Source organism: Thalia democratica, chromosome 1 (assembly GCF_965202585.1).
Source record: "Thalia democratica chromosome 1, ktThaDemo2.hap1.1, whole genome shotgun sequence".
Classification (NCBI taxonomy): Eukaryota; Metazoa; Chordata; class Thaliacea; order Salpida; family Salpidae; genus Thalia; species Thalia democratica.
The window spans coordinates 71,015,859-71,160,037 of record NC_139165.1 but is presented as its reverse complement, the minus strand read 5'-3'; the positions used below and the strand labels follow the sequence as shown (position 1 = coordinate 71,160,037).

Below are 144,179 nucleotides of genomic sequence, written 5' to 3'. Positions count from 1 at the left end.
TCTTTTAGAGTTTTTGAATATGTTATAGTTCCCATTAGTTAAAGTAATTTTCACTAAAACTTAAATTGTATTAAGTTTTATTTATTCCAAGTTATTTTTAAAAGTAACTTATACTTTTGAAATATTGTCGTTATAACAAAGTTTTATGGTCCTTTTATATAATAAATATGTCACCCAAACTCTCTTGTCTGATTTATATGAAGTAATATATTCTCAAATGTAATCTAGTGTTAATAAGATATTAATTGAAAGAGGTAGGATTTAGTTATGATGAGTAGTACTAATAAATTGAGTGTACTACAATCCACACCTTATACGGCTCTCGCCGCAAAGTATTTTCTAGTTTTATTAAATTTAAGAAAATAATCACAATAAAACGGTTTTTATGCAAGTTATTCACAACTGTGCTAGTAATTTGATTGATTTGTTTTTATTGCTATTTTGCTTATGTAGACTTTTGAGTATAACTTATAAAAGTTCATCATTGCCTACTATAGACTACCGAAAACTTTTTAATAACATTGAAAAAAGTATACGAGATTAATTAACTTACAAATTAAAACTTTAATAAATATACTCAAAACAGAAAAATAGTGTATGTGTGTCCTGAAAAAGGGGAAGACTAATGACTACTAATAAATTATTCTGTTTTTATGGTTTCATTATTTTTAAAGTGCTCATTTAAGGTGCAAGTTAAAGTGTTACAAACGCTTTTATTAAGCAGAAAAAGTTATGTTATAAGTTTATTACTAAATTGAAGTTAGTAAAAGTGTCTAACACCATTGATTTATTTGTACTTGAGGACTTTCTTGTAGTTTCTGCTTTTTACGGATAGTTTTTTATAACTTTAACGTTGTAATTTATAATTCAGTACTAAATATTGCGTTTAAATCTTATATATAAAATTTTGATCGTCAGACCACAAGCCCTTGGTAGACCGATAGCTCAGTAAAGTTTAACCAAAATATGTATTGTGTTAACTTAGGCTTGTCTCACGAAATATGAATGTCCAGACTTCGGCTCCTCTTTTACCAATGTTATTTAGCGTATATAGGTAGAATTAAGTCTTTCTTAAGAAACAATACATTGTTAGCTAGCATGCTTTATATAGTAATCTACCGGGTCTAAGCTTTTTTGCTTAGATTCGGTTCCAACTTTTTGATAAAAAGAGCAATAGTTACTTGTTTTATTAAAAAGTTTCTTTTAAAAAAAAAAAAATTATAATTAAATTTATAACAATATGTTCCCTGAAAAGACACAAGTAATACACAAATATGAACAAGTTTACAGTTTTAGTGTTTTTGCAAACTTTAATTGATATATTTCGTAGACTCACAAATGTCTGTACGTCTTTTCTGAAAAAAAATAAATAAAAAAAGTAAAGCTAAATCTCTACTAGCTTTTTTCTTGTAATATTTTTACTTTAGTTTTATAAAAGCATGCTAAGTAAAAAACAGTTATCTTTTTCCTTTTCAATTCAAAGAAATACAAAATATTGTTTTAAGTTTTAATAAAGTCTTTGTACACTAATGCTATATTCAATAACAAGGTTGTGCAACTTGTTTAATTGGTGGGTTAAACTTTGCTGCATTTTGTACATAAAATAAAATTTTGTGTATCATACTTTGTCATCTTTCTCTTTGCTTGAATATTATCTGTTTTTTAATTGAATAAAAGATATATATATTTTGTCACATAAATTATTGTATTCAGATTAAAAAACGTACATACTGATGTATAACAACTTTATTTAGATAGTTAGATTAGTTAGTGTTACTGATATTTTTTCCTTTTAATAAAACATCACGTTTAAAGAATATATATTTTGTGAAGATCAATTTATACCTTTAGTATAAAATAAAAGTTATATAAAGTTTGATGTACTAACTAGAATAACCTTTAAATGAATATTAAGAACTATTTTTTAAACCGATATAAAGTAATTGTTAAACTTCGACCAAGAAAACAATTTTACTATTATTCAGTGTCTTTACTTTATTACTAGTCAAAATAAAACAGTGCTAGAATAAATCGATACAAAACATTGCAATTAGGTATGCTGTGGCAAGCTGAATTTATTTTTGAAATTTTATTTGGTGTTTAGTACTATCATGCCACTAAGGTATCATACTTACCTTAAACAAAAGTTAAATTTTCTTTAACGGCTTAAATTTTTTTTTTCTGATTACAACCAAGTTTTATCTAAAGCAAAACATCAAAATTCTAAAAATATCAATTTTAGATATCTTCTATAGTTTGTAAAAATTAAATTATAGGTAATATGGTAAAAAAAATACAACGCTCTAAAACAACTTTTTTAAATAATAGTATTGTTTTAAATGTCTACAAAACTTCACCTTTCAAAAAAAAACAAGTTTTAATTTTAATGGAGAAACTTAATTGATAAGAACTTATAAGTTTGAAATTTTTATTTGTTATAGTTTTAGATATTTAATTAATTGATGCGCATATAAAATATCTTTAATAGCTCATGAAGAATGTTGAAACATAGTTTATAAAAAGGCAAAGTTTATTCAAATCATGTTTTTATTGTGTTCAGTTAAGTTCTTAAATTAGAAGTGTTAAATATCTGAAAAGACTTCCTTAATTACCAACAGAGCTGTTAGAAAAAAAATCTTAATCTATAATAAAATATATTGTTAAAAATTTTTATGATAATTTATTAATGTTTGATAGAAACTATATGATCTTTAAGCCTGTTTTCCTTCTCAATTTATGTTAGAGTACAGAAAAACCTTTTTTGTTTTAAGTTACATTAGAAATTTATTAAAGAGTAGTTGAAATCTATTTTTAAACCTCACTGCTATAAAAAAGGTTACAAAATATTTCACAAAAATAACACTAATAATTCAAAATGACAATTTTTAGCATATTGTTATCCCAATACTTGCACAATTCCTATTGAAATCATTAACTTTTAAATTAATTGATCAGGATTGCATTTCACTGCATGAAATGGTTTGATTCTTGGAAAAACTTCACACCATCTTTCAAATATATCGCCAACACCACGAAAGCAAAAACTTTATTTAGGCTTATTACTGCAACTCTCGACCACAACAAAAGTCCGTATGCCAATCTGCGACCTTGTATAGTCCTCATAAGGACTCTTTAGGCAGATTTAGTCTTGATGAACTGTTGTATCATTCAAAAAATATCATGATTAAGTTCGAGCTGTGCAGTCTCGTGATTAGTGAATAATGATGTAGTAATAGAGATATTGGAAGCATATAGTTTAGCTAGGCATTAATTAAATTTACATAAAAATGAAAGTAAAAAATAATTTTTTTTTATCATCTTTTCCTTTAAAAAAAATAGTACACATATTATTATTATACTAAGTCTTCAAAATAATAAATTTAAAACTTAAAAATCTGTATTTGCAAACGTATTATAAAACAGATAAAGTCAAGATGTTAAAAAAGAAATTAATTACTTATACTTAAATAGAATAATAATGTTTTAAGATAATCGATACCTAGTTTTAACAAATAAGAACAAATATCTTCTTTAATGTACCTTCTTTACAAAGAAAAACAATTTATCAACAAAAACAAATCAATATTTACACTTCCCTCCAAATTAATAAACATTTAAGACCATTCAAGCAGTTATCATCTTGTATAGCAGGGTTTCCCAACCAGGGGTGCTCGCACCCCTTGGTGGTGCGAGGCAGCATTTAAGGGGGTGCAAGATGGCTTTTAAACTTTGTTTGATAGATAAGGAGATTTTTCTTTAACTTGTGTGACTGTAAGCCAAAATTTCAAAATTTAAAAGCTAACAAGCAATTCAAATAATTAGAAAAAACAATAAATCAATCATTGAAAACCTAAGCTTTCAAATTCAATACTAATTTAGTAATAAAGAATAACATTTATTTATGATAAATAAGAAAAAATGGTCGTTAAATTCAATATGGATCTTTTGTTGAATTCTAGATCTTTCCAAGAAAATCTAGCATAAAAAAAAATTAATTTTCCGTTAAATACATTGTGAGCATTTGCCAAACGACGAGTCAATAGGAGTTTATTAAAGAAATAGGGTTAGTTTTTTGTTTTTATTTTCGTTAGTTAAAAATAAAACTTTTGTTTTTGTATTTAAAAATAAATTCATATTTATTTCGTTTGATTAAAAGCTAATTGTTTTTTAACTTATTTAAAGATAGGGCAGGTAGAATAACGAGTGATGAGCTTAAAACTCACTTGCTTGACCTTCAGAAAACGGTTGCAGAAGGAGTCTGAGTTGTGCTGTATTTTTACCTTAGAAAAAAAAACTTATGCAGTTTGGTGTATTTTTTAATTTCAATATATTTAATTCCTGTTAATATTGACACCTATAAAAAGATTGATAAACAAATCCTTATCGTTTTCTATAAACTTTTACTTATAAAAATCATTACATGAACTGCAAGGGATGCGAGAGCAAATAAAAATATTTTAGGGGTGCGGGGCATTAAAAAAGTTGGGAACCACTGTTGTATAGTTTAACCAGCACCATTTTTTTGACAAAGAAACCCATGGTAGCAAGTCATATATCTTATACCAGTACTACTTATTAAATAGCTTTTAAAACTGTAACGTTTCCTAAAAATCCTTTATTATACTTAAAATTTTAAGCAGATTTGTATAAGTAATATGGGGGACGGGTCAATTATGCACGAAAACACTTTTGCACGAAAGGTTATATATGCAAGAAGAAACACTTTTGCACAAAGACACTATTACACGAAGGGTCATTTTTGCACGTAGGGTCAATTTTTCACAAGAGTAAAAAAATAAATTAAATTAATTACCAACAAAGGGTTAGGGGCAGCAGTTAAAGAAAAAATACTCAACCCGTGCAAAAGTATCTTCGTGCAAAAGTGACCTTTAGTGCAAAAAAATTCCTTTGTGCATATTTAAAACTATGACATCTTGACAAATAAAGTGTTAAATATAAATTTTTAGGAGTTTAAATTAGAAAATATTAAAAGTTCAACACTGGATAATAACTTTGATCAATATAAAGTATTAAGCACGTTTTTCTTTAAAGAAAACTGCTGTAAAACTTTTGCCTAATTATTATAATAAACACAGATATGTTTTTGTAATAGTAGAAACAATAAATGTAACTTAATTACTAACTACAAAAAGTTATTGTTATATATACACTGTTCTGTATATGTGACAACTTTACAAAAAAAAATCAAACTAAAATATTTTTTTACAACTAACAAGTTACCGGAAGTACCGTACCTTATACCAAACAAATTGATAAATTTTTATAGCTCTGTGTGCAATGTTCGTAATACGTGATCTCTTTATAACAAGCATTAACCGTTATATCAAAAAGAGAAAACTTTATAATTAGTTTTCATGAGATCATTTTGAATTAGTTCAGTTTTGTTTTGTCGATAGATTTTTTAATGAAAAGCAGATGTTACTGAGTATGTCAAAAGCCATACAAATGTTTTTTTAGTTTTATTTACATTATTAACTTAATTTTTTTATAGGTAGAATGTAAAATTGTCAAAATAAAGTACTTGTCATTTTTCTTTTTAGTATAAGTTATTTATGAATCATCGAAAGTTTTTCTTAACATTGAAATATTGACTAAACAAGTATAAGATTTTTTTATAAGATTTTTTGTTACTTTTATGTTAAGTTAAAATACTATTTAATTATTAAAAGGTATTAAAAATGTTTTTAATGTTTTCTTTAAGTGGGCTAAATTTATTAATTACTTATTCTTGCGTAGTTTATACTTTAAAGAAGACAACCAAAGTTCTTAACTTATATACAAGGAGAATGATCAATTTTAAATTTTAAATTTTATTAACAATACAATGTTTCACTCGCTTGAAACTAGTCAAACGAGATCCTCAGTTGAATAAAATCTGTGAAAATTTTTATAACAAGTTTTCTTGCATGTTATTATAAAAATTTTTACAGACTTTATTCAACTGAGGATCTCGTTTGACTAGTTTCAAGCGAGTGAAACATTGTATTGTTAATAAAACTTAAAATTTTTAGTTGAAGTACTTATTCTAATTGTTTTATTACTGTTAAGTGCAAATATGTTGTTTTAAATTATCTAATAGATAAATTTAAAGTTTTTTTTAAAGTTAGATTTACTTTTTTAAAAACTTTTTTACTATATTTTAAATTAAAGCTTACATATTATTCAAGCTAAAAACTTTTGTTTATATTTAGGTTAGTTCTTATACTAGGCTTTTGTAGTGTTTTCAAAACTAAACATTTTTTTAAAGCTTTGTCTACAGTAATCTTTTTCTCATGACCATTTGCAAAAATTTTAACTATGGCACAAAATTAAACTATCTAGTTTTAGTATTATGTGTTTTATTTAATTGTTATTCAATAGCTTAGTTAAGGTTGTTGAATATTCAAGGTGTAACTGCACAGCAAAAATAAATTCACATTGTATAAATTTAAATTTTATTACTTTAGTTAGTTATGAAATTAGAGAAGTAAGACATTACACAAAATATAAAATATAATAAGTGTAAAATATGTAATGTAATACAACACAAATATAAAGTTTTTGACATTTTCAAAGTAATAATCGATTTTTTTACGAATGGGTTTAATTTAGTTTACTATTAACTCTTTTTCGTTCTAGTTACAATATAGTAGAGTAGTTATAAGAACCAATCAAATTGTATACTTTGATTCTTATGTAGTTTCAAACTTACAGTAAACAAGAAAAATGTAAATAGTTTAGTTTTTAAACCTTATAATGACTTTTTATTTTTGCTTTTTCAAACAATTATTTGAGATAATACCCCTTATAAATTTTATTAAAACGTGGATTGTCATAGTTTAAGTTTTAATGTCAATTTTACTACTGTAAATTGCTTAAAATTTTATAAATGATCTGTTGAACAAGTACAACAATTTCCTACTTTTTTTGCTTGTAGTTTGTACTTCTATTATTGATTAGATGACGTTCTAACAAGGTTTTTTCACTTTAATTGATAGCTTCTATTACTTAATTTCTTGTGAGACAATTATTAAAGGACTGTTGAAATTTTTTATCATGTTACTTTTTTATGTTTATTATTGCATAGAGAAATATGTCTGCTGCTTTTTTAAAATAACAAATGTCTTTATTTTCAGTTTACAATTTTTTTATATAAAGTTGTGTTTTAAATTAAAAAATAAATATATATGATTTATCTTTCAAACATTTTCTTCCTATCTAGATTCTAGATATATGCAGTTGATTGCATCAAATATCCCTATTCGCCAAAAAGACCACTTAAAACCTTAATGTGGCAAAATAATCTAAAAAAAAGCTAAAAATTACAGTATAATTTTATACTTTTAATAAAAATGTATAAAAGTTGAAAAAAAAATTTTTGTTCTATAAATTAAAATTAGTTTCTTATTTTTTAGCGTTTTGTGTCTAGTTATGTGTAAGCAGGCTTTTCTCGTCAGGTTTATAACTTTGTTTATGTTGATATAATGCTGTAGATTTTTTTGTTTTCGTTGAATAAGGTATGTATTTTTGTGTTGTAAATAAACAGTTATTTAAACTTTTTTTCGAATCGTTTTTATTACTAAAGTATTACGGTAGACTAGAATCAATAATTTAAATACTCATTAGTCGATTTTGTAGCAGAGTACTGGTTAAGTACTGTTATAAGTATAAAGCAGAACATCACTATAAAGTATACCCTAAGCCCGTTTATCAGTAAAGTAATTTAGTACTAATTCTATTCTTTATCAAACGAAAACAAAAGGGCTCATAATACTTGTTCCAAAGACCTGATGTAAAAAGAAACCTTTCGGTTATCGAGTCTTACACCACTTGGATACAGTTTAACGTCACTGTCCAATAATTAACCTTAGTTAACTATTTAACAGAGTTATAGTATGTCTGCAAATACAAAAATTGAAATAGTTTCTGACTATAACAATAGCTCCTCTTACCACTTTATGAAACAACAAAGGTAGCTTCGCCGATAGTTTGTGCATAAATTTATTTATAGAATTACAGTTTTTTAAAATTTATGTATCTAATTTTTTTAGAAAAAACATGAATATATTTTTTTTTATATACAATATTTACAACTAAGTTTAAAAATAGTTAACTAACTTTTGTTTTTTATTAAACTTAAAAATTAAGCTTTGCAAAAGACTTAAAATAAATTTCGTAATATCAAGCGCTTTTTGTCTAATTATGTGTAGGCGGGCTTTACTCACTAAGTTTATAATTACGTTTATGTTGGTATAATTTTGTAGTTTGTTTTGTTTTTCTTGTAAAAAGTATTTATTGTTGTCTAATAAATAAACAGTTAGTTTAACTTCCTTTTCGAACCATTTCTATTAAAGAAATGTTAAGGTAGACTAGAATCAATAATTTAAATACTCATTAGTCGATTTCGTAGCAGAGTACTGGTTGAGTATTGTTATAAGTATAAAGCAGAACATTACTATAAAATATACCCTAAGCCCGTTTATCAGTACAGTAATTTAGTATCATTTTACTTTCAGTATTTATTTTACAGATTAAAGTATGTCTGCATGTAAAAAAATTGAAATAGTTTCTGACTATGACATTAGCTCCTTTTTACCACTTTATGAAATGACAAAGGTAGTTTCGCTTATAGCTTTCTAGTTAGTGCATGAAATATCTTATAGAATACATTTTTTAGCAATTTATCTATATAAGATTTATTAAATAAACATGTATTTTAATTTTTTTTATTGATAAGCAAGTCTAAAAACAATAAACTAAATCTTTTATTATTGTTTTTTTTTATTTATACCATAACTATCTTTAAGAATGCTAAAGAAAGTTTCTACTTCTGTGATGTTGGCGATATATTTGACAAGTATGAAAGATGGTGTGAAGTTTTTCCAAGAATCAAACCATTTTATGCTGTGAAATGCAATCCTGATCCATTAGTTTTGAAGTTGATGATTTCAATGGGTATGGGATTTGATTGTGCCAGTAAGGTTTATTGTTATTTTTTAATGTGTAAACAACTAATTAGTTTGCCTAAAAAAGCTGACCTTGTTTTTCATATAAGCATTCAGGTTTTTTTTTTCAAGGTTATATCTATAAAACTTAACTGAATTTAAAAGTAAATGTTATATTTGTTTGGTTTTACTTTTTGTTTGAATTAAATCACCAAGCTTGAAGAAATATGTATTTAATGTAAAGTACAAATTTTTTCTTGAGTTCAAGGCGCGTACCTTATCGATGTCCTTATCTACTGTAATTTTATCTAAAAGTTTTCAATTTATTGCAATTTTTATAAATTTAATGACCTTACAATAACTTAGTTTAGCTTTAAAACTTAACATTTTTAATAAAAGTTTATGTGGTTTAAAAAGTAATATTAATTTGTTTGCTAGTTATAAAACAGTCTTTTTTTATAATTTTAGAAAAAATAAAACAAATAGGACTTAGTTCACGTTTTTTGAAATAAACTATTTATGATTTAATCTAATGCAATACTTTATTCTAATCATCTCTAGTTTTTAACATTTTAATAATTTTTAGTTTTCTAATTTTTCAATCAGATGACTTTGTTTTGTCTTATATAGTCTTTGTTTAGTTTTCACGAAAAAAAATTAAAAAGTCTTTCTTAGATTCTTAGTCCTAAAAGATTTTATTAAACAGTTATCTTTACAGAATAAGTAGTAAAACTTAGTTTAACTTTTTTTTTTTAAGAATGAGCTAGAGCTGTTGTTGGAGCTTGGTGCTAAACCTCATGGTATTGTATATGCAAACCCATGCAAGCAAGTTTCACATTTACTCTATGCAGCAAAGAAAAATGTATCAAGAACTGTTTTTGACTGTAAAGAGGAACTTGATAAAATTAAGAAACTTCACCCTAGCTCAGAGTAAGATTTTTATTGTTATCTTTAATTTTTGTACGTTTAATTTAGTAGCTTAATTATTATTTTTTTTAATTATCTAGGAGTTATTTTTGTTAGCTCTTATGTAAAAAATCATAATTGTTTTCCATCTATACTATTTCTTGTCCGATCAAATCCCAGTCAACCAATAACCGACACAGTAGAGGCGGTAGAGAGCAAATCCGCGTTATATTAATGTTTAAAATAGATTTACAATAAAAATAAAAGTATGAAATGACTTTTTTTTAATGTATTTTAGGATTTTTTACTTAGTTAGTAAGTGCATAAAACTTAATTAGTTTCGTTTTTTTGACCTTGCTAAATTTGAAGCTGTAATCACTGTTTAAAAGTTTTTAATGTATGAATTTAGTTTAATCTAAGTTAAGCTAACTTTTTGATTTCAACAGAATTTTTTTACGAATAAAAACGTCTGATGAAACCGCCCGATCCCCTCTCAGTAAGAAATATGGAGCAAAAATTGAAGATTGTCCAAACTTGCTGCAGTATGCGCTACAGTTGAAACTAAAAGTTATTGGAATAAGGTGGCAACTTTGTGTTTTTATCACAGTTTATATTTTAATACTTATAAAAAAAATGAAAATGTTATTATCACCTACGATATCTTTTTTAATTTACCTACATTCATGATAAGTTAGACATTTGTATGATTAAAATAAAGTTTGTGTCTATTGAAACTTATTAATTTTTTACACAAAACAAATTTATAGTTTTCATGCTGGAAGTGGATGCAAAGACACCTCAACTTACGTAAAAGCTTTGAAAGATTCCAAATTCTTGTTTGATTATGCCAAGCAGATCGGATTTGATTTCAAATTTTTAGACATCGGTGGAGGCTTTCCTGGTTGTGATAATGCGCTCGTGTCGTTTGAAGAGGTTTTAATTTAAAAAAAATTTTAGTTCTTTTTGAAAAACTAAAATATTATTAAAATAAAACAAGTGTTTCCTTTCGTTCATAATTAATTATTATTTGAGTAACTTATATTCTTAATTTTAGTTAATTTCGTACTAATTTTTTTTTTGTTCTGTAGTAACAGTAAACTACATTCCATAGGGTTTATTGTGGGATTTTTAAACAAAAATTTTAAAACAGAATTAGCTTAAAAAACTCTAATAAAGGATAAACTTTCCATAAGCTTATTACTTCACTTAGTTTCAAAAACAATGTGTATAACTTATAAGAAAATGGAAGTGCGAAACTAAGCCAAAAAAAAATGTTTACTGTTCAATATAATTGACTATATTTTATATGTATATCTTTAGCTTAGCCGTAAAACCAACTCTTAATACAGTTGAAAAAAATAATGTGCTGTTATATTTTAGATGTTGTTAAGTTTTTCGGTCAACACTAGCTTTCGAATCTGATACTTATTAAATTATTAACAAATTAGTAGTTTAAGAAGTAAAAACCAGTTTTTAAAGTTCAAATTATCTTGTTTATTAGACAATCTAAAATATATTTTTAACATTCAATATTGTACAAAATAAATATCTTAGCAATTCTTTACATTTTCTTCTGTGACATAGCTTACAGATGAGCCAAAAAAAAGCAACTAGAATTTTTAAGTTTTTTGTTAGAATATAATTATTTTCAAAGATTGGATGTGCAGTGAATGAGCAGCTAAAAGAACTGTTTCCGCTGGAAACCTACCCGGATTTGGAAATAATCGCTGAACCAGGCAGATATTTTGTCACTTCAGCCTACACACTTGTCACTAATGTCATTGAAAAAAGAACATCAAAGTCTAAATCAGGTAAAGGAATAAAAACATTGAAAATAAGTTTCAATATTTTTATATGTGTTAGTATAGTTTTCGTATAACTTTTTGTTTCTGACCAATGAATCAAAAAGTGGACTTTTTGCTAGTGAGTTGTTTTTAGAAATAAAATCAAAGTTTTGAAAAGTAAGTTTTTCCGCGAAATTTTTAAAGAATCAGGTTCATTTTGTTAATCACATTTTTTAAACCTAAAAAACGATAAGTTCCCTTTGCTTGTAAAGCCCTATTTATTTTGATTTCTAGTTACAAAAGCTGCTGTAATTTATAGTAATATAATTTGTTTTCTCTAGTAAACTAATCTTAAACATTGCTAGTTATAAGTTTACTTAATAAATAACTTTCGTTTTTTTTTTGATAGGGTATACTCTTAGGGTACTCAAATATTTTAAATGTTCAAAAAACTTAACTTAATTAACTTTGATTAAGTACTTTACTTTTGATAACCACAACTGTATAAAAATATCAAATGAAGTTTAATAACGTTTTATATTTTAAACTTATTAGTTGTATAACACAGTTTGTCCTGGACAAAACGTAAGGCTGTATCCATGGTGTATAACTCCATTACCAAAAGGTCCTTAGATTGGACTAAACATTTTAAGCACTTATTTTATTGTCGTTCAATATGCAATATTTCTGCATAGTACTTGATAAATATAAATACAAGTTTCAGTAAAAGTTGTATGTTATCGAAGTCGTAAACTTGTTTTACCTTGACAAAAATTCAAAATTTTTGCCTCATAAGGCGGCTACATTTACTTTTTATTTTCAGAATTTATTTTAGATTTAAAACAACTGTTTGCCATCGTTTGTTTGATCGAAAAATATAAAATTATTAACGTTTATTGTTATACCTTTAATAAAAAATAATAAACAACTAAGTTTATAATGATCAATTCTAACTTGCTGTTTATATTAAAGAGTTTCATAAGGCGAGTAAGTATTTTAATTAAAGGTTATTTACAACGTTGTTAGCTAATATTCGCAGTACAATAAGATTTTTAAGGCTGGGTTTGACTGATTAAAAATAGTTGATTTAAAACTTTACCAGGAAATTACAGACCCATTTCACTTCTATCTAATTTAAATAAAATAATCGAAAAAGTAATCTATGGTCGCCTGTACAGTTTTTTTTTCTAAAAATAATGTTGTAAACAATTCTCAGTTTGGCTTTCGACAGAATCATTCCACCACTTTAGCTTTGTCTGAATTTGTTGAAGGGGTTATGTCAAATTTTGATAAAGGAAACGCAGTTTGTGCAGTCTTTTTGGATTTAAGTAAAGCGTTTGACAGTGTAGATCGAAGTATTTTACTAAGAAAGTTGGAAAGTTATGGTGTGAGAGGAAATATGTATTTGCTAATCAGCTCATATCTAGATGGAAGGAAACAATTTGTTAGCTTTGGAGGATATGAGTCAACCTGTGAAGAATGTGAAATTGGGGTCCCACAGGGGTCAGTATTAGGGCCGTTATTATTCTTAATACATATAAATGACCTACAAAACAACACTGGTCTTAACATCCTCAACTTCGCAGATGACACAATGTTGTACAAAACATATACAAAAGACACATATCTAAATGACAATAAAAATTTTAACATAGAACTTAAAAAGGTATCAGATTGGCTAATGGAAAATAAACTTAAATTAAATCTTAATAAAACCAGAAGCATGATTTTATATCAATCAAAAAATATTTTTTGGAAAAATAAAGATCCTAATGTAAAAATAGGTAAAACAGTTATATCAAACACAAATAGCTATAAATATTTGGGAATAATTATAGACAGAAATTTAAAATGGTCAGAACACATAGAAACTATAAAAACAAAATTACAAAAAACATTGGGTATATTATATAAAACCAGACACTTCTTAAATGAAAAAGCATTATATTTGATCTTTAATTCTTTGCTTATGAGCAATGTTAGATATGGCTTGTTGTGCTGGGGAAGAGCAAATAAAAAATGTATAAATGATATTAATGTTCTCATAAACAGAGCACTTAGATGCATACATTATAAGAAATATGATGACAGTGTAAGAGAATTAAAATCTCAGAAAAAAATATTAAATGTTGAGAGTCTGTATTTATATGAATTAGGTCTTTTTATGTTTAAGTTTAACAACAATTTGTTACCAGATAACTTTAAAAATTACTATAAAAGTGTAAAAAATGTACATAATTATCATACCAGGTCTTCAGAAACAAATTTTTTCCTACCTAGATTCAACAGCAAAATAGGTCATAAATCACTATCCTTCCAAGGTAGTAAGTTGTGGACTAAGTTGCCATTAAGTTTAAAAAGTATAAGTCATTTTGGAAAGTTCCAGCATGAACTTAAAAGTTATCTTTTAAATAGTAATTCTCAAGGTCATTAGTGATCATTTCTACTCCCTATTTACTTTGTTTAAGGAGTTAATAGTACTTGTCATTTAATATCCAAATTTTTAATAATTTTTTTATATTTTAGTTTTTTTTTTTTTTGTCCGAAAGTTGATTTGTTTGGTCACAGTAACAGTGGTTTAGACTGGATTTTATCATTTTCTATCTAATTATTTCTAAGATTGTAGTTAAAGTTAACTATTTAGTAATTCATTTAATATCCAATTTTTTGTTTATTTTTTAATTTTTTGTTGGAAAGTAGATTTCTTTGGTTACATTAACATTGGTTCAGTTGAGATTTTAGCATTTTCTGTCCAGTTATTTTTAAGACTATTCCTTAAGATACTTTTTTGAATATATACTTTATTATTTTATATTTTTTATTGCATGAAAATGTAAAAAGAATAGTTATAGATGTTTATATTTTAGCAGAAAATAAAGTATTTAAAAAGCAAGCTGAGATAACTGTTTCAAGCAAATTTATATTAAAGAAAAATCTCTTTTTGAGCAATGCAAAATTATTCTTTTTTATGTTTACAAATGTTGTTTTCTTTCTATTATTTCAGTTAAGACTTAGACAAGTTTTTCAAAGAGAAAAGAGTTTTTTTTTTTTTTTTTTTTTTTGATTGATTTAGTGGAAAGAAATTTGTTGTTGTTAATATCATTGTTGTTAAAATTATTATTGTTTTTTTTTTTTTTAACGTATCTTCATGTTTTTATTTATAAAAGTTAAGTTCAGTTATTGTTAAAATCACTTCTTTAATATTCTATAAAAAAAAGAAAATTTACAATAGTTTATGTAGCTATTCAAATGTGAAATATTTTTATTTTCAACTTAAATTATCAGAAGAAAAAGAGAAAAAACTTTTTAGCACAAAATAGTTAATTAAAATGATATATTTATTCTATACTTTTTATCTAGTTTAAGCAATTTTTTTATGGATACAGCTTTATTTTACTTTGTTTGAATATTGCAGTTTTACGTTTTTTTTTTTTTTTCTTCAATGTTATAGTTATATTTTACTGTTACTTACTTTTTGATAGGTTAAAATAAGTTGGTAGTAGAGTCGAAATTCTTAAACACATATAAAAAAAGGAAATAACTTAATATATATATAATTTTTCTTTTTAAATTATATAACAGGGTAATTTATTTGCAAAGTTCTGGATTAATTTTAAAATTGAAATTTCAGATAAAAACTTGACCTTTTAACGTAAAGTTAGATATATATTTATGTGTATATAGTGTTAGATATATGAGTGTGTAATTTTTTTTTATTTTTTAAGAAAATTCTTTTTTTTTTCTATTTATTTTTCTTTAGAAAAATATTTAATGTTGTAAAGTTTAATAGAGTCTCTTTTTATAGAGCTTTTCGTTTTAGAGTTTAAATTTTTCATTTTTTATTTTATTTTTAGCTCATTATAATATTGATTAAGTTTGGGTATGCAACTCGATGACCGAGAGGTCTTTTTGCTATCCAGGTCATTGAACCAAAACATTATTGAGCAAAAATTTTTGTTTTTTTTTTTTCGCTTTTTGTTCAATAAACTAATAATAAACTAATAATAACCAGGTTTAAAATTTTTAATGAACTTATCAAAAAGCAAAGTAGTGGTTAAGTTGCATACTAAAGTATTTTTAATACTATATATATTGTTTATTGACCGGCAAAAAACGATCAAAAAGTCTTGTCAAAGGACCTGGTGCACAAAAAAACCTTTCGGTTATCGATTCATACACCAGAACAGTTTAACGTCATGTCCAGGAAAATAATAATACTAGCTTGTTCAACATGTAGGATTATTAAAAAACTAGCTATAGTCTTTTAGCTAAAATTTTTATACAAAGTAGTTATTAAAATAAAGTTATTTTTATTAGCTGCATAATTTATCAAAACATACTCGATTTATCGATTCATACACCAGAACAGTTTAACGTCATGTCCAGAAAAATAATAATACTAGCTTGTTCAACATGTAGGATTATTAAAAAACTAGCTATAGTCTTTTAGCTAAAATTTTTATACAAAGTAGTTATTAAAATAAAGTTATTTTTATTAGCTGCTTAATTTATCAAAACATACTAATTTTTTATTTAACATTTTTAAAGAGAAATTTTTTTTTGAAAACTTTTTAAACATTCTTTTGTATAATTAAAATAGTACTATTTTATAACAAACTATAACTACTTTGCTCAGATTTTAATCAATGATAAGGTTTATAAGGCAAAATAATGTTTTTAAAAATTAACGCACTCAATTAACATTTCATTTAGGATTTTATCTGTGACAAGTTAAAGTTTTTTTTTGGTTTCAGGCGTTACTGAAATTAATAATCGTTATTTATTTATTTGTAATATTAAAAGTTAGTTTAAAAACTAAATATTTTCTTAGATGCTTTTTCGTGTATACAGGTAATCTATTGTACAATTACATCATCGATGAAGGAATTTTCGGTAACTTAAACTGCTTACTTTACGACCCAGGGGCTAAGTTTAATCCATTAGTCTTCAATAGCTCGGTAAATTGAATAGTTTTGATTTTCTTTTTTTATTGATTTAAGTTTTAAAATGTTGCGCATCTTTTTATCAATACATTGACACTTAACGTTAGTAAAACTAGACTATAAAAACTATTTTTATAAAAGCATACAAACTATTTTAATGAAAACAACTTTTATTATCAAAGCTTTATTCTTTGCTTTGATTACTTAGTACTTTATTTATAAATATATACTTTTATTGATTTAGTTTTTTTAATTAACATACCTATTTTTAAGTAGAAGTACGTAGTGCTTTTTTAAACTCAACATTTGAGATAAAGTGAGCTTTAACAAGTTTTTTTTAAATGATACCTACAATTAGTGACCCTTTTGCATAAAGTTTAACTACAATTTTTGATAGAAAACTTAATTTACATTATAAAAAAGATGCATTTAATTTTTTCGTAACTATATAACTTACTAGTATGTCATTAAAACAAATTATTAGTTAGCAATATAAAAACGTGAAGATTGTGAAAAGTTCTTCTCTTAAACTGAGAAAGTTTAAATTTTTTTATTGACCAAACTGTTCAAAATAAACTATTTAAAATAAAAACAATGTTTCCTTAAAAACTTTGAAATCGTGAGTATTAAAATAAAGTAGTGCGAGATATAAAGTCAAAACCTCTTTTATTTCAACAATATTCCTTAAAACATAACAAAACTTCAAAACGGCAGCATTTTATAGTTACTTGACCAGTAGTCATGTTATAAAAGTACAGTTCTTTTTTGATAAAAAGAAAAACTGTATCAATAAGTTTTATTTAATTTTATTTTTCAAAGTAGGAGTGTTTATATAACTAGTTTAAAAATAACAGAAATAAGTTTTACTTGCATTTAACCAGTTGGTATTTTGGCTTACACCCAGAATTGAATACTTTAGTAGCATGTAGTAAATACCAAAATTGACAGAAGATTTTTTAGTGCTATTAAAACTTTTTAAAACTTCCAGGGTGATTTGAGGAACGAAGATAAAAAGCTTTCTTCTATTTGGGGCCCTTCATTAAACAAGGCTGATAAAATAAAATTCAATTTTCAACTTCCCGAACTAAACATCAACGACAAATTTTTTTGGAAAGGTTGTTTGCAGTTGTTTTATTTACTTTTTGTTAAAAATTTACAATTTTTTCAAAATAAATATCAAAGCTGAAACGTCATTGGTGACGAGATTAGTGTATATTTTAATGTTAACGTAAATTATAATTAATTTTTTTGTTTGAACTTTGTTGAAAGGCTTTTAAAAACCTAAGGAGATGATAAAGAATAAAAGGAAACACATGTGCTCTACAAAAGAAATTGTTTAGCTCTCGCTTCAAACTTTCATTTAGAAGCAACAGACTTTATTTTGTTTTGTTACTAATTGCTTATTTATAACTAATATAAATTTTTATACTTACTTGAGCTTCATTAATTTTTAAAAACATCTTTAGAATTTTTATTAACTTAGTATGTATGAATCCCCTATGGCTTTAAAAAATAAGAGTTTTGTTTGAGCAAAATACAATGCTTTGCAAAATAAGTACATTGTGTATGAACAGTATAATTTTTACAGATATGGGAGCTTATTCAATATCATCAACTAGTGATTACACAAACTCAACTCAACCTAAAATTCGATACATCGTTTCTCCGCCTGCATTGTTAGTTCTAAATTATGATTGGATAATATACATATTTATAATATTGATAGGTTTTATCAAAACTTTTTTATTTTAAGTACATTTGGTTTTTTTCTACTGATTGTGCTAATATTTATTATATGTTTAGATTATTCAATTCTAAAGAATTTAGACCAAAAGTTGTGTGACTTTAAGTGTTTTATATGGTTACCACTCACGTTAACTAATAAAAAATTGGCTAGCTCAAAATAGTTAGAACAGTATTTTAAATTAGTTTTTTTTTTATGAAATTAATTGAGTAAATAACTTATATAAACAATATTTTACTGTTTATACAACTATCCTTACAAATGCTTAATATTGTAATCAATTTGTTTAATAAAGTTTGTTTAAAGAGCTTGATTACGTTTATATTTTGGTTAGTTTTGTATATATATTTCTTCTACTTTTATGTTTAGAGCTTTTTAGCTTTAAAAACCTAATTTGGTATAAAACATCCGTATATTTTCATGTTTGTTAGTAAACTGATAATTTTTTTAATTCTGTTTAAGCCAACACTTATAATTAGTTTAAATTTTTGCATTAAAGAAGTTTTAATACCACTTGAATTTTCCGACTCGCAGCTACTAGTAAATATTAGCTTTTAAATATTATACAACACAGTGTTCAAATATAGTTGTATGGTCGATTTAAATAAAATGAACTGCTTTAAGCTATAACATATGGTCCTTAGCTCAGCATTTTTAAATTGAGTCATTAGACAAGTTGATCAAATTATAAACTGATCTAACATACAGATTAGAACAAGGTGAGTTTTATTTGAAGGTGACATGTTTTGAGCGACATATCAATCTAACTAATAACCCTCTGCAACTAATTATAATCTTTCTTTTTTTCAAACTTAAATTTTTTAAATGAAGTTTGTTTTTGTAATTGTTTAGTAATGGTAAATTTCTTAATTCGTACTTTATAATTGTAAAGTCATATCTTATCAACAGACACTTAACGTAAATTTAAGTAAAACTAAATATATCATTATAACTTTAACCGAAAGACACAGGCTAGTTATTGCCTAAAGTAAGAGATTGGTAGTTTTATTTTTATAAGTTATTCTACTAATTCAATTTTTTACAAACAGGAATCATCTTCTAGCAAGCGCTGCCAAACCCTGCCATTAGAAGTACTGAGCATGCAAATGAACATATGTATGAAAGTCAAGCAATAAATTTTTATCATCATTGTGTTTTTTTACTTTTGCATAGTTTACTCTATTGTTCATTGAACGACAAAAAAGAACACTCAAAAAGTTTAATCTGAGAATATGGTGTACGAAAAAATCTTTCGGTTAACAATTCATACATTACGGAAGTAAATTGATATTTTGTCTTAATACTACTTTAATCTTTTAAACTGCAATTGAAATACTTAAAATAAATTTTTTAAGTATCAATAAAAAACTATTAAATGCTTTGTGCAATAAAATCACTTAATTTGTTTAAAAAGCATATTGTTTGTTTTCTTTACAACTTTTTTTAACTAAAACAAAACCTTTTTATTAATTTATACGGCTGTAAAAACAAAAAAATATCTCAGAATAACCTTTAAACTTTATTTAAACTACAAGTTCTATACAAATACTTTATAAAGTGGAATCTCATCTTATAAACTTGTTTATATTTTATCGGATATTTTTTATAATGTTTCTAACGTTTTTAGTGCAATTTTAGAATGCTGTATAAACATATGTTTAAACTGAAACTTTATTAAAAATTATATTATTAACTAAAATATCTTTAAACTTATGATAACTAAACATTTTTAGTTTAAACCCTTAGACTTTTTTTTTGTAAACTAAAAAGAAAAAACTAATATTAAGAATATTCTAGTCATCATTTAAAAAAAGTTGCAAAAGTTTGTTTTTACTTAATATGTATATAATAAATAATGAGTTTCACACCGCCAACGACAACAGCATCCGAGACAACCTACGACCGGTTTCGTCCTTATTAGGAGTCATCAAGCAGGCATATTCGCGAGAGATCGCTGTTGTGATCATACCAAGCGGGGTTAAATAGAAAGGACTGAAGTGACCGTTTGTGAGTAAACTTGAAAAATTGACACAGCTAAATCATTCACAGCCCAATGTCTCAGATATTATCAGCTTATTGTGAGATTATAGTCTGTGCTCGTTTGATCAGTTTTAACCAATGTATATTTCGGCTTTAATCAAAAAAGTTGAGATGTTCGCGCCATCAACAATAAATAATAAACTTCACACGACCAACAACAACAGCATCCAAGAAAACCTACGACCGGTTTCGTCCTTATTAGAACTCATTATGCAGGCAAAGTCGCGAGAACCGCCGTTGTGATACTACCAAGCGCGATTAAATACAAAGCACTGAAGCGATCGTTTATGAGTAAAGTTACTTAGTAAAAGTACTTACTAAATATTTATGACAGTTTTAATAATTTAAGTTGGATATGGTTAACAAATATAAAAAAATTGAAAACTAAAATGTAATCTTTATGAAGTAACTAAAAATGTAGTGTGCAACTAAAACAAAAGTCTTATGCTTTTCTTAGTATAATATTAAATATCTTAATGTCTAAGTACATGACGTAACTAAAACTTTAGTACACTTGAATAGTTAGATTTTATATATTTATAGAATATATATATAGAATATATTTAAAGTTACATTGTCTAGAAAGCAGTTTTAAAGTTAGGCATAAAATAAAATTTAAAAAAAATAAATATTTCAAAATCAATCGTTTAAACATACTATGTATGAACAGCTGTGCATTTGCTTAGAAGTATTTTATGTTAGTTTTGTACCAAAATATTCTACTTCATAATTATACTTTTAATGTTTTTCCATAAAGATCTGTTAAATCAAGTAGTTCTTTTTGTACAATTCTGTTTGATACAAAAATAATCAGTATTTATAAGTTATAAAATTACTTTTTTCTAAATTAGTTTTTTTTTAAACACTTAAATGAACTTCTTTAACTAGTCTACTTAAGTATGTGTTTTTCTATTTACCTTTGAATTAACAGTATCTATAATAATTTAAAAATTCAATAAAACACCAATTTTACTTTAAAAAAATTGAATAAAATTTTAGAAAATAACAAAAAATACATTAGAATTAATTTATTGTTGTCTTTTTCTTGAGTAGTTTACATTAAAAACATTTACTTTAGAAAAAACTCTTAAGATACTTTTTGAAGATATTTTAGATAAAATAAACAAAAAAATGTTGAACAAAAACTCAAATAATGAATAACTGCTAAATATTTTTAATATTATTTTTTAGGTTTTAAAACCAATTAAATATAAAGTTAAAACGACGTAACTAAAATTTGTAACAAACTGTAACTACTTAAACTTTTTTATCTTCACCGATTTTTTTTTATACTTCAATAGTTAGCTCTGTTTTTAAGGTTGGTAAAACATTTGTCCCATAATAAGGACAGTAATTTCGCTAGATACGAAAATCACGTCTTTTTTGTGTTTTTTTGTTAAACAAACAATAATTAATTAATTTAAAAGTGTAGTTTTCGTCACATATACGGCTTATATTGTTTGCTAACACTTAAATCACAAATTTTGAAATGTGTCAACGTAAAACTAGATAAATTTATCCATTTTGTTTACATTTACTTGTAAAACAAGTGTTAAAACTTTTGTCTTATTTTTTTTTAAAGTTGTAGTTTTAACAGTTACATTATTATAGATTACTGAGCAGAAGCTGAAACAAGTTTTTAAATGTTTTATAAAATTGGATTAAATTCTAGTTATGTGTATGTAGATTTTAGATGGTTAATTCTAAGAACTAAGTCATTACTTTGTGATAAAAATTAAAAAGATTTTTTCTTGGTTTTTGAGAGTTTTAAACTTGTGCTGTTATAAAGTCTGATAATAGTATGAGTGAGTTGTTAATACAAGTTTTCAAAAATAGTCATCTCATAAAATAGTTGTCTAGAAAGTTAATAATAAATAACAATAAAACTTCTTTATAAGAAAAATTACTCAAACTCAAAATGTTTTGTCCGTTAAAGCTGATTCATCTTATACTATCAATTTCTAACATGGTAAGTGCTAAAAAATACTTTTTACTTTATTAGATATATTTAAACTGTTAATTTTTGATCAGCTCAGTTTTCTTTTATTGATTTTAGGTGTTTGCTGTTGTAGTAATTCTACTGTCTTTAGACTATCAGAAATGTAACGAAAAGTTACAATTACAACTTGAAGACGAAGAAACAAATGTGTTATTTAGTGACCAGCAGATTAATTGGAAATTGCCTATTTACATTTTTACGTTGTTTTTAACGTCTTTCACCAATTTTCTCAACTGCATTGGTATTGTAAAAGAAAACATCTACATTATCGGACTAGTTAGTTTGTAATTTATATTTTTGTATTTTCAATACAAATCATTAAGTACAATTTCTCAAAACACAGTACTCTTTAAAAAAAAAATATTTTTTCATCTATAGTACTTCTTTTCAACCATAATAATTACGGACATGATGATCAACCTCAAATTTGATAATTCAGCAACTGTAAGCAAGCTACGAAGTAGTTATATCAACAAAAGCTTATCTGATATACAGACAAATGTTAAAATTAAAGTTGATCTTAGTGTTCTATCACAGCTCTCTTTAGAAGAGGTTAAGTACAATTAAGTATGCAATAGTACTTTAAAAGAAGGTATTGTTAATAAACTATAAGAATTAGCTATCTTGTAGTAGTTTGAATTAAAATAATAGACTTTTAAAGCTAATCTTTAGGAAAAGAAGTACTTAAAAAAGTTAAATCAACCATTATTCAGTCGCAAATAATTTCAAATGTTTTGCTTAACTTTATCTTAAAGCAATGCAAAATTTGTATTTTCAAGTTGGTTGAAACATAATTATATATAAAAAGTTTGTTGTATGAAAATGGTCAAAACTTAATTTAACATTTTTTTTGTGAGATAAAATATATTATATTTTACAGGAGAAAAACTTTAGTTGTAGAAAGTTGATGAATCTTATAAGCAACAAACTATCGAAAAGCTATAATAAAAAGTCTAATAAATATGTACTTAAAAAAGTAAAATTCTATAAGATGTGCACAACATCTATACAACTAAACAAGTACTTACAAAAAGTGAAGTCGTATGGATTGTTTTGTACATTTTTGATACTTTTTCAAGTAATTTATTTAGAAAAATACTTGTAAAATATAAATAATAAGTTTTTTTTAGTTCTAAAACTAAGTAAATAAATTAAAAAAGTTAACAACATTTGTATTTTAAAGGTTATAAAGGGCTAAAGATGGAGATAATATCTGTTTTTATTTATTGTAAGGGAAATAATCAAAACATGATATAATTCTGACCTTGTTGTTAATCGAAAGAAAATTATATTAAATTTAAAACAAAAAATTTTTAGACTGTTGTTTTTATATCAACGCTTTAAAAATATATTATAGTAACAGTAAGATAGCCGATAAAACTGATTAATCTCTTTTTTCCATCTTTTAAAAGATTCATTTTTTAAACTATTGCGAAGAAAAATATATTTAAAAATAAAACATATTCTAAAGCAGAATCTGTTCTAGTTTAAAAACGTAAAGATAAAACTGAACATTTAAAAATAAGAGTATAATATTATACATCAACAATTTTATTGTTACAGATCATCAACTTATTCTTTTCTTTCATAACTTTTGTTACTGTCTATTCAAGTTTATACAAAAAACAAAAAAGCAAGGATAAAAATACTCAAGCAGAAAACTCGTAAGCTGCAGAAATTCTGAATATTTCTACAAATTCTTTTAAAACTCATGTGCAACAAGTTAAAAGCTAAAAATATTTTAAACATATTTAGCCATATAACAAACTTTTTTTTTTAGTATCGAGTTTAATATGACTTTTAAATCTTAGCAGTTTTAACTGGTAGCATTTAAACTTATTTAGTAAAAATTTAAACAAAATTAAATTTATTTTACTTTTGTATAAACTAAACTTAAAAAAAAGTTGTTTTCTACATACATGTGTTTTTTTTTTTGTGAGTTAAAAAACTAAATTTTGGATGCTTGTTGTTTACATTTTTTATTACTAATTAAAAGTTATGAGTGTTATTTGTACATTTTTATTACTTAATAAAACATTAACATAAACGGATACATGTTGTACAACAATTTTAGTTAATAGACACCATATATAACAAGTTTAATAAACAATAATAGTCTGCTATTGTACTGATTAAAACAAACAAAGTCTTTTACAATATATAATTCAACAATTTTTTATCAGTGTGATACAACTGTTACAAAAAAAAACTTAACTTATAACTTATATAGCCTTATAATTGCATCAGAATTTAGTTAATCAAGTAAAACGTAAAACAAAAAAGTAGTTAAAATTCTTAATAAACAAAATAATTAAATACAACATAAATTCACTAAATAACTAAACAAGGATAATGAAAAATCATTCTGCTTACATAACTTTAGTTTGTTTAAATGAATGTATATGGCTTCAATTTTGACCAGATCAAAATTATTCTTACAACTTCTAAATTCTAAATTTCGTTTCATTATAACTTTTTCCACAAATGACATTTTGAATTAAATTTTCTAATATTTAAGATCTATTCATTACATTTGAATTTGCTATACTAATTGTCTTTGGCTGATTACACTAATTTCTGATGCAATTATAAGGCTTTATAAGTTAAAAACTTTCTTTTTCTTTGTAACAATTGTATCACACTGATGAAAATTTGTTGAAATGTATTTGTGTTTAGTAAAAGACTTTGTTTGTTTTTGAAGCTTTAATCAAATCAGTAAATGTTTTAACTAGGGGTCGGCAAGCATTTGGAAGTCGCGGGTTAAATTTCAGAAAAAAATATTCACAAGCATTAGTTACAGTTTAATTGTCGTTTTTAGTCTTAATACGAGACCGAAAATATTTAGTGTGATTTTTGAATTTCTTCATGAAGTGTACCAAAGACTTTTATCTCTTAGTTTAAAACCAAAGCACATGTAGTATAAGTTTAAAAATTTTCTTTCGTGGACAAAAGTTGCATGCTCATGGGCCGCATCCCATTCAAAATAAAAAAATGATCGTAGGCCGCAGTTTGCTTACCCCTGATTTAAGCACATAAAGTAATTACAAATAATTTCCTTCTGTCCTACAATTATTCATTTAATAACACATTTAAAAGGTCACTATTAAATAAAGTTTAGAATTGATAAAAAGGCTCAAGCAAGTTCCTTTGTCAATCATTTTAAACAAAGAGTACTTAGCTAAAATAAATTGTGTCTAATTAAAAAATATATACATATTGTTTTAAAAATTAAGTCACAACTGATATAAAAATAAAAAGTAATAAGTAAACAAAAACTTAAAGTAAAACACTTTAAAAATACTTTCAGTTTAAATACTCTATTTCAAAGTTTAAAACGACTATAATTAAAAAAATATATAAGTAAATATAAAAACTTTAAAAATACTTAACTTGAGTTATTTTTTTGTCTAGAGGATTTTAAAAGATTAATGAAATCATTTAGAACGTCCTAGCTAGTATTTAAATATTAGTATGTCTTGAGATTATAGTCTTGATAATACAATAACTTGACAATAAAAGTTTAATAAGTTGTTAATTGTATTATTTTACACAACGTTTTAGGTTTTTATATCCTGTAAACATATAGGATGTTGTCTTGTCAGATTAGGAACTAACTATTAACACTTTTAAACTTCATGACAAATTAAACTTTTAAGTCCAAAATTTTAACTTGATTTGAAAAACTTTACTTTTTTATGCTTTATAACTTCATTACGTTAGAGCTCAATTAACATTTTTACTAAAAGGTTACTGTGAGAGATTTGTGATTTAGTTACAGTAGATTGCAGTAGATAACAATAAGTTATAATGGCAAAACCAATGTTTTAATAGTAAGTGTTAATAATAAACTGTAATTTATAAAACAAATTGTTTTTTTAGGTTTTAAATACAACACAATTCCGTAATTGTTCTATTCATACTTTTTAAGATTTTGATTTAGTAAGTCAATATTTAGTTTATCTATAGTTTTACTACAACTTAATAAAATTCAAAGCATATTTTACTGGTTTGATATTAAAATTACAGGGTTCACGACTATTCAAATTCAGGAAATTCAATTTAAATAAAAATTTAATGAGCCACAGCTAAAAAAGTGGGGAACGGGTCTAAATTGCACGAAGACAAAATTGCACGAGATTACCAAATTGCGCGAGGTTACTAAATTGCACAAAGACGATTTTGCACCAAGGGTCAATTTTGCCCGAGTTACATTTTTGCACGAGAGTAAAAAAATACAGAAAAAATAAAAGAAAACATAAATAAAAAAAATAAAAAAAAATTAATTACAAAAAAAATAATAAAAAGCTACTGACCGAAGGCAAGGGTTAGGGGTAAAAGTGATAGTAAAACATAAAAAATAAATAAATAAATAAAAAATAAAAGTAATAACTTACAGAGCGAGGGTTAGGGGTAACAGTTATAAAAAAAACTATATTAAAAGCAAAAAATAATTAAAATTATTACAGAAGTTTAAAAAAAAAATTAACCCGTGCAAAAATTTCTCATTGCAAAGTTGTCTGCTCGTGCAAAAGTTTCTTCGTGCAAAAGTGAACCTTCGTGCAAAAGTTTCTTAAAGCAATTTTACCTTTGTGCAAAATTATCTTCGTGCAATTTTGTGCACTTGTTCAATTTTGTCCCCTCGTGCAATTTTGTACGCTCGTGCAAATTAGACAGCTACCCCAAAAAAGTAATGTATTTATAAAAAAATATAAAATACTTGTGTAGACAGCTTGCCCAAAAAAGTAATGTATTTATAAAAAAAGTATAAAATACTTGTGTAGGTCTTATCAATATCTGCAAGCCATGTTTTTTTTTCGCAAAGTCTTAAATATTTTTTGAGATATGGCTAAAATAAGTTTTAAAATTTATTAACTTTTAGTAGTTTTTAGATATTCAAAAACATTTAAAGTTTTGCTAAAAAGAAATAAATTGCATGTAGATATTAATTAAACCTATTTTATACATGAATATATACATTAATTTTTGAGTTGTGGCCCTTTAAAATGTTTTTTTAAGAATTTGAATTTTCGGAATTAGAATTTTTATGTAACCAAAATTACTCGATAAGTTCACTAGTACAAAAAAATTTATTAAAACTTAAAAACTCATTCTATTGTTTATGATAAAATTTCACTTGGTTTTAATTTATTTACTCGTGGTTAAATTTTCATAATCTTAATAGTCAGTACTTTAAAGTGCGTAAATTTTTTGTATTTAGTTTTTCTGTTTTATAACTGAAACTAAAAACATTTTGTAATGAAAATTAACAATATTAGTTACTTAGACTGTTAAATTAGATTTGAAGTTTAAGTATCTTTAGCAAATACTATTTTTATTTTAATTGTAAATTGGTTGTGTTGTTACTAACATTTTTTTTTTATTAAGGCTCTAAATTTAATATCATTTTTATGTTAAATTTTCTTTCAATTTATAATTCTGTATTTAAACATAAAAATAATTTCAAAAACTCAATTATAACACTTGTACTATCAAGTTCATAAGCTCTCGCTAGACTGATACCCAGGTTTCGTTTTTAATGAAACTAATTGGTAGAATGACGACTGCAATTTCCTTAAGTTGCGACTGACTGAAGAGTTTTACTAAAAATAAAACCCGGGTCTCAGTCTACCGAGAGTTTGTGGTCTGATGATATGAGTAAATTAATTAAAACTTTATGTTAATTTTAGCTTGTCTCACGGCACATGAAAGTCCTGGCTTTTGCTCTAATGATCTTTATTTTATTACAATTTTTTATCTTTCAACTGCAACTAATAATCGTGTTATTAAAGTTATATAAAAAATTATTAGAATGTTAAAAATAACAATCTGTTGAAACACAAATATTTTACTGGGCAATAGGGCGCTTGTAAATACGACGACCTTTGAGTTTTCAGCTGAAAAATTTTTACGCCTGGCAATTACCACCAAACCACCCTGTGCGAAATTTTAGCTGATTAAAAAAAGTTTTATAGAGGCTATTTTAGATTTTCTGAAAAGCACCCTAATAAAAAATTAATTAAGAAATAAAAATTTAAAAAAAAACTGTATTGCTAGAAATACAGTTAAAATTAAACACTATTTGGTATTAAAAAATCAAAGTTACAAACGGAACGGGTTTAAAACGTTAGTTAGAAATACTAAAGATAAAATATATTAAAAAATATGAAGTTTTAAACGAACAAGAATTAAACATTAAACGTTATAAATGACAGTAGACTGTGTGTTTACAATTCAAAATACATCTTATAGGCTTTGGTAAATTTGATTATTAAATAAAACTATTACAAAAAGCTAACAAAAACAGTAGTTGGTTACTTTTAAGTTTTATTTAAAAATACAGTGTCATGGACACATTTTAGCACAGCAAATACAAAACACGATTGTAAAAATTAACACATCAAACATAAAAAAATAAGAATACCATCAAAACCGTATATAATCACTACGAACTTGTTTTAATTTTATTTTAATACATCTCACTTGTTTTTATTATAAAGTAGTAATAATAAAGAAAACGAATAAGGATACCACTTCAAAATCTTTGTCGAATTATCATCTATTAAAATTTTATTCTAAAAACTGGTAGTTCCGTAATATAAAAGAATTTTTATTTGTTTGGTTAAGAACAACTTGAATTTGGCGGTTGGTTGAACAATATAAACTAATTAAATTTCTATATAGCAGTTAAAAATAGCTTATGTTTATTATCTTAAGTTTTTTTTGTATACTTATCTTCAATACTACTTAATTTTTCAAATTTATTGTTCTGTTTTGTAAAATAATATTTTACTGATTTTATGCTAAAAATACTTATCTTTAATTATAATTAATATAGAGCAAAAAAGATACTTATAGTTTTTTTGTGTTCATAAACTTGGTCTTGAAATTAAAAGAAAATTTAGTTATCAATAGCTGATTTAATTATGAAACACATTATTTTTAATTACTCAAACAAATATAAGTTAACATAAGTAGTAGTTCAGAATTGTTTCCACTCTATGAATCAAATAAAAAAGTTTTTAAATGTTGTAGTTAAGTGCAATTAGTAAAAACTTACACAATAAGACTATAAACTATTCGGTCATTTATTTACTTTAAGATCGGTGTCTTTTGCTTTTTTTTAACAAAAATTATATTTTCAGCTTTGTGTGTTTTTTGTATTTGAATCAAATTTGTTTAGGATAAAAACCCTTGCAAAATAACTTTTTGTGGACTGTATTTTGTAGATTTTAAGCTAAACTTGTAAAATTCTATTTCAATGATGTTTATCAAGTAGTTATCAGAATAATTTGTATTAAAAACTGATTTCAATTAACAGAACTGAAGTTTTTATTTATATTTTATGTTAAAAGATAAAATATGTAACGATATAAAAGCTACATTTTGTTAACGCTTACCACAGTAGTAAAATATTATGCTTTTACTAATAAAACTTAAAACAAGAGTAAGAACTAGTACAAATTTTCAAGAACAGTTGGCAAAAATTCTGTCAAAACATAGAGTCTTCTTCATAAATAAGTTTTAACAAATAAAGTTAACATTGTAAAAAACACTATATATAACACAACAAACAAGCTCTTTTATACTTTTGAAACATAAAACTTAAGGCAAAAGTAATATTTTATAATAGAATTTAAAACATCTTCAATATTTAAAACTCAACAAACGTAAAACAATTGTAGCTAATTTGAACTTGTAAAACATTCTACTCAGTTAACTGAGTACATACTTATTACTAAGATTTCCGACATTATAAAAAACTATTACTATATAATCAGCTAATAAAATGTTAATTATATTTTCAGAGATGATGCATCAATTATAAATTTTATTTAGAAACATTTGAACAAAAACTTTCTGGATCGGCGCTCACCTGACGCCGTAACTTTCACAAAAAAAAAAAATTAAAATCCACACTCTTTTATATTTAAAAACTAAAAACTCATTGGCAACAAATATGTGTTCAAGATTCCTCGTCTATCGTGTCAAAGTCCAGCTTGGTCCGGGTCGTCGCCGCTGTGAACTTGGAGTTCTTTCGCAAATGGGGCTTCCCGGTTTGCGAAGACGAGTCCGTGCTGGTCGACGAGGTGGTCGTGGCGAGGGAAGTTCCCGAAAGCGATTCTTCCGGTGTCAACTGCGGAATGAAGGCGGAATCGTTGGTTGGGGAGGGAAGGGTGCCGCATTTGCCCGCGGTGACAAGCTGGTCCACGGAAGGAGGCCGCATTGATCGCTCCCTGGATAAAGTTTATATGAACAATAAATTAAAAATATTCTTGAAAATGCAAGTTTGTATATAAACTTTAATTGAGTAGGGTATTTTTTCAAAATCTAGAAAAAACCAACTTGGCGGCCGTAGTCAGGTTGTACCCTTCAAGCTTCTTAACCGGCGTCTGATTGGACGATCCTCCCACCGACGCGCTCCTGATAAAATCCCCGCTGTCGCTACCCGCTTTGGCGGCCGCCTTGAACGGGGTGCTTTCCCTGACCTGAATCGGCCTGATGATGGTGCGGTTGCCGCGCTGCTCGAACGGGTCGATGACCGAAATAGGGTACTTGAGGCCCTGGTCCTGCTTCTTGGGTTCGGACTGGGTCTTGACAGTCTGCTTGATGTCCTGCTTGATGTAGTGGACGGCCTGGCCGACTATCACCAGGCTGTTGACTATCTTCAGCAGGTGCAGGCTGAAGTGTATTGTTAAATAGTAATAGAAAAAAATTGTAATTGAAAAAGTTATTAATTCTGATTATTTCAACATAGGGCAATATCGCTCCACATTTTTATTGTCATTAGTTAGTTGAGAATTACAAGTCATTCCTTAGTTAGAGGGATAATACAAAATACGAACAAAAATATGTTAATATTTAAGTATAACTTTATATTAACAATTTGATTAGAAATACTACCATAGCTAAAGCACAGTTTATAAAACATGTGAAAATGCCAACAAGGCAATTGACAACTAATAATTGCATGAGTCATTATTGTTACATGCAATGTATATATTATGAAAATCTACTTTAAAAGTTGTGGAACAAAAGTCAAACCATCAAAAAAAATACTTTTTTCTTATTATTCAAATTACTAACAGCTAACTTGAATAAACAATTTTAGATAACTATCTTAAAAACATTCAACTAACGTTACAAATCCAAGAACGATCACAACTAGTCCGCGAACTCCCTTGAAATCAACTGAAATTCGAACCACGTGAAAAATCTATTTGTATGAAACTTATTTATTTGTTTATTTATATCAATATTATATACTGTTCAGTGTTCATACATGAAATAAAAAAACTAAGAAAAGCAACGAACGAGGGTTACTTTGGCACAAATAGCTTTTTTTGAAATTCTAGTTTTTTACCAAACCTTAAAACCCATTATTTTTAATTTCTTTGACGGTAACTTGGAATTTTCTTTTATTCTAAATAACTTTCTTTTGCTTTGCTCTCACCAATAATTTTCATCGAATTCTGGTTTTATTTTAGTAGCGGGGCCCCTTTCAAAATTTTACTTTTTTTTTTAATTTCATTTATTTGTTTTAGCTTTTCTCCAAAAATATTTTTTTTTACTTACTTATTAAACTAGGTTTTTATGATGGATTTTTTTTTCCTTTAACTTTTTTTTAAAGATATCCCAAAATATACCCAAATAAAATTTTCCAAAATCTTAAAATTTATCATGGCTTTACTGCAAATATATAACATTTTTCAAATAAATTTTATTTTCAATATTCTAATTTAACTAAGTTTTTTATTAAGGAAATATTTATTTCTCTATTTTTATTTTCTTTTGTTATATGACCTATGCAAGTTTTACATAAATTCATAGCACTTGAGCCAGAAATCCCTCGAATAATGTAAATTTTCGTAAAACTTGCATAGGTCATATAATAGAAAAAAATGGAAAAATTAATATTTTCTTAAAATAAATCTTAGTTAAATAAGAACATTTAAAAAAAAATTATTTGAAAAATAATAAAAATTTGCAGTAAAGCCATAATAAATTAGATTATTTTGGAAATTTTATTTTGGGATATCTTAGGATAACTTAAAAAAAACTTAAGGAAAAAGAAATATTTCCACCATAAAAAACTTAGTTTAATAAGTATATTGAAAAAAATATACATTTATTTTATTTAGAGAAAAGCTTAAAAAGTGAAAAAAAATTTTTTTTAACGTTAAATTTTTTAAGGGTCTCCACAACTAAAAGGGTTACCACTGACTTTTAGCAAATTTTCTTTAGAATTTCAAATTTTCTCCAGGTTTTCAAAATTTCTTCTAGTATTTTTAAAGTACTTGTTTTTTGTCTATTTTTAGTTTAAGGTAAAAAACTGTATTAAATTGCATAAAAACATTGAAAAGATACTGTAAAGCTACTTCAAATGTGCTTTTTAATACCAGACAATAACAGATGATGACAAAAATCTTTTATCTATATGGTAGGTTTTTTGTGTCAAATCAAATTTTTCTACTAACATATAAAAGTTGTTTAAAACTCCAGATTTTTCAAGCTTTTTAAGTGATTTTTGTTCAAAATTCCAGGTTTTTCTAGTTTTTTTTGCCTAAATTGTCAAATTCCAGGTAAAGTGGCCAACCCTGTACTGAAATCAAACCAGCATTTGATGAAAATTATTTGTGAGAGCAAAGAAAAAGAAATTTATTTAAAATAAAATAAAAATTCCAAGTTACCGTCAAAGAAATTAAAAATAATGGGCATTGAGGTTTAGTAAAAAACAAAAACTACAAAAAAAGCTATTCGAGCCAAAGTAACCCTCGTAAGCAATGACATCTAAAATTTTGATTGGAAAAAAGTAAGCATTGAGTAAAATATTACAAAAGATCTACTTTTTCTTGTAATTTGTTTATGACATTAAATTTTAAAATCTTATTCAATTTTTCCACGTATAAGAGTTGTAAAAGTTACAAAAACTATAAAAAAAACTATAATCTATTAATTTATTACTTAAATTGAAATACTAGTAAGAAACAGGCAGAAAAAAATACTACAGAAAATTTAATAAAATTTCTTACGCTTTCTTATACAACATACATACCAAGGAATTCTCATAGCATTGCTCGGTTAACATGCCAATTGTATTAACAGGGTTGCCAAATGTTTTTAGAAAATATTCTCCAGGTTTTTTAAATTTCTTCCAGGTTTTTGAAACTACATGTTTTAAGGTCTATTTTTAGTCAAAAATTAAGTTTAAGGTAAAAAACTGTGTTAAATAGTATAACGACATTGAAAAGATATTTTAAAGCTTCTTTAAATGTGTCTTTTATTTTAAAAAATGCTTGATCATGACAAAAAAATTATATCTTTACAATAGATTTTTTGTGTCAAATCGAAATTTTACTAGTTAACATGTAAAATTTGAATAAAATTCCAGGTTTTTTAGTGATTTTTGTTGAAAATTCCTCAAATATCAGGTTTTTACAGACTTTTTAACCTAAATTGTCAAATTCCAGATTTTTTCAGAATTCCAGGTTTTTTGGCAACCCTGTATTCGCTGGTAGTAAAAACTAAATAAATAAATTATTATGAAATGCTTATAAAAAAGTATCGTAGAAAACATTCTTTATCAAAATTAGTATCAAGACAATTCTTTTTTTAATTTGAATTAGTTCGTAAAATTCAAACTAGCAATCAACTCACTAGAACGGCCAACGGAAGGGGGATGAATCCGAGCCTCCTGCTGACAACGTCACTGTGATCTGATATGGTGTCCTTTCTCCTGCTCGACGCCACGTCGTATGCGAGGGTGGCGCGGTACTCCTTGTACGATTCGATGGATATGTTGTTGAACTTGACCACGAACGCGTGTTTGAACCAATCAACTGTTAGAATATGTATCATGTAGTGAGTGTTTTGTTGATATAACATTTTCTACACCAGTTCTTTTGAAACAATTTTTTTTTTTTTTAATTGAATGGTTGATCAAGCACCAACAATTTTTCTAATAAGTAATTACTAAGAGTAGGCAATATCATTCTGTTTGGTAATCCCTGGTCTATATCAGTTTGACAAGTTTGTCTACATTAGGGGCGGGCTACTTTTCTAGTCTGTAAGCTAAACTTACTGGACAATTTCTTTCATCTATCGGACTTATCTAGAAATTTAAAGTAATGTTTATAAATTAAACCAGTGGTCTTCCCACTTTTAAAAAGGCCTTGCACTTAAATCACTAAAATGTTTTTTGCACACTAAGCTTACTTTTTTTTAAATTAAGTTTCACTACTTTTTTATGTTTGAGTGTCTTACTGAATAAATGACGATTTAAGAATTAAGAATGAGAACTGTAATTAAAAAAATATTGTTTATCCTAATTCAATTTTCTGTAAATAGTAAAAAAGTTTCCTTGCACACTTGTGTGCACAGGTTGACACCAAAAGACCACTTAACTATACAACAAAAATTTAAAAACTTTTCATAAGCATAATTTTACTGAAATAAATATCAATATGCACTACTGTGTAATGACAATATTATATTTGCTTTGCACAAAGTGTATTAAAGCTAAATGTCGCAGAGTAGTAATCTCTGTCTGGCGGGTCATAAGTTGTCCTAGCATTAGTAAGCACACGTATATCTATTAACAATTTTTAAGCACTAGACATCACCTTACTACCATAAAAAAATCACTAGACATTTTCGATCTGATTTGTTGTTTATTAGGACTAATCTAGCAGACAAACTAAACATGATAATTTTTTATAACAAGATGATAAATATATCTAAGCTTTAATAAATGATAGCCAAAATATTTCTACTATTTAACCAAAAAAAAATTAACAAGAAAGTAATGTATATTACTACATTAAAATGTCAAAAGTAGAAAACTTAACTTAAAAGAAAACATTTTTAAACTATATAGTGATCATTTTTTTAAACTCTACTGCTAAAAAAAAAGCTTACTCGATGTTATGAACTTTTATTTATCTCACTAAAAAACTTACTCTATTTACATTAAAATCAAATTGTTTAAAATAACTAATATGGCGAAAAATATACGTGAAATTATTAATGTGGAATAAGGTAAAAACGAAAACATGACTCACTAAAATGCTCACAGAGAATTACATAAAACATGTTGGGAAAAAGTTCACAGAACTGCTCATGACTCCATGAATATTGTTGCATGTTTCTTAGGAGGACAATCAACATCAAGGTGAAGGTAAGAAAACGTTCCCTTACATCAGCACAAGATATCTAAAATAATGTTATAAACAAAATGTTTGTTAGAAATATATTTTTCTATATTCATATCTACATTTAAGAAGCTATTCTATATTTACTTTTACTTTATTTATATTTTTTATATGTTTACCTAGTTTTATATCACACATATCAGGTGAATTTTTAACTCACTTTTGAATATACTAAACAAATTACCAGTACATACGACAAAAAAAGCTATGATTTATTTTTCAATAAAAATAAAAATAAGTTCAACATATATGGTCATTATTTTAAACATATATTTAGAATCTTAAGAATGATACCATAATAATTACACTGACTAAAAATATTTAAAATACTCTTAAAAGTACATTCGATTTATCAAAAACATTACACTCTAACTATAAAATTTTAATAAGTTTTAATTGTAATGAACGTACAATTTATAACTGTAGCTAGGTTTTATTTTGTAGTTGAAACTTGCAAAAATTAACCCCAATTAAATCAATTATAAAACAAGTAGAATACGTTTCGTAACATCTACTTCATTTTATAAGACTAAAACTAACACTATTCATTTCAAAAGTAGGTTGTATAAAAGTTTTAATAGATTAGCAAATACAGCTTACTATAAAAACTTTAAAACTACAAATTTAAAAATATATTTCTCACTCAACTAATTTTTTAATCACAGTCATTTACATTTTGTAAGCAAACACTACCAAGTTAATTTAAACAATATTTAGTTCTATTTAAAAAAAAATACAATAATTTATCAAGAACTTAAGCACTAAAGTCAGTATGTATTTGTTTACACAATATAAAAAGGGACTCAAATAAATTAGAATTGTTTTAGCAACACCTAAAGCTTAAGATCTGCTACCAAATTTTAAGAAAAGTATGATTATAGAACAAGTTAATTTTTATTAAGACAATAGTTGTATGGGGCTAACATAACACTTATATCAGAAAAGAGTGAAACTAGATATTCTAATATGTGTAAAAATATTTAGATTAACTCAATAAATCAAGGATGAAAGAGACTGAGTTTAAAATACTACAAAAAGTTCAGCAGAATACTGAGCTAATAATTTCAAGTATGTAAAGATTAAATTTAAAGTTATTACAGTTTAAAAAAATCAAAACCATTAAAAACTCTAGCAACATTTCTTATTTTGCAAAGCTTGGATAAACTTGATTTTTATCAAGAAAACCAGCTCGAAATTTTTCAAAAACAGTTTAGTTATAGTTATTTTATTCCTTAATAGATTTTTTATGTTAAGTGTGGCTTATATGTTTTTAATTTCTTTATACTTCTCTTAACTGTGTTTTATACTAATAGTTTTCAATGAGTTTTAGATTAAACACATATTTCTTTGTTTGTGTAGTCAGTTTTACTCTATTGTTATTATACTGTTTAAATTATTCTTCGATAACTATTTTTCGCTGTGTAACGGTTAAGGGATATAGAGTGAAATATAAAATGGCCGTTTTTTTGAGATTTCTTTATATATTATATAAAGATTTATTTTTCTAGACAAATTTTTAATTTCATATTTTAAAACTAACTACCTTTACAAGATAAGTTTTTTAAGTTTTTATACAAATTACCTGAAAGAGATTGTTTTTGTCATACTTCTTAAACACAGTTCCTTTTATTTCAACGAAATTGTTTGCCATCATGATGGTAAGCAAGTTTTTGTTATGAGAATTGAATGCTACATTCAGGGTGGTAGCTTGAACTAATATTAAAGATGCTTGAACGGCTGAAACAAGAAACTATTGTAAATTTAAAGTTTATTAGAAAATGGTTGCCAATATTTGAATTAAAAAAGCCAGCCTGAGCGACCAAATACTAGTGTGAGTTACATCAAACTAGCACGAGTGTGTTGGATACTTGAAATAAAAACATTATGGAACAAAAACCTTAAAAAACATTTATTTAAACATCCTTTAGCTACCTAAAAAAACAAAATAATAATAAAAGGACTTGATAAAAACACATAATTTTCGAATTAATTTTTTTTTAAGTCTAATAAAAACTAGCCTAAAACTTTGTAAAAATATCTAAACTAGTCTGAGTTAGCTTGAGTGTGTGGCAACCCTGTTAAATAAAAATCAAATAAATTGTATATATTTAGTTGTTTAATATGAAAACAAAAGATAACATATGAACTTAAAAAAAGAAAGAGCTTTAAAATATTATCAACAACAGAAACACAAACTTATGTAAAAAACAGCCAATATAGAGTGGGGGATAAGTCTCCAAAACTCTCTTCCTTTGGTCTTTGACTCAGTTACTGTGTAAAACAAAGCATCAAGAATGTCTTGACCAACCGATGAAAACAACCTGTCTCCTACCTGGTATACATAAGTCAACATTAGTCTAGCTAAGTTTAAAAAGTTACTAGAAAAAAATAGCTATTTACTTAAATTTTTAGTAAAAAATAACAGTATTAATATTAAACATAAGCTTATCAGGTAAAACAATCTTAGGAAAATAAAAAACAAAAACTAACTTAAAATCACATTTATTTTTCAAAGTATTTTTGAAAAAAAAACACATATACAATCAACATATTAAGATAAAAAACTTTTTTAATTGTTTAAAATTGGTTTTTAGCTGTTTTTTTTTTGATGTGTGAGTTAGTTAGTTTTGTTAAAGTAAGTACCTTCGTTTAAAATATTGTTTTTTTAACCTTTGATTGTTTTGACTACTGATGTGGTTTAAAGCATATAAAACTATTTCAAACTACTTTTTTTTTTCCTTAATCTTGTTAAATAAGCAAAATATGCTACTTTATTATTGTAAACAGAGAACAGTTATCAAATAATAATTTGCCTTTAACTTCCTTTGATTTATATTTTTTTCAGTTATTAGAACTTACTTACTTATTAACTTTGTTTTTTTAATAAAAGGTTTTAAAACTCAGACTTTTTTTGGTTAATATATCCAGCCTTATCTAAAAACCTACTTAAAAAATATATGCAAAGAAATCAATACTAACATCCTAACAAAAATTGACATTCTAAAATAATTTACTGAATATTTTATACTTTTGTATTTAAAACATTAAAAAAAATTCATATTTTACTGCTTATCTATATTTAAGATGACTGTTTTAAGTGAGTAATAAAAATTTTACAAGACTAAGTTCTGTAAGTTATATCGTAAAAATACCTCAAGCATGTTGTAGATTATGTATAGCTTTATCAGGTTTTGTGCTCTGACTATATGATATATTTTAGATGTGTCTATATATGACATGAGGTATAAACTAATACCAAACAATAATCCCTTCAGAATATCACAAGTTAATGCAGTATCCATACAAGCTTTGCTGAAACAAAGATGTGAGTAAGTGATGAGCTCAAATAGCAATTATAACAACTAGGAAACTTTAAATAGCAAACTTACTTTCGCAACCACAAAATTGGAAAAAATATAATTCTAAGTATGGCATAAAAAACTCTGCATGGTAAAAACGTGAAAGTATAAAGTGAAACATCAAGACATAATAGCCAGCCGTATATCATCATCTGTTATAAATATGAGCATAAAATTATAATCTATACAGTTTTATATTACCTTTATAAAATTTCTATATTAAATGTAAAAATAATTAAGAATTTTTTGTGTTATTCAATAACAAACATTGAAAAATATTGTTTTTTTATCATCTAAACCTTTAAAAAAAAATTAACGAGCATTGTTAAAAAACATTTTCAATTTTTCAGCTTAAGTTTTTCAAAAAATATCAAAACTTTCAAAATAAGTTGAGTCAATTTGAAATAATTGGAGTTTTTAAACTAGTCATATATTGTGAGGCAACCCTGAGTCTGCCTGTTTTTAAATAGAACATTCTTTTTAACAATACAGTGCTTCCTCAATTATCTAGCCATATGTTAGGCAAGTTTTTTTTTGTAATTATGGCCAGATTAGTCTTTAGACCAATAAAGATAAAACAATAGTTCATGTTTTGTTAACCTACCTCTTTTGTACTAAGGCAACGCACACAACAAATTGCAAACTCAATTTTTGATAAATTTTAAAAATATTTATACTTTTTAACAAAACAAATAATTAAAATAGATAAAAATTAATGAAACAAAACTATGACAAATTTTAAATTTAATTAAAAACATGTTGCCACTCTTTGAGTCAAAAAATCTTCCCTGAGTGACCAGGAACTTCCATGAGTAACCTTAAATTTTCTTTAGTTTTTTTTTAATCCTTTTTTTTTTTGCTTCGGGTGCAAACTACTTATACCTCATGCTTATTTTTCTTCTTTAATAATAAAAGGAAAGTTGTATGTGTATGCTTCGGCAATAGATGCTTACTAAACTTATGAAAAAAACTGTTTTCAAAAATTCAATATTAAAAGGTTAATTCAATTAAGATTATAAAACAAATACAATACAGACAGTTTTTTTTTAGTATTGTACCTTTGTTTACATTAGGCCAAATTAAAATAGCTCTATCAGCATAATCATCTCTTCTGGCGGATGTGTGGTCAAACAAGCAATGTAGATGTTTCAAAACTTTTTTGATTTTCTATAGTGTAGCTGCAAATCTGGACTTGAATACATCATAAATGATGTGCCCAGTGTTTATGAGTTGAGGTAGATCTGTAGCCTCTCTATCAGTTTCAAATTTTTTTGCAAGACCAATGTTCACATTTGTTCCATCCATTGAAATTTGGACCAAATTTTTTGGGTTTAAGTCTTAAATATCAGTCAATAGGGCTTTTTTAAATTTATCAGCAGTAAGTTCCTTAAAAGTGCTGAAGTAAAATATTTGTAGTGTATTTTTGTTTTCTTCATGCTTTGTACTACAAGTTCTAATTAAGTTTTTTGCAAAACTTTATTAAAACATTCATAAATGTTATAGAATAAATAGATTAGCACAAAACTCTTTTTTCTTCAAAACATCTTTAAAAGGGGGGCTATGCCAAAGTTTGTTATGTATGAATACTTGGTTCTCTTCATACAAAATATTTTGGCAATTTCACTGTCATGGTAATGAATAAGATGTTCTATAATTAAATACAAATAAAAAATTAACCTCTAATGTAATCTATACTCATGTTTTATTTTTTTTACTGAAAACAAGTAGTTGTAAGCAAATAACAAATAACTTAATTTATAAATAAGGACTTATATAGTTATATGCCTTAACTAAAAAATATTGCTCAAATAATGGAATGTAAATAGCTTATTGAAATAGAGGTGTGCAAATTAAACACTTACACAAATATTACATTAATAAATACTTACATCTTAAATAAAATACAGTTGTGAATAAAGTATTTAATTTGCACACCTCTATTTAAATAAAGACTTATAGTACAACATAGTTTTATTAAACTACAAAAATTTTTTTAGAACTTTTCAATGCATAGTTAAGCACAACTTTCATTTCTCTAAACTGTTAACTTTAGTCATGATAAATATTAATTTAAAACTTAAAATAAAACTACAATGTTAATTCTAAGAATATTGAAGAACTAGCCGCAAGGCTGAAAAAATTCTAAATAATAATAATATTTTTTTTTTTTTTGAACAAAATATCGAAACTGGCACTCATTCTACTTCTAGATATAGAAAAAATTCCCAGATACTTTTGTGAAATCTTTAAACTTCCCTGAAATTTTTAGAAAATATCAAAACTGTTTTGAGTTTTAAAAAAATCTAAATTACCTGAGTTTTGTGAGTGTGTGGCAACCAAGTAAAAATTAATTATAGCTGAATTTTATACATCTACTTCTCAACTAAAACCAGCTGGTAAGCAAATAACCGGATAAGCAAGGAAGCACTGTACTGCAAATACTATAACATTTTAAACTATTTTAATTAATATATTTTAAAGTAAATAACTTTTATTGGTATTGCTGTAGCAGAAAATGTCAAATCAAAAATATTTTTATGTCTAAATAAGTTTTTAAATATATTTCTAACATTAAGTGAAAACAATTTCATATCATCAATACAAAAAATTAACTAACTTTTTCAATTTCAAAAGGCTGTTTTAGAAATGTATATACTCTTTCTCTTCTACCCAAATATCTTGGATCATTTTTGTCCATAAAATGTCCATGCGTTATCTCCTTGAAGTAATATTGCAGAAATGACACTTTTTCTGAAAAAATGCTAAAATAAAACTCTTTAAAGTTACACAAATAATGACAAAAACAGCATTGTTTTTTATTTAATTAACTTTTTTTTAATACCTTTTTTTCGTATTAATATGCTTATTGAGATTAAATATTTTAAAATCATTGATTTTAATGACTCCTTTAAATTTATAAATATTTTCCTAACATAAATACTAAGAATTGTAAATTGAATTATATTTTATGTATGAAAGAGATTTCCACACATTTTGAAATCTAAATTTAATTTTTATATATTTTGATAAACATTTTTATTTTAGGAGCTGGTATATATTTTTTTTAATTTATTAGCTTAACAGGGATTTTTTAATGAAAAAGAGGAAATAATATTGTAAAAAGGTTTTGAAAAAAACTTTTGGGAATAGCTATGCATAATTTAAATGATAAACAACATTAGTTTTTACAGGGTTGCCAAATGTTTTTGGCAAATTTTCTCCAGGTTTTCAAAATTTCCTACAGGTTTTTAAAAGTACACATTTTTGGGTTAATTATTTTTTAAGTTTAATTTAATGTAAAAAACTGTGTTAAATAGTATAAAAACATTGATTAGATACTGTAAAGGTACTTTGGATTGTGAAAAAAAAAATTATCTATATGATAGATTTTTGGTGTCAAATCAAATTTTTTCTACTTATATGTAAAAATTGTTTGAAATTCCAAGTTTTTCCCGGTTTTCTAGTTATTTTGTTTAAAATTCCAGATTTTTCTAGTACTTTTAGCCTAACTTGTCAAATTCAAGATTTTTCCAGTATTCCAGGTTTTTTGGCAAACATTTTTTTAGATATATTTCAATTCTAAAGGAAAATTTAAAAATGATATAGTAATGTTGATGTCATTATAAGGGTAACATTTAATATGACAACATAAGTTCATAGATTAACATATAAGAATAGAAAATATGGTAAAAATAATAAACATAAGTATATGACATGAAAAAAATGAGACTAAAACTATGCATATATCTACTCTAAAATCATCAAACTGTAAATCATATAACTAAACTACATCTTTAATTTTCTTATGTACATTAAACAAAAAACAAACAACTAAACTTTAAACAGTTTTTTAAGATAATTTATGAAAATTATAAATTGTAAACTACTCATTTTAATCTTACTTTTTCTTATTGAATTATTATTGATTGCCTCTTTCTCCATTTTCGAATCTATGTTATTTTAATTTTTAAAACTAGCTCCAAAATTCTTAGGAACCAATTAACTTAGTTCAATAGCACTTATGTGAGACATAATAAACTTAAGAACAATTGTAGCAAAATTTTGAGTAGAAAGGTTTGGTTTTTACTTCGGGTATTTTCGTTTATGGAAAAAATTGATGATGATAATAATTCTAGTAAATAAAAGCTTAAAACTGAAAAAATTAAAATTTGAAATCGTGTTTAAAGTTATTATGTTCTTTAAATATTTTAAAAAAAGTTTTTTTTTTGAGTTTAAATTTAATGTTTTCTAACATAAGAAATTTTCAAATTCATTAATTTTATTGTTGTATAATTACTATAAAAAATATGCATTGATTAATAAACTAAAAAGCACTAAAAAACTTTGATTTTAGTACCGGTTGTACGTAATAAACGTTCAGTTATCGAGTCGAACACCATATACCTTTTTTATTTTACAAGTAAAACATATAAGTTTTTTAAACTATTTTTTTTTTTTTTTTTAAGAAATAAAAGTATCAAAAAAAAGTTAATGAAATAAGTTATGGTTCTTTTTTTTAAAGTTTATTCATAATGTACATAAATTTGTTTAATCACGTAAAAATGAAAATACAGTCTAAGCCTAAATCTTAAAGGAATATAAGTAGAAGTATAGAAAATTTAAGACTTGAAAAGTTTACTTTAACTTAATTTATAAAACGAGATAAACAACACTATTAGCTGACATAAAAGTAATTGAAATACAGGTCGCAACTATTTTGAAAAGATAAAATTGTAAAAAACTAAAATATTTTTACTTTGAATTTTCTTGTTTTATGCTAAAATTTTTTATTTTAAGGTTCGATTAAAACACTTTGAGAAGTTTATACTTTAAAAAATAAAAAAAATATCATATAATTTTCATTACTTTTTAAAAAAGTTTAATTAACCATAAACTCAACTAAATTTGTATAAATAATTATAATAAATAATTAAGTAATATTTACACACTATGCACAAGTGGTATTGCGTGATTTTTTTCTTAGGAGGTGAAGAAAAAAAAAATCCGAGTTGCCTGTGCTCAATTTTTCCCTATTCGAGTTGCTTTTGCTCGATTTGCCAGTGCTCGAGTCGCCTCAGCTCGAGTTGCCTATACTGGAGTTGCCTCTGTTTGAGTTGCATTTTCTGAAGTTGCCTCTGCTCTGCTTAGCTTAGCTTTGTTTTTATTTTTTGTTTACAATAGCTTGTGGAATGATAGTTAAGTCTATAATGATTCTGAGACTTTTTAACTTAACTTCCTACCGCAAGATATTGATTTTGTGGTAATTCTTGAAGAAATTTTCTTTTTTTAGTCCTTTTGCGGCAGTGTAGTGAGCTAAATGTTCGTTGTCTAAATTAGAGGTTTATAAGAGTTTCATTATAAAAAATGAATAAAACGTTAAAGATACTTAATTTTTTCTCACAAAATTTTAAGATGGTGCAATTGAGGCAGTGCAACACCCAACGCGACGCCCCTGCTATGCACTTAATGAGAAAAGGTACAACAATGAATAATAATAACAACAACAAAATGTAACTATATAACAGAAAATAATATTTGCAAACATAAAAAAAGAAAAAATCATTTTAGGTTTCCTCAAAAAAATTAAACTAGTTTGTTATAAGTTTACCTAAAACAGTTATCTTAGCTTATTATTTATTTGTATACTTACTCTCTGTTAAAAAGAACATCTATCATAAAATTTTTACATGGGCATAGTATAAAATAAATAAAAAGTTGTTTTCAAATAATCGTAAGTTTAATAAAAAAAGTAACCTTAATAAGTAACCTAAAGAATAGCTAGTTAGAAAATTCTGCGATTTAAACTGAACCAAAGTTATTGCAATCAAACGAATCAACTTTTAAATCAAAATTTTTGGGTATTAAATGACACTTATCATCAACTCCTTAAACAAAAATAAATAAGCAAGTAGCAATGATTACTTATGACCTTAAATTTCACTATTTAATAAATAATTTTAAAGTTCATCCTCGAGCTTTCCAAAATAACTTAGATTTTTTAAACATAATGGTAGCTAAGTCCATAATTTACTACCTTGGTTGGCCATCGATTTTTGACCACTCTTGTTGTTAAATCTAGGTAGAAAAAAATTGTTTCTAAAGACCTTGTATAATAATTATGGATGTTTTTTCAAAATTTAAAAGTATTCAATAGAAATAGCTGGAAAAAAAATATTCTTAAATTTAAACAAAAAAATGCTCCAAACTATATAGATGGAGACTTTTAGCATTTAATTTTTTTTTAATTTTTAATTTTCTAGCACTATCATCCTATTTATATAGTGTATACATCCTGGTAGGTAAACTATTATTTTGATTTTTGTACTTATGACATAAATCGAAAAACAAAAACTTCTAAATAATAAATAAAATTGAGGTTTTTAAGTTACAATATCATACTTAAGTAGTTATATTGATAAGTTTGAGTCATTTTCTTCACTTGAAATTCTAAAAACATAACAGTTTATTTTTTCTTTGTTCTAAAAGAATATTTTTACAAAATATAATGTTTTAATGATATATTTAAAATATTCTTTTTCGAGTTCGGTTTTATTGGGTCGGTGCTAAAAGCCTATAGAAATAAAGGCTTATTTTGGCATTTTTTTTAGTCTTAAATAATCCATTTAAACTTTCTTTATTTCTTTTAATGCTCTTCAGTGAAATAACACTTTATTTACGAATGAATTTGTTTTTTAATATAAACGTAACATTTTTTGAGATATAGGCTATTTTGGTTTTAGTTTTGGTCTTTAATAAGCGTCTTCATGCTTAGAAAATAATAAAACTAACAAAATATAAAATTAGTCGGAAATAGCGATATTTTTGTTTAAAATTTTTAAATAGAAAAAGTTTTTATATAAATCTTTTTTTTAGTATGTTGCGAGAACTAAAAAACTACAAAAGTTTCTGTAAATGTTTTTTTTAGTTCTCACAACATTTAAGTAAAATTTAGTAGAATTTTTAGATTAAAGTCTTTAAACCAATTAATGGCAGTAAGCAGTTTTACCAGAAATGATTCTCAGGAGAAACCAACCGATATATTAAAGATGTTAAGAATAAAATCACTTTTATTGTTATCTACTTAAAAGTAATCCAAAAAATCGTAAACAACTTAGGGCGAAGAGCATCGCTAAGTTTTGTTACAAATCATGGCGGTTGCATGTTAATTGTATCAGATATCAAACGTTACAGTTTTCAATAATTTCAGTTCTCTCGGTAGAACTGGTCGTGTGTTTTAAAGAGTAAACAGTTTTTGACTAATTAGCTTAATGACACAACAATATGTATAATATTTCCTGATATAAATAGATAAGTTATTAAATAAAGTTAGATTTTTTCCCTATGAAAGAAAAGTATGCTGATGTAGTTTAGTCGTACGAATATCCAGTTAAATTAGTTTTAATAGTAAAATTAAGAAAAAAATAGTTCGTATGTAAAAAAAATGTTCTTTTATTAATTTTGTTAATTACTGAGTTATATAGAAACAGTTGAAATAATTAAAAGCTAATTGAACAATTTTCTAAGTTTATGTTTTATTTTTGTAGCCTACAAGTGTTAGTCAGTTTTCTAAATTACTTAATTTTAAATAAGACTTGATACTAATATGAATTTCATATAGCTTTTATACCATTTTAGTCTTTTTTACCAATATATACTTTAAACATAACTATTTGATTAACTTAAAGCGAAAAAACATAAGTTCAAAATTTTTATAGCTGTACTGATTGGTTTTTGTTTTTAATACCAGTTGCTATATGTGTACATATATGTTATTTAAAAAGGACTTTTTTTGATATTTTGTTATAATAAGTTGTTCTTTAAATCACCATTTTTTTATGTATACAATTTAATTGACATAAAACGAATTATTGTTTATTTTTGATAAGCGAAAAATAACTTAAACTGTATATATAAGTATAACTTTATTATTTATTATATATTCTGTTTTAATCAATGTCACAGTTTAAATCAACCGAGTATTGAACTATATACTCCTACTATTAAATTTAGAAATCAGACTTTTAATGCACCAACAACGTTGGTAATAAGTTAATTTACATAATCTATACATCTATTGAGGGTTAAGCACTTTAAATTTAAATCTTCCAACAATTTTCAGGTTAAAAGCATATTATAAAGTAAAATTACCTTCGGAAAAATTCTATTACTTTAAAAACTAAATACTTGTGAAATACAAAAACAAAAATACTTTTTCAAGAAAATACTTTAAAGTTATAATATATTTTTTAAACTTAATGTCTTATTTACTTACTAGGAATATTTTGAGGCTAAAACAGCAATTGATTAGTGTATGTTATAAAAATAAGTAAAGTTTGTATATACCGGGATAAATTCAAAGGACAGTCTTTAATTTATAAAGTATGACACGAGAACTGAAAAACTATATATATATATATATATATATATATATATATATATATATATTAGTTCTGCAACTTATTTACATAAAAAGGTTAAAATAAGTATTTAATTTATTTTATAATGTTTTTTAACAATTTTTTTTACTAATTCATTTATTTTACTAATAATAAATTTTATTACTCAAAGAATTCAGAATTTCTCAATAAAAGTTATTTGTTGACTAAGCAGTATCACTATTTAAGACCAAACCCAAAAAAAAAAGCCTTTATCTCAAAAAATATTAAATTTATATAAAAACAAGTTCACTAAGTAATAACGTTAATTTATTTAAGAGTATTAAAATTAAAATAAACTAAAATTATTTCTATTTTTCGAGATATGTCCCGAGAACTAAAAAAGCCAAAATATCCCACTTTTTTATGGGCTCTAGCACCAACCTAATAAACCCAAACTAATAAAAAAACATACTTTGTTTTTGCTATATCATTTAGCTATTAAATTCGTAACCTTTTTTTTTTTGAGATTTGAAAGTTAATAAAAATGAAAGTTTCCTTTTATTCTAGAATGATTGTCGTGCCTAAAATCGTTATAGTTAAAATTTCAGTAAATATAGTACTTTTGAAATAATTAATTAATCAAGACTAAGCGGTGGTACATTGTAATTTTCTTTTACAACAATATAAAACAAAAAAGATCATTTAGACAACTAGTTTTTTTATTTCTGAGTTTGTGTAAGCAATAGTTTGAGATGACTTTTTAAAATCTCAGTTCTAAATAAAGTTAAATTTTGTAGCTGTTGTTATCTTTTGAAAACAAAACACCCTCTGTAAACTCTCCGGTATGACGTATCATGATAAAACCAGTACGATAAAGAATAAGTTAATAGCTTTTTGTTTACTTTTAATGTATTCGACTTTTTTGGTTTAACTCAATTAGTCTGAAACTTTTTCTGGGTTATTCTCTTATAAAAACTAAAACTAAAATGCTAACACTCTTTTTTTTAATATAATAAATTATTATTGATTTTATTTCTGGTAAAACATTTTAAATCACCATAAAAATTTATAGAAGAAACTCTGAATATTAGTATTTAGTTTACAATGTACTACACCTTTGTATCATAGTGGTTAATTGGTTTTATAAAGCATGAATTTATAAGTTACATATACTGTTGTTGATTGCTTTTAATATATATACTTGTTAGTGTTTTCATTTACCATTTATGTAATAATGAATAATCAATAAATACTTTGTTTGTTTAAAAACATACAGTCGAAACCTACCAGTTATAATTTTAAGTTTATTATGCTAGCATAGTTAAATTCATTTTTTATAGAAAACTATGATATATTTATTTTTATTATACTTAATTTTAATAAAACAACTCCAACTTACTTTTTTATAAGTCTAAAATAAATCTATTTAAAAAATTTTATTTAAAAAAATACTTTATTATTTTTATTTTTCATGTTACATGACTTATTTCTGGCAAATTTATTTTTTTAAGATCATCAACTTAGAAAATTGTAATTGTTAGTACAATAACATGTGTATGAGATCGAAAGCACATTTTTTTTAAATATAAAAGTAAGAGACTCATATATTTTCACACAGGGTTTTAGAACTAATATTTGATAGATTTTAATGCGTATAATTTAATATTTTAGACAAATAACAAAAAAAAAACATACTTTATAATACTAATTACAATTGGCAGCAACATAAACAAATTAATGACTTAAAACCGAAATGTCAAAATAAAAACAACTTTAATAATATTTAATCCTGTATGAGGTTTTGTATTTGATAATAAAACTAATTAGTAAACTTTGTTGATATTTTATTTATTGTAAACTTATGTTTAAGCTGTTCAATTGTCTGTAGATAGCTAATTGCTAATTTGAAATGCCTCAAAGATTCCACGCTATTCTTTCAGCATCAATTTTCAAGCAGATAGAGAATCGCAATTTTAATGTGATGATGTTTTATGTAACTTGTGAAGAGCTCAAATGTCAATTAAGCAAAAGAGTAAACAACGATTGTACTGAGATGGTTGAATTGAAGCTGGCGAAAGAAGATTTTGAAGTGTTTCGTTGCGAGAGAAATTTTATGAGGGAAATTAACTTTGAAGAATTCAGAAACCTTCTGACTGGCTCATTGCAGTTAGAATATATTGATTTTTCATTCGAGGAAAATGCAAATAATTTTGACTTTACTATCAAAAATGAAAATGGTGATCCATCTGCCGATTTACTTCAAATTAATTTTGTTGATGATAACGATTGGTATGACACCAATCCCGTTGAATTTAGCAACCAGCTTGAAATGCCCTTGAGAAAGTTTAAAGACATGTGTGATCAATTGAGAAATAACGAAGATGTCTCAATTATAATTAACATGACCGAAAACCAATGCAGATTCAGTGTAGTAGGAAGTAACCAGGATAATACTCATCCAGTTATAATCGTACCTACCGACAATGACATCTCCTACCATTTCTTGTCCGATAACAGAGTTGAATTCAAGTATAAAGTGTTCAGCTATCCGTATGAAAGCCGGCATACATCAGACAGAGTCCGGTTGAAGTTAAGCACGGATAATATTTTAGTTGCGGAATTCAAAGTTAGAAATCTTGGATACTTGCGATACTACATGTGTCCTCTCATTACAGACGATGCTGAAGAAGATTAAAGGCACACGTAGTTTTATTGAATATAGTTTGATGCTTTCTTGATCCTTATATAACTGAATGATGGTTTTTTTTTGTTTATTATTTAGAAGTAAATGTCAGAATGTGGTGTTTTGTTTTTAGGAAATAATTGTCTTCAAAAAACTAAACTGTTCGAATTTCTTAATCTTTATTTTTATAAGTTACCTAACTAATTTTCTTTGAGTTAGACCAGTATATTGGTTTTAGTTTTTGTGAGTGTGTTTATAATTATGTTGCATGGTATAATAAAAAGTTCGAAAGTAAGACTCCGGTAGTGATAATTTTTAATTCCAGGTCCTAACTAATTTTAAAATGTAAATCTTTTTAATTTGATAAACTTTAAACTTATGCTGCAGATATTTTTATAGCAAACAAGCAGGATTTGGTTATAAATAGTCCAAGTGTTAATATTTTATATCAAAGAGTTAGTTTCTCTGAAAGGGTTTTATATAAACATCAGGTGTTTTAAAACATGAAAGAAGAAAATAGAACGTTCGTGAAACATTAAAATAACAAATTTTTTATTTAAATAATAAGTTTTGTCATTTTTCGTATTTGTATATTTATATGAAAATAAATATTAACTTGTTTTTGTTAATCATTTAGTATGAAAAATAACTTTTTAGGAAGTTTTTGCAAAAATAAAATACATTTATAAAGTTTTAAACCATTTTGTGGTTTTTTAGTTCTCGCATTGTAATTTTATTAAATTATTTTAAGAAGCTTTTTTAATTTTAAAAAATTAAAAATACTATACAGAATGTATTTAAATTTCTTCAATTTTTTTGACTAAAAGAAGATTCTAATTAAAGACTGTTACTGAAAAAACCAAAACGGCCTATTTTTCAAAAAAATCAATGAACTTATAATAAAAAACAAATTCGCGAACCAAATAAATTTATTCACTAAAGAATATAAAGATAAACACTATAAATGAAACGTATTTTAAAAGATATACTGCGAGAATTAACAAAATCCAAAATGTTCGACTTTTTATATGGCTCTAGCACCGATCTAATAGATCCAAGCTAAAAATAAAACAAATTTTAGCAGTATCATTATAAAAAACAAACTTAAAACAAGGAATCAAGAAATTGTTGTGTTTTGAAATTTTAAGTCTAGAAAATTGACACAAATTTTCTCTTAATCTTGAGTTATTTTCGTCAAAATCCCTTATACTTAACTTTTTTTATTTATTTGTTTGTTTTAAAAAAAATAAATAAGTTGTCTGTAAGTTTATTTAGTTTATAAATCAGGGATCGGCTCGGTAGCAGTTAATGTAAAAAAGAGCGTTGTTAACTAAAAGTAAAAAGTTCATTACAATTCAAATAGTTTATTTCAAAAGTTTAATTTAAGAATACTAGGGTTAGATACGTAACGAAATAAACACTTAGTATGCAGCTAAAATTTTTTTCTATTTAAGCAATCTTGTAGCAAAGTTTATGAGTAATGATTAATAGTTAATAGTTTTTTTTGTGAGAAAAACAAGACTTTAGGTAATAAAAATATTGATAAAAGACGCCTTTTTTTATATATAAGTTTTTAGATTTTTTAAATTTGTTATATTATTCTATTTCTGACAACATTATTCAAAAGCATCGGTTTCAGAAGTTTACTTCTGATTTAATGATAGTGATCAATCATTCATAAAACCTCACTAACAACAAAATATACAAGACTTGGTGAGCAACATATTTAGTTTTAATATTATTTTTAAAACTAGTATATTGTTTACTGAACAATAAAAAAAAAACGCTCAAAAAATTCGGTCTAAAAACCTAGTGTACAAAGGAACTTTTCGGTTATCGAGTCGTACACCACATGCTTATAAAATTTCTTACGAGCTATTACACATATTTTTTTTATCATTTAAATATTTAGATCTTTAGTAATGAACATTCAATTTAACGAAACGAAAAATTAAATCAAATAAAACTAAACGAAAATTAACTGAATTTTGTGTTTAATAATTTATTATGAATCTTGTTTAGTAACATATGAACTAAAAATTATATATACAACTTTAAATTAACTTGTAAAGGTAGATAAACAACACTAATAACAAACGTGTGAATACTTGAATTATAGGTTACAACTTCTTTAAAAAAAGTAAAATGTAATATGCTGAAATTTTTTACAAAAAAAAAGAATTACAAGTATTTTTGTTAAAAAGGTAATTTTTTTTTTATTTAATAATTTAACTTGAACAGTAAAAACTAATTTACATTGAATAGTTAAATAAACTATTGTAAATTTTTTTAAAGAATTTACAAATAAATGAACTAAATTTTTGTAAAGTATGAAGATAAATACTGCAAAATTTATGCTTTTAATAAGAAAAAAGTTAAAAAACTATAATAATTTTAACAATAATGATGTTAACAACAACAAATTTCCTTCTATTTTAAAATAATAATTTTTTTTTTTTGAATACTTGTCCAAGTCTAAGACTGTAATAATAGAAAGCAAGCAAAATTTGCAAACATAAAAAAAAGAATTTTTTCTTTAACTTCCTCAAAAAAAAAACAAAGAAAAATAATTAACGTAAGTTTACTTGGAATAGTTATCTTAGCTTACTATTTAAATATTTTATTTTCTAGTAAAGTAAAAACATCTATAACTAGTTTTTTTCATTTGTATACTAAAAAAGAAAAAAAATTGTAAGCATAACAAAAAAAAGAAAAAAGATAATTTTTAAGTGTTCTGAACTTTATTCAAAATAGTAATCTTAAAGAATAATCTTTAAATATAACCAGATAGAAAGTGCTAAAACCTAGACTAAACCAATGTTAATGTAACCAAACAAATCAACTTTCGAACACAAAAAAAAACAAAAGTACAAAACAATTAATAAAATTTTGGATATTAAATGACAAATACTATTAACTACTAAAATAAAGTAAACAGACGAGTAGCTATGATCACTAATGACCCTGAGAATCACTATTAAAAAAAATCTTTTAAGTTCATTCAGAACTTTCCAAAATGACTTATATTTTTTAGATGCAATGGTAGCTTAATCAATAACTTACTTCCTTGGTAGGATAGCGATTTATGACCTATTGTACTGTTGAATCTAGGAAGAAAAAAATTTGTTTCTGAACACCTCGTATGAAAATGATGGACATTTTTTACACTTTTATAGTAATTTTTAAAGTTATCTCGTAACAAGTTATTGTTAAACTTAAACATAAACAGACCTATTTCATATAGATACAGACTTTCAACCTCTAATATTTTTTTCTGAGTTTTTAATTCCCATTCACTGTCATCATATTTATTACAATGTATGCATCTAAATGCTCTGCTTATGAGAACATTGATACCATTTATACATTTTTTATTTGCCCTTCCCCAGCACAACAAGCCATATCTGACATTGCTGATAAATTAAGAATTAAAGATTAAATATAACGCTTTTTCATTTAAGAATTGTCTTGTTTTATATAATACACCCAATGTTTTTGTAGTTTTGTTTTTATAGCTTCTATGTGTTCTGTCTAAAATTATTCCCAAATATTTATAGTCTACAAATATGCTTAGTTATAAGAAAACTAAAAGGATAAGAAATATATGCTAGATTAATTTTTGTATAATTTAAACATGATTTAAAAAAATAAAGTTTTGCTCTTTCAATATTTACCAAAAGTTTGTATGTTAAACTTTCAATATCATGCTCGAGTAATTTTCGCTAAATAAATAGGTCCAAAATGAAAGCTTTACTTTAGAACACCTTTCTTATTTATAGAAAAAATAAGATCTAAACATATTTTTGAAACTACCATGCGGAAATTTATTCAGGCCCTAAAGTTTAGGATCAAAAAATTTAGATTGTAAGCTAAAATAAAACAAAAATCGTTCTAACTTCTAAGCTTGATATTGAATTAAGAAAAAATCGGTCCTGGTGTTATTACGAATTAAGAATATCTAAAAAAAAGTTCATGTCAAACTTCTAGTTATGTTGCTAGTAAAGTGCACCACAGTTTAAGTATATTACCGAATTTAAATGAAAAATTTTACCTGAGATTTGTTATGGTATATAAATTAGCTTTGTAAAAAAACTGAATAAAATTTTATAACTTTAGTTTTAGCATTTTTCAGATTAGTTTTTTGTTACACTCAATTTGAGCAAAGTATAAATTCAACAAGTTTTTTGTCTGAAGTTAGTTTCATTCAGGATCAAGTAATGCAAGTAAAAGTTAGAAAATAAACTAATTATTAAAACAAATTTCTTTAAAAACATTTCTAGTTGAATAATTTATTATAAACAACTGCAAATCCTAACTTAAATAGTTCTAGTAACTCTAGCTAGTTTAAAACCTTTATAAAGTTGTATTAACTAATTAATGTAACAGTATTCTATATATTATTCAAAATTGTTATATAAAGTTATTATTGTTGTATTGTTTATTGTGCAATGTTGGACTTGGGCATTAACACATGAGCCATTTGAACAGGACACGCAAGAAGAAAAATAAAATTAAAGAAAATTATATTCAACAGTTTAAGATAAAAAATAAGCATATACAAAAAAGTAAACAAAGTTAAATTTATAAAGAATTTATTAATAATTATAAATTTATTTGTTTAATATGACTGGGATAACTTAAGATACACAATAAAAAAATAGTAAACATACATCCATTATAAAGTATAACTAAGTAGATGACCTTCCAGAAGGATTGTTTATAAGACACAACACATTTGTATAAAGTTGATAAAAGTAAATTAATAGTCTGTTAGAGGGGAGGCACAGGGAAATAAAAATGATTAATATCAGGGTTGTCAAAAAACCTGAAAAACCTGGAATTTGACAATTTAGACTAAAAAGCTGGAAAAAAACCTATAATTTGATAACTAAAAAAAAAACTGGAAAAACCTGGAATTTTAAACATAAATCAATAATAAACAGGGAAAACTGGAATTTTTTAACAATTTTAACAAATTAAGCAGTGAAATTTCGACTTGACACAATAAATCTATTATATAGAATATAGATAAAAAGTATTGTCATAACCAAATTATTTTTATTAAAAAACACATTTAAAGTAGCTTTACAGTATTTTTCCAATGTTTTTATACTATTTAACATAGTTGTTATCTTAAACTTAACATTAAACAAAAAATAGACTCGAAAATTTTTAAAAACATTGGTGAAATTTTTAAAACCTGGTAAAAGTTTGCCAAAAACATTTTTCAACCCTGTAATATTATAAATAGATGAATGAAAGAATTAGTAATTAATTTAGATGAGATAAAAACTATAAAATTTTATTTATTTAAATATTTGAGTATTTTTTTTAATTGAAAGTTGAATTTTACTATCGTAGTATAGTATTTTAATTTATTTTTTTACAGCAAAAATGTTCCACTCGCTCAGTCGATACCACATTCATTGGTAACTTGTTATACATAATGTTTGCTCTGTGAAAAAATAAACCTTGTCACTAAATGTTGTTAATATTATGTATATATTTTATTTTTCTATTATTTCCTCTTAACTGGTATTTATTATGGCAAAAAATTAAAAAAATACATAAAAGTAATATTTTTATAAAAAGTAAACAAATCAAAGTTTATTAGTTAAACTTTCGATTTCCTGATTTGTGCAAAAACTGTTTGTGCAAAAATTAAGAAGCCATTCATGGAATTCATGGTATTCTGTGCTAAGATTTGTCCAATTTATGTTTGGCAGATTAAAATCCTCAAGAACATAAAATAAATTGTCATTATTAAAACATTTTAGATTTCTAGTTAACTTATTTCAAGATCTTTAGCATCAGCACAGTATTGCTATTCTTAGAAAATTAATTACGATAAAACAGTAAAGAAATACTAAGTTAAAATTTACTTACAAATACTATGAAACTGTCAACACTGCAGATATAATTAAACAAGTTTTTTTGTTTTTCTATGTTATAAAAAACCTTTAGCGATGTAAAACTTTTAGACAAAATTTAGAAGCTTTATTTGATGAACTTACTAATATATTTTCTAACATACAAGGTATTAAGTTATACTTTTGATATTAGTCTTTTTTGAATGTAAGAAATAAACTAATATTTTAATTTCAAATAGATCTTGTTTAAGAAAAAAGTTACTTTTTAAATAATTACTCACTAAATAAAGGTAGGTTTGTGTTTTCTTAAACTGATTCTATAGAACCAAGGCTGCTAGTGTGATTTTGATTACCCATTCTTGAAAAAGTGCACAAAAAAAAACTCTACCCTTCCCATGAACTTGATTAAGCAAACAGTTTAGAAAATAATTTTATATATTTACTTATTTTTTTATTTTTAAACGCTGTTTAAGATATTTTTCAAAAGGTTTTAAATATTAAGTGAAATAATAAATAACAATAACTAAATTATAAGTTTTTTTAATATTTATTTACAGCTAATTAATACTTGACAAAGTCGAACTTTTTTTTTCATAAAAGCCTAGTAGTAAAGAAAACTTTTTAATGTTAAAAGTATAGTTTGAAAATATTATAACAAAAAAGAAAAACAGTAGTAGTTTAATTGCACTTTTATTAAATTTGATATTGATTTACTTAATGGTCTAGTTTACACAGATTTTTTGATAGTTCTACTGATAATAAAGTCAACCATTCTACCACAAAGATTTTTGTGTAATAAATAAATATATAACTATTTTTTATATTAATACTACTGTTTCAAAAAAAATCATTGTTTTAAAATCTGTCAATTTTTTACAGACTAAAAAGTTTTATATCTTACTTTTCATATAAAATATTCTTACATGCATTGCATAATTTTAACAAGTACTAAATATTTATTAGATATATCGAAAAAAATTATGAGTTTATTGCATATTAATACACTAGCTTTTCATTGAGATAAAGAAAAAAAAAGCAATCTTAAAAACGTTAGTTTTTAGTTCGAGTAAAACATGCATTACCATAAAAGCTATATTTTGAAACACCCTGTAACTTATTTCTGCATAAATAGACAAGTACACTAGTAGATAATTTATTTAAAACCTTATTAACTATAATTTTACTTAGTTTTTGTGTAAACAAAAATAATCTGACATTTCAAGCTAAACTTTTAAGTTTAAATTTTTTGTTAACCATAATTCTTCCTGTAAATAAAAGTAATTTTTCGTAGTTACTGCTAGTTTTAAGTAACTAAATCAAATGTTTTTTTTATTATTATTTTGTTTAAAGCTGTACTACTTTGCTTAAATTTTTTTATAAAAATAATAAAGTGTCATATTCATAAAATTTGTTTTAATTTTTAGTAAATCATTGTTTAAAGAGAGCTAACAATATTTCATTTAAACAAAGATGTTTTAACTTTTTTATTGCCATTTATTAACTGTACCTGTTGTTGTTTTTCAAATAAAGTTTCTCAATTTCTTAATTGCAATCTCTCGAAAAAAAGTAAATAAACTGGAAGTGTTTTGTTTGCACTAATGTCTTAACACAGAATAAAAAGTTGTAAAACATGGGTGATGTTATATACATGTTAAAAAATTGAGGAGAAGTTAATGGCTTTGGACAATCATTTTAGAATCAAATAAGTTTATCTATGAGTTACTATCAACTTAGTCTACTAACTGTAATTTTGGTTTAGATTATATTAAAATGGTTTGTTTAAAGTTCGGCTCACTAAAATATAAAATATAAAAACAGTCATTAAGTAACCAACCTCTTATTACAGTTTTGAATTTTTCTAAGGAGTTAAAGAATAAAAAGCTGGTAAAAATTGTTTCCATATAATTTTTATTTTTGTAATACGATCTATTAAAATTACTGCTAAAATAATTTAAACAACGATCAATTGAACATTCGAGTTATAACTGCAAAATAAATAGTTAATACAGCTACCGAAGAATTAAAAAAAGTCGTATAAACTTTGTTATGATCGAATAGAGACCTTTGAAATATTACTTAAAAACAATGCTTGCCTAATTTAAAAACATATTCATAAACTTAACTAATGATTCTATGTTATTATTTTTATATTTATCACTGTTTTTAAAAGGAATACGTTTAATTTCATAAATTAATATCAAATTAAACCTCTCATTAAAGTTTGTTAAACTAGAACTAAAGTTTGAAATTAACTTTTATGAAATCACATTAAATTTGCATAGTTTTCATTTCAAATTTGATATAAGCTAATTAATCTAGAAGAAAAAAAAGACAGAATTTAAGTACAATATTCCTTAAACTGTAAAAATAATTAAATTTTTTAAAATAAATTCTAATATAAAAGCTTATTTTAAAAGTAATTATAAGAAGTATGGGAAACAATATTTCGTGTATTCTATTTGATAAACGAGATAAGAAGCTGCAACCTATCAAAGATCAATGTAGAGCTGCAATGCATAGCTACGTTCAGTTTCTTCGGAACATTGCCGGGAGATTTTCATATGATTTTGAAAATGAAAGAGAGGAAAGAAAATTCGATGAAATTAAGAAAGAATTGATGAACTTTATTGTTAAGCACAGGCAGTTTTTAAGAATTAGATATATTTGGTCTGCTAAAAATGATGGAAAAACTATATTTGACATCATTACTGTAAAAAATTCGGACGTTTTTAAAAAAAGTTTTAAAAAATCTGATTTTCTAAGACTTGCTAGAACAGTTGAAAAGAGCAAAAAAAAAATACAAATAGCTTATAAGATTAGATGGAAAGATAAAAAGGTTTATGAGGTTTTAAAGAATGTTTTAGGAAAATCAGTTATTTCTAACGAAGACGTGCAACTTTTTTTAGAAAACCATTTCTTAGTAGACAGAGACGATCTTAAAACAAAATGCTTGAACTACAAAGAACTAAAACAGTACAACAAAAATAGAATTGAAAGTTATACTGATAGCAGAGTATCAAGTTTGCATATTGAGCAGATGTCTTTTGATTTTTCCGGGTCAATTGATGGCTTCGAAGAGGAAAAGTCGTGCGTAGTTTGCATGGAAGATTACGAAACAAACCAACAAGTTTGCCGTCTGCCCTGCAACCACTTCTGCTGTAGAAACTGCACAGTTAAAATGTTTGCGATCCCAGAAGATGTCAATTCAGATGCGCACTTCCAATGTCCCATTTGCCGCGCTGATTGCACGTAGTACAGTACGTTTCTGCAAAGCATTACTTTTCTTTTACTAAACATATTAGTAAAGTGTTAATGTTTAAAATAGGGCGTTTTGTCCTGCTTGGAGACAATAACGTTTAAACTAGGACATCCTCTTTTAGTATGTTATATTAAAAAAAGTAAATAAAAAATTTATGAAAAAAAATGTTGCTTTTATGAAAAAAATTGTTTAATTATTTAAACTAAAAACGGTATTATGGCTTACTACACCTTAAAAGTGACTGCACTTAATAAATTTTTAAGTATCAAAAGTTTCCTTGTTAAGAATCCATTTTTTACAAACATATACACCATTTTATGACTTGTCATAAAATATTTAGCAAAAAAACACTGGAAACACTTTGAAGAGTTTAATGGCTAAAACTAAATTGTTTACAAATCGATATAACAGTTAACAAACTTTCAATATTCTTTAATTTTTACCTATCTACAACCACATATACTAGAAACTTATAGAAAATATACATGCTGTTTTTATAGTATTATGATTATTACAAAACTTTTATGTATACTGACATTACCAGCTCCCCCTCTTACTTAATTTTGAGATCTTTTTTGCATTTTTCGTGGTTGCTCTGGTAGAGAGGGAACAAGAAAAACGTGAATGTAAATGATCATAAAAATCAAAATTTAGGGGAGGAGACGGTGTGGAGTCCATAGTAGACTATGATTTTAATGGTTAATATTGGCAGTAATGGTTTAAAAAAGAGTGCTTACCATTTTTTATTTAAAAAAAAATTAAGTATATATAACTACTTTTTAAGTTTTTTGTTTTTATTTTTTCATCATTGTTTTCAAAGTTTTAGTTACAAGCAAATGGTGCGCAGCTTGATGACCTAAAGGACTTTCTCCACACTAATCCATTGGTTTTAGTTGTGAGCGTTCACATTTTTCTTTCTTAAAGAATAGTAAAAAATTAAATGATTTTTTTAAATTACAAAAAGTATCTTTAAAACAATGCGAAGGTTTGTAGTAAACTTAAAAAACTAAGAGCGTCTTAAATCAAACCAAAAGCAAATTAAATTTACTCAAAAGTGTCGGAGTAAACATTTAATTTTGTGCTATTTTTGATACTGAAATTTTAAGTCAATTTAAATAAAAATACTTGGTATTTAGTTGAAAGATTGTGAATCTTTAAAATTTTAAGTAAGCTTCGTAGTTTTATTAATATTTAATACAAAAACTTAACACAGTTTGCTAATTTTTGCTTTTGAACTTTATAAATAGTCATTAAAATGTTAAACTTTATAAATCATGTGTTAGCTGAATAAATTGTAAGATATTTTTAGTTATTGACTATAGCTCAAATCAACGTTTAAATCCTTTTTCTAGAAATAAGGTCTGATAAACAAAAATATGCTAAACTTTAACCTATCATAGATTAGCAACATTTTACTTCATAAATAAACCGAATGATGTAGCAGTTAAACTTTTCAGTTACTAAAACATATTGTTTATTGAACGACAAAAGAAGAGCACTCAAAATTTTTGTCCCAGGACCTGGTGCATTAATAAATATTTCGGTCATCGAGTCGTACACCACTTGGATACCTTTTAACGTCATGTCCAGGACAAATTAATTAAATAATTAAAATTAAAAAACACTGCTTGTTTACTGGCAGAAATTTTATAACGAGTCGAGTTTATTTTGAAAGATATCTCGAGAAGTAAGTTTATTACGGAAAGCTAAAGTTTTGCAGATGTTTAAAATCAAATAATCCCATTTTTGAACACTTATACGCTATAAACACGTTTTCGTAAAAAACTTTTGGGTTTACAATACTTATTCAATTTATGCAAGAAAAATCTTAAACAATATGTCTTGCTTATTAGATATGACATTTTTGGTTAAGGTTTAATAAAAACATCAAAAATTATTATTTTGTGACGTAATAATTTGACTAACTTTTTTATTGTTTAGTCTAAATAAAACGATTAAGTTTCATAAAAAATTAATGGATTTATAATAGTTATTCAGTTTGGAAAAAAAAAATCTTAAACAGCTTGTCTTGCTTCGTAGATATGACAGTTTTGGTTTAGATTAAAAAAAAACATTAAAAAAATATTTATTTATTTATTTAAGATTTTTTGTCTAAAACAGTGTTTCTTAAACTTTTCTTTTAAATTGCCCGCTTTCAAAAAATTAGAAAGGCTATTGCCTCCTCTAACAAGGCTACTCAGAAAACTACCATCTAAAACACCTTAGATATTTCATTTTTATATTGCTCTCCATCTACAACTCAAGAATATCTAGTGTAAGTTTCAAAATTACTGATAAAACACCTAAGACCTTTTTTTTTGTATTGCTCTTCATCTACAACTCAAGTTTATCTAGTGTAAGTTTCAAAATTACTGATAAAAACACTTAAAACCTTTTTTTTTTTCGCTCTTTATCTGCAACTCAAGAATACCTAGTGTAAGTAACAAAACTTTCCCCTTTCGCCCCTTTACTAGTTATTACTCCAAACTTATTAAAAGTCACCAACTTAAGAAAACCCTGGTCTAAAATGAAAGAAAAATGTAAGAATCTTTAATTTTATACGAAACTTAGTTACTTTATTTAGAATAAACATGAAAAAGATTAGTTGAATTTTCAGTACAAAAAATAATGTGTCTAAAAGTCCTTGGTACTTTGACTTTTTAAATTCCAATAAAACATTTAGAATAATAATTTGCGTTTTTTTCGTCAATTTTAAGTCAAGGATCGGCACGCGCACGGCAGTTTGTACATGAAAAAGGACCTTGTTAACTAAAAAGTTCCTTGCAATTTTTTTTTATAAGTTATTACCAAAAGTTTTTTTTAAGAATATAAATAGGAATAAAAGTAAATACGTAACGAAGTAAAAATAAAGTTTGCAATAAAACTGTTTCCTATTTAAGCTTTTCATAACGACTTTCGTTTTTGTAGCAAGGTTATTTACTGATAGTTAAAAATTATTTCGAAGTGACAAACAAAACTTAAGTGATTAAAATAAGCCATTTTTAAGTTTTTACATTTTTGACATATATTATTTTCTTCTTTTTCTAACAACCGTATTCAAAAGCTTCGATTTAAGAAGTTTATTTAATACCAATGTTAGTGATCAATCATGCATTAAGCTTTACTAACAACAAAATATACAATACTTTATTTATGAGCATTAACTTCACTCAAATAGAGATTTTTAGAAATTTAAATACTTAAAAAACTATTTTGATGCCTAATTTTTTTAAAATTACCTTAGAAATATAAAATTTAATAAATTCAAAGTTATTAAAAACACTTTAAACGATAAAAAACATATATGTTTAGAAAATCTAATGTAAGTACACAAAAGATTAAGTTAAGTATTCATCGGATTAAAAAGAATTTTTTATAGTTAAGTAAACTAAAATATAGTATGAAATTTTTTTTTGTTTTTTAGACAAAGGACAAGTCTAAGGGTCAAAAATAGAGATTTAGTTGGTTTAATTTATAAGGTGCAACCTAAAAAGACAATAAAAAAACTGTTTTGTCCTAAATGCATCTTTTCATATAGATTTATACCAAAAATTTTTCATGTTTTAATAGTTACTATTTATTTAAAAACTCTTATCATGAAGTTTAATAGTTAAAATAAAGCTTTCTTACAGGGTTGCCACTTTACATAGAAACCTGAAGTTTGACAATTTAGGCAAAAAAATCCTGGAATTTAAAAAGTTTTCACATGTTCAAAAGTAAAATTTCGATTTGACTCCTAAAATCTATGGCATAAATAAAAATTTTTTGTCATCCTCAATTTTTTTTTATTAAAAAACATATTTAAAGTAGCTTTACATTATCTTTTCAATATTTTTTTACTATTTAACCATTGAAATCAATAGTTTCTTACCATAAACTTAACTTTAAACTAAAAATAAACCCTAAAATGTGTACTTTTAAAAACCTGAAAAAATTTGGAAAACCTGAAAAAAATTTAGAAAAAAAAGTGGCAACACTGACTTAGAGTAAGATAAACAAAAAAAGTTTAATTATAAAAAACAATTTTTTTCATTTTGACTACTAGTATCTGTTATATTTTGATACAACATTTAGTTTTATTGTAAAATAAATAAAAAAATCATAATATTTATTCTAAATTTGTTTGTATGATACATTTATTTAGTTTAATACAAAGTAAAGATGACAAATGAAAACATGTTGGAAAAAACTGGACTTCATTTTGATGATTTAAATAAGATACGCGTTTTAGAGCCTGAAATAGCTCAACAAACAACAAATCTAAAAGATGAATGTCAGGAGTTTATTTCAAGTAATATAATTTTTTTTTGAACTTTTTTTATTTTATCAATAAATTGCACTGCACATATTAACAACAATCTACATGGATTATACAACCTAGTTTTTACCTTATTAGCGCTAAGAAGGTAGATAAAGTCAGAATAGTTTATACATATATATGTAAAAGATGAGCCATAAGTTCTCAAACTATTTAAAATTTACTTCATCAGCTAATAACACAACTGAAATTTTATTGAATTGAAAATTGTATCAAAGAAAACAAAAAATAGTTTTAAACTACTTGTTTACTTTTAAGAGAGTAGTGTTATTTTTTTCCTTAAATAATCAACTATGCAAACACCTTTTTTGAGGAGTTATAGCTCACTCTTTTAAAAGACACTTTTTGAAGGATCAACCCTTAGTTAAACAACAACAAAAACTTTCTTTTAAGACAGACCAAATTGAAAAAATCTACTAGACTTACTGCAGTCAATTCTGAAGGCAAGAACTTTTTACTCAAAATCTACTTGAATTGCATTTTTACCAGTATTGAGTTTTTAATAGTGCTTCACCCTATCAGAAGATCACAAGCTTATCTTTGTAAAGTATCTTTATCTCTTTTAAAGCTTAAACCAAAAAAGTACTAATGTAGAGATATCATCAACGTGTTACATTAGAAGTCACCTTTGATTTTAACACCTTGATGAACAAAAATCAAAGGTGACTTCTAATGTAACAAGACTTTAACCAACATCAAGAGTGAAAATAATTTGTCAGCATTAAGTTCTTCTCATCATTAACTGCTGAACGTAAGCCACTTTGTAATTCTGATTGTTAAGATTTTTTGACAAAAAAAGCAATATCTTTGTTTTGCCAGTCTTCAGATCTCAAAGAAGAATCTTTGTTTTTCATATCTTTTTTGTAATAGGTGTGAAGTATTACTGTTTTCTTATTTTACAGAACAGTAATTTAGTATCCCCTTTTTAATATTCTTTTCATTGAGTTCATACTCACATTTTATCTTTAGCTATTTGCATTGCATATCTCTGCAGATTTTTCATCATCCTTATTAGACTCATTTAGTTATCTTCTTTTGTTTTTAGTTTTGTTTAGTTTGTATGCTTTGAATGTAAATTTTAAGACAAATGGCTAAAGATTGTTCTGCGTGAAACATATGTACCATTTAAGATTTGGCATTTCGAAATAAACTTACATATAAATATATATTTGTTTAAATTTTCTGTCATCAAAAAGTGAAAATATAAAAACCTTCCTAAAGAAATCGTAGGCGCCAGTACACAGCCAGTTAGAGCAAGTTTATTTTGTACAAAGTCACATTTGCACAATAACACGTTTGCTCAATGCTTCATTTTTGCACGGTTGGCTTTACTTTGTGTATTGTATTTAAGTTTATACTGCAAATTTGTCAACTAGTGCAAATGTCATATTTTGTGCAAAAATGTCACATTATTGTGCAAAAGTGACTTTTTCCAAAACTATCAACATTGACACAACTGATATTGATGCAAAATTGCTACAAATGATTTTTTTAAATCTTATCATAACCATTATATATCATTAATAAAACGAAAATTTGGCTAGTTTACCCACAAAGGGTAGCTTCAGTGTGTGTGCAGTGTGCACTTAAGCCCGTCTTTTAGATCTCATCTCAACAGTGTATGCCTGCCAGATGAATACTAATAAGGACAAAACTGGTCGTAGGTTGTCTTGAATGCTGTTGTTGAGTCTTGTGTTGAAATTTATTATTTATTAAAACTAGGTACTATACAACATTATGTACTTTTTGACCAATATTTTATGTTATTTTCTTTATAATAAGTTTACTGATGAACTTCCCTGTTCAATAAAGTAGAAAAAGAGTTAAAAGAAAAAGTGCATTATATATATACATAAACATTCACAATAAGCTTTTAATAAAAAGTAAGAACATCATAAAGTATTAAAAAAGCTTAATTTGTTTTTATTTTATCCAACTTTATAAAGAATTTAACTATAAGTTTTTTAACTGTTACTATTTTTAGTTCAAAATTTAGAAAATATATAATATCTAGAAATAAAGATTTCTGGAGCAGAAAAACATGTAAAAATTTAGGGCAATAACAGTGAATAACTAGAAATCACTAAAAATCTCTCTTCTATGTTTTTTGATATAATTACCTCAAACTTTCAGGAAATTTTCCTTGCAATATTTAGAAAGTTGTGTCCTAACAAAATAAAAAAAAGTTATAATAAAAATAAAAAAAGTAACTTTTTTATAACAAAAAATTAGTTTTTTTTTATTTTATTTAATCTTTTTTAATTTTTTTATAGATTTTAATTAGTTTAGTACAGACAGAATTTTTTTAAAATTGCAAAAAACATTTTCTGAAAGTTTGAGATAATTATCTCAAAAAACGTAGGAGAAAATAGATTTTTAGTAAAACAGTCTTTTTTAGCCTTTTTAGTTTGCACCTCTTATAAGGAACTTAATTTAGTCTCTGACTTTGACCCCTTATATCTCAAAAATTATTTTGAATTTTTTAAATGTGTAAAAAGCAACTTGTAGCTTACTTAAAACTAAACAAAATAAGATTAAATTGTGAAAAAAAGTGATTTACCCCCTCCACCGTATGCTTTTAAATCACTTTAGTTATTAAGTTTATATGGTAAAAAGTTATAGTTTAGTTTTAAGATAGTATTTTAAATAAAAATATATTTTCAGAAATATCTGAATTACAAGGTCTTGTTAAGAAGTTTACCAATACAACATCAGAATTAGCTAAAGATGTAGAAAAAGAAAAGATGAAAGTTAGTTACTTCTAGTTAAAATCAAAGATATTTTTCTAAATAGATCACATACAAGCATTAATTTATGTAGTTTATTGATGTTTCTCAAATAAAGGAATTAAAATTTATAATGATTTCGATTTAATAATTAGTTTGTAATTTTAATAAAACCAATCATTTAAAGAAAATGTATAAGATTGCTTTTTGTAGAAATGGCTGATTTCTTTGACTTAACAATGTGAAATAAAAAAATCTTTTGTAGTTGAAAACTTATTGTAATCTTTAAAAATCAATAGCAATGACAAAAATTTAGTTTTTTAACATATTCTTTAGTAGTTTTTTTGGTTATTTATAACTTTTTTTTAAATAATAGTTCTAGTTATCTACAGAGTCCAAAAATTTTGGATTCTTCTGAATTCAGATCCAAATCTGAGTCCAATTCCAATTATTTTAATAATTGAAATCCTAAAGATTTAAGCTGCTTGTAGTGTAAATACAATACAAGTTTATAAACAATAAATAATTATTATATTATTACTTATTTAGTAAATTAAGTTTGAATAATATTTCTAACGTGTTAATAAACAATATTTAAAAAAATAGTTTTCATTTAAAAATAATTTATTTTAAAAGCAAACAAAAAAACAAATGTCTAGCTAATAAAAAAATCAAGCTACATACTTAAGAACTTAGTTTAATAATTTTGATATCCATGCGAGCAACATTAACAATTAAGTTGTATTTTTGTTATGCAAAATAAATAAATTATCAATTTTAATGAATGCTTAAAGCAGAAAACAAATCACAATCAAAGTTAAAATATTTTACGTTTAAGTTAAGAGTAAGTTTTTATTCTGGCCTTAAACGAATTAGAACTTAAACTTTTGCAAGTGTTCATACTTATAAAACAAAGGGGAATTGAAAATAACACGATCTGTAATAAAATAAAACAAATTACCAACTATAGTAAATGCCTAAGAAAGAATAGTAATTACAATTATAATAGAAGTTTTAAAATTCTAATAATGATAACACATTTACCATTAAAAAAGTATATAAATAAACTTTAGCAACTGTTTAAAAATTTAAAACAAACTAAAATTGCAAAAGGTGTCTTTTTTATACTAAAAAAGAATATTCTTGTTTTTCAAGTGGTTGTGGAAAAATAAATTTTTTTACCGGTCTTTAGAAGAAATCAATTATGCTTTTCCTTGTACAAATTACCATTTCTGAAAACAATTTTTTAGACTACACAGAAGATGATAGTGCCGCAAATATTTCCTTGCAAAGCTGACAAGATCAGGGTAGTTTGTCTTGTTCAAGTTTCACCAGTTTAAGACGTTAACCTCTTAAGTTTCTGAATTTAAATTCTCTGTAGCAAAAAAGCCCTTTATTTCTGCTTTAATTTTTTCATCAATAGGATCCTGTTGCTCGTCTTCCTGTGTAGCTGTTTTTGATTCTATTTCAAACAAGGAATAGTAAGTTAAAAACTTCTTTGGATCAAAATTTACAAAGGCTTGTGGTTTTTGTTTCTCCAGTGGCAATATATGAGAATCACCTTTTTGATCAGCCTCCAAAGCAATATGTTTTTTAACATTAAGTTTTAGCTACTCTTTAACATTATTTTTAAGGTAAGAAGGGAAAGATGAAAGTTGATATTGTGGATCAACAGCTGTTTTAACTAATAGTAATTTGTTCTCATTCTTGTTTAAGTTGTGATTATTGGTATAGAATAAGGGTGGGCAATGACCTGCCAGCAATAGAACTGTCCGGCCCGCAAAGTTCAATATTCCTAAAATTTTATAAAACTTTTTATCATATTTTTACAAAACAAAACTGTAAGACTTTGACACAAAAACATGTTTAAAAATGGATTTTTTAATTCATGTCGACTAAAAAAACATTTTGTCCTAATATTTTGCGTTGTTTTAACTTAGTTGGAATATATTTTTGTCTAATTACCCAAAGCAAATTGTTTTTTTAAATCTTATATTTTACACATCAACCTTTGTCATTTACTATGTCATTCTATTTGTAGTAATTACATAAACATCTGACATGTCTCAATCTACATTTTAAGTTGTCACGTTTGAGAAATTTTTGAATTAGAAGGATTTAGAAAAGTGATTAACTGTATCTATAAAATTAGATTCCGGCCAATTTCAAAACTTTTAAATTAAGTTAGAATCCGACAAAATCGGGATCTTGATTTTAAATTAGTTTTCAATAAGATCTGGATAATATTCTCAAACTAGGATCCGGCCGGATTCGGATTTAAAAAGGCACTATCCGGATACTGGATCTAGTAAATCACTAATTCGAAATGCTCCACCTGCCAAAAACAAAAGTTTTCTGATCCGGCCCAATTAAAAACGTTGCCTACACCTAGTTTAGAACTTTCTTTCGCAAGCCTCTCCTATGTTTTTAGCTAAAGTTTTACAATCATTTGATAGTTCTTCTGAGTTTTCATTAGTTTAACAAACTTGTCAGTGATCTTGCATGCGATATTACGCTTGAGAGCAATGCATTGTTTTTACTACAATCCTTTGTTACAAAAAAAAGTATGAGCTGTAGAATAACGTGATTAACCAATTGCCATTCTTTAGCTGTAAAATTCGAATATTAATTGTTTTTATCATTGTTATTATTAATTGTCACATCGTACCAGACACCTGATTTTACATTTTCAGTCTCTAGCATAAGGTATGATCAGTTCCACCTTGTATCCACATCTTTTGGAAGGAAGGCATTTTTTTTTGTTTGTGCTTTTTAGTGTTTCTTGCATTGTCTAAAAAAACGTGAACATGAACCAAGGTAATATTCCAATTACTAAGCATATCCTAAATGTTGTTACAAATGCCTTGACCAGTGTGCTCACCCTCCTTTTCCTGGCAATACCAAACACAATGTTTGCACTCAAAATTTTCAACCAATGCACGGTTAAAGAAAAATATGATTTAAAGATAAAGCAATTAAAAGTCTTCAACTTATTGCTAAAGAGAATAATAAGACTTCAATTATTTTAAAATTTTGTTTTCATAACAATCATTAACTCCAAAAAATGGAACATCAAATAAAAAAAAAAAATATTTTAGATACATTAAGATTTTATTATTAACAGATTATTTTTTCTAAGAGCATTGTTTTTAAAATAAAATACTAAAATGTTTGAAGTTTTGATATATATGTCATAAATTAAAATTATTAAATAAATGTACGAAAAAATATTAACATAAAAGTATATGGCTAAAAGTATGCAAGCATCTCCTTTAATGTTACATATTTAAATTAGATTTTTTTTCTTTATATAAATAATTGACTATTATATATATAAAAAAACAACCTTATTATAACTAAGATTTTTATTTAAACTAACAGGCTCTCTAAAAAAGACACAATAACTAGGGGTAGGGAGTACTAGGGTGATGTTTGCTTTACTTATGAGTATATTGGATTCGGATGTGTTTTTGCTTAGTTAAAAAGAATCTAAAAAAAAATTATAAGTTTGCAAAAAATTGAAAGTTGCTACCCAAAAAACTGATTACAACAATTATCATAATTTTTAATAACGGAAAGTGATTGTAAATGTATTTTATATGTATATCAACACAATTGAAATGAAATTACACCAGTAATATCTTTCTACCTAGCTGACTCAACACATTTTATATTCTAGATCAAGAAACTAAAAATAAAACAGCAGAAGAACTTGTGTTTTATATTAGAAAAAAAAATACAACTTTACAGACAAAATTTGCATATTTAGTGTAATAATGACGTCATAATACAACAAAAGCAGTTGAATTGTCTTTAATTTATGCCTATAATTATAAGCTTTCATTTAAGATAAAAATTTATAAGACTAGGACATGTATAAGTAATTTTATTACTGTTACAATATGAGCAAAAAAATGTGCTGTAATCCCTACCCCTACAATAATATTATTTTAAAAAAAGTATTACTAAAATAGTAAAATAAGATATACAAGTCTAACAATCCTTGTCACAAGTCATTTATGAATAAGTTGATTAAATAATCAATAACTTCTAAATGGAGACTGAAGCCATGTTGACCAAATAAAAGATACTGAAAATATTTACATGGTTTCTGTAAACTAGACCTCCCTACTAAAAACTGCATAAATTTATCCATAAAATGTATGTCATTAGTTTTCAAGACAACCTAAATAAATATGTTTCAAAAAATAATCCTGGTAAGGCATGACCTATGCAGATAAGATTTCACTAAACATAGGGGACCTGAGGAAAACCTTACTGAAATAGAATTAATTAAATTACAACAAGTGTATTTATTTTTATTTTCTGGTAAGAGAAAAGCTAAAACTTTATTTGAACCAAAATAGGTTCACCAGCAAACTTATAATGAATAAGTAATAGCGATTATCTAAAATGCTGAGAATAAAGGCCTTAACTATGTAATTAATTTTATTTGAGATTCAAAATAACTTATCATAGTTTTTTTTATTGTAAGCAAAACTCTAAATCAAAATTAAGAAGGCTTTTATAATTGTGAAGAAGAACTGTTTTATCAACTTAAGCGTGAAATCATTAATTATTTTTACATTTCATTTAATTTTTGACAAACAATTGAGTAAAATAAAAAAAGTTTAAAGTGGTCTACCAAATCCAAAATTTCGGAATTGGCTGGATCCAAATCCGATTCTTACTTTGAAATTAGGATTTGGCCAAATCCGAGTCTTATTTTGAAATTAAGGATTCCTTCAAATCCGAATCTTGGATTTGGTAGATCACTAAACAATTAATTCATTACAGTGCTTATTCTTTTATCTAGACATTTTGGGCAAGATTTCTCTGTAAACATGTCCGGATAAGTTCAACGAATCATTTATTTCATAAAATAATATAACTTCTGTATATTATGGATGCTTAATAAATAATAAAATCTCAGGTCCTTTTTTTTTGCTTCAAACTATTATTCATCTTTTCAAAATGCGTACAAAGTCAACCTGCTCCATTATAAAAGATTTAGGCACATTCTTTATTACCGTTTTACAAACTTCTAGTTTATTTTCAATGGTCAGTGCTACTCGTTTTCTCTTTTTTTTGATGTCCTGTTAGTTTCTAAAATCTGATATGTTGAGTGTGTCAAACTTATACAACTTAAAAATAAAAAGAAAATCTCATACACCTCATCTTAAATAGAAAGTGTTTGAACTGACATCTTAGTAAATTGGATTAAAAATCAAACATAAAAGAACTGTTATATATTCATTTTATATTATTATAATTTAATTTAGAATTTATTCAACTAAAGAAAAAAATTGAAAATTTAAATAAAAACTTTAAGTCATATTTTAAATAACATCAAAAAAAAACTGATTTACTTTACAGAAAAATGTTTTTGATAACTAAACTAGTTTTAAACAAAGTTTGAATGTAAGCTTTAGTGATAATAATAAGATATAATATTGAAATAGTTTGCAAAATTTAAAAGTTCAATAATATTTTCTTTCAGCAAGAAAACTTAAATATTTGTATCACACTAAAATGTTTGTATTTAATTTTGAAATTTTTTGAATATTCTTCTTGACTGTAACTGTCCGGATAAGTGAGCGTCCGTATAAGTGAATTCTGGAAAAGTGAATAAGCCATGTACTAACTTTTCCAAGTTCTTAACCAAAGCTTTCTTTCTTCATAATTAATATTTACTAATCAAAGATTAGTAAAAACATTAGTAAAAAACATTAGTAAAAAATTTAGGAACATTGTTTGTATAAACTTTATTATAGAAACCACTATGTTCTAAGTCAGGGTACGCAAACTGCCGCCCGTGGGCCGCATTTAATTTATTTTTCAACTAGTTTAATATTTTAATAATCTCAAAAATAAAAATTAAGTTTTAGTGTTATCTTTAAAAGATAATCTATCGCCCAATTTTTTTTGTTCAAAAATTTTTCTAAAGTATGTTTTTTAAAGCACTTAAAAAAATTCCTTTTTTGACCTGCCGGCCCCTGTTCTAAGTAGTGGTTTACCAGATCCAAAAAATGAGGATCTGGCTGCATTACAATCTGTTTTTAAAATTTGTATCAGGGAGGATCTCTTTTTCAAATCGTTATCTGGTCACATCCAGTTTATTTACTATGTTACCTAAAACATACTTCAATCAAAGTTTTTAAAAGTACTGATAATGTGAACTTGTTTATGCTTGATAGTCTAATTTGGTCTTTCAGGGAATGCTGTGTTATAATTTTAGAGTGATTGTTTCTTTAAATAACAACATTTGTTCCAAAAAAAAGTCTACTGCTTGTTTTAGATATTTTGATTTAAATCTATTTTTGAATAAAAAAGGGCAAAACTAGTGATCTACAGGATCCACAAAATTATGATCTGTACCTGTTTTTAAAAATTAGATTATGTGTAACCAGGTCAGGACCAGGCCAAACTACAGTGGGCTGAAAAGGGGTTTAAGCGGCCCTTGACTACAATAAAATAATTTTTCTGAATAGAAAATCAAACTAATTCTTAAACATAGTTAAATGAACTTGATTTCTTTGTTTTAAAATTGGTTTTAATAATTTTCTACTTAAAGTATTTAAGAAGTTTTGTAAGTTTAAATCTAACCAGTTTTTGTCTTCAACAGTGTAAAACTACTCAAAATTCTTCATACTTTTTGTCAAAAATTTGCTTGCAGAAAGTTACAAAAAATACCTGATTAAACTGTTTATAAAAAAATTTAACCCTTTTTCTTAAAATGATGTGTATCGAAAAGTAAGATAAGTTTTTTGAAAACTTGAGTTTTTAATATTTTTTATTTTAAAAATTGATGTTGTTTTTCAAAAAAAAAGACACCAAAATATTTCTTGTAAAAACCTAAAAGATATTTATATGCCAATTGATATTTTTTTTATAAACTTCCTTAAGAACACTTACCATGTGTGCTAAAAGATAAAAAAACAATATTTCTATGATTGATATTTGAGATATTTAATCCTTTAAAATACCCTGTGTTACCTAAAAACACCAATGAATTTTCGGAAGGTTAGCAGTTTTTAAATAAGAAATAGTATACTTTTGAATTAAAATATTCAAAAAATTTTAACTGTTTTTAATTAACACTAAATCAAAGAAAAGAAAATATGTAAATATTTTATATAATTTATATTTAGTTTATATAAGAGCTTTTAAAGTATTTTTTAGCAGTTGCTGTAGGCCTTAATTTTGACATAAATTTTAGGACTTTTCAAGTTATTTTTATTGTACAAAACAGCAAAATTTGCTACATCTAAGCTTTTATAATTCTAAAAATACTTTAAGCAGAATAGAACCAAACCTAGTTTTTAAATGAAGAAGTCCAGCTCTAAACAAATAAATTAAACTCTTGGTTTAACTTTTTAGTCAATAAAATGGTCAATGGCCACTTGTCACCCCATTGTGGAGATCAGGACTTTCTTGAATAAAAAAAATGATTTGTACTATTCAAAAGTTTTAGAGTGTGTAGCATAATTTCAAAATAAGTATTTTAATTATTATTTACAACTGCACCAAGTTCATAAATGTTGATTGCAAATATGCTACTTTTTATTAAGTAGCACAATAGAAAAATGTCTTGTTATAAAATAAGATACTTTTATTGGGTAGCTGTCAAATTTGCATGAGCTTACAAAATTTCAGGAGTGCACAAAATTGCACAAAGACACTTTTGCATGTAGGGGATAAAATTGCACGAGTTAAATTAATTAGAAAAAATAATAATAATTCTATTTATCTTTGTTTTTTTTACTATCACTGTTACCCTTAACCCTTACCCTCTCGGTTGGTAAGTTATTTTTTTATAATATTTTTTAAAATTTTTATTTAATTTTTTTTTATTACTATCACTGTTACCCCTAACCCTTACCCTTGGTTGGTAGCTTTTTTTTAATTATTTATTTTCAACTAATGTTTATTTATTTTTATTTATTGTCACTGTTACCCTTAACCCTTACACTCGGTCAGTAGTTTTTTTTAATTTTTATTAGTTTATTTTTTAGTTTATTTTTTGTTTTTATCTATATTTTTTTGTATTATTTTATTCTTGTGCAAATATGTAATTTGTGCAAATTTTGATTCGTGCAATTTAGACCCGTTTTTATTTTTATAAGCTTAAGTTAGTAGTCTTTTATTTTTTTAGAAAAAAAATTGATAATATAAAAGCTTTTTTTCAATAATTCACTTTAAACTCATTGAAATATCTTGAAAAGTAATATAAATGTTATTATTAAAATTTACTTACCAATAAACCTTTAATCAATGATCGGCAATTTGCAGCCTGCGGATCAAAATTTAAATTTGTTTTCAATTTGATAAAATTAATATAAATATGTTTTCAAAAAAACATTTTAAAATTTTAGTGTCATCTTTAAAAGATAATCTATCGCCTAATTTTTTCTAGTTAGTAAAAAATGTTTTTTAAGCATATTAAAGCCGTTCCTTTTTGACCTGCCGACCCCTGCCCTTTAATAAATGTATCTTTATCTCTTTTATTTTAAAAAATGTTTACAAATCGCCCTTATTTTTTTTTTAGCTAAAAATTGTTTTTTTTTTAAGTATATATTTCCTTTTACATTAAATAAGTTTTTATTTATATTTTTATACTTTCTTTTTTGGTTGATACTGCAATGACAAATGTTTAAGGATATTAGATAAACCCAATAAAACAGCTTTGGTTTTAAAAACTGGACGTTTAATTGCTTACAATTTATATGTTTTAATTTATTGTTATTGACTTGACCATATTGAAACAAACAAAATGCTAGGCCATCGGTTCAAGAAATTTGCTCAAGTCGATTGCAAAGGAACGGGAAACTCAAAAACAGCAACTACTAACTCTAATCGCAGAAAGGAAAACTGAACTTGAAAGGTAAATGCATTGGTGTGTAATAAAATAAGATATACAATTTTTGTTTATTATTAATTAAAGTATTTTTTATACCACTAAAACTAAAATTAATTCAATTTTCCATCAAAGATTCAACAAAACTCAAGTACTATGAGCCATTATACTGCAAGAATTTTTTTGCGATTGTTTTTAGTATTTTATACAATTATTTTTGATATGTATAAGGATCATATCTAATGATGTTAGTAGATTTGGGTTCTGTCAATTTATGTTTATTATAGATACAAAGTTCTACACATAGAAGGTTCTTAAATCAAAGTACTGTATTACAATTTGATGTATTTTGTAGTTTTACTATATTTTAATAGTATGTTTAGTTAGCTCTTCAATATATTGTTAAAACAAAATTCTTATATTTTTTAGTTATATATTTTGTACTGTTTACCACCGAAATATTATTCCATATAAACTTATTACTGTGCAATTGGTAGTTTTAATGCTTTTAATAAGATTCTTTTATTAAAAATTTTTATACTAAAAGCTTTGCATTTTATAAATTTTGCATTATTGTATGTATTATTAGTTTTATATTTTTAATTAGTTTGTTGTACATTTTAAATCGTAAATTAAAAAGTTGTTTACACCTAATAAATACTTTTAAGTTCACAGCTCTTTTGTTTAACATAAAAAAGCAAAGTTTTTTATATTTCTATAATAGTTTTGGTAAAACAATATTAGTAGAATTATAGTTGTTCTGCTTAAAATTGATAAACTTTTCTGTTTTTCAAAATGTTTCAAGTTTTATACTACCTTTAGTAGTTTAGGTAGAACTAAATTAGTAAAAGTTCTAAGATTTTTTCTATCCTACTTAGTAATTGTAATTTAAGTAGTATTGTTTTTTAATACACAAACAAAAAAAATTGATAAAATTTTAAGTTACTTTGCTCATTGACAACAGGTTGAGAATGGAACACGCTTCTTTGCAGAAGCAAGAACAGGAACAAAATGAATTCATCAACCAGTTTTCATCTTCTTAATCTCTTCTCAGTAGTCAAATGGTATTTTTTCGACTTCTGAAATACCAGCTTTTTTTGAAATACTGTGTTGATTGATTTTTGATAACTTATGGTAATGGTTTCAATATATGCCAATAATTATTAGTTTATTACTGCGTATTAGAGTTTAAATTGTAAAATATTAAAGTTTCATTACTAATACGTTCCATTGTCCATTTTTATACTATTTTTCATATGATTGTTAAGTTGTATATAAATGTTTTATTTTTGAAGTAATTCTTTTAAGGTTTAATAGTTTATGTAGATCAGTTTAAGTAATTAAAACTAAATAATTATCTGTAATAAACTATTTTCAGAATTACAATCTTAATGCTTGTTTATCAAACAAAGTAGTCAAGACATTTTAATTATTTAAATTAACAACAATGTTTTTTAGGATTTTATATTTGCATAGTTTTCTAATTAGTTTTACATATTTCTATCAACTTCATAAACTATTTAATTTTTTTTTATACTAAGAAAACTATAGTTTGAACTAATTATTAGTTTCTTATGTAGTTAAGCTTTAGTTTTTTTTATTAAAATAACCTATGAAAATGAATACATGACTTTTTCTTGTCAATGTAAATGTATTTTTGTTTAAGGCGTATGAAGAAAAAATATTTTTAGTTTTAGTGTTAAAAAGCTTTATACGAGCTTGATTTTATTATTATTCGGTTGAATTTTTAAAGAATAACTTTTTGATGTTTGAATATTTGTGCACATTTTATTATTTAAGTAATTCATTTTTGGAAGACTTTCCAGCTTTTAAAAATTCCTTTAAACATGGACTAGCATATAAAAAATAAAAGTTATAGTGTTTTTCGTGATATGTTGTGTTAAAATTTACAACTGAGGGGTAAATTTTCCGTCATTTTTAGTTGTTTTATAAAAATTGACGGTTTCAAGGTTTAAGTTTCTTCAAATTATCTAAAATTTTGCGTCTTGTGTTTTTTTTTGGGTATTTCCGAAACATAAAATTTTATCCAGCCAGAAAATCAAAAGTAGCTGTAAAAATAAGCACCCTAATGTCTACATATGTAGAGTCTACTACTTGTAAAAAAGTGAAAGTAATTAAGTTATGAGAACTTATAAATACATATGTTCTTTAGATACCAGATATAACGTAATTTAATCATTATATTACTTTTTTTCTGAAACTTAGTACTGTCAACATATAAGGATAGTATTGACTCTTCTCTGAAATTTAAACTACGAAGTAAAAGTTAATTTTATGAAACAACTGATTTTTTTTTTCAAATGTAGTCAGGTTATAGAAATATTATAGGCAAACGTATAAAGAAAGATTTTTTTCATCGTAATAAGAAAAAAATTAACGTTTACTAAAATTGTATCTTATACGATCAAAATGCTATAAATCGTGTTAAAACGTTTAGCGTTGAACTATAAACTAAAAATCTTGTAACCAAATATGATTCTGAAAATAATAAAACAATTCTCGAAAAATAAGAAAATCCTTTTATAAATAAAAGCGAGTTAGTTAAGAACTGGCTTAAGATAAACTTGGTTTAAAAATGTAGATTATGCCCTTTAGTGAAACTGTCTTTTTTATTATATAAATTTTTTATATATGTATTACTTATTATATGCGGAACCTACTCTACTCACTAAATTTGATTCCTTATGTCTTAAGTTTAAAATAAATTTAAAGCTATAATCCTTAATGATAGCTGAGATAAAATCTATAAAATACAGCCAACTTTTAGAAGTCAAAAAAGACGTTCTTTTGGTAATCCACAGGGTTGCCACACACTCAGAAACTCAGAAAATTTTGCTTTTATTTTTAAACACGGGGCAATTTTAAATTATTTTTTTTTCCAAAAATCTCAGAGAAAATATTCTTAGATCTAGAAAGAGATTTAGTTAATCCAGTTTCAATATTTTGTTCAAAAAAAATCTTTTTTCATATTTAAGTGCTTGTTTAAAAGTTTTTCAGATTTGCGGCTAGTTCTTCAATATTCTTAGAACTGACATTAAAACTCAGGAAAAATTCTGGTCACTTTTTCACTCAAAAAGTGGCAACACTGAATCTAAAAACAAGTGTGTAACTTTTTGTGATTAATAGTTCCTGTATTAGTATTTAGCTGTAGTTCTATAATGGTTGTATTGTTCTACAATTAATGTATTACAAATAGCGATCCACTGTACAAAACTTTTTTCCTAAGATCCAAACTCGATTAAATTAAAAAAAAAATAGAGTTTTTTTTTGTTAAGACAAACCATCTTTTTTTCAAAACAATCACACCAAGTCTATAGCAAAAGTTTTCTGATAAAGACCCAGATAAACTATCAAGCATTTGATGACTATTGTAGGTTTAAAAGTATTTTTTAAGTCTTTACGTTGCTAACATAAACAACAGAGATTAATGGTCATCCTAAAGTAAGTTAGTAACTTATTGGAATATGTATCCTTATTATTAATTTAATATGTATGCTAATTGAATGATAGTATCTTTTTTTCATACCACATTAACTTTTGAGTATAGTTCAAAATTTTATCGGTTTTTTAACTAGTTAACCTTGTTTGTTGTACTATAATTGTTTTGATCTACTTTACCAGACGGTGAGCCAGGTATAGAATCGCTTTTTTGAAAAGCGACCTAGACTTAAACAGGCTTGGCTGCTTTACATTTATAAATGGTGCTAAAAAAATTTTACTTGTGTAAGATAAAATTTAATACATATAAGTTTTAAGTTAGCACCGTATTATACCCTCAATTTTATATATACCATATTTGCAAACTTTTTGGTAGTTTTTGTGTAGTAAAAATAATTTTTATTGTTGAAAAATAAGTACCGCCCAAATTTAAAACAGAACGTCTGTTATACAAAATTAATTTAATTAAAAACAAAAAAAAAACAAAGATTTTTTTATTAAATAAAATCATAGATTATGAAATCAAAAAATAAGGCCTGTAGGCTGAATTCGGCTTGCAAAGCAGAAATTTTTAGCTCGCCACGTGTTTTTACGTTAAAAACAACTAGGCAAAAAATCTAAAATTAAAAATTTTTATAACAAAAATTTTGGTAAATGACTTATTTTCAGTACACAGTACAGTAGTGTTTATTAAAAATCCTTTTAATAAAATATTGATTTAAGATACTCAAAAATTGTAGTAAAATTTCTAAATACACGCAAACCAAAGATCTATTAGAACTATTCTTTAATTTGGTTTTAAGTAATTTTTGCCCTTTTAATATAAATGTTACCAACACTTATTACAGGTAACAAATAAACAAAAATTATAATCAAAGTCCTTTTAAGCATTATAACTTTCAAAAAATTAGTAATGTCATTATCAAGATTCGCCTTGATCTCGATTTGAAAAGAAGATCCGGATCAGGTAGATCACTAACTCAAAACCTTTTTTTTTTCAAACATTTTAAATAAAAAATCAATTTCATTGTCATTTTTAGAAAAGTATTACCAATAAATGATGATTAATATTTTTCATTAAAAAAAAAAGGTTATGGCTCATTTTGGGAAATACGAAATAGTTTTATTTTCTCCTTAAAAAATACTACACTAAGTGGATTTTTATATCTACAACTATAGAACATCTTGTCTACTTTGTTGTTGTCTATAAAAGAAAGTTCACTTATCTTTCTAACTAAGTAAGGTTTTTATCTCAAAGTTTAAAGCAATATACTTCAAATTAAGTAAGTTTATTAGGTTATTCAGTAGACTATACATCTTTCTTTTTTATTCATCAAAAAGATGTCGGTAATTTGTTTTACTTTTAAAATAGATGTTTGTTTTTAATTTCTACGGGCGTCAAGACTAAGAGTCTGTCTTTTTCTTCACTCGAAGTTTTTTAAAGATAAACGGATAATGATCAGGCCTACAAATTTAAATAGAGAAATTGTCATTGAAACGTGCAACTTTAAAATTTAAAGTTTTACTTCAGTTAGTAAATAGTAATTAAAATTATTTGTTAAATGTTTAAAGTTATTTCACAATGAGCTAGCTATATTTTTGTTGTTAATTATTATTATTTAACATAATAAACTTGTTTTTATTAATCATATTCTTTTAAACAATTAGATGTTTAAAAAAAATCTTGCTTTGGTACCATGCAAAACTAAATATTTTATTAATTAAGGTTTTTAATTAAAGTTTTATTCTTAAAAGCTCGTTTACAAATATAATTAGTTTACAACTGTTGAAATCATTAACAAATAAATGAATCAACCAATGTAGTTACAATAAAATTACCTTTAAAGCATGTTCAATAAAGCTGTTAATTGTTGCAAAATTAAAGTTATTTCATTTTTATTTATTAGAATATTTAAAAACACATTTATAACCTATTTTAAACACACCTTTGTTATAATAATTTTTTTTTCTATGCTGTTTTTAAGGTACAATTCAAGCTTCAAAAACCGTCTTAATGGTATAAAATACTTTAAAGTATATATCTTATTTCTGAAAACATTTACATTAAAAAGAGTGTTCATTAAAATAAAAAAGTATTCTTTTTAATCATACTTAAAGTTTTTAACTGATAAAAATTTTAACTGCTAGTGAATTATCACTTATTAAGGCTGAAATCGGTAATACTTTTTGAGTATTATAAGTTAAGATGTTAAAAAGTACATCTCTAAAATACATGATTTTGCTTTTTAACAATATGCACAAGTAATAACTAATTTTTGAGACTTATTGTACTATCGATACATTAAGTGTTTTGATCAACTCCTGTTAGCTTGTATTTTAAAATAAACAAAGTTCATCCTTTATTGATTCTAAATATATTATAAAATATGTTCTATAAACCGAACATTTATTATAAAATTTTAGATGTATACTTTTAGTAATTTTTTTAATGTATTTAAAAGTTAAAAAATCATTTTAGTCGTTAAAAATATTAACTGTTCAAATTTAAAAGTAAACCAGTGGCGTTAAATGCTTTTAAGAAAAAAATCAAAAAACGCGAATTAACAAAACCAAAATCAGAAACTAAAAACAATTATCAAATAAGTGTCTTGCATTGCTTTGTGGCAGCTTAATTTTTTACAACCATTTTTTATTTTTTTAACGCTTTAGATTTAAATTTATTGAACTTACTTCAAAAATATATATATACTACCTATCACTTTCATTCTAGGTTTGCATAAGAAATATTTAAGATGTAGCTTGTAGCCACAGAAAGTACTAAATATTCACATAGACTAAATAAAAATATTTCAATGCAAGTTTCTGTTACTATTACATTAAAAAATGGGAGTTGTAAATGAAAGAGTATCTACATATTGGTTACAAAAGATTGAAACTGAATCCAGAGTAGAGTTGAATGTTAAATTTCTGAAAGATATGTTAAATTTCTGAAAAAAATAGAAAAATTGTTTGCTCAACCTAGATAATATATTCAAGTAAAAAGTTAACTTCAGCTGGTAAATACGCACTCACAAATCAGAAAACTTTGAAAATATATGCTAACAAAATGTATAAAATAAACTTGCTAAAAGCTGAGTTGAATGTTTAAAGTAAATAGAGCTTTTCAATAATAATAAAAGCATCAATCAATTAATGTCTAACTAGTGCTGACAATAGATTACCTTAATCTAAATTTTAGTCTGCGCTTACTAGTTTAATTAATATATACGTACTTATTTAGTAAAATTGAAGCTTTAATTTGAGTACCTACTTAGTTGCCTAACTTAAAAACAGACTCATTCTGGTATAAGAGAAAAAAAAAAGGTCAGCTGTATCTATCGAACTGGCGAATAATTGAATTGAACATATGTATTTGTTTAAAACAATACTTAAATGAATTCATATACAAAAGAAAGGGTTAATTAACATTAAAATAAAAATACCTTATATTTTTGTAAGTTTTTGTAAACCATTGAAAATTTATTACGAATTAGAGCTTTAATAGCATTGTAAAGACTGTGATTAGTTAATTATTTTTTTAAGATCCTAAATTAAAATTCATTCATGTAATTATGTTTAAAATACATTTTAGTTTAAACACAATTAAGTTTATTAAATTAAAGAATTAATTATATCACAACTTCAATACAAATACAAGTACTTCTAATAGAAATAGGATTTAAAAGTATGCTATGTAGGATCTTCCTTAAATTTTTTTTTTCAATTTATAGTCGAGTTTATTTTCAATACATTAAATATCTTCTATTAATAGAAGTACCTAAAACGTTATGTATTTTATTATAGCTAAAAACTGTGCATAACAAGGACAACTTTTTAATTGTTGTTTCGAATTAATTTATTACTTAAAAATAAACACTAAAAAAAGTTTTAACCACTTTACACAGAAGTTTAATTAAAAGCTTAAAACTTTAAAACACATAAATTTCTTGTTTTTTGTAATATAACAAAGTATCATTTTGCTATTAGTTGTTTTTCATCTTGAAACTTTGAAAAGCATCAAATTTTGCTGATGCGTACTTTTTCAGTTGTTATTTTACAATAAATAACTTTCAGTACAAAGTTCAAAGTGATATATGATAGCTTTTCATTAGAAAAATATAAGTATATTTAAAACATTAATATATTTGAGTAAGTTTAACTTGTTTATCAAAGTTAACAAAAAGTAATTAAAATAATTAATAGAATTAATCTAAAAACTATTAGAGTTCTTAAATCTTAAACACGTGTGCACATGATTGATTTAACAAAGAAAATTTTAATAGAAATTTAAATTTTAAACATTTCATGTATATCCGTCTGAATCAGTGTACGAATATTTAATTTTAAAAACAACTAAAAATATAATAATTATTATTCAACTAACACACGTACTAAGAGAAATCAAATGATAATCACAATAAAAATAAAATCTAAACTGGTCATTAAAAATAAATTTTAAAACATTTAATTAAACATTTACAACTATCAGTAAAATAGTACATGAAAAATATTCCCTAACTAGATTTCCTAAACAAACTTTTCACTAACACGAATGCTTCCAAAGACAAAGTTTGTTGTCATAGAACGAGCACGTTGCCATTAGATACCCCCCGTCGCAAGTTCCCCTCTTCCAGTCCGCCCCGTACGCAATCGACTTGTGCGCCTCAAACCGCGACTTCACCTCCCCCATGTCAGGGTCTTCCCCTTTCAGAACCACCACCCCGTTGTACATGCAGGCAGCAAGTAGCTCCCCGCCGTCGCCCGGTCGCCACTTCAGCCGCCACACCCCTCCCCCCACTTCCGTTTCGCTCAGGGGGCGCGCCCTATTTCTAGTGTCCCATATTTTGACGCAGTCATCGTAGCCACCCGTGGCGATCACGTGACTTGTGACGGGGTGGCAGTGGGCGCTGCAGACCCCGGCGTCGTGCCGCTTGAACTTGAAAGCGGGTCGGGTGCAGGAGCTTCGCAAGTCCCAGCACTGGAGGGCGCAATCGTCGCCGCCCGAGTACAGCACGCCTGGCTGGTGCCTGTCCACGAGGACGATCCACGCTTCCAATTGGTGCGCGTCCGTCACGTGATACTTCTGTTTGAACGTCGCTGCGTCGACGACCCGCAGGCTGCCGTCCGAGTATGAAACGGCCACGTCATTGGTCAATCCAGACTCGTCCCAAGACAGCGACAGCACAAGGGACTTTCCATCAATCTTGTTTTTTTCGACCTCAGTCAAAAATTTTCCGTCTTCCGCCAGCGAGTACAAGGTCAGGGCTCCTGCGGCGTCGGCGACCCCCAAAGTTGGTTTTTCTCCCAAAAGTCCCGGGCACCACTTCATGTCGAGGACGGCGTCGGTTTCCAAGCAACCAGTCTTTATCAGGCCCACTTTTCCTTCGGAGCTCTGGTCCAACTTGTACAGCTGCACCTGGCCGATCCTTTCTTCGGGCTTCCCCTCTTTGGGGTCGACCAGCTGGTAGGTTCCGCCCGCCATGACGTCATAATAGCCTGTAATTGGGCACCACTCGACCGAATCGGCGCACTGAGGAGTGGTGAGGGTGAACAGTTCTTCTTCGGTTTTCATCTCCGATATCGAGTGATTTTATATTAAATTCTGTAAAAATTTATATAATACGAATCTTTTCTACCTTTTTATTTAGATTTTTTTAAATATTTTACAACTACAAACAAAAACTTATTTTTTTTAATTTTAACAAGTATTGTTAAAAACATAAAAACTAAAATTGTTGTTAGATAATATTTTGCTTACTTATAAATTCTTCATTACTTAAATAACAGATAACTCCACAAATTTAAAAAAATAAATGCATGTTCACAAAATAAAAAAAAGATTTCGTTTAACTTCTTTTAATTTTAAACTAATTTACGATTTGTGTTAAAGAAAATTGCACAAAGACCTGACACAATGAATGATTCGGTCAATAAAGTCGCAAACACTTTAGCTCAGAGTTGCATAAAACTTAAAATTTATTAAAAACGTATTTTGAAACCAGTACCTTAAAAAATACTTTCTAATATTTTAACGGTGATATAAAAAAAAAGCTCTGCTTCACTTAAAATTTGATAAATTTAACAGTGTATAAATCTAGCTGTAGAAATTCATTAACAAGAATAAAAATATAGAATAAAATTACAAGTATGTATATTATAAAAATATATATAATATTTGGTTTAAAAAGCTACATATTAAAAAAGGTTAAAATTCTAAAAGCAGTAGTACAAAAAATCATATTATGAACTATATATACATTTAAAGTACATACTTTAACTAAAACTTATAAAATAAGGGCTAAGAAGTTACACTAAAATTTAATAGTTTTAAAGCTTATTAAAAACAACTTTTAAAATTGCCATACAAACCTAACTATAGAAAATATGCATCTCACAACATAAAAGGTAATCATTTTAAATAAAGTAAAAAAAGTGCTAAATATTTAGATATAAAAAATTCATTTTTGAAATATTGATTGTTGTTAAAATTAATTTATCATCAGTTTCTTTCTGACCAACAAAGTAAAATTTGATAGTGTCTAAACGTAAAAGTCCAAGTGCATAAAATTGCCAGTTTCAATCTCGGGGAAGCCCCTCATAAAATATTGCACCACCCGTAACTCGCGTCAGCCTCTTCGTCTTCCTCCTCCTCGCTCGATGACGACATGACGTCCGAATCGTCGGTGACGTCACCTTCCTGTTCGTGCCTGTCACCTGGTGATTTAGGTTGCTGCCAGAACCACCCCCTGGCACTTTCGTCTGTCTCGTCGGAGTCTGAATCGAAGTCGGAGTTTTGGGGAGCGCGGGTCAGATCGGCCAGGTACGATCCCCTGATCCTCAACACTTCTTCGTCGTCGTCTTCTTGTTTCCTGTGGAATAATCAATTATAAAAAAGTTTCAATAAATCAGTTGACAAAGTTATAAAAACTGATGAAATCGTAATAACAAGAGCAAAAGTCAGTAATATAAAAATAAATAAAGTTATCTACTTAAAGTTAAAAACTAAGAAAAAACTGCATGAAAAATAAAATTTTGATGATTTTATTTTCAAATAAAGTTAGCTAGTTTTAATTTTTTGTTGTACTTTATACTATAAGCAACTTTAAAAAACAATAACTTCTATATTGTTTTTGCACAAAAATTTTAGTGTAAATTTTATACCCTTAACAAATTATAAATAATACTAATTATATTATAAATAATAAATTTTCTAAATTGTCTTAGATAATATTACTAACACAATTATATAAAACAAAATAGTAATATTATTGATCTAGGCAAGAGCTTAGACAAGTTTATGATAAGTATGGATGGTTATAAATCACAAGTTAACCATCTTCAACTATTCAGAAGAACTGCAGACTAACTGAGTAACTGAAAAAACAACATTATAGCTCAGCATTTATTCAACTGCAAAACCTGCAGTGTGACTCATGCAGGGTTGCCACAGATCAAGCTGAGAAAAATTTCCTGACTTTTTACTAAAATTTTCCTGACTTTTCTAAATCAAACTCTTAAAACACTTGGAACTATCTAAAGCTTTCTTTTTTTTTATACAGGTTAAAACAACAATTTTTTTTTTGCTGAATTCAATCATCTAAATTCCATTACATCACTTTAACCATCTGTGTATGATTGATGTATTTTCCATAAACAGCTCTATCAACAAAATATACTCAGACTTAGCATAAAAGTTGTAAAACAACCTAAAAGGTAATAATATTTGATAATAAAAAATATTTATTTAAAACATGTATTACATACCTACATAAGTTGTTTACTCAGTTTAATAAAATACTACCTTTTAGAAGATCTTAAAATTCACTAAAGATGAATCAAAACTCTTCACTTTAGGTAAAATATCATTTACAAAACCAGCAAATCTATGAAAACTTCTAAACAATTATAGTCAAATCGCCAAACAAAAACAAACAAAGACTGTTTCCAGCATAAAGTGCAAAAAATGCGCACTTTGTGGAAATCATGGCCAACATAAAAACATGGTGTTAGATAAAGAAGTTATGGTATTTACGTAGCAGTATGCACAAGATGTGCTAGCAATTATGTAGGCCAAACTAAAAATAGCTTTAGTAACAGATGGACAGCACACAGATTTAACTGGAACAGATAAAAATCAAACTTTAATCCTGAAGATATATCAGATGAATATACACTGTTTAGACCCTTATTTTAACCATAAGAACAACCTGAAAACACTTGATTTTAATGACGCATACGAAGTTGTTTTTTTGGAACAGACTAGTTTTAATAATTTAGATTATAGACAACATTTTTGGATAAATAGACTTAAATCAAATATTAATATAACTTTAACACAATACAGTGATTTATAGGGGTAAAATAGTAAAAGTAGATTTTGTAAGATGATGCACTTTTTGTAGTTTTTCACATATATATAAACTTTATTGTACGTACATTTTTCCTTAAAATAATTTTTATAAGCTAAGTTTTACTATTTTAAGTATTAAGTGAAATGTTTTGTTGTTTAATATAGAAAAACTGTTTTTGTTTGTGTTGATAAGTAAAGCTTAAGGGCATAGGGGGGTCCGACATTTGTTTTCTTTAAAAATAACGTATGATCTTATATGAAAGCTTGAAGTACAATCTAGAAGCCAGTTTTTATAGTATTAGAAATGTTATTTAGTTTTTGAGATATTGTAATTTTTATAAAAAATTTCCAATACAATTGTATGGACCGCAAATTTTTTAGGGTCAATTTTCTCGGAAATTTAAAAAATCACTAAAAATCTATCTTCTCCTTCATTTTTTGAGCTAGAGACCCCAAACTTCCAGGAAACGTTCCTTTTATAGTTTAAAAGACTTTGAACGTTGGAATTTTAAAAATGTTAAAAAAAAAAAAATTTAGATAAAATAAACAAAAAAAATAGGTGGTTTTTTTTTAATAAAAACTTTATTTTTCAAAATTAAAAAAAATCCTGCATTCAATCTTTTTAAAATTTAATAAAACTTTTCTGTGAAAATTTGAAGAAGATTGGTTGAAAAATGAAGGAGGAGATAGATTTTTAGTGAAATGGTCTTTTTTTGCTTTTTTAGTTTGCACCTTCCATTGGGAACCTATTGAGGTCACCAACTTTGATCGCTCATATCTCGAATTTTTTTTTGAATTTTTTCAAGCGGTTAAAAATGTCTGATAGCTCAGATAAAACTCTATAAAATAAGGCCAACTTGTAAAAATCAAGGTTGACCCCCCCCCCTCCTCTATGCCCTTAAGTTATTTAATTTTTGTCTATTTAGTAGTTTTGCCTTTTTTTTTAACTTTGTGTTTATATTTAATTTTTTTTTTTTTTTTTTTTTTGTGTTTTTAACAGCCGTTTATTTTATTGCATTGAAAATGTCATACAAATTGATGAAAGCTTTGTAAATGACAGTTTGGTTTATATTTCAATTGACAGTTGTTTATAAGCTATATTATAGCCTTTCTGATTTGATAAAAAAACGACAATAAATTGATATAATGTTCACAACATGATGACAACAAGTATAATGTAATTATTGCTCATAAAAAGATGCTTATGTTGACTTCAGGAAGATAACTTTGGCCAGGCAATCTCAAACACTAACTGTGACTGGATTAGAAATATTTAGTTGAATGTTATGCTTGATTGTATAACCCTATAGAGATACTGGTTTACTTAAAATACTTGTATGGTTTTAGCATAGTTTACAACCACACTCTTAACCATAAGTAAATATAAAAGTAATAAGTACTAAATAATACTTGAAACTATTTTTTAAACTAAGCACAACAAATGAGTGATTGTTTAATATAAAAATAGATACACATACTAATAATATAAGAAACTTCATACATCAAATTAAAATTCAAAACTTAACTAAAAAGTTATATCTAAGATAAGGATTTTTAAAGAAAAGTTTAAACTAAAATTTGAACTAGCTACTTTTAATTTTAAGCATAAAAAACTTATGAGAAGTTTACGTTTAAGCATGTAAACAATATTAAGCTCATTAAGGTTAACACTGTCTGCTTGAAGTTCACTCAAATGACACACACACTCTTTCGCTGGTCTAATTAAACTCAGGGTTGCCACTGACTTTTGGCAAATTTTCTCCAGGCTTTCAAAATTTCTTCGAGGTTTTTTAAAATACTTGTTTTTAGGTCTATTTTTAGTTTTTACTTAAGTAAGTATAAGGTCAAAAACTGTGTTAGATAGTATAAAAACATTGAAAAGATATTGTAAAGCTACTTTAAATGTGTTTTTTACTATAAAAAAATTATGAGGACAAAATTTTTTTTATTTCCTGTTAAATTTTATTGTGTCATATCAAAATTTTTCGATTTAACATGCTAAAATTGTTAGAAATTTCAGGTTTTAAAAAGATTTTTGTTCAAAATTTCAGGTTATTTTTCAAAATTTCAAAAATACCAGGTTTTTTCAAGTTTTTTATTGCCTAAATATTCAAACTTCAGATTTTTCCAGAAAAAGTGGCAACCCTGTTAACATAGGTGTATTTTTTGGTTTAACAATATATTTTGTGACTCTAATTTCAGTTTTTTTTCAATGGCAGACTCTAGGAGTAACTCCAGGTAATCAATAATTAAAATAACAAGCTAAGCTTTAGGTAAACTTGAACATCATTTAGAACTTGATTTTAAATTTAAACTATACTTTATGGTTTAAGAGAGTATTTAATTTAATCTTTAATCCGTTTTACAATTAACAGGATTGCCATTTATTAAGTAAAAAACTACCCTTACATACTAAACTTATCCTGAGATATCTTTTCTGGTTGGCAAACTGATTTAAATCTATCCTGAGTGACCTTAAACAATACTTAGTCATCCTGAATTTTTAAATCCTTTATATATTTCTTAAATTATAAGTACATATTGTATCTAAATCTAAAAACGATTTAATAACAATAAAAATTAAGTTTTTGAACAAATTTAGCTATAAAATATCTTATTATTTGAACAAAAATTTCTCATTCATGATTTAGAGATTTAAAAAGGAACTAGAGATTTTTGAAAATACCTAAAATTAACCTTTTTTTTTAAATACCACTATAGTGGCTTGAATCATCCTGAATACAAAAAAAAAACTAGCCTTAGTTACACTGAGTTTATAAAAAAATGAAATTATCCTGAGTATATAACATTTAATCATCCCTATTTCAGAATTGTTCCTTCTAGCTCTATCAACTAAAAAAATATTTTATTAAAATGAGATTAAACTTTTATATCCCGTGGTTATTTTTATATTCACTATTCAAAAAATCATTAAAATACCACAAGCATTTAATTTAACACAAGGTTGCCACTGACATTTAGCAAAATTTTTTCCAGGTTTTCAAATTTCTTCAAGGTTTTTTAAAATACTTTATTTAGAGTCTATTTTTAGTTTAAACTTAAGTTTAAGGCAAAAGACTGTGTTATATACAGGGTTGCCACTTGTTTTTTCAAAACTTTTTCCGGGTTTTCTAAATTTATTCCAGGTTTTTAAAGTAAGCATTTTTAGGTTTATTTTTAATTTTAAGTTAAGTTTAAAGTAAAAAAACTGTGTTAAATAGTATAAAAACATTGAAAAAATAACGTAAAGCTACTTTACATATGTTTAAAAAAAAAATTTTGATGATGACAAAACTTTTTTTTTAATATGATAGATTTTTTGAGTCAAATCGAAATTTTTCAGCTGAACTTGTGAAAATTGTTAAAATTCCAGGTTTATCAGGTATTTTTAGTGGTTTTTATTCAAAATTCCAGGTTTTTTTAGGTTTTTTTTTTTTAATTTATCAAACTCCATGTTTTTCCAGGTTTTTTTTTTTATGCCTAAATTGTCAAACTCTAGGTTTTTCCAGGTAAAGTGGCAACCCTGTAAACTTCCATAGCAATTTTAAGCAAACTTATATATAAGCAATGCAACGCATGATTGTCCATTTATGGTAACATATAATAAACTTGTCACATTTTAATTGACTTATTTTGTAAAACTCGACAGTGAAACAAGGAGAACTGAACATCAAAACAATGAAATAGCAATGTAAAAAATACAATTTCATTACGGCAAAACTCGTATTTTAGAGTTTTAAAACGTTGCAAGCACAGGGATTCTTATAGCTTGGTTCCGATGCTAATCAAATAAGAAAACTAAACAACAATTACATTAATTTTAATGGAAAAGTAACATTAAAACAATTTATCAATTTACATCAAATATTTAAAGATATGTTTACTTTTTAATTTTCTTATAGTTTTCTTTTATGTCATAATTTTAAAAGCATTATTTTTAACATACAATGTTACTTTAGTATCATTTATCATTTGATAAGTGTATAAAGTTTATAACGAAAAGCTTTGTAGGAAAAAAAACATCAAAATTGTTTTATTATAACTATTTTAAGTTGCTAACATTTCGTGGAAGTATTTAAAACATTCTAGTTATACAGGGTAATCGTGCCAAAACATTAGTGGCTCTGAAATGTTTTATGATTCTTAGTATAAGATAATGACATGTTTTTATGTGACAACTTGAACATCAAACATCCAGATCAACTAACGTTTCATCAGTAGTCTCCTGCCATCTCAGCAGCTGACTTCCGCCAGTGACTATTTGAAAAAGTCCATTTTCGTCGCTGTGAACGCTGCAGCAGAGAATTCTGCGCATACTTTCGTGGGTCAGAGTGGACAAGTAGGCGAACTTGCTGTCCTTTTCCATCGAACGAACTGCGACATTAATTATTGATCAAGCACAAAAAAGTTACAAGATCATGAAAAATATGTGTTTATAGAATGAAAACTTTGTAATTATGAATCACTCATACGTCAATAAAGGTATTCAAAATTAACTTAGTTGAAATAGAAACTAACTGTTAATGCTGCCGTTTCCAGTGTCTGCATCGAAGGACGTGGAAAACACCAGCTTATCTGTAGTCTGAATCGAATCAGTGAAGCCCGCCCGCACGTGGTTGGGATATTTCACCACTTTATCTGTTAATACTCAACTTGGTGAACATAGTTTTAGATAAAACATAATTTTAAAATTTTTACGTCAGCAGTTTTATGTTGTATAAAAAATATAGTTCAAATAATAAAGAACTATGTTAGATTTTATTAAGTAGGTTTTTTTTTAAAGCATCAGTAACTACATTATTACATTAGGTTATATTAAACAGACCATTTAATTGATAGCCTGAAACACATTGTTTTAACTAAAACATTTAAGGTAAGAACAAAGTGTATTTAGACTGTCGTATAACAAGTGATAGAAAAAGTTATAAACAACTAATGTTTAAACATAAACTGGTATCTTAAATTAACTTTGTAGCCTGTGTATCAGACTGCTATATTAAATCTAATTACTCTATAAAAGCGAGCTATGCAACAAAATTAACTTTGGAAACATTGAATCAAACTTTTTAAATACCTTCAGCAATGTTCACCACTTTCAGGTTTATCCCATCGTCTCCGACAAACACCAAGTTGTCATCGTTGTTGACGAAACGGCTCGAAATGCACTGCCTGCCCTCCAAATACTCCTCGTTTTCCTCCAGAGTGAAGCAGCATTCGAGCTTCAACGAATCGCAGCTGGTGGTGATTTCGTTGTCGTCCGAACCCGTTATATTCCACACGAACACTTCGCCGAAATCGCTCGTCGCCACCAGCTTTGTCTCGGAACACTGGTCGAAAAATTAGAAAAATAATTATTTTGTCACTATCAAACTTAACAATGAAAGTATAAATGTTAAAAACATATTTTAGTAATAAACACGCTTTTCAATTTTTATTTTATTAGCTAAACCTCAAGAGACGTGATTGGTTCTTCACAGACTATTTGTTCAAACAGAAGTTTACCGCTTATCAGGCTGTACGAAGTTATTTTGCCCGAATCAGATCCTAAAATAATTTATGTGTAGATTTCAATCTCTTTTAATTTCTTAAGTTTTATGACGGTCATAAAACTAAGAAATATATAACCATTAAAATAAGAAATATAACAAAACACTTAGCCATAATTAGTCTATTACTTAGTAAATGTTTAACAAGTAAATTGTTCATTTATACTTCATAGAAGAGTAAAACTAACATGTATTACTAACTATATGCTTAAAGTTATATAAATCAGTATTATCAGAATAACAAAATAAAATAAGAGAAACTTCTAATTATATACTTGATATGAGCTCAGTCATAAACCCAAACAAACCGGCGAACACGACGGCAGCTTCCGCGTGGAAGCACATTGAAATGACGGGCGAGTAATTGTACAGCGAGTTGACCAGGTATCCGTGCGGCAAGAGGAAGAGCCTGATGGAGCAATCTGTTGACGAGGTGAGAACGAGCTGCTCTCTTTCGACCTTCTTCGCCGTCAGGTCGCACGCCAGCTCGTTCCTATCCACCTTCACTTGCTTTCCTATTAAAATTTCTAAAGCTAAAAACGCGAAACTTGAAAATTTTTTATTATTTTTTGAAAAAACAAATGACTTGGATTTTTAAAGTTAAAGGGTTTCTATACAAAACTCAGATAAAAACAATAAATAGTAGATAACTTGTAGCAATTTTTATTTATGGTATTTTCAACCTATAGTCTGCATATTTTTTAGCTTAATTTCATTTCATTTAGTATAAACATTTTAAAAATAGCAATTACATTGAAGTTCACAAGATATAAAACCAAATATACAGTGAGTGCTTTCAAACAATAAAGCAGGCAAAGTATCAACAAGTTTAAACAAAATACAAAATGTAATTAAAGCAGAACTATAACATTAAACTGACTGAGCAAATCACTGGTATCTTCATCAATCAGCTTGATGCAAGTCACACAGCCGCTATGCCCCGTCAAATTTCTTATTTCATCTCCACTTTTCGAATCCCACAACTTTACTGTAGTATCTCGGCTGTTAAATGTAGCAATTTTTGAAACAATCAAACAATAAGGTATAAAAAAGTTGTGAATTTATTACAGTTAGACCAAAACTTATTGTTTAAAAAAAAATCTATTCAAGAGTCAAGAAGTTAAACAATATTTATTTTTATTTGTTTTGCCTTTAATCACATAGAAATTCATGGATATATTTGCTTCAATTAGTTTGTATGTGGTTAATGATTACTAATGTCTTGAAAGATTGATTACAGATATTTTACAATTAATGTAATTTTTTTGGAAATGTGTTTAGAAAACTCATTTGCAAATAACTTGTTGAATAATTGGGTCAAAACTATCTAGAAGTACTGTCCATGCATTTTTTACCAAAAAATAACTCATCTTTTTGTTATTTACAAAAAACTATTACAAAAAACTGTTAAATTATTTTATATTAATGATTGAAACTTTTCAAATTATTTATAATACTTGGCTGCTAATATTTTATATAAATTATGGCATAATAAATACTTTACTTGTACAAATCTCTAACAAGTTGTATAAATGATACATAAAAAATTTATTCTAATTAGTATTATAACAGTTTGTCTAAACTAAAATTAATCGGCATAGTCTATTTTAAGCCTAAATTTGAAAGTTATTAACAAATGACAATTAAGCGTTTTCTGATATCATAATTTATCAAGGCGAGTAAATTTTTATTTATCAGTTCAAACTTTGATTGTTTCTGTGTTACATATTTAAAGGTTTTAAACAACACAAACCTAGCGCTAATAATCCAGTTTCTATCAACTGAAACATCAAGAACAATATCATTGTGACCTTCTAAAGGACGAATTTCAAATTTTCTTTTTTTCCAGGCTTTGCGTAGTTTTCCTTTTGGTTTTCTAGTTCGCTCTAATAATTATTATCAAATAAGTTTCCATAAAAGTAACATTCATAATTTAAAAAAAAGTATTATAAATCTTAAGTAAAGAAATACATTCTTATTTTATGTATTAAAAGTAGAGTTTATTTTATGTATAAAAAGTAGCGTTTATTTTATATATAAATATATCTTTTTACTTTTAGGTTGTTTAGGCAATTCAGGAACTTTAAACGTAGGTTGTTCTTCAGGTTGGTCTACGTCATTAGACATAGTTACATCACATTCAATATAATCTCCTGAAAATTATTTGAGTTCAATAAATAAATATTAATATAAACCATAATTTCACAAAACAAAGCTTTAAATAAAGTGTTCATGTAATGCAACTTGGTTTAAAAAAAATATATATAAATAACCTATACAATTAAATACAAACAAAATAATAATTAACAGAAGATATTTAAGTAAAACAGCTCTAAGTTTAAATAGGTAGCTTTGTTATTAGAAAAAAATATTTTTTAATAATGAGTTTAATGGTCAATTTCGTATTCTGAAAAAATATGTAATTTTTCATTGTTACTAAACCAAAAACCTAGCTTTAACTTTTTACTGTGAAACTACATCAAGATTATTTGACATTTTCAAAACGAACTTTCTTGTGATAAAAAAAAAATTGGCAATAAATTAACAACATTAATAATAAAAAATACTGCTAAAAACTAAATGCTAATAAAAAATAAATAAAAGTAGAATAAATACAATATTTGTATAAGTATACCTGCTGCTTGAGAAACATCTTCATTGTAATTATCTTGCTCTGCAAATAAGTATTAAGATAAAATATGCTATGTTTAAAAAAAAAGTGAGCTAATTACATATATTATATGACTTTATGTTATTTAAATTTCATAACAAGGTCTATTATGTCATAAATTTAAATGTTTTGAAAATATATAATTTGAAAAACGAGTATGAAACTAAACAATTAAACAATATAATAACAGTTAGCAAAAAACAAAAGTTAGACACTAAAGATATTTTCAACTTAACTAATAGTTATAAAACAATAAACAAACCATTGTTAACGGAAATTTCAGAAAAGCTTTCCTGTTCAGAAGGTTCCTGCTTGTCAGTATTTTTCTTTTGCACATCAACTTCAGGTTGTTTCATGTTATTCAGTTCAGCAAGTGCTTCACTTAATTCCAACCGAATGTCATCTCTTTTCAATAACTGAAAAGTGTATTGACTATAAAAAGTCTGAACATAATTTTATGAAAATACTGGAACGTCATGGTTTTAAGCAAAAAAAGTTTACTTTTAAAATAAAATAAGTATAAAACTATTACAGCATAACTTATTACAAAATTAAGTTTCACCTAAATAAGCTAATTATGTTTTTTATTTAATTATAGTTTATGTTATTAATGATTCCATCTAAATAAAATTAAGTATAATAAAAATTATGTAAAAACTTCTTTTTTTTATATTGTCTCTTTAAATTTAAGTTAAGAATTCTGATTGGTTTCTTATAAAATCGAAGCTTAATAAATATAATAATAAACAACATAATTAAAAAAAAAACTAATAGCGCCAAAAGTAAGTCATTTACAAAAATAGAAAAACAAGTAACATTTTTTTCATAAGGGTTAAAAAAACAATGTTTACCTTTTCTTTTTCTTCTATGGAAAGTTCTTTGTTGGCAGTTTCCAACTTTTCTATTTGCCTGAGTTTTTTTCTGTACTTCCTTACTAACTTAATTAGTGCTTCATTGCCATGAGCACTTAAATCTTTGTCAGAAGGTGAATCTAGTTCGCTCATTTTTATAGTTGTTTTGTTTGCTTATATGTCTAAATAAAATGGTTTTCCAGTTTACTTATTTTTAAACTTGACTTAAAATAGTTGTACTAATCTCATATAAAGATCATTTTCATGAAAATTTTTTTTGTCTAGTTTTAGTAGTTTTTGACTAGGTTTAAACACCAAAAAAAAATTAAATCTAAACATTTTCTGTCAAATTAGTATGTGCTTTTAGGTAATTACATGTACAAATTTTAACAAAATGAAAAAATACTTCAAATAACTTTATAAACTTACTGAAATTGGAATAGCTTACTTCATTATGCAAATAAAATTTTTAATCAACAAATAGTTGCTCATACTAATATAAAACAAAACAGATAAGATTTACATTTACTTACTTGAACCTATTCTTTATTAAAAATAATATTGAATATGAAAATTGAAAACTCAATATAATAAGTATTTTAAAGAAAACTTATTATAAGTATAAAATATTATACTTCAATTTCAAAAAAAAAAACTTAGTCTTAAATGGTTAAACTTGACAAAATTTGATGTAAATAAAACAAAGTACTTAAATTTTCAATCAAACTTTTGAACAAAATTTTTCTGACTTAAATTAATTTTCAAATGTTACACCAAAAGTTCAGATTAATTTATAATTTAAATAATTTTTATGACTATAACTAAAATTTTCTAATGGATTTATGTTGAATTAAAACTAGAATACTTTATAATACTTATTAACAATAAAACAGAAACAAAAATAAACACTAATAACCCTATTTTGTAAAACTTACTTTTAAAGTCACCAAAAGTTTTATTTAAACATCAATATGACAAGAACTTATAAACATATTTATTTTAAAGTTACTGTTCCTTTGACTACATTGAGATCCATCATCTCTAACAAACTATAAAAAAAAACAATCTAAATAAACTGTACCTCATTTCTTTTTTATGGGCTCTTTTTTAAACTGTTTGGAACTTTTTACACTTTGCTGCTTGTCCATGCGCTTCTTCTTTTTATGGGGAGGTGAGTCATCAAAGTTGTCATCCTCATAAGTTGGAGATGGTGGACGGAGGCCTTGAAACATCTGATCACCAATAGGCGCAACATTTTGAGGGGTTGTCTGCTCCGGCTCCTCAACTTCAGGAGCAACTGGAATGTACTTGAGAGCGTTCAAGTCCTCAGTTTCCTCATCACTGCTCAAGTGAGCACTAATTGGATCAACTTTTTCAATATCAATCTCAATTTCTTCTTCCTTTTCCGGCTCCACATTTTCTTCTTCAACATCAGTCTTGTCTTCATCTTCATCATCAAACTCTGACTCCCTTTCCTCATACTCAATATTTTCATCCAACTCAGTGAAGTCAGGGGCAAAAGCAGACCAGTTTTCTACTTGGTTTTGTGCCCACACAGCAACTATTCCGCTTGAAATGGAGCACAATACTGGCCTGAAAGGGTGCCAGGCTACATCAGTTAGCTGTTCACCGCGAGGTCCGTTCAGAGTCTTAAGCAAACTGCCTGTTTTCTTCTCCCAAACAAACAATGAGTTATTTTTAGAAGAGCCACCACAAATATACTCACCATCTCCACTGAAGCAACACTTCTTCCACGTAGACTTATTAACAAGATCACTGATTTTTTGAAAAGGCTCAACCCCACTGTTTTTACCGTGTTTTAGTACTTCATTACCATCATAAACTCTAATTACTCTGTCAGTGGTGTTTACTAGTAAAGAAGAGCCTTTTCTTGCAAACTCAATATCTCTTATAGTGATATTAGTTTGTCCACTTGAGACGCGAAAAGATGCAACAACTTTTAGAGATGATGTTTTTATCACTGTTATTCTGCCTTTACCATTTCCTGTATAAATATATTCACCTCTGCGGTCAAAGGATGCAGTTGTGCTAGATTCTTCATCGGGAAAAACTTCTTTCTCTATTTTAGTTAAGTCAATTTTCTCTCCTGTTTCAATTTTTATAAGTTCAGGTCCAGACAAAGGTGTAACAATAGCTACATTAGGGTCTCTAGGAGAAAATTGAGCTCTAGTAACTGAAGATACAAAAGAGTAACAGTGAACGATCTCACCAGAAAAGACATCCCAAATAATTACCTTGCGGTCTATGGATGAAGAAATCATCTTGTGGCAGCCACGGGACCAACTGACACAGGTTATTGTGTGAGTATGAGCCTGGTACACCTTGGAAACTCCTCTTGTAATGAAGTCATATACAACTATTCTCCCATCGTTGCAGCCAACAGCAAGCAAGGTGCCGTACCTGTTGAACTGAGAAAAAACTGCATGGGAGCCAGTGTCTAAGTAACCATCACTTTCTTCTGGATAATTTTGTCCAATTGAACCAAGTAAGTGCAAATTCATGGCTTGGAATATTAGTTCTATTAAATTTAGTCTAAAAACAAAGAATTAGATTAAAAAAAGATATTGAGATTTTTAAAAAAATTGAGGACTTGTAAAAAACTATAAAAAATACACCGTAAATGCTTTTCATTCAACAATTTTATAAAACTTTTATTTATAATGAGTGTTTAGTCACCAAACTGTATGTTGTTTTATTTTTTAATTAAAGAAAAAGTGCTACTACATGTAACACTTACTAAGAGATTTAAGTCTTAGGTTTTTCCCTTAGTTAATAAATAAAAATAACATACTTTTATGCTGTAGTGTTTGCTTACTTATGTGCAAATTAAACTTACATTTAAAACATATATTCTATTTTTTAATTTGTAAAATCAAACCTCTAAAAACAGGTCAGTAAAACTAATATATGGATTTATGTGCCTAGCCACGTTAGAATAATTATTTTTGCAAAGAAAAAAGTTAGACATTTGATTACTTAACTTTAGGGTTCCTATTATGTAATGTAGAGTTATGTAGCTAAATGGTGATAATTTATATATGTATGATAATAATGCTTATGATCTTTAAAGATAGTTAATTTTCTTTAACTGAATAATGTTATACAATGAGATATTCTTCACACTAAATTTTCAAAAAAAAAACTCTTTGTTGAAAATTAAAATATGTAATTTTTTAATTCAAACTTTATTAAAGTTGAATAACTATCTACTAAAAGAGACATTAACTTCTACTAGTTGCTGTACAAATGAGTAAATTCGCAAATAAGTATGTTTAGTTAGCTTTTCTCATTTCTTTTTATCATATGTTTTATAAAGTGGGCAAAAAATGTTTAGGAATTTAGTGAAAATCTTTGTCTCAAGGTTTTTGAATAACTTTTTTTTTAATTTATTTAATTTATTATACTAAGTGAACTCACAAAAAAATAAATCATTTTTGTAAATTAAATATATTCACTGTCTAATCCAGTATTCACCAAGTATTTTTTTTAGTTGCCTTCTGTTCACATATTTTTATAATTTAGAGAACTGACAGGTTAACATAATGTTCTATCTTGTTTTAAAATTGTTGATAAAAATTAATTAATAAATTAAAATAAAACCAAAAAAAAAAACTATCCTAAGTTACTAAAAAGTATTTTGGATAAAATAAAAATCTATACACTTTTTTCACAAAATTTACTTCTAATGTTTTTTTAATTATATAATTTATTTAATAAAAAAGTACACATGCTATGAAATTAACTTTTGAAAAAGTACAAAAACTTTTTAAATACCAAGCATTGAAAACTAAATAATATAAAACTGTTCATGCAGAACTGGGAGCAAGCATTTTTCAGTTTTTCATCTTTACACAGAATTGATTTTTTTAAGTGGTTATAACACGGTTGCCATATAATTTTTCTAATTTTTTTCAGGTTTTCTAAATTTATTTCAGGTTTTCTAAAATTCAAGTTTTTTGCCCATTTTTAGTATAAAACCAAGTTTAAGGTTAAAAAATGTCTTAAACAGTATAAACGTATATAAAATATACTGTAGTGCTACTTTCAGTGTGTTTTATAATAAAGATATCTAAAAATACAAAAATATATTGTATATGTGATATATTTTTGGTATATAACCTAAATTTTATTTTTTTAACATGTAATTTTTTTTTTCAATTCCTGGTTTTAAATGATTTTTATTCAAAATTCATGTTTCTTCCAAAATTTCTCAAACTTTAGGTTTCATAGCAAAAATGGTATAAGAAAATCTAACTCTATAGAGGGTTGCCACTCACTGGGGCAAAAATGCCAGCCTGAGTCAGTATTAGTTTATGATATCATTTAAAAAATAGTTGATATGATCAAAAGACTGAAAAATATTACCCTTTAGCAAGTAAGCTTAAACATTGAAAATTATATTTAGAAAAAGGACATAATAAAAACACAAGTTGTACTTTAACTTACTCGTATAATAATTTAGTTTAATCATAACTAATTTTATATAGGTTTATATTAACCAAAATTTCTATAGCTTTAAACATCTTATATTATAATTAAATGATAAGTAAAGAGCATTTTGTAGTACTTTAACTTTAATTATTTTTATTTATAAATTCATTAACTAATGTTTGTTATTTCATTTCTTTTTATTTATAATAGATAGATTTTATAACATAACTTCCTAATTTAATTGTGAAAGCTATGTTTAATTAAAGTGTCTGGCTGTTTTTTTCTGAATATAAAGATAAACCATCTGAATTACAATGCAATGTAAATGAATTTTAAATTGTTAATATTTTAGAATATAATATTATGAGGTAAATATTGGTTTAATTTTTTGTATAATTAACAACCATTAAGTTTTTTGCATTTGTATCTCTAGGACTTTAACCTAAGTAGTTTATATTTTGTTGTTTTTACTGTAATTTGTATTTTACTTTACTTTTATTGTAATTTATGTTTAATCATTACAAATATTTTAGTTTTATAACAGTCGGATTTAACATCATATATTATATCTATGATCAACTTATAATCTTTAGTAATTATCTTTTATACCATATACACCTACTTTAGCTTCTTTTCTTGTTTACTGTAATTATTTTTACAGAGCTCTGTTAAAGTGTGTTAACTTGTTAAAACACAGAAACATATGTTAGTTTAATATAGATGAGTACATTTTTTTCTAATACAAACCTAAATTTAATTAAGTTTCAAAAAGTAGAGCATAAAATATATCTTAAATTAAATTTAAACATCTAGTCCTACTAAAAGTTATTTAATAGAGACTAATGGACATTTGCTGAAAAAAAATTAAATAGTTTATATCTAAAAGATATATATTGTAATTAATAATGCATATAGAAGTTGAAATACAAATCTTATAAGTATTAAAATTTTAGACTTTGGTTAAAAACTTCATCAAATTAATATTATTACATCTATGTTCTACAGGCACTCTATAAATATTTTCTGTTAGCAAAACAATACTAAGCTGAAATTTGAATAGTATACAAATTTTCAAAATGAATAACATATATCAAAAACAGGGAATTTTAAACAAGGTTGATTGATACTTATTTTAACATAAAAACTTTATGAAACGTTGTCATGTTATTCTGAAAGCCTATATATTGTTCAAATTAGTGAGTTAAGTATAAAATATCAAAAAATTAAAACAGAATTCATTCAAACTTATTTAAAACAAATTTTAAAAAACTGTTAGTTTTTTAATTTTTTTCAACTAGCCTGAGTAAGTGAAAACTCTGTTATTTTTTAAGTTTTATTTGTATTATTCATTTTAATTGAATTTTTTGAATATAAGAAAAAAACAATGGATCTTAGTTAACTCAGTAATCTTAGTAAAACTTATCTTTTTTTCTCAGAGATCCAATGACCATGTTAATGAGTGTTCAAATTTATCTTTTTGATTTTTAGAGTAGAGTATTTATCTTAACTGCATTTATTTTAAAACATCTACAATTTTGTAAAAGAGCATTCACAAAACTCCCCTATTCAAAGCATACTAAACTTACCACTCTGTCTTTTAACAGAGATAGATGGCTGATATCAAATATTTTTATTTTAGTATAATTAATAAAACAGAATTACTTATATTTTACAAACACATCTTTTTCAAAACAATTTTTTTCAAGCATTAGACGAAGTTATAAACTTCGATAAGCTAAATCACCAAAAAATATTTTTATACTGTTATTTTATTATACTTGAAAAGGTCGCAAGTTTTAGTCACCGAAACCAGGTAGTAAATAAAACATTTAATTTGCGCATCTTTATTTAAACAAGCTCTTTAAATTTCAGTTAACTGAGCAATATTTTTTAGTTAAGGCAAATAACTATATATTGTTTGCCAAAAAAAGAAAAACTACTCTATTATGTTTCTGTTTAAAATAATTAATACTACAATAAATTATACAGAAACTTAAAAATTAAGTTATTAGGTATTGAAAAAAAAATTCAGCTACCGTGTAAAACAAAATGAAAATGTTTTTAAGCAGTTTTGTTCCATCATTAATAACAAAATATAATGACTTTGCTAATAAGCCAACATTAACAGAAATATTTAAAAAGTTTATAAATATTAGGTGGTACAAAAATAGTTAAACAACAACATAACATGTTTTAACTTATTTCAATTTAGTTTTGTGTAAGTTTCCATAAGATCAAAAATAAAAACTTTAAATGAGTGACCTTCTTAATATTAAAGTTCCTGTTAGTAAAACCAGCAGCAGCAGTGATTAATACACTATAGTTTTTTAAACATAAATAGTTGTATAAAATAACTGGATTTGTAGGCAATAATTTACTGCTTACGACGTTTCGCTACGTATAAAATATAAACATCTTTACGGCGTCAAATAGCCAGAAAACTGCTCTGTAGCTTGAAAAATTGTTAATACTTTATGAGCAGCAAAACGCCATAGTCAATAAGTTATTGGCTACAAAAAAGGTTCATTTCTTTTTTTTTTTAATAAGGTCACTTGTTTTTATTTCTAAGGTTTAATTTCATATTATGTTGTACCTATATAGTTAAGTATAACTTTAAACTGTAAAAAAAGTACTACTGTTTAAACATATTGATATTATTAAACTTGTTGTTTTTTGTAGTTATATTTAAAACCTTAATTTTTTGTAACGTACTAAACTTTTAATTTTGTGCGATTTGTTTTTGAATATCAATAAAGGTATTGTAAACTAAACATTTTAAAATTAAGTAAAACATTTTTTATTTTGACTGTATTTAGTTTAAAAAAGAATAAAAAAACACAGTTTTTCCTTCAATGTACAAAGTTAATAAAAAGCAACAAATTCTATATAACAAGAAAAAAGTTTAACATATTAATCACCTATCTGTTTAAACAATAAGTATATGAATCATCTCATATAAATTTACTTTATAACTTTATTGTTGCAAAACATAAAACTGTTTCTACATTTATTTAAAAAAATTATACTTGTTTTACTATAAAATAGTATTGTGTTTTAAAATTAGTTGTAGTCAATGCAAAAAAGGTTAACGTTTTTTATTTTAACAATTAACTAAGTTTAACTTTTTTAGATTATTATTTATTATTTCATTAATAAGATAAGGTTATAAAATAGCCAAAACATTCCATCAAAGTAAAAATGCGTTTCTTCATTTCAATTATTGTGTTCAAAACATTACTCTTAATAAACTACGATAGAAATTATTTAGAAAAAAAATTAGTAGTTTTGGGCATAACTTTTATTCAAAAACATTGTTTAGTTCTAGAAATAACATTAAAAGGTATCCAAGTGGTGTGCGACTCGATAAACAAAGGTTTTTTCGTGCACCAGGTTCTACGACCAAAAATTTCAATCGCTATTTTTTGTCGTTTGATAAACAATAGTTTTATTACATAAAGCTTTTTTTAACTTTTTATGTAAAAGTGTTGTGATTAATTTATAATCCATTTACTTTATAATTTTTTTAAACCCATCGCTTTAGTTTTTTATGTTAATTGTTTATAATAATAACTTGTACTTAAAAAAAAAAGTTGTCCAAGATAAGATTTTAATCTCACAACTAGACAAAATAAAATCATTTAAAGCAATGTTTCATTTTTTTTTTAGGTTTGTCAACAGTAATGACTAAATATGTAGTTGTTAACTTACTTGCCTACCTTAAGAAAAACGAAGTTATCGATAAAAACGGCGTATTACATTAATTTTATATAAATAGTACTTTGGACATGTTTAGACTTTTTTCACTGGGATTGCACAATTTTTTTCGATATCAGAGTATTTTTATGTAGTAGCGAGCTTTTAGTAATACCTTTTAGACACTTTTTACTACATAACTATCTTAAATTTCTCAGGTACATATAAATGTTCAAACTTTAAATATCTTAACTTTAAATATCTTGACAAAACCAGTAAAGCAAATTGCTAAATCTTAATAAAATACCCAGTTATTTTTTTATTTTAGTAAAAAAATCTAAGTATTCCAAAGTCCTCTTTTTATTGACAATGTAAAAATTTTGCTTTACATTGTGAAACTATAGTGAAAAAAAAAAAACTGTATACATAATAAACTAAAAATAAAGTGATAATTAAAGTTAGTAATTATCTTGTTAAATAATAGAAATACATATTCAATGATATAAAAATAAATTACTTAATTAATTACTTTAAGTTAAAATAACTTCGCTAAAAATAAAACTAAAATCAAAAATAAATTATATTTTGGAATACAAACTAATAGCAGACGTGAAAAGTTATTTTACAATTTGATGAAAAAAAAATAAAACTACGGTTTTTATAATGTTGTGAAATAAGAACAATATTTGATTTGGTTAAAAGTTCAAAAATTAAAAAAGAATCCCTTCGAGTTGTAATTCACTCAAATGTAAATGGTTTATTTTAGTTTTTTTTAACACTTTTGATAGGCTAATTTTGAATGAAAGTTTCGTTTTTCAAACTGTATAACTTTCAGACTTATAAAATTTTTGTGTACTTTATACTTTTTTTTTATACATAAACCTTATAAAAATACGTCATTTTGAAGTAGTTCTTCAAATGTATGAATTCATCAATCACGTTATTCAATCACGACATACGCTTTTTTCAAAAATGAGTAACAACAAACTTAATAAAATATAAATGAGTGAAATGTAGTTATGTCCTGTGTGGATAAAATTAAAAGTTTAAGTAAACATTTTAACGACTTGTTAAGTACATTAATAAATATAAAATGTTAAACAAGTGCTTAAAGTTTGATAAAACTTTATTAATTTACTGTAAACATCGTAAAGAAAAAATGAGTATTTTAATGTACTATTGTTGTGATTTAAGTTAAAATTCTAGTGAAAGCTCTTATAACAGATGGTTCAAAAAAGCACTTCTAATATTGAATAAGTGTTTCAAATCCTGAAGTCACATAAGAAGCCAAAAAGGTGTCTGATTCAATTAAAAATCGGACTTTTTTGGTCAATAACATATTATGTGTTTTTCTTATGTATTTTATGCACACTATAGCAGCAATTGGAAACTGCAAATAGCAAAAAACATTTTTTCTTCTAGCCCACGACTTATTTTTAAGCTTTAAAACAACAATTGCAAAACATCAACTTTAAAACATTTACAAATAGATATTAGTTTAGTTTTGAGAAAACAGTAGTGTTTTTTAATCTTTTTTTACAACCTTGCTTTTAAAGATTTTTTTTAATATCTAATTTTTAATCTGTTTAAGTTTTTTAACTTTTATTTTTCAAAAATCTTGCATGGGAAATAGTTTGTATAGTAACTAGTCCGTCGCTTGTAAAACTAAGCCGACCCCTGCACTACAGAATTCTTTATTTTAATTATTTTAACGAACTTTACTATTTTAGTTTTTAGACATTTTAGTGAACTAATGAATAAATTTCAATGGAAAATAAAAATTTAAACCAGTAAGTATGTAGGTATTTTTAGGTAATAAAAAGTTAAACCAGTAAAAAATTGACTTAGTTTCAAACATCTTAAAAGTATAAAACTTTCTAACCTAATGAAAAACTAATAAACTCAATGAAAGTTAAATAGAAGAGAATGATTTTTAAAAAATCCTGCCCTGTATTTAGATGTTAGATTGACACAACACAATGTAGATTATAAAAATTATTATGTTAAGCTATGATTCCAATGATAAATAATTCAAAAGAACTTTCAAAATATTACCTCTTATAATTTGTTTACATTACAGAAATATTTTGATTTAAAGTTTCTAAAAAACCTCATAACATATTTACGCGACTATAAACAGTATGCAGCTTTTTAACTTAACAGCATTAATAGCTTTAAAAACAATTAATTGTTTGGTAATAAACAGAAAGTTATCAAATATCAAAAGATAAAAAAAAATATTGAGTGATAATAAATATTCAACATAAAATTGAAATAATAAGAAATGTTTATTGTTTAACGTTCTTTGTGACTTCTCTTAATATTTTTTTTCTTATGATTCCTTTAAAAATATATGCTTCTACAGCTTGAAAAGTTTATTTTTCCATAAAACTAAAAAGTTCAAGTTTTTATTATTTCATATTAACCATTTTATTTCTTATACATCAATATAAAGGTTGAAACGTATTTTCAACTTGTTTTGAAAGTAGAATAAGATTTACATGTGACTATCACGTCATAACCGCAAAGTAACCAAAATGTGAATGACCGATGCGCTTATACGTAGCTGACCACAAGCTAAAGTTTGTTTTGAGTAGTCACCTATATTGAACCATTTGTATTACAATCAAATTAGAGTCATATACAGAATAGAATTGTTGAATGGTCTATTGTTTTTGTACTAACATAAACATTACTAAAATTTTTATTTCTGTTTGAAGTTTTTTTTTTATGAGAAAAGTAGTTGAATTTTGTAAAGCTTAAAAATGTTATTTTTTAATCTTGTTTGTATTGTTTTTTTTTTATCTTTTTTGTTTTTTTTAAATTTTAACACTGATTTCAAACCATTTAAAACATAATTAAATGATAAAAATATTGATGAGTATAAGAATTAGAAAGTTATTGAAAATAAAAAATTTTTAATATTAGTAAGAATTCGTAAAAGTAACTTGAATAGTATACAGACCATACTTTTTTATAAACGGAAACACATTTACTCTATATTTTTGATGTAGGAAAGCTTATCTCAAAATCACCTGTTTCCGATAAATTGTCAATTTTTAAAATATATATGATATGACACACTACTAAAAAGTTCAAAAGAGTTTATTTTCAAGAGAAAAGTTTTACTACAAGGTTGAAAAAAAGTGTTATACAACTCTTTCATTTTCTAAAAAAGGAAACGTGTTTATTAAAAATACTTAGTATTTATTTTATAAAAATATCTAGACTAGTGTACATCTTTAAAAACTTAAATTTTGTTAAAAAATATTTAAGCAGTAGCTTGTTTTTATTTGTAAAATACATTGAATTATGTTTTAGTTAGAATTAAGTTTTTTTACATTTTTAACGGTCAATACGAAAAGAAAACTTTAGTTTACGTCAACTTTTAAATAGAATTATTAGTACTTCTAAAAATCTAAAGGAAGTTAATTTGCAATAAATAAGGAAAATAAAAAATTAACGAAAACAATAATCTTAAAGTAAAAGTTTTAGTTATTGAAAAAAAAAAATAAAGATGAACCATGAAGAGCTCCGACAAGTCTTTAAATTCTAAAGTTCTGGTATATTAATAAAATGTTAATAATAAAGCAAATGTAAGCAGAAAATACCTTAAAAAGGTAATAAATCAAATAATATTTTTCATATTATTGCACAACTCTTTTTTTAAACCTTTCATTTTAAGTTGTAATAATATTTTAGCTCTTTAAACTTTTTTTTTATGTTTAATGATTTACTTCAAAGGTTTTAAAACTATATTTTATGACTTTCATAAAACCTGAATGATGATATCGTTCCTTTGTTTTTTATAAACAATGATACAGCAAAATCATTAAGATACAGCTGATAATGTTTCCGTGTGACATTAGTTGAAATATGTTTTTGTTTATACTTTAGTTTTGCAATTTTTTTTCAACTTTATAAAGTTTATTGGAGTTTAAGTATATACATTACAAAAGATATCTAGTAATTCTGAAAAATATAAATTAACAGCTTAACTACCCGTTTGTGAACTTTTTACCTCACTAGTAAACTTGATCAACCTTTTTAATGCGTCATATCATTTAGCTATTCGCTAACAGGCTGTCGAACACAGTGGTTAAATAAGTTTTATTGAGGTGTCGCAGAAACTTTTAACAAGTTCATTCGATTAATTTGTTTAACCAGATGTTGTTTGTAACTTTTTTAAGTATGTTATTAAAGTTTTCAAAGGTTATCCAACGGTTTATGAGTGAATGTGTAAATTAAAACAGGAAAGAAGTGATGATTTATTGTGTAATATAAGTATTTGAAATCAAATTTTAACTTCTTGGCTGTAGATTGCTCATCTGATTAGTTTCACAGTTGTTTTACGTACAGTTATAATAAAAACTTTTGTTTTAATCTGTAATTAGTTATTTTTTTAGGATCTAAAATAACTACTATAAATATTATTCAGTATTAAAAGTTTTAAGTTGCATAATTTTTTACACACTTTAAACCTTAGAGCTTGTAGTCTTTAAGGTTTTCATAACCTTTGTACAATTAGCCATTAAGAAATAAAGTTGCATAATTAGTTTTGTAGAAGAATATTACATCTATTAAGTTTTTAAATTCTTTAATAATTAACATACAAGAAAGTCTGAATAAATATCGAAAGTTATATTTGAAAAAATAAATGAGATTACATTTTAAAATATTTTCACTACTTATTAAAACTGTTGTTCATAGTAAACTAACTTTTGTGTAAAGGTGCGCATTTTGAGTGATAATTTGCTTGTCCGAATCTTAATTCAATTATTAATAATGATCTACCAAACTCGTTTTTTTTCAAATTGAGATTTGGTCGGGTCAAGTTAATCAAATTTTTTAGACTTGTAATTTTAATATACACCTCGAAGTTATTCTTTTATTTGTTTAATACCTATATTATGGGTGAGAAATTTTTCTAGTAAATCGATCAGATTTTTCTGAAAGCGTTTTGCGGGCCAGGCCTAATAAAACAAAATTTATCGGTGGTTTACGTAAGAATTGAAAACTTTACTTTTTATTTTGAAAACTTTAAACATAAAAATGTTTTAAAATTATTATTTTAAAGTACTACTGCGTACGGAAAAACAAACTTTAGAACATTTGTTATGAAAAAGTTTAAAGGTAGTTGATTTGCACAAGTTATTTTCAAGCTAAACAGTACGACACACGTCAAAGGTTTTTGCTCCGCTGACCAGATCTGGCTCACGGGCCGTACTTTGCGTATCCCTAAAATATGATTATGATCTAGCTTACATATAAACTAAGTTAGATAAACAAATTTTAGTTTAGAAATCAGAAAGTTCAGAAATTTTGTCAGCTTTTACCTGATATCATGTTCAGAATTATTTATTTTTTTGTTTTTGCTTAAAAAATTATGCTACTTTTTATGTAACTTACAACATTATAACAACTTAACAATATACATCTTTTGGGATTGTTTTGAGAAGCCTTACTAATACTCCTACCAAACACAAACTAAATTAATAAAAGAACTAAACAAATGATCTAGCTCAAGTCAAAGAGAAACTTTTTACTAATAGACTGGAAACAATGCAAAACCTTTACTAATATAGTTTTTATTTAACTGCAGATATTTTTTTGACTTATTTATATATTTTTTTTTTTAATGTTTTGTTACGCAATGTTGTATTTTTTAAACCAAATTTTTTATAAAAAACCGTATATTAATACAATTTTCAAAAAGAAACTTTTACTTCTGCTAAATTTAGTAACACTTATTTTTATTGATACAACCGAACATTTATGAATTTTGAAAAGGAATATAGTTTTCATTGAAAATACTTATAATGTTTGTAAACCTACAATGTAAATCAATAAAAAACAATAATATTATAAACACTGTAAGTTTGTTTATGCTTGTTGGTTTCCTTTTATCTTTTAGAGAAAGCTTTGTTACAAAACCAGTGTGATTGTTTTCAAAATTTAGAATTTTTTTTCAACAAAATAACTAACATTCTTTAAAATCAATTAGATTCGGATAATTTTAAATCAAATTATTTTTAACAAAAGCAGCTTGATCCAATCCGGATCCTATATAGTATAGATAATGGACTACTAATTGTTTATAAAACTTTAGATAAAAGAAGGACTATTTCATTACAATTTGAAAGTTAATGCCTGTCAGATTGTAAAAAAACAATTAATCTTATGTAAAATTTAATGCTGTAAAACATTATACTATCTTAACTAGAGAAAAGAAAACATAACAATTTATCCTGCGAATATTTTTTCTGATTATTATAGCTTTAATTTTTAATACTTACAGTTGTTTTTTAATCTATGTTTTTAAAATGTTATCAAATTTTAGTACTAAGTATTGTTTTTCATTGTTTTTACGATGTTTAAATCATAAAAAACTAATAGTTGTCTAGTCGTAGAACAAAAAAAAATAATATGAATACTACTTTAATGATGACTCAAAAGCCAAACAACTCAAGTATTACTGCATCAACACTTAATTACCAGACGCACTTGCACCACTCACATGTTGTTTTTTCCGGAATCGGATACACTGCGACTACAGTCGTATGGATACTAACTTGCATGATCATATGGTCCTTGGCTCGTTTGAAGAAGAAACAAAAAGGAAGGAGGGATTCGAAAAGAATCTCAAAGCGGCTGATCAACACTGCCATGCTCGCCTGCTTCTGCTCTTTGTTAACGTTCACAGTGAGGTACGCCGAGCTTGCCATCGTCAAAATTGAAATGCTGAAAATGCAAAGCAGCCTGGCTTGCGAGGTTTACGTAGACGCGTGCACTGTTATCTACTGCTTTGCGTTCTACCTGACCAACATTTTCTTCTGGTACAGAGTGCACCTCTTGTACAGCATGCAAGTCGTCAAGTCAACAGACTCCGACGCCATCAAAACAGTGCTCAAGGCGCTCGTTACTCTGATAAACGTGTCTTCGATCGCCTACTTGGTGGCTTACATCGTCCCCAAAAAGTACGAGATGCACCAGCTGAGGTACCTCGGCTGCTACAAACTGGAACACCAGCAAGGCCAACTGCTTTCAACTGTCATCAAGTATTCCGCGCTGGCTCTGAAAATAATAATCAACGTGTGCATGTTCGTGCTGCTCTACCGCCCGCTCAGAAGGCTTCAGACGCAGATCGCGCTCCGCAAGAAGAAGAACCCGAGGGTCTTGCGGGCGGTGAAGAGCGCGTTCATCGGACTGATCGTCAGCATCGTGTCGGACTGCTTTGACTGGCTCGTCAACGGCTTCCTGTCCCCGCACACCACCCCGGTCAGCTTCCGGATGTGCGTGTGGGACGTCAACTTGTTCCTGAACGTCTTCTCCATGGTCATTTGCTTCGAGGCGGAAAACGCTTTTTTGGTGAAGTTCAAAAAGTGCTTCGACATCAACGACAGGTTGAAAGCAAGGGAAAGTTCAAAGCAAGCCACGGTTTTCAGTGATTCTGCGGAGAGCAAGTTGAAAAACTCCAGAAACGACTCTGCTTTTTGATTATTTAAAGCTGTAACTAATTTTGTTTTCAAAATTTTTATTGAGTTTATGTTTAACAAGCCTTTATAGAATTTTTATATAATTCAAATTTTAAATCGTTTTTACCTTTCTTCTTAAAAAATATTGTGTAATTTTATAAACTTCTACATTCCATTAAATTGTTTTTTTTTACATTAAAACAAACATATATTGAGTAAAAGACTTATATTGCAACAGTTTTATAAAAAATGTTTACAGTAAAAAAGTTATATTATCAAATTGAAAGGACTATAAAACCACATAAAATTAACATTTTCAGTTTTTTATCTTTTATGTTGAAATTTTTAACTGCAGTTCAAAGCAGATAAGATTCTAACTGTTTTAAATATAGTATACAAACAATTTAATTTGCTTTAGTGACTTTAATCTTCAAATTTATTTCAAACAACACTATGAAATTAAGTAAGTTATTTAGTAAATAAAAAAGTTTTGACAAATACGTAAAAAATTGTAGTATTATCTCAGCTGTATAATGTTTTGTTTAATTAGCATTTTACAATTAAACTATAACACTTTTACAATTATTCTTAACAAATGAGTCAAACTGATTATCGTTAAATATTTGCTTTAGATCAGGGGTTCCCAACCAGGGGTGCTCGCACCCCTTGGGGGTGCGAGGCAGCATTCCAGGGGGTGCGAGATGGCTTTTCATTTTTATATGATAAATAAGGAGATTTTTACTCTCTGATGAAATATTTAACATTTTTAATAAATACTCTTTGATTCAATAAGCTTAACTTAAAACAGATGATTTTTATTTTTTAAGTACATATATTCATAACAAAATGTATAAAAAGTTTAGTTTTAAGTTTAAGCCTAATGTTTATTAATTTTCTAGTGCTTTTTCCTCACTTTTAATATTTTTTCGAATCTTAAAAAACTAAATGACGAAGTCATAGGCTGAAGCATTATTTTTGTATAAATTTATGAAAAATAATTGTCTTAGTAATTGACCTTTTTATTTTTCTTAGAATACAGTTTATTTAATTAGTACTCAATCATGTCAAAGATAAGAAAAGCAAAAGACATATTTCAATGTGTCATGAATTTTTTTTTGCGAAACATGACTTAGACATGCAAGTTGCTGGTTCTGTGTGTTCAATGAATATGTTTCAAAAACTTAATGAAAAAGCACTAAGTACTCTCATTCCATTAGCAACGACTTACTTGTGCGAGTTTGCATTTAGTACTCTTTTGTCAATAAAAAAAAAAAAAAAAAAAGTTGAATGCACAGGCAGACATGCGAATTTCCATCAGCAACAAAATGCCACGTTTTAAGAAAGCTTTATACAATAAACAGGATAAAAAAAGTAATTAACTTTAGAGTAGATTTAAAATTGAGTTCTTAATCTTTTCAAAATATTATTGTATGAATAGAATTTTAATAATTTTTTAAAATACCTTGTGAGTATAACGACGTGTAATTTAGGATTTATTTATTAAATGTATAAGATTAGTTTTTCTTAATGTTAATTGATTTTTTTTTTGTTTTTTATAAAGATAGATTTGTTTTTTTCGTTTAATTGAAAATTATTTAATTTTTTTAGTTATTTTAAAAATGAGCAGGTAGAATGACAAGTGATGAGCTCCAAACTTACTTGCTTGACGTTTATAGTTGCAGAGGGAAGAGTGAGTTCTGATGTTTTCTACCTTATAAAAAATAGATAAAACTTGTTCGAATATAGTTTTTTTTTTTTAATATCCAAGTAATTTATTTTTGTTAATATAGTACACTATCATAAAAATTAAAATACAATTATTAATTAATGAAATGAGTGATTTTATAATCAAATTATTAACAAATAATTATAGCACATAGTGTTAGGGGTGCGAGATTAAATTAAGAGACTTTAGGGGTGCGGGGCATCAAAAAGGTTGGGAACCACTGCTTTAGATACTCCTACAACTATTAAATATTAAACCTTAACTTTATTTTATATTTTATAATTACAGGGTTGCCAAAAGTATTTTGAAAATTATAAATTTCTCCCAGGTTTTTAAAAATACGAGTTTTTTTGGTCCATTTTTAGTATAAAACTAAGTTTAAGGTTAAAAAGTGTCCTAGATAGGATAAAAACATAGAAAAGATACTGTAAAGCTACTTAAAATGTTTTTTATTAAAACAATATAAATTTTATAAAGTATAATTTTTCACAAAATTTTAAAAATAAAATAATATGAAAAAATAATTTTTTTTTTTGATGTTAGATTTTTCGAATTTAGTTGAAGTTTCATTACTTAACATGTAAAATTCCATAAATTTTGAGGATTTTTGTTCAAAATTCGAGGTTTTTCATCCTAAGTTGTAAAACTTCGGATATTTTGGCAACATTGTAATCATAATAAAGTTTATCTTAAAATACTTCATCCGGAATAAACATAATTTCTAAGAGTTGCGTGCATTTTATAAGTGAATCTCTATAACAAAGTCAGTATATTTTCAACACTTTAATATTTAAAACTTACACCTACAAATATCTCAGTATATAATACAATATGACTTTTAAAATAAAAATACATATTATCAATAAAAAGCCAATATTTACAATCAAGTTACTTTAGCTAAGACATAAGATTACTAGAAATTTTTATATTAGAGTTTTTAAAACAGTGCTTTAGTAGATTAGGAATGATTAAGAAAAAAACTCTAAAATTGTTTAAAACACAACTGTTTCTCGTAAAAACAAACTTCGTACGGTAATATATAATAATCGGCAAAAATTTTTGTAACTTTTTATCATCTGATTTGATAATTTAAACATTTAAATTACAATAAGTTTGTTGGATTTCAAAAATCTTATTAGTTCGCTGTACAAATTTATATACGAATAGTCTTTGATTACATCATAAATTTATTTTAAAAACTTTTTCAATAGAACTATGACAAAAAATACCATAACAGCAAATTTAGTTTTACTTTTTATAAATATAAATTTAGAAACAAGTAAAATTTTATTTTACAATAAATGTAGAGTTTTTTTTTTTTTGAACAAACTACATACTTTTCATAACTAAGAACATGCATGCATGGTTGCCACTGATCAAGCTGAGAAAAATTTCCTGACTTTTTACCAAAATTTTCCTGACTTTTCTAAATCAGTTTTACTTATATAAATTGTTCACTTAGTTTAATAAAATACTACCCAAACTATTTAATATAATATCCTTAAATTTAAAATCAATTAAAATAGAACATACTTAAGTAACTGTAAAAAAAGACATAAAAAAGTAAACTATATATCTGTTGTATAAAATATTTCCTCTTATCATTTAGTATAAAATTTCTAACAAATAAATGTACTCTTATTTACTTTAAAAACTCAAGTTACTCAACAAAAAATACAAATAATAAGTAAACTTAATCTTGGCATATACCTCTCTTATAACTTAATTTTTAAATTTAAACAACTTTGAAAAAACTATAAAGAGGTTAAGTATACACATTAACTTGTTACATAAAATAATAAACTAACTGCTTAGTTATAAAGAACTCAATTATTTAAACAAAAAACATTTTTTTCAGGTTTTTAAAGGAGCTTTGTTTTGGTCCATTTTAAGTTTTTAACTAAATTTAAGTTGAAAACCTGTGTTAAATACCATGAAAACATTGAAAAGACACTAGAATTTCTTTTAAAAAACTTATGTTACAAAAAAAACTATCTTTATAATACATTTTTCATATCTGATCGAAAACTCATTACTTACATGTAAAAATAGTTTAAAATTTAAGGTTTTTTAGTGAATTTTGTTCGAATTCCTGTTTTTAATGCCTAAAATATCAAACTTCAGATTTTTCCAGGATTCCAAGTTTTTTGGCAACCCTGAAGTTGTTACCAACTTATCCAAATAAACACGTATTTTTTTAAATATTACACTAATGTAGAGAAATTGTTTTTTTAATTAAAACAAATTTAAAATGAAGCTTGGTATATTGTACGCTCATTGAAAAACATAAATAAATTATAGCAAATTTAGTTACCAAAACAAGAAGAAAAAATAATCCAAAGCAGTAGTTATCAAGCTATGGGGGCGTTAAAATAATGATATTGCCCACAACTGATTTTAATCAACATTTATAAAGATTATGGAAAAATCTTTTTGAAAGCTTAATCTAAAGCAAGAAAATTTTGTAAGAACATTTTTAAATCAAGATAAATTACAAAAAAAATTACCAATAAACTTAGTCGTTTCAAATTTTGGTATAGTTTAAAGGTAAAATTTCGTAAACAATTTTAGTTTGCTTTTTAATTGTAAAACTTTTTCTTTTAATAAGATGTCATAGTATAAAGAAAAATTGTTTTTGATATAAACTGCAAAGCTTTAAAAAACTTTACCAAGTATTACATTTTTTGTATCAACCATTTTTATTAATTATTATATGTTAGTTAACACACATATTTAAAATGATAGATCTAGAAAAAGTAAAAAATATTTCTAAATTAAAAAGAGCTAATTAATCATGAAAACATACAACAAGTAATACTGAAGAAATGAACTTTCTTAATATTATTAAACTGTATCAAACAAAGAGAACTTTTTGAGTTAAAATTATACCACTTGTAAAAATTAATAACAAAATAGAAAATCTCAAGAAAATTGTTTGTTGCTATTAAAGTTTTAATTCTCAAAAACAAAACGTGAAAAATAGTAGGCCTGTGTCATTCAAAAATTAGTGTCCTTATTTACACAAAACTTCATTTTTTCATTTATAACATCTAGTTTTTTAATATTCTTAGACAAAGCAGCTTCTTGCGAAGAAAGGTGCTCAACTAACAATGAAATGTTGTTTATTGATTTTGAAATACTTGCTACTTGGTTTGAGTCAGTGCTGACCATTTCTCTTTGAGTTTGATTCAAGTTTTTTGTTGTGGTGCTATTCTATAGAAATATAAAAAAAAAAAAACATAACATATTAAGATAATTTAGTTGACAAATATATTAAAAAGTATCAGTATAAGTTAAAACGTCTTAAAAAAAAATTTGAGAAAGAAGGTAATTCATAATATAAAATAACTAATTAAAACCATAAAAATAAGTTATAAGAATTGTTTTATAAGTCTAATACTATCTAATGCCTAACAGCCATGTTTTTGTTTTAAATATAATAAGTTTTATGCAGTCAATAACTTATTTTCGTCAAAAAAATGTTTGTCTTATGTTAATTAAAAAAACTGTTTTTATTAATTATATAGTTTTAATTTAATATATTTTTTAGTTTTTTTTTTTTGAATCATTGAAGATAAAAAAAATGCATTAAGGAATTTATACAAAAATATTAATTTTAATAAATTTTCAGTATTTTAAATTGTCAAATTAAATTAAAGTAATATTAAACTTATACATATTTGTATTATATAAAATAAAGAAAACAACTCGTGGAAAAACCAAACTTGCCCCTTAGATAAAATTGCTTTTGACTCAATGATTTCGACATACTACTAACTCAATAAATTTATCAACAGTACCTATAACTAAACCCTTTTTTACAGTTTGTGAGTGAAACAACTTTACTAAGTTTTACTAATAAAGCACACACTAAAAGTAATGCACAAACATATAAATAGTTTAAATGCTTTTTTCAGTAGATATAGTAGCAAACTCTATTACACAAGTGTTACAGTGTATAAATAATTTAGCTACTATGTATATACCAGGGGTCGGCACCCTTTTATAAAGAGTGGGTCAATTTCCTAGAAAAACTTCCTCGCGGGCTTTAAAAAGTCATTTGCAGGCCCCAGTTATTTAAAATTATTTCTAGTGACCAACATAAAAACACTACTTTAAACAAATACTTTGATAAATTAATTAATACTAGAGCACTAGTAATGAGTAGTTATTAAATGAAGATCCTAGTTGTAAGTCTTAACTACAAAAACTTTTCTTGTTGCTGTTTTCAACAAGGTATGTTTTGAGCTAAAAATTACCTTGCGGCTGATTTTGGCTTTGTGAGTGACTTTTGGCCCATCAGTTGCAGTTTGCTGACCCGGGATTTATACTGACAGAAACATAAGGTCGTATTTATTTATTTGTCATAAATAATTCCATTATGGGTAAGCTTAATTTTTATTGTTATTTTTATAAAGTGTGTTTTTAAATATTACATTAGTCTAAAGATCCTAAACATAAAAATGTTTTAAACAATAAAAATACAAAGCATAATAATTAAAATCTTATGACAAAATATAGTACACAACAACTAAAAATATATAAATCTTAATAATTGCTGACTTTTCATTCAATAGATGTTATTACTAAGTAAAGATGAATAAGCATAGCCTTAATGACTTAATTTTTATTGACAAACTAAAGATAATTTAAATTACACTTGCTTAATTTTATCTAAAAACTATGTATGTTTTTCAAAAAGATTTAGGTTTTTTACTATATGTATTTGTTAACAAAAGAGTTAATAGCCTTTTGCTTTTATGATATTCTTAGCTTAAATATAAAAACTTAAAAATTTACTTTTGATAGTATAATTAGTCCAACAACACCTTTATTCATTTCTACAAACTAACTTTAGTTATTTGATCCAGAACTTGGGTTATATCATGAACATTTACTTGGGCTGCTATGAGAGAAGTGTTATCAGCATCAACTAAATTTGAAGAAGAATGTGCATAAGTAGTACCAATCATATCAACTATACTTTTTTAGGTTGCTAAAAATTTAAAATATATGTTTTTATTGATATAGTTAAAACAATAGCTTATGTTGTATTGGACAAGTAGAATGACAAGTAAATTCTAAATAAATTTATTTAGTAATACCTTATAGAGAAATACATTTTTTGTGTGGTTTCCTATTATTTGATAAAGATTAAGTTTAAAACTATTTTTTCAATAGATATTTTTTAAAGAAATACTTAAATACTATCAACAAAAGAAAATATATACTTACTTACTAATAGATTTCAACTTGTTGAGAGCAAATGCTATTAGACAAAAAAAAGAACATGCTTACTATAACTTTCAGTTTGTCAACATAAGTAATCAAAAACTTTTTATAGTCATTATTATACTTGTATCTTTTTAGTTATAGATTTAACTCAAACATATATTTGAAAACAAAATTACTAAAAATATTTCATTTTATTTGAAATTTTTCAAAACATGATCCTTTTCATAAATGTAACACTATATTAAACTCTAGAAAAGACTTTTTATACCATCTCCTTAAACTTGTCCAGATTTAGAACTCTCACTGTTTTGCTTATTTGCTTATGACTTTTAAATTAATGTACAGATATGATTTTATTACACTTTGAGGTTTGCAGTGTTGATATTTTGACCTTGTGAATATTTGCCAATTGAGTGCCACCAAGGGATTTTATAAGTTAAAATGGATATTTTTTTTTTGATTACTTTAATATTAATTTCTAAAGGGAAAAGTAGAAATACATATGATGCAAATAACTCGCTTGACCTTCAAAATACTTTCATTGTTGTGGAAGAAAGAGTAAGATTAATACAGGGTTCGTGCGCGAAATTTCTTTTCATTTAGCCTGACTGAGACCAGTTTAGCCTAACATTTTTTCAAAGTAAGGAAATCCCCTTTACAGGTCATTCTAGATATTGAGGGGTCTTGATTAGTACTATTGTAGTCTCTGACTTCAACCAGCTTTATTTCAAAAATACTTTGAGTTTTAAAATTCTGCTAAAAGAAACTCATAGCTTAGTTACAACTTAATAAAATAAGACTAAACTGTGAAAAAGGTGAGTGACCCCCCTATGCCCTTAATATAACAAACTCAAAGATAAGTTTTAAAATAAGTGTTACATCTAATCTATTACTAGTGTAAAAATCTAATATATATTACTATACACAACTGTTCAATTTAATTAAGCACTAAGTAAAAACATTATAACCAGAAGATTTATAATAAAATAACGTGCCTTGTTGTGTTTTATAAAAACTAAAATGAAACGCTTAGACGAGTATTATAATAAGTAAAAAATGTTTATTATAGTATTTTGACTAATACTTTAAACTGGAACATAATTATAAATACTAAAGTCTAAATAAATACAGTGATTGTTGATGTCGTATCAGATTTAAAAAGCTTAAACTTAAGTAAAAAAACCTTTAATATTTTGTTCTTGTAAAGAAAAATGACATGTACCTAAAATTTGTGCTCCCACAAAACTTAGTACTTATATTTTAAAGCTAAGTTTTAGTGTTGTGAATATCTTTAATAAATTAGAACGAACAGTAAATATATGAATAAACTCCTAAGAGTTTTAATCTAAAAATATTTGGTATAAAGCGTTTAAATTAGAAATTAAAACAGTTCAACCAACTAAGCTCGGAAAACATAGAAACAAATTTAAACAAACAGCTAATTTGTAGAACTAAACTGTAATGTTTAAACTGTATTTTTTTCTGAATTTTCATAATTATGACGTATATAATCTCTCAAAACAAAATAATGAAGATTATTTAAAAAAAATTAGAGATCAACAAAAGGTTTTTAGCATTTATTTTTACAAATACTGACTGATTTTGTCTTTAATAACAATAGATTTATCTAGAAATAAATTCACATCTCCATTTGATCTTAAAAAGATTTCTTAATATTTTTAATCAAAAATTTTCAAGCATTTGAACTGAGAAAAACTGACATTCTCATATTTAAACAAAAAAAAACTGATTTAGCCTGGCGTTTTCCAATTTTTTTCAAAAAAACTGATTTAGCCTGACTTAGCCTGATTTAGCCTGACGCGCACAAACCCTGTTGATATTTTTCTACCATTAAAATACATATATATCAAAACTTTTTTTTCAATTTGTACCCTTACCCACCTTCCCCAAACATAAAACAAATAAATCAAAAAAAAGTTAATAGTTGATATCAAAATAACATGAAAAATATATATCAGGGTTCGTGCGCAAAATTTTTTTCATTTAGCCTGACTGAGAACAATTTAGCCTGATATTTTTCATTGTAAGGAAAATCCCCTATAGAAGTCATTTTAGGTATTGGGGGGTCTTGATTAGTACTATTGTAGTCTCTGACTTCAACCAGCTTTATCTCAAAAAATATTTTGAGCTTTAAAAGTCTGCAAAATGCAACTCATAGCTTAGTTACAAGTCAATAGAATAAGACTAAGCTGTTAAAAAGGTGATTCACTCCCCCCTATGCCCTTAATATAACAAATTCAGTGGTAAGTTTTAAAATAAATGTAATATCTAATCTATTACTAGTGTATATATTAAATTTAATATATATTACTAAACACAATTGTTCAATTTAATTAATCACTAAGTAAAAACACTATTAGTAGAAGATTTATAATAAAACAACGTGTATTTTCGTGTTTTATTAAAAATTAAAATGAAATGCTTACACGAGAATTAAAATAAGTAAAAAATGTTTATTATAGTATTTTGACGAGTATTTAAAATTGATTAATCTATAAATCCTAAACTCTAAATAAATACAGTGATTGTTGATGTCCTATCAGATTTTAAAAGCTTACACTTAAACTTAAAAAAAAACTTTAATATTTTGTTCTTGTAAAGAAAATCGAACTATACTTAAAATTTGTACTCCCACAAAACTTAGTACTTATATCTTAAAGCTAAGACTTAGTGTTGTGAATATCTCTAATAACTTTAAACAAACAGTAAAATATATGAATAAACTGCTAAGAGTTTTAATCTGAAAAGTATTTGGTGTAAAGCCTTTAAATTAGAAACTAAAACAGTTCAGCCAACTAAGCTCTGAAAAACATAGCTGGTGTAAAAAAATTTAAACCAACAGCTAAGTTGTTGAACTAAACTGTAATGTTTAAACTATATTTTTTTTATGAATTTTCATAATTATGACGTATATAATCTACTCAAAACAAAATAGTGAAGATTTTTAAAATTTAGAGATTCAACAAAAGGTTTTAAGCATTTATTTTTACAAATACTGACTGATTTAGTCTTTAATAACTAAATCATTATTTAGAAATAAATTCACAATTCAATTTGATCTTAAATAGATTTTTAATTTTTTTTAATCATTAAATTTCAAGCATTTTAACTGAGAAAAACATATATTCTCAAATTTTTAAATAAAAAAATGATTTGGCCTGACGTTTTTCAACTTTTTCAAAAAAAAATGATTTAGCCTGACTTAGCCTGATTTAGCCTGACGTGCACAAACCCTGATATATAATTAAATTTTGTTATGATATACAAAGAAAAATGTAAATGCTATCAACTAAGGTCAATGGATTGATGTGGAGATAGACCTTTTGGTTATCAAGTTGCAAACCATCAGTACAATAAGTTGCAGGTTTTTTAATGCACCCTAAACTTTTTATGCATTTTGAAGTAATTGTGAAGCTGTTTAACTAAAAACTTTAGTTTAGTCTAATCTAGAAAAGAGTTTTGATAACTTAACCGTGTTTTTCTTTTGTCTTCATGATTAATTTGAATCAGGTTAGTTGTTAAACATAAAAGTTAAGAAATTTACCGTTGCATATATATAAAATGAGTTTAATATTAGGCTTTTTTTCATAAATCCATAGAGCATAAAGTTAGTTTTATAGGCAAATTTATTAATTTTTCAAAAAACATAAAACTTTAATGTCAATTATTTTCCTTATCTTAAAAGCTATCTAAAAATTTTTTTTTTATTTTAGAGAACGCACCTTTGTCTTTAATTAAAAAAATATATATTTGGTTTGGGGTTGGAATTATTTCATGGGGTCCCTCCAAAAATAAAGGTTTTTTTAATTTTTTTTTTGTTAGTATGATAATATAACCAAAAATAAATATTTTTTTTTTAATTTTTTTTTTTTTTTCCCTTATTTTGCATTTTATTCAAACTCTTAAATGTTTATTTTATAAATAATGTTAATATCTTTTAGGATTTGGCCTTAAATCAAAATGATGTATATTACACTATCATTTGCCTTGACCATTTCCTAGATAAAAAATTGATAAAAGGAAAAAAAATAATCAATAAGAATGTGAATTACAACAAATTAAATTAAACTAAAGTAATTTAATTAAATTTGTTGTAATTTACATTCTTATTAATTTGTTTTTTCCTTTTATCAATTTTTTATCTAGGAAATGGCCAAGGCAAATGATAGTGTAATATACATCATTTTGATTTAGGGCCAAATCGTAAAATATATTAACATTATTTATAAAGTTAACATTTAAGAGTTTAAATAACATACAAAATAAGGGAAAATAAAAAAAAATTAAAAAAAGTATTTATTTTTGGTTATATTATCATATTAACAAAAAAAAAATTAAAAAAACCTTTATTTTTGGAGGAACCCCATGAAATAATTCCAACCCCAAACCAAATATATTTTTTTTTTAATTAAAGACAAAGGTGCGTTCTCTAAAATAAAAAAAAAATTTTTTAGATAGCTTTTAAGATAAGGAAAATAATTGACATTAAAGTTTTATGTTTTTTGAAAAATTAATAAATTTGCCTATAAAATTAACTATTGAAAAAGGGAAAGTTCCCTAGAACAACTTTCTACTTTTTCTACCTTATTTAAATGAGTTTAAACTCTTTTTTAATAACTTCTCCAATACAAACCTAATATATAAACTTTACATACCTTTTTGATCCAGGTGTTTGTTATTATTAAATCACAAAAAAAAGACATAAGTATGGTAACTGCTAACATATAATTATGTTGTAACTCGTTTTTTAACACTATTATTAAAAATTGAGTTTATTTTTAATTAAAATTTTTCGAAGATTTTTAATAGATATTCTTTAAACAACATTAAAACTACAATTTTTTAACAATATTCTGTCTTTTCTTTTTTTTTTTCTTTACGTAAAACTACAGTACGAGAAAACAATAGTCCTTTTTTAACTATAATATATTGTGTGTAGTTCTGGTTTATACTTTATATAGCTAGCACGTTTTACAGAAGGTTAATAAGTTTACACATGAATTATGTTTACGAATTACAATTGCAATACGAACATATTAACTAAATTAAAAAATGATATTTTTTTTTTATTAAATGCTAATAAAATGTTGAATAATCCTATACTGATGAACAATACTTATTTATCGTAATTTTTATTTCTATAACTAGAATACATTGACGACAAAAAATGAAAAATAAAGAAGTAAAATTAAAGTTTTATATGCGCATAAAACTAAACAAATATTTTGTATCTTTTTTCAAAATCAAACAAATTAGTTTAAACCGTTAATATCTAACTGTAAAAAATTCAAAGAACTCCAACAATACATTTTTGAAGTAAGATTGAACTAATTGTAGTAGTTCAATCAAGCGTTTTTCATTATCTTAATAAATTTTAAAGCTTTGTAATTATATGTTTAGCTAAGGGAGAATGCCATATATAACAAAAATGATTTATTTTAGCAAGCCTTACATTAACACCATAACTTATTCCTATTAAACCCAGGTTGGAGAAAAATAACAGAAAAATAAGAAGAACGTAACACAGGTAAAAAGTTATAAGGAAAAAGAGAACAAGTCCCCTTTTTAGGGCATGTCAACAGACAAGGTGATCAAAAGGTAAGCACCTTCTTTGCAGATGCAATTAAAAGTATGTTTTTCAGAACCCGACGTAGCCGTGAAAAAATTATGTGAATCCCGTTTACTTTTTGATTTTGTTTCTCAAATGTTTCTTAAACTTTTAAGACAAGTTATGTAATTTCTAAACTTGATTTTAACTGTGCCTTTATACTATATACAATTGCTTCGTGATTGTTCATTAAAGGAGTTATAATTAAAAACTTGTCTTTGTAGCCTACCTAAATGTTTTAGTTTCGTTTATTTTTGAAGTTTTATATACATAAGAACTGTTTTAAAACTAATTATTTTAATATTTTAAGTATTACAAAATTTTAATTTTTCATATTAAGTATTATGCTAGAAATATTTTATTATGTTGATTCCTTTTTATTTTCCATTCAAAACATGGTACTAAAACACTCGACGAAAACTACTATTTAACAATTAAAACTTAGTTAAAATGTTAAATAACTTGAAAGCTGATATTAACTACAAAAAGTAAATATAAAAATAGTTAAAAAACTAACTGAAAAATATAATGAAGCCTACTAAGAATTTTAAGTACTTAATTAGTTTTAAGTCTACCTACGTAACAACTTTAATGCCATATTAGAAAAGTCTTAACAGAAGTTACTTATTTAAGTTTTTACTTTAAAAATTCCTTTTTTACCACAAAGTATTTATACGTGTTCTTTATTGACGCGTTGTAACAAAAAATAAATATTTAATAAAACAACCTTCACAAAAAATTGGTAACTAAGTTAGGTTTCTAAAGCTTGAAAATATTTTTGTGCACACGTTATTGTTTAAGTTTTGCGTAATCTTTCTTTTTGATCGGTCAAAGAGGGTAAATTAAGTTCATATGTTTTTCATTAAATAAATTTTTTATACCGCAAAAGACATTTTTTGAGAACCATACGAGCCGAAAACAACAAATTTATACAAAAACAACTTTGTATTTGATCTTTTTAAGTATAAAATGAACTCTTAGTTTTGAGTTGTATCATATAAACTCAAATAACGAAGTTTGCATACTACAAGGCGATAGTTTTAAAAAACTTTTGTCTTTAAGTATTAGATTTAACTAAAACAGTTAAAGTTCTAAAAGTTGAAAAGTTTTTTTTTAGCTGTTATTATTATACATAAACAAATATAATATGTTTCGTATTTTTTAGTTCATAAAAATGTTTTGGTCAACGCTTGGACACAAAAGGCTTTGTATAGTTCGTTTGAAAAATTTAATGAAAAATAAAGTAAATAATTTAACAAGTAAAGGTTATTTTAGCTTTCAAAAAACTTAAAAACATGGTAAGATTTTTTTTTAGTTTCTAGAAATTTAAAGTTTCTGAATTGAAAAACTCATCAAAACTAAAGTTTTATAAATACTTTTAGCTGTAATACTTTATAAGTTAAAATTATAAAAAGACTTTTTTCTAAATAGCATTAACTATGTTCTTAATTTATAAAGTAGTCAAATACATAAGATTATGTAAATTGTTTAAAACATTTAGAAAAAGTTATTCTTTTAAAAAGTTATTTAAAATCATCGAAGAATTTTACACAGCTCGATTACAACAAAAATAACTGAATTGGTCTTTAATGGTTGTAAGTTGCTGACCAAAACGTTTTAAAACTAATAATAGTTTTTTTTTTTGTAAGTTTAAACAGAACTATTATTTTAATACAATTCTCCTAACTTTTGATGATACTCAAAATTTTGTTTTACCTACTGCGTAGGTTAGCTTAAAAAAAATAAAAAAATAAACATTTAATTGACTTAAATTAAAACTATATGCAATGACAACTAATCTTGTGTTTATTTATACTTAAAGTTTAACCTTTTATTTTCATTTCAAATTCTTAATAGAAGCGTAAAATTACTTTAAAATGTAGTTTATAGATTATTTTTATAAAAAGATACAAAATGTCACAAACTAACTTTTATTTTAAAAAGTAGAACAGGAAGTATAAAAAGTTTCTCTTATATAATAGTTGATTAATGGCAGTAAAAAAAGTAAAAAAAAACAGCATCTAAATAAATATTACTGGTTATAAATATTAAACCATTTTTAGTAAGTTTTATTCGTTTTACAAGGTTGTCAGTCTTGGTTGTTTTTTGAGAAAATCTTAAAACTTTAAATATTTCTAGACTTTCATTACTTTATAAAATTCAAAAAGACAAGAAGAACAAATTGATAGTAATTTTTTATAAAACTTGTGGAGTAAAAACCTTAAAATTTCATCTTACTGTAAGTTAGACTCTAACTTTTTATCATTTAAAAAGCTTGAATTTTTTAATGTGGTAGTTTTAAAAATCAAAGTAGTCTTTTTTCAAATAAATAATATGGTTACAGCGAAATAAAAAAATACATATTTAGATGAAGTGTTTTTCTGTTTTTTATTATTAAGAAAAAATGTAATAAAAAATAAGTACATACAATTTTTTAATTAAGAAGTAGTAAAACATGATTACTTACTTTGCAATTTGTAAAAAGCCTCAATTTATAAATTATAAAATACCAGTGCTCACTATAAATAAACCCTAATGCTGCTTTTAATGACTGTTATAATTTTGAAAAGTCATGCTAATTTTAAAAACAATATATTGCATAGTGTAATGTTTTATGGAAAGTACACTTCAAGATCAGTCTGACCTGAAACAAAAAACGCTGAGTTAGCAAATACTTCTAGTTTTTTTTTAATCATATCCCTAACCAACCTTACCCAAACGTATTAGAAATTTATCAAAAAATAAAGTTTAATTAGTTAAAACCAAAAATAACATGAAAAAAAGCTTCTTTTTGTGCTGGCTTACCTTTTTTCAGCTTTCTTAAAATTAAACTGACCTTTAAGTATAGTTAACCATGTTTTATTTGAACTTACATGTACTTAACTTATTGCTTTTAACCATAACAGTCTATGATAATTGTTTTGATAAAAGGGTCAAGATATTTCCATGCAAACTTTTACGCTTCTATAGTTTTAGAAACACTGTACTACTAAGAAACAAAACTATAAACAAACTACGAGCTAAAATGAAGTACATTCAAACTTTTTATTTTATAATTTATGTTATTTTTTACTTACATAATAAAAAAGCTGCTTTTAACGTTGAAAAACTTGACTTCTAATATCTATAATTCATTCCCGTAGTGTTATTGAAAGTTTTTTTATATTATAAATCAGTTCAATGACTGAATTTAAGCTTGAACTGTATAGAATATTAAGACTATAATGCTAGTAATCTTTACAAAACAAAAATAGTTTAAACATAGTTTAAATAAATTTAATTTATTAATACATAGCAATTACAATAATATAAAAATAGAGTGTACGAGTCTCAATTGAAAACATTTTGTATCTATAAAGTTTTAAAACAGATGTTTTAACTTGTTACTTTTAAAAAACCATAGCAAATCAGTAAAAATATATTTTAATCTGCGTACTTTTGAACATATAAAGATAACTTTTTAAATAATAAGTTACTGAACAAAGGCATTAAAATTTATAAACTGTTCTAAAATGTTAGATAAACTAGTATATAATTCTATTGTTACTGTGGGCATTTAAGTTTAGTGTAAGTAAGTAATCATCTAACAAAATCATTTACTGCACACCGTTATACAACAAAAATAATCAAAAATAATAACTGACTTACAGTAAAAACTGTATTAATTGTTTATTTTGAAAAAATTATACACTATTTTATTTTCAACCGAGAAAGTATAGTTGTTATTTATCTAAAAGCTTAAGGGTTTTTTAAATAAATTCAACGAAAAATACAAATTTCAAAAGTAACTTTTTAAGACATATCTATAATTACTTTTGTTCTATAGCAGGGGTCGGTAGGCAGTTGGTGGTCGCGGGCCAAATTTTAAGTTTACAAAGTCTTCGCGGGCCGCAGTTTTAGTTTTAGTGACATTTGAATAATCTTTTGGTTTTAGTTTTAGTCACACTAAAGAAAAGTTTTACTTTTATTCACCTCATCATTTTAAATAACTTTTAGCTATAAATAGAATGACTATTTAAATTAAATCAAATAAAATTAGAATAAAATTTACATTGACTAATATACTTAAGTGTTAATAAACTATGTACTTTCATAAGCACTTACTAAGTTAAATTTAATACTTTTATAATTTTACATAAAACTTAACTCTCTATAAAAACCAAACTTGAAAGACAATTTATTAGTTACTTTTATATATTTGTTATATTATAAACCCCTTTTTTCATATTTCTAAGAATATTAACTTCAAAAAAGCGTTTTTGGTTGTAAAATAGTTTACATTCATTAAAAAATTTAGTAATTAGTTAATTTAATAAAATTAATACGTGTTCGTAATATAGAAAGCTAGAACAAATTCTTTAACATAATTAACTCTCGAATACTTAAATGAAATATTTTATTAGTAACTAGTCTTTTACATGGTTGTCACTTAAAAATCAAAAATGTCTGAATTGTATCAAACCAGCCTAAGTTCATTAAAAGTTTAAAAAGCTAGTAAACTGTTGTAAATAAAGCTTAAGTACCTAGTAAAAATATCATCATCATTAAAAAATACACAAAGTGTAAAAAAACAAGAAAAAAATACAATTAGTAAACTACACTACAGTCATAAAAACTATTCTGGGAGTTCTAAGATTTATTCAAAGTGTTTGAAATAAAAGTTTCACACACATCTGAGTTTCCAAGCTTTTAAAATAGCCTGTTTGTGTAGCAACCCAGTTAAAACAAAGTTCACAACATAAAGAAATAACGAAACTTATTAACAGTAAACAAATTACATGATAAAAAAATATAAGTCAGCTGGAATGGACAATTAACTTTCTTAAACATTTTTAACAAAAGTATAAAACTTAATTGAGTCATTAGCGAAGAGAAAAACCTCTTTTTTATTAAGCATTACAGCAATTCTTTATCTGCAATAAGAATTTAAAAATATTAGTTGTAAAATATAAGACGAACAACAAAAAAAAAAAACGTTAGTTAGGAGTTATTGCGAGAAACGATAAAAAAAAATATCAGTCATAATAAAAAAAAAGTCAGTTCCAACAAAGCACATGATTATCTTCAGTAACTACAGAATTATCAGAAAAAAGTTGTTAAGCCAAGTTATAAAGTAGCAAAATTTATAATAAATAATGAGATACCATTTATAATTGAAAACTTTTTTAAAGAATTTTTGTTGGCAGTAATGAAAAGCTTTTCTTTATATCTTCAATGACAACAAAAAGTCTTATTTAGGAAATGCATTAAGGTTATAAAGTTGCATAAATCAAATTATTACTTTAATCAATATGTTAAGATGAGAGCACTGATAGAAAAACTATTGCTCATCTGAGAATTTTTATTAGAGACGTTTTTTTAACTTTGACACTTTAGTATAATTTCTTGGTTTAGTTCAAACACGAAGCACAACAATCGGTGAAACTTTACAATTAAAGGTGCAATGCACCAAAAGTTGTTAGTAGCACAATTCCTTCTTTTATTTTCAGTATAAAGTTTAATTTAAGTTTAAAAAGTGTCTTATAAAGTATATCAATATTAAAAAACACTGTTAAGCTACTTTAGTATATTTTTTAATAAAGAAATTTTTACTTGCTAAAATTTTTGTGTCAAATCGAAATTTCACTACTTTACATGTAAAAACTGTTTGAAACTCCAGGCTTTTTCAAAAATTCTCAAATTCAAGTTTTTTTCCAAAATTTTTAAGCACAAATTTCGAAGTTCATAGCTTGAAATTGATATATTATAACATATATTATAACTGAAACTAACACTTTGGGTTGAGCAAAACTTACATCATAAGTTTAATTTGCTACTCTTTTAAGCAAAAAAGCCAGCCTGAATTAACAAAAACATTCCTGATATTTTTGTATACAAAAAACAATTCTAGCCAAAAACTTATAAAATGACTTAGTTGGCCTGAGATTTGAAGTCTTCAAATAGTGATAGTCTTAGTGTGTGTCAATGTTTATAAACTATCCCTAAGTCTAGTTTATATTAAATAGGTAGCTCCAAAAAACAGTAAATGTGTGTATTGATATGCAAAGCATAAAAGTTAACTTAGTTTGACAAAATCAATGTTTGAAAAATGAAAATGTATACTTAACAAAAACTATATTAGTTTCTGTCATATATATTGTTTTAATTGTGTCTATATAAATTTAGATATTACATGGAGAAAAAACAAACTTAGAAAATTATGCATAAACTAAACTTAAACTAAAAGGTGGTTTAAAATATGAACATTTTTTTAAGTTGGTGTGCATATAAATTAGTTCAAGTGCAAAGAAAACTTCTAAAAAACTAAAATGTGTCAAAACAAAACTTAAATAAACTTTTTTTTCCTATTACTATGTTATTTTAAATGTTTTTACACTAAAACACAACATTTAAAAACAAAAAATATATAAAAGAAACTTAGGTATAAAAAATATTGGAAAGAATATCTAAGCTATAAAGAAATGACACTTTAGTTAATTACTGTGCATTACTTTTGTAAAAAATGGAAAACATTTGCATTTAGTTTATTTGATAAATAGGTATAATATAACTAACTTATTAAATTCAAGCACTCTTTTTTTCAGATAATTACTTGCTGTTGTAGAATAGAAGTTATTATAAAACTCAGGAAAATATCCTGTTAGAATGCTAATCTGTCTTTTTCACATTTTTAAATTAAAGTAGTAACTTCTTATAGTTATTTTTAAATGTTATGCAGAGACTTAAAACCAATTTAAACAAATTAAGTCGAATTAACAAAAAAAAATTACTTAAAATATATTTTTGCTCAGCGGGCCACTGTTACATGCTCGCGGGCCACAAAATTTTCTTTCGCGGGCCGCATTCCATTCAAAAAAATAACGTGCTCGCGGGCCGCAGATTTACCCTTCGCGGGCCGCAGTTTGCCGACCCCTGTTCTATAGGATCCAGTTTTAACATGACAAAATGTTTGGTAAACTACTACTTTTTATAAAACAACTTATTATTTTTTGAGAAAAAAGATTAACAATAAAATATTAAGTAATCTCTGCTTTATTATTACAGTACGTTTGTTTTACTTTATAAAAAGATAATAAATGGTTTATTAATGTTACAAAAACTACATCAATACATCTTTAAAAAATTATTTTTTTCTTAGTTGCTGTCGAAAAGTTTGTTCATTAAAATTTTAAGCACGCTATTAAACAAAAAAGAATATAACTGTAACGAGCTTATTATACTGTTTATATGTATAATTAAGTAGTTGTTTGTAATCATGAAGCCAATAATCTGAAAAAAGAAAAGCGCAGTACTTTTGATTTCGACTCGAACTTATCACCTTATTGATTTTTTATCAAGTAAACAAACACACTAAGGTTTGTAAACATAATATAAAAAATAATTACATAAGTTAAAAACTAATCCATAGTAAAACATAAATTTTACCTATTGTTTCTTGTTTAGTCAAATTATTCTATTCAAACCGGTGATTTTAAAGCAAGTAAGTAACAATAAAAAAACTACAAAAGTCTTTTTAACTAATGGCCTAGTTTTTTAATCTAAGATACTTAGCCGTACAAGCTAACAATTCTTACTTTTAAGTGGGATTTTAAGATACATAACTACTTTTTCTTTTATTTAAATAACTTTTACTCAAACAAAAACTTTTTTTCCAAATAAAATAAATTTCTATCAATTTTTTTTTCGTTCTTTAACTTTCTGATTAGTAGATTAAAGCTTAAATTGTTAGTTCAGTTTATCAGTAGTTTAAAAACAAGTTAAAAAAAAACAAAAACATTATGATCTAACTTTGTTTTTTGTTTATTCAATTTGACTGGTAATTTCTAAATCATATAGCTGATAATTATAGCGATAAGCTACATAAAAAGTTTGCTCTTTATTATTTGGATTCACATTTAAAAAAAAGTAATTAAAAGCCGTTTCAAAAGTGCTAATAGAAAATTGAGTCAGTAAAAAAATTAATTCAGTTTTATTACATGTATATGTTAGTGTGTGTACAGTTCTATACTAAATTAAAATGAAAAAGAAGAATAAGTCAGTTAAACTTTTCTCTTTTTTCTTTGCATTATGTTTCTAATTTTAGTCAGCTTTAATCATTCTTTAAGTAGATTAGGTCAACAGTTTTATTGTTGCTTTTCTCAGTTTTAGTTCAAAATTTTCTAGAGGGACTATTTTCTTTTTTGAAAACTATAAACTGAAAGTAATTACTATCATTAATTAAACTTTAGTTAGAGATGAAATTTAAGTTTGTAAATTAATTTGACCTTTAAATTGCTTCAATTTTTATAAAAAAATTAAGTACGTAAGCTAACATGCTCATATAAGGCTTTTTAGGTATTAGTCACCATATATCTTATTGAAATTTTTAATAAAAACTTATTTATATTTTATAAAAGTAAAGTTTGAAATAACATATTTAACTATTATTAATTCTTTTTTTATTAAGAAATGTGTTAAAATATTAAAACTGTGCAACTTTAGCGATACATGTATAATAGCTTTTAAGTTAACATGTGAAACTCAATTATCAAATTATAGTATGTTTTTTAAAACTTTAAGTTTTATGGTGCTATCTAAAAATGATTTCTGAAAGTTTATTTTTTTCTTAACGACTTAAATATAATAGGTTTAGTTTTGTTTGAAATGTTTTTTAATTAGCCATTATATGCATAATGCATACCTTTGTTTCAAAATGTTGTTAAAAAGCTTTTAAAAAACGTGCAAACATTAAATTTAATGCGTTTTTTGCTACTTTAAATGACAGTGTTTAACAATGTTAAGTCATTTAATTGCCTTTGTTAATCAAAATGACTAATGCAACTTTTTGCTTTTTATGTAGTAGTTGTCTTAAAACTGTTTCTTATTTTCGTGCACAATTGTTCAATTTGTAAATTCGTTTTTGTCAGTAGCTTGTTTTAGTTTAATTAATTAGGACTTTCATTTTTATTTTTATGAGTAAAGTCAACACTTTTAGAATTTTTATGAAGTTTATAGAATAAAATTACTAAAAAAAAATTTTTTCATAGTATTTATGTTTAGTTGTTAAAACAACATTTTCAAATCTTTTTAAACTAGTATAGTTTAACTAGTGAGTAATATTTTTGTAAAATAACAGCTCAGTTATTATTAAGTAGTCCGCAAAAAATGTAATAATTAATTTAATGAAGTTTTGAAATACTCAAAGGTAAACAAGTTTAATCTATATGTTATAAAAAGTTTAAAGTTGTGAAACTTGCATAGATTAATATTTTTAAATACAATTACTTTTTAAATGTATCAAATAAACAAACAAAATAAACAATGTGTCCTTTAATAATATTCAAGCGGAAAACAACACAGTTATATTATAAATTAGTTTCAGATAAAAAAGAATTCAATACAAAACATGAAATCAAACCACAGCGCAAACAACACAATGTACCTCAGCGCCCTCCACACCACCAACCAGCTCTACTCGTTCGTCATATCAATGTCGTTGCTCTTCTTGTCCCTCTACTTGAACACGACGCTGATAGTGCACAAGTGTCGGGGGAGCCACGATCGAACGAGGCGGGGATCGAACGCGAGCGTCAGCTCCAGGAGGAGCACCGGTCAGATGGAGCAGTACTCGTTCGTGGCATCGTTGCTCGTGTCGGCCCTGATCGCCATGGAGATCATCGAGCTGCAGTACGGAGACGTTTTCGAGGGGGAAGTTTTCTGCACCGCCATTAAAACGTCAAGGTATTTAGTGTTTAATTGTTTGAAATGGGTAGAGTACGCTAAAATTTAAATATTGTTACAACTTTTTTGTGATTTTTCAACTTTATAAGATGCATTGTTTTTGCTTATGAGAGGTATTTTTACGCAAAGGTTTAAAAAACATATATTTTTGATTCTTTGTTGCAACAAACTATAATACAACAAACTAATTAGTGAATATGTTAAAAAAGCACTACAGGTTTATAAAAAAAAATTACTGTTAGTAAAAATGACAAACAGGCTTTATTTAAAGCAACTGAATTAACTGTAAATAAAAAAGTTCTTCCTTTTCATAGAATCGTTATATTTTTACTGCAATTTTTTTTCTTTAACAAAATAAAGTCTATAAAATTCAGTAATAAAAAAGCACTATAATATAAATACTTTTTTGTTACGTTAATAAAGAAAAACTCCTTGTATATTTTATGTTAAACCTAAACTAATTTCAACCTTTTTCAGTTGTGAAAATGTAAAGTTTTACACAAACTAGCAATTATTTATTTTTCAGGTACCTGCTCTACTCAGTCGCCCTCCAGCTAACCTTGTGCGTGCTGTGGTGGCGCCAGAGAACGTTCTACCAGAGCGCCCACGTGCGGCACCTCACCAGCGCCTTCATGCGGAAGGTCAGCGAGTACTCCATCTACTTCATGGTGGCCACCGGCGTCACGTCCACCGTCGTCATGGTGACCACCAGGAGGTACACGGGTACGCGGGACGGCTGCGTGCGCTCGACGGCAGCCGTCGCCAACCTGCCCGGTATCCTGTCTCTGGCCATCGTGGGCAGCTACCACCTCTTATTCGTCCTGCTGACCATCTTCCCGCTCCTGAAGCACCGAAGGTCGGCGAGTCAACTGAAGCAGCAGCACAAGCAGCTGAGGATTTACATCGCAGTGATCAGGAGGTGCTGCGTCTGCACGCTCATCCCGTTCGCCTTCAGCACCCTCTGCTGCGTCTGCGTCGTTTTCGTCCTCCAGGGATCGCACTCCCTGTACAAGCACCTACTCTACGACTCGGACCTGATCGTCCTTCTCCTCTGCGTCGTCGCCTCCCACATGGACCTGCGCGCGCTGCTGCTGTTCAAGGTGAAAGTGAGCGTCGGAGGCCAGCAGGACGCGGGAGGACAGACGAGGAGCTTCTTTAAGTCGGACGCCGAAGTCGAGTTGAACACTGTGGTGAAGTGAATTTTTACGCATTCAAATGGTGCTTCTTCTTTTTTGTGATAGAGCTAATAAAGTTTTGATATTTGGCTTTTGAAAAAAAAAAGGTTTTCTATGGTTTGAGCTGCAAAGTTTACTTATTAATTAGAATGTTTATTAAAAAGTGAGCTTTGCGTAATGCTGTAATAGTTTTTTAATTAAATAAAAAATGTAGTTGTCTTAAGAATTCTTATTGCTAACAAAATTTGAAATTTGTGTCATTTGTTTAAAACTACTACTTGTTAGTATGTACTATGTACTAATTAGTATGAGTTTATACAATAAAAAGTAACAAAAAAATTGAGTTGTTAGCCATATTTATGGCTATTTAAAGACTAATATTTTAAAGTACACTAAAAATAGTCGATGAAAATTAGTAAGAAAGCTAAGAGTTTTATAAATCATTAATATTTTGTACTTAAAAACTTTACTTTTTTTTTGCTTTTGTTTTAATACGCTTTTTATTTTGTTTAGTTTATTTTAAACACAATCTTTTTTAATCAAAATTTCGTTGTGCATGTAAAGTGTAATCCTGTTTGGAAAATCTTAACATAAACGAAAAAGTATATTTTTATTTTAAACTATCTATATCGTTTGATAAAAACTTTAGTGCAAAAATTATTTTATAAACTCTAATTAAAAAATAAAGAACTCTTTTACTTCACGAAAAATCGTTAATACTCAAACAAAATAAATTTACTGAAAGAAGCTTTCACAGTACTTGTTTAATTTTCTTATTTGAGCAGCATAAAGAAGTTGATTTTATTGAATTAAGTTTGAAAAGAATTACCTTTCTAATATTTAACTTGTATGTAAACTTCTACTAGTTTTAGATTTTATCTTATTTGCAAAAATGTAGAAGTTTTAATTAGATTTTATAATTTATAAAAGTTTCATAAATAAGAAAACCGTTTAAATTATTTTTTTAAACTAATGAAATATGTATATTTAAAAAGAATTTATTTTCTATATTTAATTATTTTTTAGCTTTTTTTGACATCATAATCTTGTTAAATAAATTTAAGGTACAATTTTTTTACAATTTTTTTATATTTTAAGTCACTTTTTTAGCTTTTGTCGCTAAAAGTTTTAAATAAGAATTTAAACTCTTGGAATTTTAATTAGGGTAATTAGAATTATATGTAAACATCTAAATATAAGCTTTATAAAAAAAGAAGTCATATACAAAATACTTTTCAAAAAAAAAAGACTAATATGACTGCAATAAACTTAATTAATTTTGTAAAGAAAGTGATTAATTTAACTAATGTAAGCTAGTTTTTTATATGCTTACTTACAGTTACAATATATAATGTTTTTTCTTTTAAAATTTTGTATTTATTGTAATGAATATCCAATAATACAGTATTCATTCGACAACTAATAATATCGATAACCGAAAGGTTCCTTTGTACACCAGGTCCCTAGATCCAAATTTTTGAGCGCTTTTTTTATCGTTCAATAAACAAAATATTCTAGTAGACATTAACTTAATATTTGAGTGAAGACTTTGAAGCGCTCTAAAAAATGTTTATGAACAAAAAGAAATTTTCATCTAGATACTTACACTTTGAATAAGAGTATGTTTCAAAAAATCGTTTCAACCTTATTTTTCTAATACGACTCAAAAAATTCAACAGTGTAAAAGTGAGATTCAAGACCTATCACATATATATATATATATATATATGTGATAACGGATGTAAATTGTGTAATGCGGAAAAAACCGAGATTTTTAAAGTTAAAAATCTGAATCTCAAAACAAAATTTATTACAAACTGGCTGTATACATTATCGAAAGCAATTTATCTAAAAACTCTGTTAATAATTTTGTCTAAAATCAACTATCTATTATTACGTAATACCTAATTTTGTATAATTTTATTGCTGTACTTACAAGTTTGCTTTTCATTGAATAAAACTTGGCTAAGACGCGTATTAAACGCAGAAACAGCTGTACCAAGCAAAAGTTTATTTTGTGTATGTTATTTCTATATATATATATATATATATATATATATAAGCACTTTATCTAATAAGTTTACAGCTCTTTGTAAACGATGGGCTGAACTTACTTTACATAGAATTTTTGCAGACCCTCGGTACTTTTAAAAACTAGTGCAAAACTGATACTTTTATATAACTGAATAGTTTTTAACGAGATTGATAAACTTGCTTATCAAGCCGTATGTCATCTAACCCTTACTTATTGCTTAAACGTTTGAAAATTATATCTAATAGTTATTATATGCTACTATATACATTGTTAAAGTTTAAAAACTAATTAGTAATACATAAATATTTTTTTATTAATTAAAAATGAGAGTCCTACAACATGAATTACAGTCTCATAAGAATAAATTAAATTAGAAAAATAACAATAAAAGAACACTAGGGAAAACGGTAACTTTAGTTTTATATATTATATGTATGTATTCAAAGTAAATACATCTTGCAGTAGAAATAGTTGAGTGAAGTTTAGAATTTTTTAGGTCTAGCGACTGTAAATACTATTGTTTTGAAATGCAGATCTCCGAGCGCCTAGTTTTGACGAACTAAGGTCAAAGCAATAGAAGTCTTGAAACAGCTAGAATTAAATTTTTATAATTTGTATAAACTCTGCTTCAAAAAAAATTAGGAGAAAATACCAGAACGAGCAAAATACAATTCGTTTTGTCAAGTAAGATTAAAATTTCTAATAATACTAATAAATGTAGACAGAGGTTAAAACTTAAAAGTTTTTAGTTGAAATTAATTTTTATTTTTTCAGTCACTACTCGACACTATTTTATGTTTTTTTCAAAAGAGTTAGTCTTAATATGAAAACTTTTGGTTGTAAATATTATTTTGCAGTTTTAGAAGTAATATCTATAACCGAAAGCATTTTTTGTTAACCAGGTACTACGACTAAATATTTTGAGCGCTTTTATTTTTGTCGTTCAATAAACAGTATATATAATTTTCAAACATTATAATAAAAAATGTTACACAAACTAAATACATTAACAACATGTTTACACAGTAAGCAATAGCTCTTGTTTTTTTTTTTTTTTTGCTTAGCACATTAAAGTCTAGTTAAAGATAAAACTTAAGCTATAAAATTGTTATACGTTTTTTAATACACCATTTTTATTTTTATTTTGTAGCATGATATTGTATTTCTATTTGTACAATCACTACTGTAATAAAGTTTTTTAAGCTATGAGTGTATGTGTTATACTTTGTAATTAATTTTAAAATTTACTAGATACTATATCACTTAAATTCTAAAAAAACTAACGAAACTATTTTTTTAAATTGTTGTTAAAAGTTTGGTTTTCTGCAATTTACATCCCTACATATATTTCTTTATAAAGTTTTGAACATTTTATACAGCTCTCTTAGGATTAACTTATCAACTAAAAAGGTACAAAGCTATTGTTTTAGTGTAGTTTTTTTTTATTTTAGGTTTTATACTTGCAACCCATTTAAAATTGGTCATATTATTCAGTTTTAAATAACTATAGTTAGTTAGTTATTATATAAATATATAACATTTCAGTTTTTTTAACCATTGAATTTTTGTTCCTTTATATGCTTTTTTGAAAATTTTAAATCAAAGTGTTAATTTAGTAAAGAAATTTCAATGTCACTATGATAAAGTTAAATGTATTTAGCATTAGTAGTATTAAAACAAGTTTAAAACAAAGTTCTTTATAATCTTTTATTAGTTTATAGTTAAATAACAAGTTTAAATAAATTGTAAAATTGTCACTCGAATAATGACACGATCGAGTATTTAAAATTAAACTGTCAGTTTTAACAAACTATAAAAATTAAAACCTAAAAAGTCTTAAATATTAAAACAAAATTTAAATGTTTAAAAAGATTGTTAAAACCGGTTAAATATAACTAAGTTTTTGTATACTATTTATTAAAGTAGTTAAAAAATTGCTGCAAATAAAATCCTTTTAACAAGTTAATAAACTAGCTCAACATTATATATAATTTAGCATTTTAGAAGTAAAATTGCAGTATCTATTTAATTAATAGTTCATTATTATTATTTGTTCTAATAGAGGTATTAAAAATTCCAGATGATTTTTGAGGTACCATCAAATTAAAAAAAAATTAATGGGAGAAAAATACAGTGATAAGAAAACATTTTATGATATTTTTATAAATGAATGAAGCAAAATAGTAAAAAACAATAGCTTTGATATTATTAATGGAAATATATAACTATTATTCTTTAAAAAAAAACCTAGCAACTCTATGACAAACTATAATAGAGCTTGAAATTTTAAAATGTTTGTTTCTGTTAATTTTTATGTAAAAAGGTAAAGTTTGTCTTAAAACTTGACATTTCACGTAAGGTACGCACTCTTGCCTTGGTTCTAGATGCGTACCCTATCAATGTCCCTACCGTATTTGTAACTAGCGTTTCAATTGAAGAACTTGAACAAACTTGTGCAGGGCTCCTTTTTAAAATAGGTTCTTATCAAGTATAGTCTATCATGATGACACAATAGTTAATTCTTAAATTTATTATAAATTTCAAGATGCTTTAAAAATTCTAGTGATACTTTTTCTCTAATATTTACATTTGGTAAACTCAACATTTAAAATTTCAAGTTTTAGTAAGAAAGCATAAGCAAATTAAATTTCTAATTTTCATTTTCTGACTCTAAAGATAAATAAAAGCTTTATAATTAGGTTTGTTTGCAGTAAAGAAAAATTAACATTAAAATTGAATTTACATTGAAAAATGATCATCTACTTTTTATTACTTGATTTGAAGTATTGTTACTTAGAATGCAAAAATTGTGCAAACAACATAATACTATGAGAAAAATAGTTAAGAAATAAAAACTTTTATCTTACGTTTAGTCTATTTGTATTTTTTACTATTGGTGATTGAAACTTATCAAGTACTTATGAGCCACGACAAAAGAGAAAACAATTAATAAAAGTGATGTAAAAAAATTTGAAGAGGTCAAAACTTTTTTCAACTTTTCAAGCTTCATACGTCTTTTAGGAGGGATTTCATGTTCAAATAATGATAATTTTAGTAAAACGTGGATGGGTAATGTCTTTCATAAGAACAGATTAGATAAAAAAAATTGTGGACCATTTAAAATAATTATAATTAAGTGTATTGAAATAAGTTTTTTTTTGTTACAGTAACCGTTAGAAAATTGAAGGTCTTTGAAACTTGCAATCGAGTTATTTTATTTAAAATATTTGCAAATATTTTTATAATATTAGAAGTTTAGAAAAAAACACAACGACCCTTGACAACACAGCAAAGTAAGAATATTTAAAAAAATTACATTTCTGGCTAAAACTTCGGTTAGAGTAAAAGTTCCAAAAAAAAAGTTTTTTTTACTAAGGGGCCCTAATCAAAAGTTCAAACCCCAATCCAATAGATCTTTTCTATTAAAGGCAAGAAGCGTTCTCTAGAATAAAAAATCTCAATTAGCTTTAAAGATAAGGAAAATAATTAGAACTAAAGTTTGGACATTTTTCAAAAGTTGCAAAAAATGCTAATCGAGCTAAGTTAACGCTCGTAAGTTTTATTGTCAGAATTTGTTAATTTTCAATATTCTCGTTGTTATTAAAAATATCAAATAGATTGTTAGACAAGGTAATTTTTACTACTAGCAGTGTTAATGTAATTGTGAAACTTAAAGTTATTAATTCTTTGGTTCTATCATTAGCTATACTGATTACTTTTTATACTACTATACTAAACATTAATCACAATAAATTTTTTTTTAAACCTTGCAAAACTTCAAGATCTCTAACTTACTTTTTAATAACTTAATATCTTTTTCAAAAACACTTGATAATTTTTTTTTGATAACTAATAAATTTTGTTTACTTTCTGTTTACCAATTTTGTTTAATGACTTTTTTCTACCAATAACTTTCTTTGAATAAATAAAATTAAACAAAAAAAATTTCAGACTCGAAGCTGTAGTTTAATACCATTGTTAAACCATTAAGCCAGATTTACATTTTATTTAGTGTTTTTGTAATAGTTACTCGATCAAATGATATAATTTCATCTTAGTTATAATTTATTTAAAAAAAGAAGCTAAAATCTAAAAACAAAATCAATGGTAGTTTCCTTAAAATAACGCATAGAAAATTTCAGAAACTTAATGCTATGCTTAGTACCAAACCAGAGCTGCTAGAAGTAAAAAAATCTGAATCCTTAATAAAACATCTTTCTGTTGATAACTTAAATTATCATGCTTCAGATATTCTCTTTGCAACAATAACATATATCCTTAGTTAGATAAAATACTATTTTTTTAAATATTTTACAATACTATAGAAAAGTAAAAGAAAAACCAACATCTGCAAAGCAAAGATTATTCTTTTGAAGTTTTAATTTTTACTTTTTAGATCTCAGTAAAAAATTTCAAGCTCTTTTAATTTATTAAAAAATTAAAAAACTAAATAAAGATCAAAGCAGAGTTGACGTTTTTAATCAATTTTGATTTATAAGAGCATAACATTTAAAATTTAAACAACCAACGATTATTATTACTCTACTCAGTTTTTATTATTTTTTCTATAACGTGAGTTAAAACTGGAAGTATAGTTCTACTTTTAAATTTCACGATGTCATTTTAAAACTTACCGCAAATATTACTCGAAAAAGACAACAGTACAAAAATCAGACCCAGACATGCAGTTTGTTAATTCGTCAGTCTTACAAGTATTTATAGAAATTCGAGATTACTCACGAACGTGACTTTTTAAGTTGCTTTTTGTTTGCTTTTAACTAATAATGCTTTTTGAGTACTCGGTATTTAGAACTCGGTATGCATTAGAAAAAACAATGGCGATTTAGCCACCTTGCTCAGACCTATACTTTTTATGTAAGTGAAGCATTTAGTCAGTAAGCAAATGTTGTAGCCTTTAGTGAATTACGGTCTGACGAACGACTTGCGGGTCTTTTTAAAACTCAAAAAAAATGTTTTTAAACCCCTAATAAAACTAGTAAACTTAAGCTATCTTAAATGGATAAACCAAAAAACTTAAATAAATTTGAATTTTATTATCAGGGTCAAAAACTTTAAATGTAGATACTGTAAATATTACATATAGTAATATTAAATACTACTTATACTATAACTTGCCAAATATGGAAAAAAATAGAAAAAATATGGCAATTATGGAAAAAAATAAGCAAACATGTTGATTTCAGCAAATTTGGCAAGTTTTAATAAACGTGTTAAACATCTTTGTATAACATCTATATATTTTTTAAAAACATCCCAAATAGATTATTTTACAATGTTAACAGTATTAATTACGTTAACAATTAACAACGGTGTTAAAAGTGTGATAATGTTAACAGTTATTTTAACATGTACAAAATAAATAGTTTAAGATATTTTTTTTTATTGTAAAAACTTATATGTTTAAGTTAACACTCTAGTTTTTCATTTATTATATTGGTTTTTGCCTTTAAGAACTTAACCTAACCTAAGTAAACAAAGTTTATGTCCCTGATAAGATGGTTTTAATTTACTTAATGTACTTTAGTTGAGGTACAATATGGCTCAAAACTGAAGTATATTGTAATAGATAAAAACTAACATAAACGCTTACTCACAACTAAGTTTTTTTGGTTATAAATAAAATTTTTAATTACATGTTTTTTTTTTAAGTTAAACTAACTAATAAGTGTTTAACGAGATAAAGAAGTTTCTTTACGAGCCGTATTTAGCTCAAGCTTTCATTATTATACAGCATGAAGCTAAATTACCATTTATTGTTATAAGTATTGACTTTAAGTCAAAAACTTATAAGTAATAATTTTGTTAATTATTTATTTTTAAGTATACATAAGTACACTAATAATTTATATATTGTAAAATTGTATCAGAAGTATACTTTTATTGGAAACTTCTAATACCAAATGCAAGATCAAAATACTTAATTAGAATATTTATCACATTTATTAAGGGTTGCCAAGATTTTATTTTACAAAATTCAGGTTTTTAAATGTACAAGTCTTTTTGTCCATTAAAAAATTAAATCAAATCTAAAGTAAAAAATGTGTTAAATGTAATTTAAATAAATTATAGATATTTTTATAATAATTTAGATGTGTTTTATAATCAAAAAGTTTATAAATTTTTAAAGTTACTGGTTTTTTAGTTGTTTTTGTTCTAAATTCCAGGTGTTTTAGTAACTATGATTGATGTATTAAAACTTAACATACCTGTAGTATTATAAGATACTATGTATACAAAATATTATTTACAGAGACTATGTACATATTTAAAATTGATTTTTTTTAAAGTTTTTTTTGATAAAATTAGTTTTTATAATAAAAAGTTTTTTTGTAATTTTTTTTTGCTGTTTTGAAAAAATTATGCAGTTTTTTTAGTTGTCACTTAATCAAATATGTTATTACATATTTACATAATATACATTAAATTATATTTTTAACACTTTTGAAGCTTTGTTTATAAAAATTTAGGTAATTATATAATTTTATATCTAAAGGTCAGTATAATTTGCATATTTGCTGAGTGAGCAATTTTTTAAATCTTTTGTTAAATTTCTTTTTATTTAAAACCTTATTTCTAATCCATCTTACTCAAATATATTAAAAATTAAGCAAAAATAAAGTTTTAACAGCTAAAATTAAAACCCAAAACAAAAAGGATTTTATTTCTGCTCACTCATATTATGGTGTCACGACTGATCTATAAGTTTATTAGCCTGTATAATATATAGTTTATTAATTACAATGTTTTATTTTGATGCAGAAGGATAATAAAAAACAATTTTAAAGTTGTACAAATACAACTTTACTACAGTTTCTTGAGTCAGTGTATTTTATTTGTATTGAGTATTTACTATATTAAGTACACTTAAAGAAATCTATTTAAGCTGAAGAAATCTTTTTCAGTTTTGTTTTGTGCAACTAATTTCCTACATAAATGGTTTTTTAGTTTTACATCTTTTTAAAACAGCTCTTTTAAACTTTATAATCAAATGTAGGTAATTGCTTTAGTTTTAGTTTAGCTGTAGTGTAGCTCTAAGCTAAATTTATAAACATGTTTAAAATAACGTTAGTTAAAACATGGGTTAATTTGACAAACGTTAAAATTTTAAATAGTTTTAAATCT

General features: G+C 25.4%; 8 protein-coding genes across 8 annotated transcripts; 3 read left to right on the top strand and 5 right to left on the bottom strand.

The window, feature by feature from the left end:
* The first annotated feature begins 8,607 nt into the window (after nucleotides 1-8,607).
* On the top strand, nucleotides 8,608-19,458 carry LOC145838682 (ornithine decarboxylase-like). Its single transcript, XM_082946309.1, has 11 exons — nucleotides 8,608-8,616; nucleotides 8,808-8,981; nucleotides 9,703-9,875; nucleotides 10,298-10,432; nucleotides 10,619-10,784; nucleotides 11,506-11,662; nucleotides 16,487-16,593; nucleotides 17,567-17,693; nucleotides 18,167-18,254; nucleotides 19,031-19,058; nucleotides 19,372-19,458. The coding sequence occupies exons 1-11, from the start codon at nucleotides 8,608-8,610 to the stop codon at nucleotides 19,456-19,458; spliced, it is 1,251 nt and encodes a 416-aa protein (XP_082802435.1).
* A 10,434-nt stretch (nucleotides 19,459-29,892) lies between these two features.
* Nucleotides 29,893-42,963, bottom strand: LOC145845953 (transmembrane anterior posterior transformation protein 1 homolog). The gene is made up of 11 exons (XM_082952925.1): nucleotides 42,831-42,963; nucleotides 41,546-41,679; nucleotides 38,959-39,080; nucleotides 38,722-38,881; nucleotides 37,766-37,901; nucleotides 37,152-37,306; nucleotides 35,420-35,570; nucleotides 34,017-34,198; nucleotides 31,499-31,575; nucleotides 30,705-31,040; nucleotides 29,893-30,595 (listed from the first exon to the last, which is right to left on the bottom strand). Exons 1-11 carry the CDS (start codon nucleotides 42,868-42,870, stop codon nucleotides 30,325-30,327), a joined length of 1,764 nt encoding a protein of 587 aa, XP_082809051.1. The 5' UTR covers nucleotides 42,871-42,963; the 3' UTR covers nucleotides 29,893-30,324.
* A 6,252-nt stretch (nucleotides 42,964-49,215) lies between these two features.
* LOC145838670 (DNA sliding clamp PCNA-like) lies at nucleotides 49,216-50,001 on the top strand. The gene has a single exon (XM_082946297.1). It carries the CDS (start codon nucleotides 49,216-49,218, stop codon nucleotides 49,999-50,001), a length of 786 nt encoding a protein of 261 aa, XP_082802423.1.
* A 13,266-nt stretch (nucleotides 50,002-63,267) lies between these two features.
* LOC145846112 (intraflagellar transport protein 20 homolog) lies at nucleotides 63,268-76,518 on the top strand. Its single transcript, XM_082953030.1, has 4 exons — nucleotides 63,268-63,409; nucleotides 66,101-66,186; nucleotides 74,943-75,046; nucleotides 75,984-76,518. The coding sequence occupies exons 1-4, from the start codon at nucleotides 63,280-63,282 to the stop codon at nucleotides 76,060-76,062; spliced, it is 399 nt and encodes a 132-aa protein (XP_082809156.1). The 5' UTR covers nucleotides 63,268-63,279; the 3' UTR covers nucleotides 76,063-76,518.
* Nucleotides 76,519-82,706: 6,188 nt separating this feature from the next.
* Nucleotides 82,707-84,070, bottom strand: LOC145846052 (diphthine methyltransferase-like). Its single transcript, XM_082952985.1, has one exon. The coding sequence runs from the start codon at nucleotides 84,048-84,050 to the stop codon at nucleotides 83,022-83,024; it is 1,029 nt and encodes a 342-aa protein (XP_082809111.1). The 5' UTR covers nucleotides 84,051-84,070; the 3' UTR covers nucleotides 82,707-83,021.
* A 592-nt stretch (nucleotides 84,071-84,662) lies between these two features.
* Nucleotides 84,663-96,074, bottom strand: LOC145845941 (uncharacterized). The gene is made up of 12 exons (XM_082952918.1): nucleotides 95,897-96,074; nucleotides 95,308-95,461; nucleotides 95,010-95,048; nucleotides 94,429-94,527; nucleotides 94,128-94,260; nucleotides 93,255-93,376; nucleotides 92,683-92,889; nucleotides 92,278-92,372; nucleotides 91,903-92,155; nucleotides 91,347-91,466; nucleotides 91,037-91,202; nucleotides 84,663-85,347 (listed from the first exon to the last, which is right to left on the bottom strand). The coding sequence occupies exons 1-12, from the start codon at nucleotides 96,047-96,049 to the stop codon at nucleotides 85,074-85,076; spliced, it is 1,815 nt and encodes a 604-aa protein (XP_082809044.1). The 5' UTR covers nucleotides 96,050-96,074; the 3' UTR covers nucleotides 84,663-85,073.
* Nucleotides 96,075-96,919: 845 nt separating this feature from the next.
* Nucleotides 96,920-98,442, bottom strand: LOC145845965 (retinoblastoma-binding protein 5-like). The gene has a single exon (XM_082952933.1). The coding sequence runs from the start codon at nucleotides 98,416-98,418 to the stop codon at nucleotides 96,979-96,981; it is 1,440 nt and encodes a 479-aa protein (XP_082809059.1). The 5' UTR covers nucleotides 98,419-98,442; the 3' UTR covers nucleotides 96,920-96,978.
* A 17,692-nt stretch (nucleotides 98,443-116,134) lies between these two features.
* Nucleotides 116,135-118,234, bottom strand: LOC145846101 (uncharacterized). The gene is made up of 2 exons (XM_082953019.1): nucleotides 118,096-118,234; nucleotides 116,135-116,455 (listed from the first exon to the last, which is right to left on the bottom strand). Exons 1-2 carry the CDS (start codon nucleotides 118,213-118,215, stop codon nucleotides 116,240-116,242), a joined length of 336 nt encoding a protein of 111 aa, XP_082809145.1. The 5' UTR covers nucleotides 118,216-118,234; the 3' UTR covers nucleotides 116,135-116,239.
* Between the last annotated feature and the right edge of the window lie 25,945 nt (nucleotides 118,235-144,179).

What these genes read in the sequence shown, in the direction of transcription:
- LOC145838682 (XM_082946309.1), top strand. An exon ending in AAACTTCACCCTAGCTCAGA is followed by an intron (nt 9,876 to 10,297) that starts GTAAGATTTTTA and finishes TGATTTCAACAG; the next exon opens with AATTTTTTTACGAATAAAAA. An exon ending in CGACAAATTTTTTTGGAAAG is followed by an intron (nt 17,694 to 18,166) that starts GTTGTTTGCAGT and finishes TAATTTTTACAG; the next exon opens with ATATGGGAGCTTATTCAATA.
- LOC145845953 (XM_082952925.1), bottom strand. Translation starts at nt 42,870, where the DNA reads ATGGAGAAAGAGGCAATCAATAATAATTCAATAAGAAAAA. An exon ending in TAATCTACAACATGCTTGAG is followed by an intron (nt 37,902 to 38,721) that starts GTATTTTTACGA and finishes TATGTATACCAG; the next exon opens with GTAGGAGACAGGTTGTTTTC. An exon ending in AATTCTCTGTGAGCATTTTA is followed by an intron (nt 34,199 to 35,419) that starts GTGAGTCATGTT and finishes ATATTCTAACAG; the next exon opens with TTGATTGGTTCAAACACGCG.
- LOC145838670 (XM_082946297.1), top strand. Translation starts at nt 49,216, where the DNA reads ATGCCTCAAAGATTCCACGCTATTCTTTCAGCATCAATTTTCAAGCAG.
- LOC145846112 (XM_082953030.1), top strand. Translation starts at nt 63,280, where the DNA reads ATGACAAATGAAAACATGTTGGAAAAAACTGGACTTCATTTTGATGAT. An exon ending in ATGTCAGGAGTTTATTTCAA is followed by an intron (nt 63,410 to 66,100) that starts GTAATATAATTT and finishes ATATATTTTCAG; the next exon opens with AAATATCTGAATTACAAGGT. An exon ending in TAGAAAAAGAAAAGATGAAA is followed by an intron (nt 66,187 to 74,942) that starts GTTAGTTACTTC and finishes ACAAAATGCTAG; the next exon opens with GCCATCGGTTCAAGAAATTT.
- LOC145846052 (XM_082952985.1), bottom strand. Translation starts at nt 84,050, where the DNA reads ATGAAAACCGAAGAAGAACTGTTCACCCTCACCACTCCTCAGTGCGCC.
- LOC145845941 (XM_082952918.1), bottom strand. Translation starts at nt 96,049, where the DNA reads ATGAGCGAACTAGATTCACCTTCTGACAAAGATTTAAGTGCTCATGGC. An exon ending in AGATGTTTCTCAAGCAGCAG is followed by an intron (nt 94,528 to 95,009) that starts GTATACTTATAC and finishes AATAATTTTCAG; the next exon opens with GAGATTATATTGAATGTGAT. An exon ending in AACCAATCACGTCTCTTGAG is followed by an intron (nt 92,156 to 92,277) that starts GTTTAGCTAATA and finishes TTTTTCGACCAG; the next exon opens with TGTTCCGAGACAAAGCTGGT.
- LOC145845965 (XM_082952933.1), bottom strand. Translation starts at nt 98,418, where the DNA reads ATGAATTTGCACTTACTTGGTTCAATTGGACAAAATTATCCAGAAGAA.
- LOC145846101 (XM_082953019.1), bottom strand. Translation starts at nt 118,215, where the DNA reads ATGATTGGTACTACTTATGCACATTCTTCTTCAAATTTAGTTGATGCT. An exon ending in TTCTGGATCAAATAACTAAA is followed by an intron (nt 116,456 to 118,095) that starts GTTAGTTTGTAG and finishes ATATTTCTATAG; the next exon opens with AATAGCACCACAACAAAAAA.